Here is a 144,179-nt window from a genome sequence, read left to right on the forward strand (position 1 = left end):
GTGCTGGGGTATAACTATACGTAGCTTCCCGAGCAAGGACAAATGGATTGGCTGGTGGTCAGGGGCCTGAAGGAGCATGAACAGACACTAGAGACAGGGAAATTTGGGGAAGAAGCCTGTGAACAGAGCGTGGGTGTGGAAACAACATTCAGATCTTTGTCTCACATTATTGCACACAAACGATCTTTCAAGCCGAAGCCACTGACAACTTGACCGACAGGATGGCTCAGCCAGTGAATGACAGTCAGCCTCCTTCTACAGCCACCTGAGTGTGCCTAAGAGGCCCTTGAACAGAGCCACCGTAATGCAGGGATGGAGCTGTGCAGGGTCTTAGGGACACATGCTCATTCTCACTAAGGCTCATCTAGATACTGCCACCAGTGAAGGCCAAAACCAACAGCAAAAGGCAGAAAACGGGCCCTCAAAATGGCATCATGAGGACACCAGTCAACCAGTTGGTGGTAGATTAATTCACAGGCTTCTTTAATTGAAGACAAGGCAGCAGTTATCCATATGGAGATTGATACCCGCCCTAGCTATGGGTTTATTGTCTCTGTCTGTGCTACCTCTGATCCAAAGCGCTAATCCTGGACTTATTCAAATGTGTGTGACATGCTAAAATGGTAGCCAACATAATACCACCTGGGACTAAGAGACTCATGAGAGGGCTGTAATGAGGGGTATATGACTTCAGGATATTTGAACACTTAAATGGCCTATTGAATGTTCCATTGAGGAGGGAGGCAGCTCTGGGACAATAACCTGCGAGGCTGGAACACTGTCTTCCAGGATGAGGTATATGGTGCTGAGTCACCAAGAGCTAAAATACACTGGTTCAGGAACCAAGAGAACAAGAGGGTTAGTCTCTCCAACCCTCATTCCGTGATATATACACTCATGGTATTTGCACTTCCCACACCTGTGTCCTGGTTCCCACAGGATGGAAGAGGGACAAAAAGCGTATCAATATTGTCAGGGATAATGGACACAAATTTTCCTGCTATGTAGTTGTGATGGGAAAAAGCAATTCTGGATCACAGGGGACACGCTGGAATATCATCTCTTGGTCCTTGTGTGGCCCATGGTCGCTCTACACAGTAATTGCAGTGATCACATTTGACAAAAGTAGAGCAAATAAGAGCTTTGATATTCCAGGAATAAGGTTTGCATTTCCTCATCAGACAAGCCATCTAGCTCTGCTAGAGCACGGGCCAAGGGCAAAACCTAGAATGGCCACTGGAGGTAAGAGATGATGAAGATCAGAGATGGCCTTAGGACCTGTTGCAGCAGGAGGAATTATAATTTGATCCATTAACCCATCCAGACCGAATATTTTGCAGAGACTGCAGCCTGGTACTGCCCAGCAGACCCTGTGACAGATTAGGCTTAATGTTGAGCACAGTTAATGCAAATGGTGCAAGAGGTGGATGGTGCAGATAATAATTTATGACCTGTCTTACTTCCTCGTGGTGCACTTTTTTGCCCCAGCCGTTGCTGTGGCAACCAGCTGAAGCAGGAATAACCTGACAGAACTTCACCTCAGCTACACCATCTCTTGCCTTCTGCCCTGGGTTTCTCTGCCCTATAAGATGCCTTTGGAAACCCATTCTGCCATTATGGCGCATGTACGTATCAGGCAGTTTTCTCCAGAGAAGCAGAACAAATAGGCTTATGATAAGGAATTGCTTCATTTGGTTATGGAGGCTGAGAGATGCTACAACTACCATCTGCAAGCTGGAAACCCAGGAAACCAGTAGTGCCGTGTCAATCTGAGCTTAGACGCCTGGTAACCAGGTTAATGGTGTAGGATCCAATTTAAGGGCAGGAAAAGGCTAATATCCTGGTTCAAACAGTCAGGCAGAAGGAGAAAAGTTCCCCTTCTTCCATTTTTGGGTTCTATCAGGCCCTTCTTTGGCCCACCCACACGAGGCAAGGTCATCTGATTTACTCATCAGTTCAAATACAGTCTCTTTTGGAGATGTGCTCACAGACACACCCAGAAATAATAGTTAGCCAGATGCCTGAGACCCAAAAACCCATTTTGACATGCAAAATTAACTATCACAATACACAAATCTGGAAGTGTGAGAAAATTAACAACCTCCTTATTGACCAATAAGGGACAGAAACTAGAATATAAATATCCCCCCCTTTTATATTTTGAGCAGGTAATTTAGAGACATAGTCTATGTGACTTCACAGAGAATCCCCAGTAGAATTAAGCCCTAGTTGCCCAACATGCTAAACAGTCTGAGACCCTTGGATGAGTTTTTCCCACCTTCGTTCTTTGGTGATCCTCCACCCTCCACTTCCCTCCACTTCCCTGTCCCTGGGGACTGTGTTCTAAAACAAATTGTGTCTCTGTAAGGTGGTTTGAGAAAACAGCCTGACTTCCCTGAGCTTCTATTTCCTCTTCTGTAAAATGGGAATCATTACTGTCCCTCTCCCTCCTAAGGGTGAGCATTAACTGTGAAGTGCTGAGCCTCATGACAAAACCCAGCGAGACCTCAGAGAACTGAACAAAGGACAGAGGAATGTTTGACAGTTTCTTCAATAAACTATTAAAATGGTCCATTTTCTTCTTATTCTACCCTTCCTTTTGCTTCCATCCCTAAACTTTGCTTAGGTTCCCATAAGCAAAGATACCACCTGGTGCCTTTTTCTCTACTAAGACAAACCATGGGGGGGTGACAATCCTCTGCTGAGGGAGTGGGGGATGATGATTCAATTATTCATTAGCTCTTTTCCAAGGAAGACCCCCAAATGAAAACTCGCTTGCAAATGCAGTCCAGGAGAACTGTGGGGTGGAGTTCCCCAGAGAATGGCTGTAGCAGCAACTCTTTTTTTTTTTTTTTTTTTTTTTTTTTTTGAGTCACCTGGATGTGACTCTGAATTCTTTAGGGATAGGATTTTGGTTTTCCTTGGTTCTCATATCTTTCTATCCAGAATGCTACATTCAAAAGAGGCTCGTGAATAATGCATGGTGAGCTGAAAAACTCCACGCAAGTAAATTAAAGATGAGTATGAAAACCCAAGATGCTCATGCTGAATCCAGCTGTGGCCAGAGCAGGCAGTGCTGCCGTGTATGATCCATCCGGTGGTTAGCCATGTCCCGCCTCCTGTCTGGGCCCCGCCCCAGTGCGTGCCCCGCCTACATCCCATGCCCCGCCTCCATCCCATGCCCCGGCCCCAGCACGTGCCCCAGCTTCCCGAGGCTCAGCATTCCTCTGCCCCATTTCCTCTATACCTTGTTAGGACACTGAACTCAACAACAGCTTCATGCAATATAGGTCATGATGAATGACGCGGCATTGTCCTTCCAGACCACATTTCCATGACTTCTTCCTAAAGGCTGTGCTTACACGGGTGTGCCTGCAGACACCACCATCCAGGTGGGAGGGAGTGATGAACTATCAACTTGCAAGAGGAGATGAACTATCAGCTTGGGACAGAGCAGAGACCTGGTCCTAGTCTGGTCTCTCTGCTGCTGATTTCCCTCTGGATAATGCTTCCTTCTGGGAAAACCCTCTCTGGTTTTAGTTTCCCATTTAAAAGATGGAGGAACTGAGGCCCAGAGTAGAAAAGTAACTTTTCCCAGGGTCACACATCCAGCCAATAACAGAGCCAACCTCTTTTACCCCAGTACCACCCTCTTCCTCTACTCTAAAATGCCCACCACCCCCTTCCCAGGTGAGCTATCCAGGAAAAAGGAGGGGAAAATAGATTTGCAGCTGATTTAAAGCAGGATGCTTCCAGGGCGCCCTGCTCCCTCTGGGTAATTTATGGATGTGTGAACAGGATGATGGGCTCATTGCTTATACCGTGTAATTCAAAAAATGCGGCTGCCCCGGAAAGATGGGTGAGAGGTATAAAAATATGTACATTTGATGGAGCATATATATGTGTTTGTAAATACAGTCTGTTATTGCTCAGTGTTATTATATATCCATCATCTTTCTTTGGGTTATTGGAAACATAAAAATCTTAAAGCACTAAAAACACAAAGAACGATAAGTCACCCAGGAAAGTATATCTTCTCGGGATGATTTTATGTCGGGAACAGTTTGTGCCTTCGGAAAATAAAGTCCTTGCGTTGCCAGAGAGGGAAGAGAAGGCAGAGGGGCGGGGCTGGGAGGTAGGACCTGCAAGTCCCTGGGCAGAAGCAGGTCCTGGAAGCAGCAGTTGAACAAGCAGAATAAGGGCTGGAAAAGCAGTGGACGGAGTCTCCAGCCCAGACCAGCTTCCACAGGATGTAGCTCTCTGCCCTGAGCACACCATGATGTTGAATCCCAACTCCTTCCCTAGAAACCAGAAGTCAGAGTGCCCACTGGGCGTAGTAGGACTCCACAATTCAGTTCCCTCCCGCTCAAGCCACCCCACTCTGAGCCAGCGTTGAATGTGGCTGTAGGAAAAGGACATTGATGGATCAGACCCCTCTCCCCGGGTTCCCTCCTTACAGCCCAAAGCACCCAGACCACAAAGTGGAACCATAAACTAAATTCCAAGCAGCAGACATAGTCAATAGCACAGACGTGATTTTTAAGTGAAATTAACGATTTTTTGAATATAGATTTCCTCTCCGGGCCCTTTCCTCCACAATGTGGGAGATTCATGCTTCTACACGGGTATGGTAATGTCACCGAAGCCCAGGCTTCTGTATAAGTCAAATGTTAAGGAGGCCTCTAGGGGAGCATGGAGGTGGGAGGCTAGTGGCATGGGGTCACAAGTGCAGAGGGTCCTGTCACAGCCACCGTGGGAGGTGGAGGACTTCACGGGGCTAGAGGAACTGGTGGTGAAGACTCCTGGGGTCTGGTCCACACTCTGCCCCCTAACTCACATATTCACATCTTCTCTGGGCTTCAGGTTTGTATGTCCGAAGATAAGGGGATGGGAATAGACCCTCTTTAAGAGTCCCTTTAGGAACTTACATTGGAATGATCCACCTTCTCTTTTATTCATCTCTGAATCCTCAGTATATAAAATAGTAGAAAAGCATCAGGCATATAGTAGGAATTGGTAAATATTTGTTTCATTATTCATTTTGCTTGTGCTCTTCAGAAATTCAGTTAAGGAACTCCAGTCATACTGGAGCAATTGCATTAATGGTCCCAAATAATAGCCTCCCTGGGTCTACATCCTTTGCAGTTTGTTCCCACTAGTGTCTGGACTTGGCCACGTGGCATTTTTCCACCAATGGAAGAGTAGTGTCTGGCTGCAAGCTGAGGATAGAAAAGGCACTTGTATTTTTCCACCTCTCTCACTTGGACCCAGCCACTGTCATGGCCTAACTTCTAGAGGAAGAGAGACAGGATGAAGAAAGATGGTGCCTCCCAGCTACAGGCATGCCAGACCAGACAGCCCGAAATGACTTGCCAGCTGACCAGGGACATGTGAGCAAGCTCAGCACCATCAGCTGGGTGTGGTCTGGAACAGCAGGACCTCTGAGCCAATCTTAGACTCAGGAGTAATAATATGCAGCTATGTGTTACACAGCACATGCTAACTGATACACTAGTATGGGGAGATTTTTGTCTAAAAATTGTATACTACAAAAAGTGGAATAACCAAACCTCAGAAAAAGCAGCACACACGTGGAGATGGTGCTGGTCTGAGGCGAGCCGTGGCTGGCAGTTACAGGAACTCCTCCATCTTTATTCTTATGCTCTTGGCTTGCAGTGGTTCAGCTTTCTGCTTCTTCCTCACTTCTCACACCATCCCTAGTTTCCAAGGCTCCCCCTATGTGCAGATTTCTTCCTCCCTCATTCCCATAGCCTGTTCAATAAGCAAAGGATTCCCACCATCCCACCATCCCAGCCTTTGTCTGCTACAACTGCCTTTCAGCCCCTGTCCTGCTACAACTACCCCAGGCAGAGTCATAGCTATGTCCTTGCTACACTCCTGAACTCATAGCTCAAATAAATTTGCAGGAGGGACAACCAGGAGCAGTATATGTGTATGTGCATATGTGTACACATACAGGTGTATATACATGTATGCATATGTACATGTGTATTAGCTTTCTACCACTGTAATAAAATACCTAAGATAACCAATTTATAAAGACAAAAGGGTTATTCTGGCTCAGGTTTGGAGGTTCTAGTCCATGATCAGTTGGAGCCATCACTTTGGGCCTCTGCTGCAGCAGAACACCATGGCAAGAGTGTATGGTGGACAAAAACTGCTTACCATGTGACCAGAAAGTAAGACAGTGAGTAGGGTGCTGGGGGCCCATAATCCCTTTCAAGAACACACTCCCAATGACCCAAACACCTCCCCTAAGCCTACCTCTTAAGGTTTCCACCACCTCCCAATAGCACCATCCTGAGAACTAAGTCTTTAACACGTGGGATTTTGGGGGACATTTAACTAGAGTAGTGTGTGCATGCACCTGTGTGTGTGTGTGTGTGTGTGTGTACATAACACATTCACACATATACATATATTTATATAGAGAGAGAAGATACTCAGAGCTCAGAGCAGTGACTGGACTGGATGTTCCATACAAGGCTAAGATGCTTCAACTCTCTTCTCTAGAAGCCCTGAGAGTGACTTTGCCAGGCTTTCAATGGAAAACTAGAACTCAGTTGTCCTGATTCTTCCTCCATACCTTTTTCCAACTCATTGCATTGCATTTCCTCCTAGTTCCACCCCCGGAGAACTATGAGAACAGCTTCAGAGAAAGGCACAGCACCCATGCTGGACAACCCGCCCCAGCTCCTTGCACATTGGCTCTTGGACACGCCTGATCCCCAGAAGCTGGAGTTGTTCCAGCTGGTGGCATATTACTCCAGGTCTGCTAGTGATGATAAACTCCTTTGTGACACAGCAACAGCTCAGACATTTTCCGCCACAATTTTCAGAACAAAACAAGAGATCCTACAGGAGTGGGAGCTCAGAGGCTGTTCAAGGGCTGTTTTCGAGGAGTTTATCAGTAGGAGACGAAAATACAAATGGCACAGAGATTTTTACATTCTGCAAAAGACCAGCTGGGTTAGTGGACTCAGCAAATAGGAGTCAGAGTAACAAACTCACTGAGTCCTTACTCAGTAGTCAACCCCTAGCTGACCACCAGGGCTCCAAAAAAGTGGCTCAGATAGTCTCTGGAGGAGATATTCACATTTATTGAAAATGTGACCATAGGAAAAGCTAGGGTGCACTCCCCCCTCCATTTATTCACCCGTAAAACGGGACTGATACCCGTACCTGCTTCTAGGATTGTTCTGAAACTCAAATATGAGAATCCATGCTAAGTACCTGCCACTGGGCCTGGCACGTGTATCAGCTATGGCAATGGGTATTATGGTTATTATACAAGAGAAGACTCAAGGCTCAGAGGAAGGTGGTGCAGGAAGGGAAGGGAGTCAGGGAGGTTTTTTGGAAAGAAGAGAAGACACCTGAACTGGTTTGGATAGAAGGCAACCTGGTGGAGGTGGAGAAAGGGTGTTACAGGTAGGTGGAATTAGCAAAGTCAGAGAGGGAGGGAAGATTTTCAAGTGAAAAGAAAAAACAAGTTGCTGTATTTGAAGGATGGAGTTCAATGAGCAGGAGGAGAGAAAAGACAGGAGGCTGGAGAGGCGAGCCATGTACAAGGGCCAATTCCTTTGGTGATGACAATAATAGCTAACACAGAAATGCTCATAGTGTGAAACAGACATCTCACTTATGTTCTTTTAAACTTGTAACAACCCTGGGAGGTAGTTCAATATCTTACCATCCTCCTCCTCTTCCTCCCCATTTTGCAGATGGAAAAACCTGAGGTTCAGGAAGATTGACTAATCAGCCCATTGTTTCAGTCAGCTTTTTCATTTCTGTGATCAAAAGACCTGACAGTTTATTTGGGGCTCACAGTTTCAGAGGTCTCAGTCCATGGTTGGCCGACTCCATCGTTCTGGGTCTGAAATGAGGCAGAACACCATGGCGGAAGGGTATGGAAGAGGAAAGCAACTCAGAACATGGAAATCAGAATCAAAGAGAGAACTCAGCTCACCAAAGACAAAATATAAACCCCAAAGGCAATACCACAGTGACCCACCTCCTCTGGCCACACCCTACCTGCCTACAGTTACCACCCAGTTAATCCATATCAGTGGATTCATCCACTGATTATGTAAAGGCTCTCATACCCACTCTTTCACCTCTAAACTTTCTTACATTTTCTCATGAACAAACTTTTGGAGACTCTTCATATTTAAACCATAACACCAATCATTCTTTAATTAAGCAAGGGCTCAGAAACTTTAAACCCAAGAAGTCTGGCTCCTATGCACATTCTCTATCCATCATACTGCAATGCTACTTAGAGAAAGAATCAGTTTTCAATGATGTACCCAGGCACCAGCAAGACTCCCAGCTGGACTATATAATTGATAATATAATTTTTTAAATCCTCTGGGCTGGAGCAAATGAAACTCAAATTCAAGACCCAGCTTAGCTGCAAATCTCTATGTAGTGGTGAGGAAGATGCTTTTCCTCCCTGGGCCTTATCTCCCCATCTCAATCACAAAGTCCTTCTAGCTTTGATGTGCTTAGGTTCCAGGGCTTTCTAGGAGTGCCTGATGTTTAATTATGCAAATGAGAATCAATACTCAAAGCTTGGGCAGGAAGTTGGGGTCTGGGATAGGGAGAGGGTAGGGAAGTCAGGATGCCTCTGGAGACCTGATCGCAGGCCAATGTTGCAAGGATCACGTGAACCAGTGAGGCAGCAACCAAGTAAAATGTAAATATCTTCACCCCATTGGAGCCTAGCAATGCAAGGACCAGCTCAGTGTCTGATAATCTTGCAACAGAAAAATCTCTGACAGGTTATGTTATAAGTCAAGGGTTTTCACACCAATTTTTAGCTATTTTTTTTTTTTTATCTTGCTTGGGATGCAATAGATAAAAAGCACAGCTTTATTTGTGCAGATTTATTTTATAAATACAGATTATAACCTTTATTTATTATGAAGTCAATCAATAAGAACAAGGCTGTTTTGATTAAATAAATTGAATGCTCAGGCTGACACAAAACTGCAATTGTCATCCATAACCCCCTGACTTCACACTTTGGTGTTTATAAAACAAGCTGATAATTTTCATTAGTTTTGGTTGTATAATATCTTGAAAACATGATTTACACAGATGAGCAGCTGCAAATGCTGACGGGTTAAGGGGAAATAAAAAGAAGTGAAGGTGTTTTGCAATCTTTGAATATTCTTCAAAGTAATCCCAAGGCAAAAAAAAAGAAGCCAAAGAGACTTCCTTGAATTGTACAAAATATTTTCTTCCAGATGGTACCCATGACCTAGGGGTTTGCCACCCGTACATTTATTGAACAAATGCCTCATGAGTGCCAATAATGGCCACAAACTGCTCTGAGCACCAACATACAGTTGGAAGCAGAAAAAAAGCACCCGTCCTCCTGAAGTTTGAAACCTTGGTATACAAGATGGACGTTCCATCACTAAGGAAGGTCTAGAGCACCTACAGAGAGGACAAAGAAGACAGAAAAGGGGGAAGAGGGACTCTGGAGTGGAGGGTGGGTCAACTGGAAATGGGCCAAGCTTGGAAGTTCTGAGCAAAGTCTGAGGAAGTGAAGGGGCCAGGCCCGAGGCAGGGACAAGGCCCGTCCAGCCAGCGTCACAGCCCAGGTGAGTTGGAGGAAGAGCAAGAAGGCTCATGCTGAGGCAGTCAGAGGAGCTGAGCAAGATGGGGAAGTCGGAGGAAATGAGGTCAGAAAGGAGGACAGAATGGGGTGGTCCGGTGAGGCCGCTGGAAGGTCGAGTAGCCGGCTGGCCCACTGGAGCTCTCCGGCCGGAGCGGCGGGTGTCTGGCACGTGCTGCAACAGCATCACTTGGAGTGCCGGCCCGAGAGCAGCACAGAGGGAGCGAGAGGATCAAAACTGGAAGACCGGAGGGGATGGCACTGACCCAGGAGGGAGGCGGGGGAAATGGTGAGAGGCGGCTGGGTTCTGGATATGTCTGGAAAACAAAACTGGTAGCAGGTTCTGACCCACCAGATGCAGGGTATGAAAGAAAGAGAGGAGCCAAAGATGCAGCCAGATGTGTGGCCCAAAGCAAGGGCAGGGTGAGACTGCCACTACCTGAGAGGGGGAAGACAGGACAGGAATGGGTTTGGGTAGCTGTGGGTCCCGAGTTCAGTTTGGGCTGCACCGCGTTCACCACTCCTGTTAGAACTCTAAGGAAGTTGGGCAGGAGTCTGAGTTCCAGGAAGTGCGTCGATGTGGGCCTATTCTGGGAGTCATCGAGTAGCCAGATGCCGCTTCGAGTCTGGGGGAGACGGCAAGGGATTGGCAAAGCAGTGGGTCTGGGTGGAGAAGAGGAGCAAGGACTGAATGTGGGGCCCCCAACACTGAGAGGTCAGGGACGGAGCGGAGCAGGTGGGGGCGGGGAGCAGAGACCAGGAGGGAGAGGTGTTCAGAGGCCAAGGGAGGAACCAGCAGCAGGAGGGAGCATTCAGGGGGTCACATGCTGTCAGGACACGTGAGAGGCCACTGAGGTCAGACTGCTGGCTTCAACCACACGCGATCATAGGTGACCTTGGTAAAGTCAGTTTTGATGGAAATAATAGGCTCAGAAGCCTGACTGAGCTATCGCTCAGGAAATGAAGGAAGGGGTTGGAACAGTAGTAAAAATGGATCTTCCGAGAATTTTTGTCACAGAGAAATGAAACAGCAGTTGAAGGGAGACGTGAGATGGGAATGCCATTATCTGTTGTTTGTTTTAACATGGGTGAAATCATGGCACATTGGTGCACCGATGTCAAGGAAATGTGTTGTGTGGTCCACAAGGACAGTGGCTTGTCCTTGGACAAGTGTGGAGGGGAGGGTTGGCCTCTAGGGTGCAGTGACAGAGGGCAGGCAAGGCACCAGCACACCCGCAGGGTGACAAGGTGCTGGAAGCCTGTGGAAGCGCTCTTCTGCTTGTTTTGTGACTGCGAGTGAGGAAATGGGTCATCCCGGCTAAGGAGGGGATATGACTTTCCAGCAGGGAGAAGGGGTGAGAAAATCACCCCAATGAGAGCGAGGGCGAATGAGCCAGGGAGACCAATTCCGGTCGCCAGGCAGCATGGGAGCCAGCAGGAGGCTGGTGCTCATGGACCAGAAGGGAGGCAGTCAGCCTGGCTGCAAGTTCTCGCCCAGCATCACCGAACAGCAGGGGGAAGGACCGGAGCCGAGACACCCGGTTACAAATCCTCGACCCACCACTCACTAGCTCCGTGACCTTCTGCAAGTCACCTCACCTCTCTGTGCTTAGGTTCCCTCACCAGGTTCTGAAAACAAGACAATGTTGGAGGAAGTGAAGATGCTAATCAACCCTCATTTGATGGTCACACATTGTATAGGTTGCACCAAGTCATCACTGTTTGCCATAAATATGTATGAACGTTTTGTTTTAATTAAAAATCTTAAGTTAAAATAAGCAAATGTACATGTAATATTTAGCCTCGTACCTGGCACCACAGCTAGAAGGAAATGTTAACTTGTGTTATTATGAATACCATTTTTGGGAGCCGGCAACAGGGTTCCTTGGCTGGTGAAAATCCTCACCGTTTGTCAGAGAACCCCATGACACGTCACATCAGTAGGTGTTAAGGCAGTACCATGCTGTAATCTCATCTGGTTCATTTCAGCTGGAAACACCTTCATAATTCCCCAGTTTATCTGTTTGTTATGGTTGAGTCTGAACACTAAGTTCCATTTCCCCCTGCTGACATGTTATCTTCTGTGGGGGTCGTGACAACTGAAAGTGGGCAGAGAAGCCCCCACAACACACGACCACTTGTACCCATCACGAGGTGCTGTGGGCACCCACGCCCACCATCGCCCGGGCTGGAGCACTGCTGAGGCCTTACCCGGGCCCTCGCCAGAGCCCACCTGGCTTCAGTTGACCTTAGAACATTTTTTCTCTGTCCCGAAGCTGCAGTCGAGTTGGTCCTGCTTACACCCCACAGCAGCAGATGTACGCAGGAGCACATTTTTAACAGGCTTTTGCAGCTTCAATTTATACCAACTAAGGATCCCTGTACATAGGCCCGATCATATTGAGAACATAGATGAACCCCAATGTGGGAAGGTGGCCGGTGGGAAGACGTGGGGAGTCCTTTTGTGAGTGCTTCTGAGTAGGAAAGACAGACACGGAGCCACAGAAGGGGAGGCAGGAGGATCACTTGATCCGCAGGAGTTCAAGACTGGCCTGGGCAAAAAAAAAAAAAAAGGCAGTCACCATCTAAGAGCCAGGAGAAGGATCAGAAGCAGATAGAAAAAGTAGAACAGCAGAAAAGCTGACTAAAAACAGAAACCTTAGAGAAATTTCTGGGAAGCCAAGTCCCAGGACCTGGCCTCATGGTCCATGGATCTATGGGGGTGTTTGTCACCAGAGCTCTGGGAAGAAGACATGAGGCTGGAGAGGGACATTCGCTGGGGGCTCATTCACAAAGAAACACTGAGGAAGGCTCCAATGGACCAGGCAGGGAAAACGTCCTCGGGGCCATTTCTCCAGGGAGTAGACCATGAGCCAGCAGCATCACACTGTGCACATGGGAGGCTGTCAGGAATTCAGAATCCCAGGCCCCACGGAGGACCCTCTGGACCACAGTCCACTTTTGGACCCGATCTCTAACCTCCTGTGCATGTTGAAGTTGGAGAGCACCTGGCCTCTCTTTCCTCACCCGGCTCTGCCTCCGGGGGAGGGAGGGTCCTAGTTATTACCCTGTTTTATAGACACAGAAGTACAGAGCCTTGGGAAGCTTCACCTGCTGCTCCATGACACTCCGGCAGTACCTGAGAAGTGTGGGCCTGAACTCAGAAGCTGGTGTCCAAAGCCTATACTCCTTCCGAGACCCTGAGCCAACCAACTCCTTGTCAGGACAGGGAAGCTGCATGACCTTGACTTGGAGGAAATGGAATAAAGACATGCTGGCCGGGAAGCCCAGGGGGCCTCCTCATGCACCGAAGGAACCCAGTGACACATCCCTAATGCGTTTCGCTTATTCATTCAGCAAACATTCCCCACCAGCGCATGCCAGGAACTGGAGTGTGGAGGATGTCACAGTGCTCGAGACACCTTGATTCTGTTGGGGAGAACCAGAGCAAGCCAGCACTCCCGAGTCCCACAACCAGAGCGTCCATGTCCATATCTATTGTTATTGCCTCGCTTTCTTTTCCGTGTCTCTTCCTGCCTTCTCATCCCCTCCTTCTGTTCTCTCTCTCTTACAAAGACCCAACTGGACATCCCAAAAGACAAGCAACAGTCACAGCCTGCCCCCCTGATGGTTGGCTGTGGGAGGGAACAGCATGGGCCAGCATCCGTGTATCTCAGCCCTGTCTAGAGTCTGGCTCTCCTGGCGACCCTGTTCTTTCTGAGAGCCGAGCCTCTGATCCTCGGCACCAGAAGGGTCCTTGCCAGACAAGTTTCTTCCAGCGAACTTCAGTCTCCTGTCTCACTCTGAGGCCTTTTTGCTCCTGGGGAGCAAGCAGAGGACTGTTTCCTGGTGTAGAGGCCCTCCTACAGAAGCTTGGATGCAGATGAGCTCATTGGACCTAGTCAGACCCGCGCCAAGACTGAGCAAGGCTGGATTCTGAGCTTCAAATGTAACATTCAGAGGGAAACAGAGTAGGAAGATGAAGGACTTGGAATGAAGAGGGTCAAGTTTATGACAGCAGAGCCCTGAGACACACCAAGACAGCGAATCCAAAGACAGCAGGGTCATGTGTGACCACAGGCTTAAATGGAAAAAGCAGTTTGCAAAATAAGTTGAGCCCGTTTAAAGACAGAGCAAACACCTGTATACACACGTGTATTCAAAAACATCTGGAAAGAAATGTGTTCAACCAGGTTAGAGTTGAGTGGCTTGGTGCTGATTTGGGCCCCCAGGCAAGGGCAAGGTTGACTCTTCTTCCTAGTCACCACCGGTGAGTTGACATTGACAATGAACTTGGCCAGGCAAACCTCAGTCCATGGCCTTCCTCTACTTCCAGCCTGTTGCTTTAGAAGTCCCCAGTTTCTTTCCACATCTTCCTTCCCTGTGACTTTTATGTCCTTTCAAGGAACTGTAAATCCATCCCATCAGCCCAAACCCCTAATTTAACAGACCATTTGCATCTGTGAAAACAAGACTCTTGGATTCAGAAGGCAAAGATGTCCTGAAACGTGGAAAACAGCTTCATTGCTGTGTTTTGACCAACAGCCGGTAAAGAAGGTCATGAGGCAGAATGGACCTGAAAAGCCCGTCCTGCTGCGACCTTCTCTCCAAATCCCCAGGTTAGGAGGAGATGGAAACATCATGTGACTTTCTCCCTTGGAGTCCCTCAACTTCACGAGTTTAAAAACAAAATGTCTTTGTTACATAGAACAATCTTTTGCTTTCTGTGTTCTCTTGGCCTCACAAGGACAGGGAAATGTCCCAGCCCCAAGATAATAACTAGACACTCGGGAAGGAGTGCTTCCTGCATGTCCAGCTCCATGCTAATGGCCAGTTTTCTCAGATGTAGGTCCTCCTGCCCCATCTACGGGCACCCCTCTTTGGTTGATGACACGCCAAGGTTTGGAAAAAAGCCAACTTCCCACATAGCCAGTAAACAAGATAAGTAGAACCCAGCACAGATCATGCTGACCCTACTCCCCAGCTTCTGGGCCACAGCCTTCCCAGATTCATCCCTAAAACATTAACAGCATTCAATGCTGGGCTATGGGATTATAGGCAAATTTGGTTGGAAAATTAATATAGAATTTTTTTAAAGGAAAGAAAAGGTCATGTCTGGACTCAGATGCCCCCAGAGAGGAGGGTCTGGGGGGCTGGAAATTCTGCTGTGCTCTGGCCTGGAGCTCCCTTGCACTGGGTTGGGAGCCTGAGCCATTGCTGGGAGGTCACAGAAAGAAGCATCCACGGCCCCCAGAGACTCCCTCAGCCCCAGAGGGCTAGGACTATTCATGAAAGTGTCTCACAAATGCTTTTCACTGAAGCAATTTGTCTTCAGACTCAACCCTCCAGAAACAGGAGCATAGTGTGATTTTTTGATTGACTACAAGATGTGTTGATACGTCATCTCTCTTAAGTCACAAAGAGTGTCTTTTGTGTCTCTGGTGAGCCCTGAGGCTTCCCTAGGAAGCCCAGGTCTAGCAAGCGATGGCTGTGTCCATCCTGCAGACCCGTTCTGCTTCTTACACCCTAGGACTCAGTGCCAAGAGACAGAGGTCCCTCTGGTGCTGTGTGGCGGACACTGTAGTGGACAGGGGCACAGCAGTGTTAGAGTGTGCACTCAGGGCCATGTCGCACTGTCCTTGGCATGGCTCATCGTGACACCAGTTTAAGGCAAAGGTGGCCATAATCTTGGTGGCTGCAGAATGCCTGCAATTCAACGGTGGTCAAAACATGGATGATCCAGAAAAGAATGCACCTAGATAAGAATGGCACTAGAAAAAGTGCCTCCCCTTCTCTGTGTTCGAGTCAGGAAGCACAAAGCCGAACCCAGGCAGCTCAGTAATTCCCGTTTGCTACAGGCTGCGTTGCAGACAGAAAGGTACATTCTGGGCTACGTCCAGGCGAGCCTCAACCTCACAGGGTGCTTATGGCCCTTTAGTTGATGGTGCTCAGCAGTAAGCACTGCCCCCATCGCTCTTGCGGTCACCCATCACAGATGGGGTTTACACCAGCCAGTAAAGCAGCACCACCCGAGAAGCAACATATGGGGCTTCATGTGGACTTGTCCCTGCAAATCCGTGGGCCATCCAGCCAGCTTGCTATTTGCATACATCAGTGTAATATTCAGAAAAGGCAGATGGGACCTCTCCGTGATTGCTTTGCCTGATCAAACCCGAAAACAAAGAGAGTCACACTCTCAAGGAAGTTCAAAAAGAACTGGATGTCACCTACTGCCACCATCTACACCCACTGCAGACCTCGCTGACATCTGCATCGAGCTCCTCCCCACTGAGCCCAAACCCAGCTTCATAGCCTCATCAATATTGAATGTCAAAACTGGCAACCCCCAGCTGCTTAGAGGTGGCACTCAGGATAAAACTTATTTGACATCCCCCTAAAATAGAATGCTAACCTTTCACAGGTGGGGCAACCAGGTATGGGGAAGGGAACGCCCTGGATGAAATCATACAAGAAGTCTTGCAGTGCTAGTTAGAACCGTGAACCGCATGACTCCCTATTCCAGTGCTCTTTCCACTGGGCCACAGCAGCATCTAGAATCTTAGCATCAGTGGGAGGTAAGAAGACGGCCTAAGCGGTCAATCCTATAAAAGGACAATTGAACTTGGCGTGAGCATGGCCCTGCATTCGAAACCATAGGGGCTCTGTGTCCTCAGGTGAGAAGGGCCTCACTGAACCCTGGCTCTCTGCTTCCCCGCACTTACAAATTGGTAGTAATGACAACCTGCCTTATTAAGCCATCGTGATGCTCCAGTGAGATGGTACCGAGCACAGGGCCCATCACAGAATAAGAATAATATATTGGCATTTTTCCCTGCCAGTGCCAGGCTCCTGTCTGCCACTATCCCTCCAGGCCTCTCCCAGCGAAACCACCTCCTGTTCTCTTGATTGCTTTCAGTGATGGAATGAGGCCTTCCTGGGTTTCCATGGTTGCGCCGGACCTGTTTATTGGACAGCTGACTTTCATTGCTGCAGGTCTCCACTTGGAGGTGGCAGAGCTGGCTTTGGAAGCGGCACTGGCAAAACACCTGAGCTCTCCCCACTCCGGAGAGTGTCTCAGGGATGCTCTTAGAACTTCCAGACTCCCTTTGTCCTGGTTAAGAGTGGGGACATTTTCTCAAAACTCCACCGGAGCCATTGTCTGAGTAAATTATTACTGAACTCTGAAAGCGCTCTGGTTCTTCCACCAGCTCATGAGCTCCTGAAGGGCAAGGTCTTATTCAGCTCTACATCTCCTGGGTCCACATTTCTTGGTGTATGGCAGGTACTCCAGGTGATCTACGTTTTTACCCCAATTCTCCACCCCTCCCTGTCTCTGCATGCTCTGTCATGAGTTTGCCATGCTCTCACCCTATAGACAGTGCATAATAACCTTCCCCAGACCTGGCCACGTGTGTCAGTCAGCTTTCCATCACTATCATGAAGTACGTAAGGCAATTAACTTATAAAGACAAAAGGGTTATTTTGGATCATGGCCCTGGAGGCTCCAGTCCAAGGGATGAGTACCCCCATTACTTCAGGCCTTTAGCAAGGGAGACACAAGGTTCTACAATCCCCCTCGAGGTCATTCTAATGGCTGAAGAACCTCCCACTGGGCCCTACTTTTAAAAGGTCCCTTCGCATCCCAGTAGCAGCACCTGGGGATCCTGACTTTAATTCAAAGACCTTTGGGGGACACTCATCCAAACCCATAGCACCATGAGACTTCCTTTGACCCAAAGGATGTATATTACTTATCCATTGCTGCATAATAAATTATCCCAAAATTTAGGAGCTTAAGACAGCACATGTTTATTATCTCATAGTTTCTGTGGGTCAGTAATCTCAGCATAGCTCACTTGGTCCTCTGCTTCAGGAGGTGCAGGTTGCCGTAAGGGGGCATGCCATAAGGTGCAGGTTGCCATGGTGCAGGGCTGCCGTAAGGGGGTCAGCTAGCCACAGTCATCTCAAGGCTTGATGAGGTCCTGCTTTCTGGGTTTCTGTGGTTTGCTGCAGGATTCAGCTCCACATGGGCTGTCAGTCCAAGGCTGCCCTCTATTCCTTGACACATGGGTCACTTCGCCAAAGCACATAAACCAGGAGAGCAGAATGGATCTGCAAGCAAGACCAAAGTCACAATGTCCTGAAACTTAGTCATGAAGTCCATCACTCTTGTCCTCTCTGTCCTCTAGGAGCAAGCCATGGTCCAGCCCATTTCCCAGAATGATGAATGCCAGGATACAGGGAGCCATCTGAAAAGTCTGCCAACCACGTGCTGCTTGCAGATCTAGCCAACAGGATCCCGAGAAAAGTGTGGACACTTGAGCTCGCCTGCTCTTGTGGAAGGATGTGCCTTAGGTAAACCACTAGTGTCAGAAGGAGGATGAGAAACACCTAGTGCAGAGTTAAATCCGCCTCCCCAGCCAAAACCAACCCAGGGCAGAGGCCCCAATTAAAATGCAGACACAGGAGTGAGTCCAACCAAGACCAGCTGACTGCCCAGTGGAACCCAACCCAGAGCAGCTGAAGCCCGGCAGAAGCCATTTAAGTTTTGGAGTTGTTTGTGAGTCCAGCGTGAGCTAATTGATAATCGTGCACAATTAAGTATTGATAATTTATTTCATATCTCAGTTTCCCTCATCTGTAGAAAAGACATAATATTCATTAGTACTCTCACATAGGAAAACTGAATGAGTTAGCATTTCCAAGAGACAACAATTCCTAGTAGGTAGTGATCAATCATAAGTGCTTGTTAAATTAAAATAAATCAGTCGATAACAGCTAACCTGCCTGAGTGTTTGCCAGGCAGTCTACACTCTATATACATAGTCTCGTTTGCACTTCAAAATAATCCTATGAGGTTGGTGCAATTATTATCTTCATTTAAAAAATGGAGCTCAGCAAGTTTAAGAGACTTGCACAGATATGCTAGTATACAGGGAAGCTAGATTTGAATTAATGATCAGCCGAATGAAATCCAAGTTGAGAAAGTTAGGACAGCAGAGTCAGCGATAAAGAGCTTGGAAGAGTGATGAGAGGTCCAGGTAAGCTCCCAGGTCCGTTCAGGACTGAGCTGCAAACGCTGGGCAGGTCCCAGGACATTCACTCCTTTAGTCAGTACCCCGTGTGCCTCGCGGGGGCCCAAGACGACAGAACAGAGAGTTTAACCAGGAGAGAGAAGTCTGAGATGGCAACACAAGAGATGTTTTGAACAAGAAAAGCATTGAAACTGGGATTTAATGGCTCAGTGTGACCCAGGGACAGATCTAGGTCATCTGGGTGGAGGTTTAGAAAGGGATCAATGTAAGGAAGAACCAGATAAGAACTGCAGAAACTAACCATAAATAGAACATCAGAAGAGGACACAAGAACCACTCAAATGCACCAGCGGATTCTGGGGACCAATTGCCAAGGCTCTGTGGAGACAGTCCCGCCCTGGGTGAGAGAAGCCAAACCATTTACCTTGCACAATCTCATTCAGCTCCTCATCTGAGCTTCCAAAAACACAATTGCATATGCGGGTACGTAGCCAAAACCTTGCCCTGTGGGAACTGTCACCTGGTTGTTTTTCAATTTCATGCAGGAAACAAAGACTATTTACCATAAAACTCTCCTTCGTGCATAATTGATTAGGATTCCAAGGACTAAAGGTGTTAAATAACATTAATCATTATTCTGGTCCTCACTGGGTTGTAGGGATGCCATTAAACCTCACCTGAACTGATCCTGTCCAGACAGTATCTGGCCCTCACTTAGACTTGACCACACTCTACCCCCTGACTCAACCCCCTTCCCTTCTCCACTGGCTACTCCAAGGCTCATTCCTCTTGCAACTGAAGCTGCCTTGCTTTCCCTGGCAGCCCCCACCCCACTTCATCTTTCACTGGTATCTCCACTGGGTTCCTCAATGGCCACTGTCTCTGCCCTCCTCTCACATGCTGATGGATCCCAACTCTTGCCAGCCTCCCCTCTTTCCAGCCTCACAACCTCCACAAGTGACCACAAGTGACCACTCTCACTCTTGCCCAGATCCCCCTGGAGCTGAAACCTATTAGTCCAATGGCTGTTGGAGTCTTCATTCCAAGGTTCCCTGGACACTCTGACTCAATCTTTGCAAAATTTGCTCTTTACCAAAATTGGTTCTTCTTCTTTTAAATGGCACCAAACTATCTTATTAGGTAGGTTTCTTATCCTCTCTGGGCTTTGGCTTTCCATCTATAATATAAGGAGGTCAGAGTAAATTATTTACAAAATCCTTTTGATTCAATTCTGACAACCATTTACTGCAAGATTCTAGGATTTTAAATGTTGCTGTGTTGTTGGTTTGGAAGATAATCTGATGGCAAGATAATAATAATAGATGAATTTTATTGACAATTAGGTGCTAGAAATTTCTGTAATTACTACCTACAGGTCATCTCCATGGGGGTTTCTCTACCATCATTTTCATTTTGAAGATAATAAAAGAAGCTCTGCTGATCAGAAGACTTGTTTAAAGACACATACCTGGGAAGTAGCTGCCCCAAGATTCAAACCTTCATGGTCTAGCTCACATCCTTAGGTATTATATCAGGGTCAGTCTTGAGTCTGCGCCTTGGCTAACTCTGTGTCTTCGGGCAAATCTTTTGTCCTTTTATGGCTCAATTTCCCCATTTCAGTTGGAAGTGGTAACAATAACTGTTAATTTATCTTACTTGCAAACCTGCAGGACCAAGTAAGATCCTACCTAGGAATATAATGGAAGGATTCTCCACCCATATTCCTGTTCCCCACAAGGCTTAGACTTCACCCAGGCAGAGTGGTGACCGGTCTTCCAAACACTCATTGCTGCAGGGAAGGATATCATTGGAGAGCAGAGAAAAGATTTAAAAATCTAGTCCCTATGGATGCTAGAACATAAATATTTGATTTGGCGAAACATGTTGAATCAAGAATTAGGTTTCCTGTTCCCCAAGCAGAAGAAAACATTTCTGAGCAGCAATGAGTGAGCAGAAGTTGAAACTTTCCTGAAAGTGGTCCTTTCCTCCCCAAAGCCCATTTTCTGAATTGTGAGGGCAAGACAGGATGACAAAATTCCAGATAGTTTCAGGATCTGAGGGCAAAGAGCCTGGGCCCAACACCAGCTCAGAGAACCCCCTGCAGTGGTAATGGAGTCTCAGATCCAAGCTGCAGGTCCTGAAACCACACCCAGTGTTCTTCCTCCCAGGGTGGCTTAGAAACCACAGAAGGATCCTGGGGCCAGAGCAGCGAGGGACACCTGAGAAGAGCATCCAGGGAGGCCTTGTAATTAGAAAATGGGGGCCAGCAGCAACCCACAGGGACCATGGATGGAGAGGGTTATACTTTGGATGTGAGGTGTCCCTCAAAGCTCACATGTGAGACAATGCAGGAAGGATCAGAGGAGAAACGATTGGATTGTGTTGTGAGATTCTTAATCCAATCAGTGAGTTGATCCCGATGGGGATTAATTGAAGTGGTAGGGTGTGGCTGGAGGAGATTGGAATTGGGGCGTGGCTTTGGGGTTATATATTTTATATCTGGAAAGTGGAGAGAGTCTTTCTCTTCCTCCGCTTCCTGACCACCGTGACGTGAGCTGCTTCCTCTGCCACCCTTTTCCACCATGATGTCCTGCCTCACCTTGAGCCCCGAGGAATGAAGCCAGCCTCTCTGGACTAAGATCTCTGAGACCATGAGCCCTCAAATAAACCTCTCCTCCTCTACAATTGTGCTGGTCAGATCATTTAGTCACAGCAATGAAAAAGCTGACTAAAACAGGGAGCCAGGCTGTCCTGGAAGCTAGCAGCACGGACAGATGATGGCGCCCCTGGCACCAGATGCCCAGACTCTCTCCCAGTCCTCAACATAGCCCTAGGGTGAGGTAGGACCCAGATAGACTGAGGTTAGGTTTCTGCTATTCAGAGAATTAGAGCTTGAAAGATAAAAAAAAAAAAAAAAAGAAAAGAAAAAAAAGAAAGAGAAGAAAAAAAGAAAGAAGAAAGAAAAGAGAAGAAAGAAAGAAAGAAAGAAAGAAGAAAGAAAAAAGAAGAAAGAAAAAAGAAAGAAAAAAGAAAAGAAAGAAGAAAGAAGAAAAAGAAAGAAAAAGAAAAGAAAGAAAAGAAAAAGAAGAAAGGAAAGAAAGAAAGAAAAAGAAAAGGATGATAAGAAAGAAAAGAAATAGAGAGTCTTACAGGTCTTCCTCCTCCTGACATTATGGGCAAAACCACAGCCACTGCCCAGGAAAAGCACCCAGCCTGACGCCTGGCACGGGATGCGAACAGCTTGATAAGCAGAGCTAGCTCTGTTACCTCCTCCTGGGAGAAGCTCCTCTGCACACAGGCCCTGTCCTGTGCCAGTGTCTGAAGCCCAGGTGGCCCCCCCAGGAGAAAACAAGACAGGGAGATGAAGTACCTGTGCTCAGTGCTGTGCACCCCAGTGATCCAAATCTGGGTAAAGAAATCACTTTTCAAACTGCAAATGCCTATTAATGTGACTGTGAAATTAAATAGCTTGCTGAAGATTGTTTTTTTTATCCCTGGAATTAAACTTGGAGTAGGTCTGTTTATTCATTAGCTAATCAGTTTGTTTATTTAGTTACAGCCAGACTCCAGGAGACACAGTGATGAGAAGGAAAATCCGTAAGAGTCATGCTTCTCAAGCTTTAAGGTGCCCACACATCACCTGGGATCTCGTTAAAATGGAGATTCTGATCCGAAGGTCTGGAAAGGGGGCCTGGGTTCTGCAGTCCTAACAAGTTCCCAGGTGCTACTAATCCTGCTGATTCGTGGACCACACTGGGAGGCAGTGAAGTCAGACACACTCGGTTCAAACCCAGCTCTGACTTTTGGTAACTGTGTGATCTTTGGTAAGCTAATTAACCTCTCTGAGCCTCAATGTCATCTTTTATTAAATGGAACTATTTATAACTCCTTACTGAAAGATTGCATAGGTGAAGATTAAAGATAATTCAACAGGGCACTGGCATGCCATGGGCCTTCAGGGAAGAAGCAGCGTGAGTTATCAATCTAGCAAAGATCCTTGGGATCCCTCTTGTACTTGTTCATGTGGATGGGGTGGTATTTTTCTCTACCACTAGCATGTGTGGTCAGTTCTGGACCAACTTAGGGGCATCTTGCTCCAAAAGTAGATCCTGCCCACCTCCTGGGCTAGGGCTCCTGTCTCCCCTCCAGAGGAATTCATCCCCAGTCAACTGGAAGTGCGTCTTTGTCATTTATGTGCCATAATCAGCACAGATATGGGGGCAATCCCCAGGCGTAGATCAACTTGTCACCCCATGCCAGCCTGAGTCTCTCTCTCTGAGCTCCCCAGAGCTGGTGAGAGCTTTGCAAGACCAACCCTGGAAATAAAATTTCAGTTAAATACACTAGAAATCGGATCACATTTTATTCCTGGAAGGAGAAAGAGAAGGTGACAACAGCCGGAGGCAGGAGCTGGGGTATGTGCACATCGACAAGCAAATCCGAAAGGAAACACCATTGCAGCGTGGCTGCACCCTGAGGAGCCAGCCAGCAGCCGTCCAGCTTGGGGTGAGGGGAAGGGCGGTTCACCCTGACGGTGGCCCTGCTCACGTGGGGGTGGCTGTCACCTCTGAGAGGCAGGACCAGGTTCTGAAATCATGCTGGCCCCAAGTGCAGTCCATCAGGGCTCAGATCCAGGCTCACCCCACCTGAGCCACCCACGTGCATCAACAGGACCAAACAGGAAGCAGTGCAAGAGGTGGCAACCACCGGAATATCCACAGACTCCCTGTGCCGCAGACCCTGCCCTGGGCACTTCGTAAATGCTAGCTCCTTCCTGTCGAGGAGCTGCTACTAGTATCCCCACCCTTAGATGAGAAATGTGAAGCTCAAGTTTCCTTATCTATGGCAGCCAGAAAATGGCAGACAGCGCTCAAACCCAGCCAACCAGTTTTCTGCACTCTGCCACCAGGCCTGGAGATGCCTTTTCTAGTCTGCTCTGGTCAGAAGCCCCCTGTACTGCTTGCATGACCAGTAAAGGACCCCAAATAGAAATCTGAAAATGCACCTCTAATACATCCATGTAGATAAACTTTCTCATCCTTCCATTAAAACCATGGTAGTCTTCAACAAAGGCTTTTAAAAAGCAAAGTTCCCATTGAAATAACTGGAGACATCTTTTATTATGGTGAAATATAATGCATGAAATTTACCAATGTAACCATTTTCAAGTGTCTGGCGCAGTGGCATGAAGTATATTCCATTATTCTACAAGCATCAACACCATCCATCTCCAGAACCTTCCAGACCGAAACTCCACCCCCACTGAATAATAACTCCCTCTTCCCGAACATCCCAGCCCCTAGTAACCACAATCTACCTCCTCTCTACATAAATCTGACCACATAAGTGGATTCAGACAATATTTATCCTTTTGTTTCTGGCTTATTTCACTTCACATAATGTCTTCAAGTTTCATACACACTATAGCATATATCAGAATTTTGTTCCTTTTTATGATGGGATAATATTCTACCGTATGTATACGCCACATTTTCTTTATCCATTCATTCGTGGATGGAATGTGGGCTGTTTCCACTGTTCGGTTTTTATGAATAATGTTGTTATGTACCTGAGTGTACAACATCAGTTTAAGCCCCTGCTTTCAATTATTTTGTGTGTATAACCAGAGGTGGAATTGCCTGGTCATATCGTGGTTCCACATTTAATATTTTGAAGAATCATCAGACTATTTCTGTAGCAGCTATACCCTTTTACATTCTCACCAACAATGCACAAGAATTACAACTTCTCCATATCCTAGCCAATAATTATTTCCTGGGTTGTTGATACGACATCTACTGCAAGTTTGGATGTTGAATGTTCCCCAAAGGCCCGTGTGTTCAGCAACTGATCCCCGCAGTCGTGATATTGGGAAGTGGTGGAACCTTTAGAAGGTGAAGCCCAGTGGGAGGTCCTCAGTTCACTGGGGACTTGATTTTGAAGGGGATTATGGAACCCCAGCCCATTCCTCTTCCTCTTTGCTCCCTGCTCATGATGGGAGTGACTAGACTCTGCCACATGCTCCAGACGTGATGGGTTGTCCCAGCATGGGCCCAAAGCAGAGGGATCAACTAGTTATGGACTGGAAACTCCAAAACTGTGAGCCAAATTAAACCTTTTTTCTTTATAAATTGATTATCTCAGGTATTTTGTTCTAGTAATGGAAAGCTGACCAATAATAGCCATACTAATGTGTATGAAGTAGTATTTATTGTAATTTTGATTTGCATTTTCCTCATAAATAGTGATACTAAGCATTCTTGAATACACTTACTGACTATTTGTGTATCTTTGGGGAAATGTCTTTCAAGTATTTTGTACATTTTTTAACTGGATTGTTTTGTTTTGTTGTTATTGGTTGTAGGAGTTCTTTATCTGTTCTATATAATCACTCATCAGATAAATGATTTGTAAGTATTTCCTCCATTTTGTGAGTTTCCTTTTCCTCTGGTAATAGTGTTCTTTGATCCCCACATATTTCAACTTTGATGAAGTCCAATTTACCTACTTTTGTTCGTATTTCTATGTTTTTGATATTGTATTCAAGAAATTATGTCAAATCCAATAGCCAAGAAGCTTCATCTCCTACTTTCCTCTGTTTTATAGCTTGACTTCTTACATTTAGATCCCTGATTGTCAGTTTTTGTATATGATGCAAGTTAAGGATTCTACTACCTTCGTTTGCATGTATGTATACAAGTTTCCCAGTGCTGCTGTTGAAAACTCTGTCCTCTACCCTACTGAATGGTCTTGGTGCCCCTTTGGTCAAAATCATTTGATCATGTATGTAAGTGCTTACTTCTGGGCTTTTCCCATTCCGTTCATCTATATGTCTGTCTTTACACCATTACTAAGCTATTTTAATTACCGTAGCTGTGTAGTAAGAGTTAAAATAAGTAAGATTGAAGCCTCCAACCTCATTCTTTTTTCTCAAGATTGTTTGTCTATTTGTGGTCCATACAATTTTAGGATGGGTTTTATATTTCTGCAAAAAATATTCTTAGGATTTTTTAGTAGGAAGTGTATTGAACCCATAGGTCACTTTGGGCAATACTGACTGTGTAACAGTATTAAGTCTTCCAATTCAGGGATGTCTTCCATTTGTTTGTAGCTTCCTTAATAATTTTAACAACAGTTTGCAGTTTTCAATGTACAAGTCTTTTACCTCCCTGGTTCAATTTATTCCTAAATAATTTTTATTGTTCTGTTAAATTCCTTTAGGAATTGTTGCATTAATTTCCTTTTCAGATTTTTCATTGTTGATGTATGGAATGCACTTGATTTTCTATCTTGTAGCTTTAATGAATTTTTTAGTTCAAACAGGCTTTTTTCTGGAATCTTCAGGTGTTTATCATAAAAGATCAGGTCATCTGAGAACAGAGATAATCTTACTTCATCCATTCCAGTATGGACAGATCCTATTTCTCTTTCACATCTAATTGCTGTGGTTTGAACTTCCAATCCTACATTGAATAGCATGTTCCTGATTGTAGAGGAGAAGGTCTCAGTCCTCTTAATGCTGAGTATGATGTTCAACATAGTCAATGAAGAATTTATAGGTGGCTGAGGAGCAAGAGCATGAAAGAGCAAGCAGCCTCTAAGTGCCAGGTTCAAATTGGTGTTTCCATTCATCAAATCCCAGAATGTTCATGGTGACTTTACCACTGCAAAGCCAAACTCAAAGAGGTGCAGAGACTTTTCCAGGCTCACAGTGCCAACAAGTGGCCACCCGGGAATGTGAGCCCAGGACTGTCAAGGCCAACATGTCTGAACTCTCAAATTGCTTCAGCTTAGCAGGTTAGAATCATCCTTGCTACAGGAGGGTTGTCCTTCAAGTCTGTGGGCAAGGATTCCACTTGGGCATCAAAGACCTGGCCTTGAGTCTTGGCTTTACAGCTCCCTGAGAAGGTACCCGAATGAATCGTTCAACTGTGTGCTCTGGTGTCTTCCTCTGCAAGTCAGGAGCCATCACGAAACACCCTTCAGAGGTTTTCTCAGAATCAGAAACTTCCATGCTAAGTGGCCAAGTCCCAAGCAAACCAGGGTAAATTTGTCCCCCTAGATGATGGTTAATAAGACCACTCACTCAACTGTTCATTCATTCAGAAAACACAGGGAGTCTGTTGTATGCTGGGCACTGGTCTTGGTACTGAGATGGAGAGAAAAAGAAAAAAAAAATTTAAACTTTATGGAGCTTATGTGCTGGTGGAGGGATAATGGCATGAATAAAAAAGTAAAATATTTAGTATGTCAAGCAATGATAAATGCAACGAAGAAAAATAAAGCCACAAATTATTCAAATAGCCCCAAACTGGAAGCCACCCAAAGTATCCATCAGCAAAGCAATGAATAAATAAATTGTGGTATATTTATGCAATGAAATAGTGCACAGCAACAAAAACAAGGAATTACTGATACACATAATGTGGATACAGCTCTTAGAGATTAAACTGAGCAAAAGAAGGAGCCAGACCCAGGAAAGTACATGCTAGAAGATTCTGTTTTTACAAAGTTCAAAAACAGGCAAAATTAACAGAGGGCAATTGAAATCAGAAGGCTAATTACCTGAGGCAGTTATGAATTGGAAGGACCCAAGGAAAGTCTGGGTTGCTGGAACTATTCCTTGTCTTGATCAGGTGGCAGTCATATCAAGCACATGTATGTAAACATTCATCAAAATGTACATTTATCAGGGATCCAGCGTGTGCACTTTACCAGGTATATGCGCCTCAATGACAAAATTCTTAAAAGAGAAATAAATATATCAACCAAGGGGAAATGAAGTTATGGAAGAGGTGGAATTAGGTGAGCACAGTTCTCTGCATGGGAGTGAGAACTCAATACATGGTACTATGGTTGACCATCATCCAAGGGCCTTCAAGAGCCAGCAGCTTGTGCTTCACGAAGCAGAAATCCCTTTCTTGTCTATCTGGGTGACTCGGTTTCCCTCATCTAATCTCTAAAGCCCAATTCCTCTCCAGAAGCCCATGTGAGAAAGTTGTGCTCTGGTGCTGACACATTAGTCCTGACATGCAGCTCGCCCGTGAGCCCAGAAAGTTCCTGGCAGGCCCACTCTGGCGTGCCCTGCAGCATATGTCCTAATCTTTCGCCCCTGAGATGGCAATGACAAAGACGTATAACATTTTCTTATGCAATGGGCTTGAATTATCCCAGGGATAATGGAAAGGTATTTTTCATCTTAGGTGTTAATGAATATAAATGGGATTCACAGCCCGTTTCTCTGCCTTTTGTTCCCACTTGGAAGTGAGATCATAGAAAGAAAACTTCCAGTGGCAGGAGAGAGAAGCCCTCATCCACCCCTCCCCTCAGGACACCCCAGGATGGGAAAGACTGCAGAACTCCAGGGCCTTCCTTCTTTGCCAGACTGATCACAAACTCCTCTAAGTATAAGGTGATCATCACATCACATATTACAAGATCGTTTTTCAGCTGCAAGGAGTTGCTAACCAACACAATGTTCAAAGGAATCAGGACCCAGTGGAGTCAATGTCTAAACCTCTTCAGATGGAGTGCCCCTTTTTCCACTCATAGCTTTGTCCTGGGTTGGGGGAAAGAATTGTCTTAGTAATATCAGTCCACTTACCTCAGCAGACTAAATCTACCATCTCCCTACCTCTCACACTCTGTTCTTTGCTGAATTAATTACCCAGAAAGTTCTTATGCTCCTCTGGTCATTTACCTGTTATTCTTTGTGCCTAGAATACACCTCTCTTCCCTGAGTAACCAGGTGGAGTTGGGAGTGGCCATACAAAGATCATTAGGGATAAAGAAAATGTGGTGTCACACACACGATTCAACCTTTAAAAACAAGCCCGGTCACTTTACAACAATATGGAGGACATTGTGTTAAATGAAATAAGCCAGGCACAGGAAGACAAATACTGCCTGATCTCGATTTTTTGTGGAATCTAAAAATGTCAAACTCCTAGAAGCAGAGGATAGAATGATGGTCACCGAAGGCTGGAAGTCAGGGGAAGCGGGGACTGTCAGTCAGAGGGTGCAGTTTCATTTGGACAGGAGAAATCAGTTCAAGAGACCTATTGTGCAATATGATGACTACTGTTAATATCCATGTAGTGTATATTAAAAATTGTTGAAGGTAGATTTTAAGTGTTCTCACTACAAAAAGTGGTAAGAATGGGAGGTCATGCATAGCTTCATGAGCCTGCTGTAGCCATTCCACAATGTGTACAAATATCACAGCACTGTGCTATATAACAGAAATATGTATATATATATATATATATATATATAAAATTTCTATTTGTCAATTAAAAAATAAAAAGGAGGGCATCAGGAGACACTCTGGTGGCAATGGGCCTGTTCTTTCTCTGATGGTATCTGTGTCAATGTCTTAATTGTGACCTTTTCCAAAGGGGGGCTTTTAGGGGGAAGTTAGGTAAAGGACATAGAATTTCTGTACTACTTCTTATAATTTCATGTGAATTATAATTGACTCAGAACAAGACCTTTATTTGAAAAAAATGGTAAAACCTAATATGTAATCAGAGTTCAGAATGATTCCTCTAGCCCAACACTGGCCAAGAAATTTCTGTGATGATGGAACTGTTTTCTAGCTGCATTTTTAATGCAGTCACCACTAGTCTCATATACTATGGGGTTCGTGGAAGGTGATGAGTGTTTAATAAGAAGCAGTTTTTCATGCTGACTAATTTCAACATGATTAGTCACATGTGGCACGTTACTTTGCTGGGGCTGCCTTAAGACAGTACCACGCACTGGATGGATTAGGCTACGGAAATTCACTGGCTCGCAGTTCTGGAGGCGAAAGGTCCCAGATCAAGGAGGTAAGCTGATGGCTTCTGAGGGCTGTGAGACAGAATCTGTTCCTTGCCTCTTGTTGAGCTCCTGGTGATTTGTTGGTGATCCTTAACAGTCCTTGACTTGGAGGAATATTCACTGATCTCTGCCTTTGTTTTCACATGACGCTCTACAGAGGTATGTGTATATGTCTCCAAATTTGTCCTTTTTGTAGAATACTGGTCCTATAGAAGGGCCCACCCTCATGACCTCATTTAAATTTGATTTCCTCTATAAAGACCCTATCTCCAAATGAGGTCCCATTCTGAGGGAGTGGATGTTAGGACTCCAACATATGAATTTTGGGGGAAGAAGAATATTCAACCCATAACATGTGGCTTATGGCTGCCATATTGACCAGCACAGGCCTGACCTGTGCCCTTTCTGCCCTCTTAACTGCAGGAAGACTGTCCTGTTGGTAATTTCCAGCTGCCTTTGTTCACCATTCTTTCTTTCAGCAAATACTTTTTGAGCACTTATTAAGATCCAGGCACAGAGGATGGGGGAAAAAGTACACTCATACATTGCTGGTGGGAATGCGAATTGGTGCAACCATTATGGAAAGCGGTATGGAGAGTCCTCAGAAAACTTAGAATGGAACCACCATCTGACTTAGCTATCTCACTTCTCAGCTTATACCCAAAGGACTTAAAATCAGCATATTATAGCGATGCAGCCACATCCATGTTTATAGCAGCTCAACTCACAATAGCTAAACTATGGAACCAACATAAGTGCCCTTCAACAGCTGAATGGATAAAATATATCTATATGTACATATATATGTATATATGTATATATATATATATATATATAATGAAGTATTACTCAGCCTTAAAAAAGAATAAAATTGTGGCATTTGCTGGTAAATGGATGGAGCATGGAGAATATCATGCTAAGTGAAATAAGCCTATCCAAAAAAACAAAGAATGAATATTTTCTCTGATATGCAGATGCTAATTCATAATGGGGGGCACCTAGGGAAGAAGAGTTACTTTAGATTAGGTAGAGGGGATTGAAGGGAGGGGAGAAGTTATGGAGATAAGAAGAATAGTAGAATGAATCAGACATTATTACCCTGTGTACATTTATAACTATACAACCAGTGGTATTCTACATCATGTATGACCAGAAGAATGAGAAATTATACTCCATTATATAGGATGCATCAAAGTGCATTCTACTGTCATGTATAACTAATTAAAACAAATTTTAAAAATTTAAAAAAACTGTCTCAGCCTCCTGAGTAGCTGAGTTTACAGGTCTGCACCCTTGCACCCAGGTAAATCTCTTTTTACATCAATAAATATACAATCTACAAAAAAAAAAAAAAGACCCAGGCATGGTGCTAGAACATGGGAAGAGTAAGCACAACACAGCCCTGTCCTCACAAAGCCTGCGTTTTCTGGGGCACGCCAGATAAGAAGGCCCATCTTCAATATGTCAAGTCACACTTATAAAGTCATAGCATTTACACAACCCAGGGAGTCAAATAAAAGTGGCTACTCTTGGCTAAAGGAAGCAGGTAAGCCATGGCACTTCCATCGATGGGCAGGTTGACTGGGGTTGGTGGAATCTATCGTGGTCTTACTCATACATCTGGTGTTGGTGCTGGTTCTTGAGTGGAGTGATAGGGTGACTGACATTTCCAGCAGTCACCTGGTGAAACCCTGGGCTTATGCATCTGATGGAGATCAAAGGATTTCCAGGAGAAAAAACAGGCATTCCCTATTTTCAAGTCTCTGCTTACATCACTGTTATGGTTTTGATATGAGGTATCCCCCAAATGCACCTGTTAATGCAGGAATACTGAGAGGTGAAAGTAGTAGAATGTGAGAACTGTAACCTTATCAGACCACCCTAGTCTGAATGGACTGACTGGGTGGTAACTGTACGCAAGTGGGGTTGGGTGGAGGAGGTGAGTCACTGGGGACATGCCCTGGAAGGGTGCATCTTCTCCTCTCCTCCCCCTCTCTGCTTCCTGACCCTGCCATGAGATGAACAGCTTTCCTTTACTGGGCCCTTCCGCCATGATGTTCTGCCTCACCTTGGACCTACAGTAACGGAATCGGCCATCTATGAACTGAGATCTCTGAAATCGTGAGCCCCAAATAAACTTTACCTCCTCTAAGTCGTTCTTGGTAATTTAGTCACAGTCATGCTAGAGCTAACTAAAACAATCACGTTTGCTATTTATAGGATGGATGTGGAAACGTTTTTCAAGAGAATAAGCAAACTCCTCTGGCACAGAGGCTGAAAGACAAGTAGAAATGAAACGAGAAACCTGAAGTTGAGGCTGGATCATTGACACTTAAGAAACTACTTGAAAGATGCCTCTTTTTCATGTGCCATGGGCTACTGGACCTCAATCCAGTTTAGATTCACCATCACCATCATTGCCATTACCATCATTAGAACCATCATAATCGCCATCATCATTGTCAATCATAACTGGCAACATTACCACCGCTGTCATGGTCAACAACACCATTGGCACCGCCAACACCATTAGCATTGTGATTGCCATCAGCATCATCTTCATCATCATCACACAAGACTCTTCTGAAGCTCTCTGTGACTTGGGAGCTGCAGTTTGGAAGAGTTAGAGTCAAACCCAGGAATCTGAGTTCCAACTTTACTACTATCTGCATATTTGCATCATTTCAGAACTCACTTAGCCTCCATAAATCTCAGTTTCGTCACCTGGATAATGATGTATGAAGCTTAAATTACAAGAACAAACAAGAAAATGCTCCATCAACACAGAGCAGTGAGGAGATTCTGTTTTCATTATTTTGTGTCTTGCCTGATATACTTTATGCCTGATTTCTCAGGAATATTACCCTAAAGTCAGAACTCAACTCCTGTGGTATGGTTACTTTATTTTAATTTGATTATCTCTATAAAGACCTTATCCTCACATAAGGTAGTGGGGATTAGGACTACACCACATGAATTCTGGGAGACCCAATCCAGTCCTTAACAGGCAGCTAGTAGCTGTCATCTCAACGTTGCAACATCTTACCATCCTGATGTGGTGAGGAAAATAGGATTTCAAATCCTCCCCAGCTCTGTGACTTCAGTGTTACTTTTCTTCTCAAAGCCTATGTGGAACACTCAGTCATAGGTTGTTGTGAGGATTCAAGGAAATAATGAATGTAAAGTGCTCAGCACATAGAGGGAAGTTAATGGATGACCAGTCTGCCCTCCCCATTATTCTTGAGGTTGACCTTAACATAGGATGCCCAACATAATAGGAGATAGAAAGATGGTAGATAGCCAGAACTTTAACTCCCTTGTTTTCCAGTTGGAAAAACTAAAACCTGATATGGGCTGGTTTGCTCAGTGAGGTCCCGGGACCCAAACCAGACCACAGTGGATACAGGTCTCCTGACCTCCAAAGAGGGATTCTGGATAGATCACAACAGCCCAAGAGGAGAGTCATCCTCTCCTTCCTCATTTCCAGCATATGAATAAACAAGACATTCTAAAGGAAAGAGCTGGAGCAGACAGTTCTTAGGAGAGAGAACGGCTGCCTACAGCTGAGACACGGGAGGGAGAGATAATGTTATCAACCCGAACGCACATTTGAAAGCATCATTTCATCTGCAGTTGCCTCAGTTACAACTAGAACTTTCCTTTCCAAGCACAGTCACTTCAGTTGCTGGCCTAATGTCCTGCGGAAGGGATATGTGCTTTGCATGCATGAGTTGGTATCGATTTCCCCACAGAGGCCAATTTGGGGACGCCAGAGAGCGTGCACAGAAAAGTTAAGGCAAAAAGCTAACTAAACTGCCGTACACAAAGGGAGCATGTTTGCATCCACTGATGGGTCAATGGGAAGCTAGTTAATCCTCTCAGGCAGAGAGGCAGGGTTCCAAGCCTGCCATGTAAATTATGGCTCTGGAAGGGTTCAGTAAGGATGGTGCTGTGAGCAGGAAAGATCACCAGACTGGAACTAGAGAGACCTGAATTCCAGTCCCAGATCTGCCACTGGCTCACCCAAATCCTTAAATCAATCCAGTTCCCCAGCATGCCATGCAAAGATCAAAGGAAGGCGTGTAGGATAAAAATGGTTGTAATCACTGCTATTTACGAGCACTTGCTTGTATCCATTGGTTAAGTTCCTATATGCTCCCAGCACTGTACTAGATTCAAACATGGCTCCAGCCCTCTCACCACGTACAATCTGGTAGAGGAGACTGAGAATGAGCATTTAATTACACCCCCCAAAATATATACTTAGACCATTTCAAATTGTTCTGTTATGAGGGACAAATGGTGTCATTCCAGGTAGAAGAGTGAATCAGGGAAGACTTCCAAGAGGAAGTGATATCTCAGATGAAATAAAAAGAATAAATACAAGAATGCATAGAGTAAAAGGAACATAAGTCAGGCCCTGTGACTGAGTTCTGCTGGCATAAATTTCATTCTTATAGAAATCCCTTGGAGTTCATTTTGTGATTATTCCCAAATGATAAGAGAAGAATTGCTTCAAAGATGGCCTAACTGATCTGCCTCAAATCACACAATGCATGAGTCATGGACAATGGAAACTTGAATTTGAACTCAGAATTGTTAGCTTCAAAGTCTTATTGTCTCAACTGCTACAAGCCGCACCTCCCAGACTATTGGAGTAATCCTCCCACTATTCCTGCTCTCTACACTCAAACTCTCTGGCTCCCTGTATTAGTCAGCCATCGTGGCAATAATGCTGCATAACAACCAACTTCAAAATGGCAGTGACCCACAACTCTGGAAGGTCCTCAGGCATTTATAAGGGATCTGACCTCCCCTGAGCTTCAATTGTGGACTGAGTCCAAGCATGCTATACATCTTCATTCCAGAACCAGAGGCTACCAGGTCATCATCTTTCCCTGTTGGATTACAGGAGTACAAGGGACCAACCTAAATCATGCGGGTATATTTGAAGTCTCTACTCAGCTCATGTCTATGGCCAATGCAAATCACGAGGCCAAGTCCAAAAATATTGGGATGATGACAAAATTTCTACAAACTCTATTGGGATGTATTGCAAGATCACATGGATTAAGACATGCTTGATTAACTGTTTTAAACTGTCCCTACCCTTTGACACCTTGGCTCCTGACTTCTATTTCAGACCCTTTTTGGCACAGGCTATCAGGACACTTCCTCGATTCTTCCATTTCTCCCACAGGCACTCCAAAACTACAATTTCCAAGCTTCCTTGCTTCTAGGAAGATCCCAGTGATTTTCTCTGGCCAACTAGATGTGGACAAAAATAATATTTACCTCCTCCAAGCCTGGTCCTAAAATCTGCCAAGCAGTCCTCCTCTGTTTCTCTTCAACGGCAGCTGTGTAGAGGCAGATTATTTGCTAAAGTGCTCCAAGGGCCTGGAAGAGCCACTAAATGTAAGAAGCTTGAATCTTACATTTTTGCTTGAAGGAAAATGGTCAGCAAGGGCCCACCTGACCAATTTGAGCCAGATTGGGCTTTATGGAAGCAAGGAATACATTTTTTGCAGTAAGCCTCTGAAATATCAGCATTGTTTCTCATAGCAGCTATTCTAACTAATGCATCCTCCTCCTGCCTGGGAAGCCTGGACCAGACAGGTGCAAACCTTCCAACCTCTGCTTGATTTCCTGATTTTTCTCAGAGATGAGAACAATCCCCTATTCCATCTGCACCTCACTTTCTCCACCTGTAAAAGTACTAGCTGACTCCTCAGGGCCTCTTGACTGTGGTGTTTTCCTTTTCTCAGACCCACAGTGGAGGCTTCTAATTAATTGAGTCAAGTTTGAGAACAGACGAGGTTGACCAAAGACTAAGACTGGGGACTTCCAAGAATCCTGGGAGATGACTCAGCCAGAGAAAGAAGGACTTAGGATCATCAGCTAAACAGAGCCTTGGTCCTCAGTGTGGAGGAGTGACTCTTCATATAGCCTGATGGGAATAAGCTGTACAGACCAGTCCCCTAGGCACATTGTTGAAATCCAAAGGATATTGGTTAAAAGCAAAACCCCAAACAGCAGGCAACTAAACTCTGTGGTGCAATGTGTCCCAAGGACATTTCTTTGCCTTCCTCCCCACCTCAGCACGTGACCGCGTGAGGAGCAGCAGCCCTCCTCTCCCTCCTCACACAGTCCACCTCCAGGAGATGTGCTCCTCTTTTAATCTTGTCTGGTTCAAGTTCCTTTAAGGAAACCTCTAAACAAGAGTGAAGAACAATTCCCTAACCATAAGCACTCAGTGAAATTATATTTGTCATTTCCTAATAGATATTGTTTTGGTTCCTCTCCATGAATCAGCAGGAATAGGAGATCAGAGAGGAGAGATTTGGGAGGATAGCCAAGCTTTGGAGGAAAGAGAATAGAGAAGACAGAGAAGCCCCAAAAAGAAAAGGAAGTAGAGCCCCCAGGTCAGGCACTGAGGAATATAGGGTGGTGCTGGGAGACCTGAGAAGGGAGCCAGCATAACAGAGCTGTGCAAGCATCTGATGGTGTCTTCAGAAGATCTTTCCTCGTGAACCACCATCAAGCCTGTGTCAAATAAGGTCCCTACATCACTGAGTGTCCTGAGTACACCATAGGACTTCCTTGAATCCCAGAGTCCTCATTTATAAAATAATGCACAGTAACTTCCTTTTGCTGACTAATCTGCAGAATGGGATCCTTTGGATGTGAAGCACCTGACAGAGAGAAAGTACCCTGTAAGTTGAACCAAGGATGGTGGTGGTGGTGGTGGTGGTAGCGGTTGAGTCTTATACCTGAGAGTGGTTAACTCTAGTACCCGCCCCTCCCACCCCAAAGATACTTGTGTGTTAGGGCTCAACTATCTTTATGGAATGAAAGTTTGTTGACCCCTTTGATTGAAGTGAGCTAAGCTATTGGGAGCTAAGTAGAGGAAATTTGTATTTTGACATGGACCCTTGTCCACCTTGAAATAGTGGTATGCAGACCGCCATTTTAAAGTGGCTATACTAATACCTGTAATTAGCATATAACACATAGCCAATTAAGACTCATCTCACATCATGATAGACTAAAATAGAGCTCCAATTTCTCACCCCTGCCCTATCCACACACTTTGACATGGACTTTGAAGCTCTTCTGACTGAAGTGGTAGAGTCAATTTTCCACGCCTTGAATCTTACCCATACGTATGAATTTCTTAGAATGAAGTAGATTCATTAGAATGAAGTAGTAGTGGACCAGGTCCAAGGCTAGGGCTCAGGAAGCCTTATGTGATTCACTCCCTAGTGGGCCTGTCCTTCCCATGAGAATATACCCAGACAAGCCCACTGGTCCCACAGGCCAGATAAGGGACCCTGCAAGCAAAACTAAACTGAGTCAGCCCAGCCTTGCCAGAGCACAGCCCCAACCAACCACAAGCATGTGAAAGAATCCAGCCAGCATCCAAATCCAACCAAGACCAGCCAGATTCCACTGTGCCAGCAGGTAAGCAGCAAAGTCTTACATACCACTGAGGTTTTATATTTGTCCATTATACATTATTACTGTAGCAATAATAGCAAGATATACACAAATATAGAGCAATTGGCCATATTCAGGGTGGTCTGAAGTTTTAAGTTAAGATTCAGAATCCACGTCCAATTTAAGCTGAGAAGAGTACCATAATAGTTTGGTGATACCTACCATGAGCAGAGAAAAATGGAAAAATAACAGGAAACATATTTGCTATCTCTGAATGGCGTCTAGCAAAACAAATATATTGGCTACAGATGATTTTACCTTGCTGTGGACCCAAAACCCAATAAGAATTACAATAAAATAAAACTGAAGAAATCTGTTTATTTCTTTGTGGATACTTGCCTGGAATCAATCTTAAAATGGATCAATCACACACTGATTGTCACTCATAACTAATTCCAGAATCTATCTATTGATCTCTTAGTCCATATTTTTATTCATTACCTTCATTCTTAATATTTCCACCACCACTGCCTCCCTCTCCCTGCAACTGAAGAATTGAGTCTTATTCTAAGATCCACATTTTGTAGCAGACACTGAATAACCGGAAGTCACACAGGTCAGGGTGGCCAAGATGGTTCAAGACCCCATAATCGTATCACATTAAAATTGAATCAAAATGTATGCAAAGAACTTGGTCACTCATTTCAAATCCCTGAAAAGCTTTCTTAGAGAAGAAAGAGCAGACCAAGTTGATGTAGTGGCTCCAGAGAGTTTAACCAAGAGGGGGAGTGTGAAAGAGGACAAGTTCTCCTCGACGGGGGGATGACCTTTCCAACAACCAAGAGCATCTTGAAGTTTGAGTGGGGAACCTTGTAAAGTCAGGAGTCCTTTGTCACTCAAGGCATTCAAGGAACAACTAGATAATAACTTCTCTATCATCAAAGGAGTCCCTTTACTGGATGACAAGCAATATTAGATCCATTCATTCCTTCATTGAAAACATTCTTTCAAACAAAACAGCCTTGAGTGCCAGCTATGCCCCAGTCACAGAGCTTCATGCCATGGTATGGCTAATTTTCAGATCAGTAGATCATGAACAATTTGGGCAATTAAGGATGAATGGATATAAATCATTCCTGATCTATGTACATTTTGTTTCAACCATATGGAATACATAATGTCAGACATTGAAAAAGTAAAAGAAAAAACAAAAAGATCTATTTGTAGACAGGGGGAAAAAAGAGGAGAAGTAGAAAAGACAAAGCAGAAATGACCTTCATCTCCCATGTCCCCATCTTCAAGACACCCTGCTATGTAGTAGGCCACAGCCCCAACATGCTGGTGTTGAACATGAGGCTAATTTGCTCTCTCAGAATGTTACTTGACTCTACTGGCTCCATCTTGGGTAGTTTGGCCTATTCTGTGGGAAGATAAAGATCTAGGTTGAGTCTCCACTCTGCAAGATCGCTTGTATCATGGACGCCTTGAACTTGAGACTCAGACCCTTGAGGTGCTCACCACCACCACCATATCTCCCACAGCTCAGTCCATCAGAAGACAAGCTTCTTACAGATGAGGTCCAAGTCTCTACGCTGCAAGTTGAGGACCATCTCTCATTAGCTCATTCTTCTTACTCAGGAAAAGCAATTTTAATTGTTAGTAGAAATCTAAACATTATGCTGCCCATAATTTGCTGACTGGCCCCAAGTTGCCTCATTCAATGAAAATTCTGAACCAAAAACATGCTCGGGCCTGAACTCTAAGTGCAGTGAGTATAATCTTTCCTTCTCCTATCTCAAGGGAAGAAAAGGATGACTTCCGTGTTTAGATCTGCAGTCCAACATTTGCTGACAAATAGACCTTTGCCGCCAATGGCTACTCTCGTTTTCACTTGGATAGCCCAGTGACACAATATAATCAACATGTTCACAGTCCAGCACATGATCTTCACCAAAAGATATTGGTCCTTTGGAGTGTTCCTTATTCAATGAGAAACAGGCATCATAAAAAAATAATGACTGGAGTGTGGACTAAGTGCCAGACTTTGTGCCATCTCATTTAATCCTCATCCTGTGCCCACAAGGTGATATCAGTGGCTTCATGTTGTCATATGAAGAGAAGTTTTCATATGAAGATCACCTAGGTAGTATCTGGCAGATCTGTGTCCAGAGCTTGTGCACATCCCTGCTCTGCTCTACTGACAATATCATGAGCCCGAAATTTATAAGACATCTTGACATGTCTCGGTCAGCTCCCACCTGCAGTGTCCATCCCAAGATCTGCTGATTGTGCTGTCTTCAGTCCATCTTCACCTTCACCACCCAAGCATGTGTTTCTCTGACCTACCCAAAACCTCCAAAGAGACCACCCAGTATTCAGGCCTTCTCCCCCATCTGTTGTCCATGTGCAGTCAGAGTGACCTTTGCAGAAGGCCCATAAGCTTCTCTTTACCAGATAGCTAGACCAGAATCCCCCTGTAAGATTATTATACTAAGCACAGTGTAGGACATGTAGTAAGCACTCAGTAAGTTTTGGAACACTTAACCTCCTTCAGTGACTATCCACAAGGCCTAGAAGAAAGACCGATGCTCTGAGAAGCAACTTCTCTGTTCAGCTCTCCCCACTCTGAGCTCCAGGGAGACTGAAGTCACCTGAGGTCTTTGAACACACAAAGTTCGTCTTGCACTCAGACCCTCTGAACCTGCTGTTCTCACCTGCCCAATTGCTTTTCCCTGGGCAGCCTATTCTCCTCAACCACCCAACCTCTACTCAGGCTGCAGAGCTCAACTCCAAGGAGACTCCAAGCCTTTATTGAATCACCCAGGCCAGATCAGAATCTCCTCTGTAAGATTATTGTACCTCCATGTACTTTGCCTGTCCACAGTTTGCATTTGTATGTTTGTACATTTGTTTGATTATTATCTGTCTACCCATTAGACTTAAGCTCAGAGCCCATGTCTGTTTTATTAACCATTGGGTCTCCTGCACCAAGCTTACTACATTGGACATGTAGTAAGCACTCAATAAGTGTTTGGGAACAGAATAACAGGCAAACACATGCATGAAACAGGCATGAAAGAAGAGCGTTCCATGAGAAAATTCCCAGCACATACTCTAATAACCACTTCACCATTCCATGATGGGTAATCAGGAAGACAGCCAGGTGGGTCTGCATCCCAAGGCATCAATCAGCAGCCTCCCCGAAGGCTACACAATGTCGGTGTCCACCCTGGGGTTACACCCCAACATGCAAAAGGAAGGCAGCGGGTGAGTCCCAAATATTGCCTGAGCAGCCAGGGAGGACTTCACAGAAAAGGGGACAATGTCACAGCGCATTCTTAAAGATGGCATAGGTATTATCCATGTGCATGGCAGAAAAGATGGGTCAGAGAAGGGTATCCCTGGCACGGTCAGCACAGGAAGTGGCCCTGAGCACAAGCATCCAAATAACTGGGATGGGAAGTGCAAGTGGAAGTGGCAGACATGGACCAAAAAGGTCCTAATGTCTCTTTGGCTGCATATTCCACACTTTGGTGATTTTAACAGTATCTTTATGAAAACTCAATCACTAATAGAATTGCTGCTCTAAGAAAGCATGTCACCCGGGGTCTGAGGAGATAGTTAGCAGGGAAATCTATACAACCCTGGTGAAGTCACATGCAGAATATTGCATTTGGTTCAGGGCCGCTCATTACCAGGCCAAAGCAGACAAATTGGATGGAGTTCAAAAGCGAACAAGAAAAAATGATTAGGGGAATGGAGAAATTGATCGAGGCAGAAAGATTAAAGGAAATAAATGTAGGGGGCTGAGTTAAGTGGAATCCAGAGCAGTAGCCTAAAGCACGTGTGCAGGGAATGGTGGCCAGGGTGGAGGGGGGATCCTGGGACAGAGCACAGGGGTTGGACCTGAGGCCAAGCTGGGAGCCAGGGGACAGGGACGTAAAATGGGCTTGGAGCTTGAGGTTTGCATTTGTATGTTTGTACATTTGTTTGACCGAAGTCCAGGCACAAGCACTCCCAACAGAGGAGCCCTTGACCATGGCTGCCAGGAACTACCTGAGGCATTGACCCTAAACTCCAGGTTTCAGGTTCCAGGGGGACTTGTAAGAGACTCTTCAGTCGCGGAAAGTGTGCTAGGAGATCGTAGAGTTCAAGAGAACTGTTTTCGAGGTCAGACAGCTCTAGTTTGAATCCAGCTTTTTGCCATCTCTGGCTATGTGATGCCATTACACACCCTCCCGGGGCCTGTTTCCTGTAAGGACGCTGAGCACTTAATGGACCTGTGCCTCTGACTTTTACTTTTCTGCAGAGCCATACCTGGCCACGCTGCGGCCCACTCTGCTCTTGCCTGGCCCAGAGTCAGGCTTCTCTAGCTTCTGAACGAGGTCCTCATTCTTTTCATGGACCTCCTCTCTTTTAACTCCAACCCTCAAATCCCTTTGGAGACCTGGATCTGAAGAGCATCAAGTTCTACTGTAACTCTACTCTCTACTCGACCCTACTCTAACCTTCTGGCCCTGGGCAGCCCCAGGACTTCCCTGCTACCTAGGGAGGACTTTGAATTGGAGCCTGGAATTCCATCCAGGATTCACCTTCCACTAACGACATGAACACAGACCCATGGCTTAACCTTTCCAGGCCTCAGTTATCCATCTGCAAATTGGGCTCAGCATGATCTGCCACTCTGGGTGATAATTGTGAAGACTGAGGTAACACGTGGGACATTGAGCACAGTGCCTGACATACAGATGACATTCATCTAAGCAATTGTGAGGTCTCTATTCTTCTTCTCAACTAATTGCTCCCCCAGTCCACCAGGCTCAAGCAGGAAACCTCCAATGCACCTGAATCCTCCTGTGTTCATGTTGACATCAGGCTCTTAGGCCAGGACCACTGCTAAAACTCTAGGGCACAGTTCCACCCAGTTTGGCCTCTGATTCTATGGCACATCTGCGGGCCAGGCCTCCTGGAGCACAAAGTCCAACCACACCAAATTCTTTCAATGGTTTCTCATTGACAGCAAAAAAATGTGAATGCTTTGGCCTGGTATTCAACTCCCTGACTGGGCCCAGAGGTCCCTTCGTCCCTGCGACTCTGTCCATCTGTTCCTCCACCCCCTGTCCACCCCTCACACATACACAAGGCCAGCACTTTAGTCACAACCAATTTCCCACTGTTCCCGGAGTCACGTGCCTGCCCCCTTCTTGGCTTTAGGTCACTCTATCCCCATCGCACAGAACCTTCCAACTCTCCATACAGACATAGTGGCAGAGCCTACCTTCCAGCCTCCCTCTGCTCTTTATTTGTGTTATTATCATTTTATTCTCTCATTCAGCAAATATTACAGGGCATCTACCTTGGCCAGGTATTGAGCATGCCATTTGGGGGCTGAAGGAGGTGCATTTCTCCTTGGTTAAGCTGGGAGCTCCTTGAGATCAGAAATCAACTGTCCTTTCATTTTGGGCCCTAGATGGACATGCTTTGCAGATGCAAAAGATGACTCAATGCAGATATTTCACCTACTCCAAAGAGACCAGCAGGGTGGGGTATCAGAAATGATCAAAGGTGAGCCTGGAACCAGGACTTGGAGGCCTTGACCATCACACATAGGAGTCCAGTTTTTAGACTATAGGCAAGAGAGAGCCTCAGTGAGCTGCTCCCTTAAACCAACCGTGCCTGGTATTCTAGCTCCATCTTTGCAGACACTGTTACCTCCAGCTGGAGTACTCCTCCCCCGTCTCCTCATTTGGATGACTCTTCATCGTCCCATGGGACTCAAAGGAAGTATCAGTTCTCCAGGAAGCCCTTCTAGACCTGCCTCTGCCTCAGAGACCCTGCTTCTGTCTGATCAGACACTGCTGTCACACTGGTGTGGCTGAGACTATCGGCAAGCCTACCTTGTTTCCCACTGGACTCCCAACCTAGTCAGTGCCTGGCCCACAGTAAAAGGAGAAGAAAAGGAATAAAGGAAGGAAGAATGGAAAGAAGGGTTGTCAGATCTGGGCACTGAAAAGAATTTGAGAGCTGTAAAGAGGATGGATTTAAGTGTGGTGAGACAGGGCCTCTTAGGAGGTCTTTGCAGTAATCCAGGGAGACATATGTTCATGGTTGTTATGGGCTAAATCATGACCCCCAAAATTTACGTTGAAGTCTTAACCCTCAGTACTTCAATATGTGCCCTTCTTTAGAAATAGGGTCTTTGTAGCTATTACACAAGCTGAATACATTTTTACTCTTGCTAATTTCATTTTGTAAAACTTGTTACCTGTTAAGGTTTTGCAGAAGTAGCTGCTTCAAGAACACACAACCTAGGTAACTTGTGATAATAAGCCATCACCTATAGAACAGATAGTGGTAACTTCCAGTACTAATGCAGACTCCAGTTAGATAAAAGGGTAAATAACTGTAAAGTTATGGACATTAAAGTTAAAGCCCAGTACTCTTACTTTATGACTGGTGAGACTGGCTTGCTGAATGATTAAGATCAAACTTAGAGATTGGAATTAAATACAGAGGACAAGATAGACCAGTATTTGGATCTTTTGCCCTCAGTCAGCCTGAACCCACGAACAAGAGAACTTCTCTAAGGAGCGTTGCAACTCTGGGTCACACAACCTCCTGATCAAGGAGATTGTTGAGACTAGAGGATGAAAAATCACTCAGTGCATCTGCGGCAGAGGAGGGTCATGGAAAAAGGGAGACAACCCTTGATGCTTCCAAAGGAAGCCACCTTATCAAGGAGACCCTGCCTAACCAATGGCCCTGGTGGAGCTAAGAAGCTGCTCTTAAGTTCTCTACGAGTGGCCCCTGTGGGAACTCAGCTGACTCTTTAACAAGACAGGAACCAGGTCAATTTGACCAGCTTGATCTTAGACAAAACAGTTAGCAAAACAGTTGCTTGATCTTAGCAAAACTGTTAGATCCAAAATATAGCCATTCTTGGGCATTTAAAAGAAATAATAGTTAAATGTAACTTAAGTTGTACACTTGTATTAGCCCAGTAGAATAAAGACTAAAAGCTACAGAAGAAAGATTCTTCAGCAAATATGCCTGATAACCATCAAGAGAAACTGCCAGAGTCAGAAGTCTTTAGTCAGTTTAAGACCTGCAGACCTTCCTAAGCTACACAGGTAGACTTAATCGATGTTTGCTCGTATGATTATCTATCCCTAAGTAACAGAAGTATGGAGATCTCTACTAAACAAAGGTTATACCAGTAAAGGGATATTTTACAAAAATCAGATGACATTAAGTAGCTTAACTATATTTTCTGGGGACATCTATGACATTAAGAGTTAAATGTTGTGTTTACATTCCTGATAACCTGGATACTGTTAAAGTCCCCAAATAAAGGCCTTGTCCTCTCCAGCCTTTGTTAGGCCTCGTTATGGGAACAATTTCTCAGTTCTTCCACCTCCTGGTGAGAGATTGACTTCTGTCATTTTCATGACACTCAGTGGCATGTTCCAGATGCTGCAACATTTACTTTGTACTAATCTCATTTCAGTACTCATGTCTTTTTGTTCTTGTATCGTAGAAGCACCCACCCCCAGAAGACTTTACAACCTGCTCTTCCCCAACCAGATTTCTACCTTGGACCCCTCCATTGACCCAATTTTTAAAAAAGGAACTCCAAACTGCTTGCCCCTCGCTGCCCCCTTTCAGCTTCGAAGCCGCCAGAACGATTGGCACCTCCTTTCTTTTCCTTACAGCAGTTAAGAGTTCCTAAAGCTAACGGGGGGAATGAAGCCAGAATTAAGGACAGGTAGTTAGTGTAGAAATAGGGAATCGGGTCAATTTGAGGAAATGAAGCCATGAAGCCATCTGCCTCTGGAGTTGGAGACTGCCCCTGGGAGAATGGAATGTCAAGGATCTCCGGAGCCCATTAATTACCAAATTTACCTGCCTTATCAAGGACTGCAAGCAAGGAGCTGCTAATTAATGCCCCCTGGGCCCTTGCCTGCCTGAATCACCTTGGCCCTCCCCCTGCCCATGGCTTTTCATTTAATACAAAACCAGGCCTAGTCACGTAGGCAGGAAGGAGAGATAAGGGGGGAGAGAGAACTGGAGAACAAAAGAGACTTTAACCTATAAAAGATGTAGGGTGAGCTCACTTCTTGGGACTTTAGAACATCAGCCATGGCCCCCTTCTTCCTGCCGGGAGAAGTCTGTATTATTACCTTTAAATAAAACCTGCTTAATATGGTTTAAAAAAGAAGAAGAAATAGGGTCTTTGAAAATGCAATTAGTTAAGAGGATGCCATGCTAGAGTAGTAATTACCCCTGATCGATATGACCCATACCCTTAGAAAAGGAGAAGTTTGGAAGAACACCATGTGATGATAAAGGCTGGGTTGAGCGTAGTGCTCTACACTCAAAGGAATGGCAAAGACTCAGCAAATCCAACAGAAGCTCTGGCAGAGATGTAGAAAGGGTTCTTCCCAGTCCTTATGAGGAACCACCTCTGCCAACACCTTTTTCTCAGACTTCCAGCCTCCAGACATGTGAGACAATACATCTCTATTGTTTAAGTCACTCCATTTGTGGTTCTCTTTCTTTTTGTTTTTGTTTTTGTTTTTGTTTTTCTTTTGCATCCCTAGAAAACTAATACTAAGGTTCAGGCTGCTCTTCACAGTTTCACCTCCTGAAACCACAATCTGAGTCCCTCTAAGGAAAGTCCTACCTACCATGCCCAGTACTGCTTTTCTCTCTCTATGGAGATCAGGGTCACCTTTCAGAGCTGCTGTGCCAAGAAGGTGGAGCTTCCACTTGTCTAGGAGATAAACCCTGCTTGAGCCATCTGAACCTCCGGGTCACACCCCTGTGGAGGGTGACTTCGTGCCACGAGCACCAGTAGCTTCATGGGGAGGGCAGCAAAGCCATCAAGAGCAAACCAACTTTCCCCCACAGGAAATGGTGGTGTGGCATCTCCTACAGGATTCTCTCCATCACTTATGACATGGTCTAGAAATGCATCTTCTTTTTTCCCTTAATTCTAGTGTCTTCTCTTCCCATGGGGAAGGGATGATACCGTCCCAGGTTGGAAATTTACTTTGGAAATGAGGATGTCAATGAGACCGCCCAAGTCCCTGCTTGGAGTAGAGCCGACCCTAGGGACTATTTCTAACAATGTGATGTAGCAGGAAGAGGAGAGACAGAGAGCAGGGTTCCAGTGCCCGTCCTGCAGCTTCCAAGCTTCATGACTTTGGGCTTTCAAGTCAAGCCACCTTAGCCTCCATTCCTAGCTAGAAAATGTCAGAGAGTAAAATGAGGAAAACGGCATCAATGTGGCAGTCTCTTTCAAGATAGTACAATGTACATAACAAGGTGGGAGCACGTGGGCATGAGATGCATGACCCAGACTCGAATTCTGTCTCTTCTGTTCCAGAAGCTTGAACTTCATCCCGAGGACCATCAGAAGCCTCTGAAGCATTATAAAGGGAGAGGGACAGAACCCATGGAGCAGGCTGTCCCTGCAGGGATGATGATGGGTGGAGTCTAGGGAGGTTTGGAGCCGACCTCTATCTCCAAGCAGGAGCCTGGGCACCACCTCCCTGCATCCCAAATCTGGGACAGATTCAAGAGAAACCAGGAGACAAGCATTCTTGGACCAGTGGCTAGATGTGAATAGAGACAAGACATTAAGGATAGACCACAGGTCTCCAACTGGAGAACTAGCCTCTGAAATGGTGAATGTACGGTGGCTGCTGTGGTCCTTGTTTTATTGGCCAAAATAAGGTATTCTGGAGAAACAAAGCAGGTCCAGCCTTCAAAGGCTTCTTAGTGCATGCGTCTAGTGGGTGCACCTTTGGATTGAGATGATCAGACGCTGAGGGCCAGTTTCTCAGATGGAGAATCCCATACCTTGAGGGACTGTACAGACCAGCAAGGTCAACAGTCTCTTTTCAATAATTAGGTTACTGGGGCCCAAGGAGGGAAAGAACTTCAGAAGAAGAAGCACACAGCAAGGCAGTCTCCACCCCAGGTACTCCAGTCTACACAACAGTCCTAAGCCAGATCCTATCCACTCAACTCAGAGCCTAAGAAAGAGCAGGTTTTGAGTCTAGTTATGCTTTGGGTCCTAGTCAGTCCTCTCTGGCAATAAATCTTCCCTCTAACTGTCAGATTTGCTGCATCCCACTGGCTTCTATTGATTCCTAACACAGGGGTGGGTCAACTCAACCATGCCCTGCTTTTTTTCAATAAAGTTTTATTGAAACACAGTTATACCTATTTGTTGATGAATTGTGTATGGATGCTTTCATGATGAACAGGGAAGACAGAGTTGAATACTTAACAACAGAGACTGGCCCACAAAGCCAAAATATTTACTAGATATGGCCCACAAAGCCAAAATATTTACTTTCTGACCCTTTATGGGAAAAGTTCACTGACCTGGACTATGCAAAAGAACTGCTTGGACTTCCGGGTCAGACCAAGCTTGAAATTCCACCTCCATCACCTGCCAGCAATGGAGATACATCGTTCATGTCTGCAATATGGAGAAAATAGCAGTACCCATCACAGGGCAGTTGCAGAGATTAAATGAGACACAGTACTTACCTTAGTGCCCAGCAGAGAAGAGAGACAGAGAAACAGAAAGAGAGAGAGAGAGAGAGAGAGAGAGAGAGAGAGAGAGAGAGAGAGAGAGAGAGAGATCAATAAGTGCCAGGCACCAGGTCCACCTCAGCCAGCTCTGTCCTTCAAGACACTGGAGACCACCTCTTCCTTCAGGTTGTCTTTCCGTTCCCTGAGCTGGAATCAGCCTCCCGTCTATTCCCACTCTCCAATGTTGGGTCATAACTACGCAGCCATTACTAACAGGGCCGCCTTTCCCTGGCCCAGTCATAAAAGGGTAAAAACAGCAGCCACCACATACCAGGGTGACTGCCAGCACTAGGATTGAGATCTTCTGTCAGCACGTCCTGAAGTTCTTTTGGAAGTTTGACAGGATTAAGGGGATTAATACATTAAAGCATTATTACAGCATTCACAGGGGATTTTCAAAAGACTTTACACTGTGATCTATTTGTCCTGTTACATAAAACTCGCATTAATAGGCTGATGGCAAGGGGGAAAAAATATCTGTGGAATCAATAACCTTATTTTTTGGTAAACACATTTAGCAGACTGAGCTGGTCATTAAGGCCTGCAGACCCTCCCACGGTGCACATCAACGAAATTACCCCTCGAGAATCCATTTGCCAATTAAGCAGAGGGCCTGTCTGAGTCCTCGGGCCCACTGATGGCAGGGGGCAGGAGCGAGAGCAGCCGCCTCCCACCCTCCCTGGCTCGCCAAGTCCCACTGACCCAGCACACACATCCCCAAGTCCCTGTTGCTGGGCAGAGGGGAGGCCCTGGGCGACAGGGCTGTGCAGTGAGACAGGATTGGCCCTGCGCCGCAGTGCAGTCTGGGTTTCTGGGACAACAGGAGGGGCAGCCTTGGAGAGGAGCGGGCAGGGCCTAGGAGGGTCACCATGGGTGTAGGTGCGAGGGACTCTTTGTGCTGCTACCCTTCGAGGGATGATAAAGAGCCTTTCATTCTGCTGCCTCAAGAACATGACTGTGCCTCCCCACCCCCCAACGCACTCCAAACTGAAATAAGCATCACCCTACATAAGAGTTCAGGCTGACCCGGCACTTGCCACACCCCACTCTAAACATTTCTCCTGTGTTAGCTTATTTAGCAATCCCAGCCAACATCAGGGGTGGGTTCTTTATCATTGCCCTTGTGCAAATCAGGAAATGGAAAGGGAATGAGAGGTTAAATTCTTGCCCGACATCACAAAGGCATTAAGCAACAGATTTGGGACTTGAACCCAGTAACCAGTTTGCAGAATCCTGTCAAGTAACCAAATCCTCCTGGTAACAAGTATTCACAAAGATGGCTTCTAGTCACTGAGCGCTTACCCCATGTCCAAGAACTGTGTTAAGATAGTTAATTCTCACTGAAACCCACTGAAATAAATGATGTCGTTACATTCCCATTTTTTATATTTAAAAAAAAAAAAAAAAAAAAGCAGCTGGCTCTAATCACATGACCCGCAAATGCTGGAGGTGAGATTTCGTGCCCCGCAGTCTGACACCAGAGCCTGGACTTAGAAAGAGGAATCATAGGTGCTGAGCGGCACTCAGGCATATGAACAACACTCTGGGTAGTCCCTGGTGATGAGAAAAGGGATAAGACACAGCCCCGGGAGACTCAGGAGGACTCATGCCAGGCCTAGCACAGAATGAGGACAGTACACACGGAGGCTGCACTCGGCTCTGGGCCAATCATCAGCACCATATCCCCAGACCTTGCCTGGAGCCTGGGCTGGCTAAGATCTTGGCTGAACCAAGGACCACGCATTCCCATGTCAGGAACAGGAGGCGAGGGCTCACAGAGGGGACACGACCAATCCAAAATCACACACCCAGGGCAAGGTAGGCTAGGATTTGAACTTGTTTGTCTCCTCTCTTTTAGGCTTAAACTCTGGTCACCGTCCTCCCTGCCCATCTCTCTCCCCTCTGTGCCCACGTAGAAGACTGTGTCCCCACCTACCCCTGAGCTCTGACTAATCCAAACGCACTTGTACCTGCTGGAAGACCTCGCTCGCCGCAGCCTTGGGCAAGCACGCCCGCTGTCTAGCACATTCTTCCCAGGCCCCTTTCACCGTGCTTACTCCTGCTCAGCCTGGAGTCTCATGGTAGCTGCCACAGCTCTAAGAAACTGCCCCAGCCTCAAAGCTGGACTGGGTCCTGGACCCTCCACCGCCCACTGGGCTCTCTGGTCCATCAGTGCCCTACAGTGCAGTGTCCTGCTCCCTCTAGATGGGGTCTGGACCCTGGTCTGTGATTTGCCCACCTTCATGGCTCACATAGCAGGCTATGGAGCTTTAGTAAATAGGTGCTGGATGTGTGTTGTGGTTTAGACGTGAAGTGTCCCCCAAACACGAACATTCAGAGATGAAACGATTAAGTCATAAGAGCTATAACTTCACCAATGGGTTAATCCACGGATACGGATTAACTGAGTGCTAATTCTGAGCAGGTCGGGTGTGGTTGGAGGAGGTGTATCACTGGGGGCTGCCTTCGAGGTATACATTTTGTCCCTGATGAGCAGCACTCTGCTGTCCTCCCCCATACTCTTCCACCATGATGCTCTGGCTCCTCCCAAAGCAATGGAGTCGGTCATCTAGAGACTGAGACCTCTGAAATCGTGAGACCCAAATAAACTCTTCCGGCTCTAAAATTGTTCTTGTCAGGTCTTCTTGTCACAGGGACAAAAAAAAAAAAAAAAGAAAGAAAGAAAATAGCTGACTGAAACCACATGTGAGCACAGTCAACCATTTTGACACCTTCTCTCACACATATACAGAAGGTTAGTTAGGGGGACATCAATTTGTGTTTTGTTTTCACCGTTAATTATATTAGTTACCTGTTGTTGCATGACAAATTATACCTAAAACTTAGTGAGTTGCATGACAACAAATGTGATTATCTCACACGTTTTCTGTGGCTCAGGAATCAAAAGCAGCCAACCTGAGTGATCACAGCTCAGGGTCTCTCAGGAGTTCTCAGATGAGACGTGGATCTGGGCTGCGATGATCAGAAGACTAGATTCTGCCTCGTTCTCCTCACTAGAATCGTTAAGTCCAATCCACTCTCAAGGCGAGAGGGGTGGGCTCCACCTGTTGGAAGGAGAAAAGCAAATAGGTTTTGCTGATAGATTTTAAAACTCCCAGACAGGGGCTGGGGTCGTGGCTCAGTGGTGGAGCCCTTGCCTTGCATGTGTGAGGCACTGGGTTCCATCCTCAGCACCACATGTAAACAAATAAAATAAAGTTATGTTGTCCATCTACAACTAAAACAAAACAAAAAACCCCCAGACTGCTCTAGGAAGGATATCAGAAAGAATGAAAGGCCTTTTCCCTGTGCCCACCCCCGAGAGGTGGCCAAACCTGAGCATTCCTCATCTCTGGCTCTTGCTGGAGAATATTTTTAACAGTGTCTATGTCAGAGCATGAATCCAAGGTCACTTGGAAGCTGATAACCCCAGACCTTTCCTCTCACCAGCCTCTACTCTTGTTGCAGTTGGAGGAAACAGAAGTTCCTGACCCTGAGAGACAGGGGAGCTCTCCAGGACTGTCCCGGAATAGCGATGGGCAGTGGATTCTTCCTCCTAAATTCCAACTCCAAAGAGCGGCAGAGCCCTGCCCTCACACGCACACGTGTCCTCCGACAGGAGAGGCTGCAGATGCCCATGGAGGTGACCACTACCACAGCAGGAGTGGGGGTGTCTCCGTAGCATAGCACATCCCCCCGGAGCAGCCCCTTCAGTCAATTCTGACCCTGTGGCCTCAGAGATGGGCGGGCCTAGTAGCAGGTGTGGCAAAGCCAGCTGTCAGTCCTCTCCTGCAGGCTGAACTGCAGGGTTCAAATGAGAACAGTCAAAAATCCCCTGATTCTTAAGGAAGGGCCCTCTAGACAGCAAGATCAGGCCTGACCGCAGCATCCCAACGCCAAAGAGGAGCCAGTCCCTTGAATGCCTTCAAGGCAATCAGAGACCGAAGCCCTATCCGCGTTCCCAGGTCCAACACCTATGCCAGCCGCACAGCTCTGTCCATCCCATATTTCATGAGGAAGATCAGGGCACCCCGCAGGCTGGCCTCAGGGTGAAATTCCTTCCACCCCAGAGAGTGGCACTCAGAAAAGATGTAATTTACTTCAGAACAGCTGGGTCAGCAACATGGTCTTTGTTCCTAAGCTAAGCTTTTTTGAAATTCAGGCAGCATTTTAATCAAACCAAAAAAAAAAAAAAAAAGCAAGGATAAGGATGGAAAAGTACTAATGTTTCCTTAAGCCCTACCATGTGCCAGAAAATCGATACACGTGATCTCATTCAGTCTCCCTGGGGGCAGTTCTTATTCCCATTTTACAGATGGAAACGGGGCTGGAGACTTACCCTAGGCCGTCCACACGCCAGGCCTTGGCCGTCATCCGTGGTATCTTCCTAACAACTCTGCAGTGAGGTATTATATCTGTGGATTGCAGGTGAGGCCATGGAAACTTGGAGAAGTTGAACAGTCGTCCGTGCGCAGAGTCGGCAGCCCCGTGCGGGCTGACTATCCTGGGCTGCTGCTCCTCACTGATGAAGAATCAAGAAAAAAATCTTTGCTTAACTGTCATCACCTTTCCCTAAAAAAAAAAATGGACATTTCTCACCTGCCAGAGGTCGTCTAGCACCATGTGGCCTGGAGCCTCCCGGGTCGGGCTGAGGGAAGCAGGGACAGCAGAGATCCAGTGACAGCTCTGCAGAGCAAGCCCGTGGTAATTTGACAGGATTAAGAGGATTAATACATTAATGCATTATTAGCGCTTTTATAGGAGATTTTCTAAGAGTTGAGTGCTGTGATCCCTGTGTCCTGTTATATAAACCGGCAGTAATTGCCTTAATTGGCCCATTGTTGCTGATGAGAGCAGACAGGGAACAGACCTGATTATCTCATAGCCCGTGGGTCCAAGTCTGGCCACAGCTCTCAGCCAAGCCGGGAAGGCTCAGGGAAACTGAGTCTGGATGGGACCTTCCAAGCACCCTGCTCTGTGGGAAGAGCAGCCCAGAGTCTCTGATCTCCGTGAGTGGAGCAGAAAGTGCCCTGGGTGTGGAGCTGAGAGACCCCCATTCCAGCCCTGACGTTGCTGCCTATGACCAGCAGCCTCACCCCAACCTCCATTTCTGTATCTGGGATGGAGATGATAATCGTAGCTACCTTATGATGTTGCTCAGGAAATGCAATGAGAATCTGCTGATGAACATGCTTTGTCAACCGGACAGGCCTGTGCTCGTGGGAGGGAGGGTGATGATTTCTCTAGATGGACTGAATGGGAAATTTTTGCCTTTTGGTGTTTATTTGTTGGGAGAAAATAATAGCTCTCCCTGGAGAGAGAGTGGGTGGAATGTGCAGGAGGGCCTCGGAGGCATCCCTGGACCCAGGACAGCCTGGTGAGCTGAGGGAGATGGGTTGTACAAGGAGCTGGCTTGCTCCTCTCCAGCTCTGGAAACCCAGACACCTAGCTTCCACCCCTCCCACTTCCATCCTCTCCCAGGACTGAGTGGCAGGTCACCCAGGAAGTCTCCTTGCAACTGTGAAACCTGGTTCCTCAGAGTTTAATTTGCTTTGCTAATTAAGCGCCTGGGTTGGACCCCCTACTGGAGGTGTGAGTCTGCAGCTTCATGGATGAGAATAATAATAGAATCCTAGAATCACAGCTTCAGAAGGGCCCTGAAAGATCTTTTCCTAGAAGCAAACAAACCAAATATTTTTCATCTTCCTCTCTCTACACAACTAGGTAGGGTTGCCAGAAGGATGGTGCCAGAAGGGTCCAAGCTCTGAATCTGGAAGGAAGAGACTGGGGCTTGGAACTTCTGGATGATCACTCTGCCTGAGAACCAAGGAGGAATGACAAGGAGCAAGAATGTGAAAGAGAGGAGGTTGCAGGCAGGTGTAATTAACTAGGTGAGGCACTGGGCAGCCTGAGTCACCTGATCCTAGTCATGGAACAAAGAGAACGGGAATGTTTTGTTCATGGAGAGATTTGCATCACCTGGACCTGGTGACCTATCCAGGAAGCACAAGGAACAGAAATAAAAAGCTGGGGACAAATAGTTCTGGTTCCCCTTCTTGGGCACTTAGTGGGATTGCATGTTCTGTCCCCCTGTGGTGAACGGGACCACAGGACTAGCTGCTGCCAATGTGTGGAAAATAGAAATGCCATTATAACAGGGAGCTAGAGGCCACTTGCTAAAAGCACTGACTCTTCACTTGGGTCTGCAGATACCCAATAGGTAGTTAAAAGCAGGACAAAGCTCAGTATCTTCGTCTTCATTTTGTCTCTGTCTCTTTTATTGCCTGAAATTTTGGGTCAGATTCCTGCTCAGCCCTGCGTATAGGCACGTTGATCACTGAAGAAGAATCTGTCTAAACACTGCTCTCTAGATTTGCCTAACCCATCTCATCCCCCTTCAAGACTAAGGATACCAAGATAAGAGGAACCAAGGCATTTTCATGATTGGCAGGAACAGGAGCCCAGTGTGGTGGCATGCACCTCTAATCCCAGGGACTCGGGAGGCTGAGACAGGAAGATCACAAGTTCAAGGCCAGTCCCAGCAAATTACTGAGGCTCTCAGTAACTTAGTGAGACTCTGTCTCAAATTAAAAAAAAAAAAAAAAATACGTGAAAAGGTCTGGGGATGAAGCCCAGTGGTAAAGAACCCCTGGGATAAATCCCCAGTACCAAAAAAAATAAATAAATAAATTTCAACTGTTAGCTTTGACAACCTCCTGTTCCAGAACCCCTGAAGCAGTGCCTAGAAGTCTCCAGGCATGACCCTAAACCTTCAGCCACCTTAGATTCCAGGAAGTGAAGAGTCTTACAGACAGATTGAGCCCATGATGATTGAGCCCACTCTGCTAAGCAGGAGCAATCATCTCATGGGAACCTGATTGTCCCCTTCAGCCATCAGAACTTCTCTGGAGCCACATTGCAGAGCCAGAACTGAGATGATTAAACAGACCACAGTCTGACACCCTTAATTATGCGGACCTCTCACCTGCCTCCCCACTTCTTCCTCTGCATAAACCGAACGCCAAATGTCAGTCAGTATCAGCAAGACAGGACTGAGAATTGATTTCACTCGTCTTCTCCATATAACCATGTTGACTGAAGTTCCTGTCCTGCGTTCACCATTATATTCTCCATTTGGTTTTTGGGATGAGTGACTGGACCTGATTTGTTGGGATGCCCAGATTTGGGCGTCTGGCAGAGGACTCTGATAACACCATGGGCAGTTCTGGGCCACTTCCATGTCCCTTCAGTGGCAGATTCTTGTTTTCATTCTGGCCCAGCAAATGGCAAAGTTTGCAATGGACCTAGGACCCCAGGTGGTTACAATGAACACAGATCCCCTGACAACCAGCAAAGAACAGGTAACATGAGCAAGAAATAGATGCTCGTTTTTTAAGTCTGAGAATTTGGAGTTATTTGCTATCAGAGCACAATCCAGTCCATCCTAATACCAAAAAAGAAAAGTGAACTTCATCGATAGGAACCAAAACATCACAACAGTAGCATCCATGTTAAAAAAAACAATAATTCTACCCCAACCGAGGGCTCCCTTGCTTTAAACCAGATTCACTGCCTCCAAACATGAAAAACACTGCAGACTTGGGAGAGAGAATTTTGCCTGGAATTTTTCTCTGTAGTTAACTTTTGCTTCTGAGTCCAGATGCTGCAAGAGAGGAGCCCTGAGTGTGTTTTACATACATTAGTCACAGCGCACACAGTCCTGGATGTTGGCCATTGGAACTGGCCTCACATTTTAGCACTTGCATCTGGACCAAGCAGATAGAAACCTAGCTGTAATGAGTTTGCCCCTTGTCCATGACATTTGTGCTTTGTAGGGGGGGAAATGAGAAAAAAAATTTAAAACTCTGAAGTCTGTTTGCTTTCAGCACAGTAACTATGCTGAGGTCTGAAACTCTGACTTGGATTTAAACTTAGCTTCCCAACAAAACCCAGGAGAGAAGTTAGGGATGAATTGAGTCCTTTTCAGAATTTTTGTGTTCCTTTAATTTAAATTCGCATTTTTCTCTTTTCACTGATAAATTACCTGGTCTGAAATGAAGGTGGAACTCTCTGGATAAATGTTGATGTCTTTTCTGGTAAAGAAACTAATGGTGACATGACCCCCACCCCTATATGCAGGCCTTGGGGTACCCCACTTCATGCACTATCTGCCTTTGTCCTCACAGTAACTCCTCAAAGTATAAGCATATGCCTCCTGTTTAGGGGGAAAGGCATTCAGAGGTGTTAGAAACTGTCAAGGCCAAGATATGAACTTGGATTTGCTAACCTCTGAATCCATGCTTTTCCACCCTGCCTTGCCAATTATTACTTTGTCAGGAAAACAGCGTGCTAATATATATATATATATATTTTTTTTTTTTTTAATAAAATAAAGGGTTGAACCACCCCAGAGGAACTAGATTCACCCCACTCACGGCACCCCAGCACCCCAGGATCTCATGGAAACTCCCTTCATTGGCACAACACACAGCCGATGAGTTCAGTCAAAAACAAGAACAAATCACTTGCTTCTCTAATCCCTTCAGCCTCCTCTCACAGTTGAAGCCACAGTAGTGCAGGGGTAAGAACAATGTCTCTGTAACACTCTCTATGTTGTGGTTTTGTTCTTGATGTTGATAGTGTAAGATGCCAAGGGGGACAAAAAAAGGCTGAAGAGCCAACAGGACCTGTGTTCAAATCCCAGGACTACTCTTGAGTGGTCATGTGCCCTCTGGAGTAGTAGTGTAATTCTGAGTCTGTTTCCTCAAAGGTAGGAGGGGCTAAAGAGAGGTGTGCAGAGACAATCGCTGCACAAACTGGTGCATCGTCCAGATGATTTCAGATGGGGCAAGGGCTGTCATGGAGGTAGAATGGAGGGGAAGAGGGGGTTGGGGTGAACCACTTTTGTGTGTTGTGTGGTCGGAGGGGAGCTCACTGAGGAGGGGGTGTCTGAAGTGGAATTCAATAACAGGAAAAAGACAGAAGATCTAGGATTGGAACAATCCAGAAAGAGATGACAGCGGGTATAGAGGCCTTAATAATATGCCTCATATGTTTGAGGAACAGAAGAGAAGTTCAGTGGTTAATTAGATTTCACCACTTCACAAGTTATACACTATTAATACACATAAATTTTGACAATCTGAAAAAATAAATAAAAAGACCAATGGTGAAGGGTGGGAAATCATGCAAAAGGGAAGGGTGAGGGAGATAGGTTGGAGAGGTGAGCAAGAGAGCACCCAGAGCCGTGAGCCATGGTAATTGGAGATGGGTAAGACCCACCTTTGCCATTCACTTGTTCTCGAAATTTGGCAATTCAGAAAATTCTAGAAGAGGGCCTCTTCACCCATGAAATGGTGAAGCTGGTCTCGTGAGTCCTATAAGAAACCTATAGCCAATACTGTATGTTTAAAGTGATGCTAACTGGTATAACAAAGCACACCCTTTTGCCCATGTAACCATCCAATGCAGGTGTTTCTGGTTGGCTGGTGGCTCTTGTGGTTCACCGACCCAGGTCCCTTCCATCTTGTGGCTCTGCGTCCCCAAGGACCTCAGAGTCTTCTGCATCTGGCTCGTGGAAAAGAAAACCAAGTGTGTGGAGAAAGCACATCATTACTTAGGCACGTTCATTCAGCTGTGGCACGCTGCTTCACTCACAATCCCGTGGTAAGATCTAGTCACATGTGGGAAGACATGACCAGATGCAAAGGGTGCTGGGAAATCTAGGCCCTGATTGAGCAACTGTTTCCCAGAAACAACCTTACTCCAAGAAAGGAAAGCACAGATCCTGATGAACATATTAGTGTTGCTACAGAGGCACAAAGTTGACCCCATGAGGACCCTGAAGACCACCACTCACACTGTACCTGAGGTCTTGGGCAGAAATGACCCATGACACATGCTACTTTGGGCTTAAGAAAAAGAATTCCACTACAGGGCACCAGAACTGGACCTTGTCTGACGCTCCCTAAAAGACCTTCAGTCAGTCAGCAAAGCCCTGTTTTTTTTGAGCTCAGTCTCCTCATCTGAAAGAAACAAATGGCCACAGTTAAATTTCACCCATGAAAGTTCATGAGTCCACAGTGCAGAGGGTTCTCTTTGCCTTCTGGATGCTCAGTCTCACTTGGGACATGAGATTGACTTTGTGACTCTGCCTCCACAAAGCCCTGTGGTTTAGGATCCAAGGAGGAGGAGGAGGTGCCTGGCATGGTGGTACCACATGCTGGCACCTCTGGAGCCTCTTTGTCACCTCCACCAGTTGGTCCTCTTCCACCCTGAAGCCTCTTCATGACCTAGTTGAGCCTAATCAGAACACTTGGGTAATTTGAAACCACTTCTCCTTCTACTAAATAGACGTGAGAGTGGTCAGCTTCCAGAGGATGCCCAGGAAAGGCAAAGATGAAGAGAGGGAAAGAGACAATCAGAGAGAATAAAGTGAGAAGAGACAGACAGACATTCTTACAAGGAGCTCCTGGCAAGGAAAAAAAAGTGTAAGTCAGGCAGAAAGTCCAAGGTGGAAAGAACAGAAGAGGGACCAGTGAGCCCAGACTGGGAATGGGGGTGCAAAAACAGCAGACAGACAGGCAGACCGCTCCTCCGGAGTACAAACAGAGGCTTCCCATGCCCAGAGGTGAGACAGACGCAGCGGCACCAACCGAGACTATGGCGTAGGAGACAGATGGCAGTAAGTTCCAGGGAGACGTGACTCCAATTGAGCCCGTTGAAATGGACGTTGGTGAGTTCGGAAGGCAGCAAAGCGTGGGATTGGGAGGAGGTGGGCAGCGAGGGCACAGCAGACAGGTGGGGGAGCTTCTGCCAGGGACGGGGCTTAGGCGGCTGCTGAGGAGATCACAGCAGTGTGGCCCCAGCAGGACAGGCCTGCCACCCTCCCTCCGGCTGCCAGTGGACTCACCTGACAGTGGAATGAGTAATGAGTTCATTAAAGCTCCAGTACCTGTTCCTGAAAAGAAGATGAATGTGGAGAGGAATACGAGGCGCGTGCCTGCGCGCATGGGTGGCGCCCACCGCAGCCCTGCACCCTGCTTAAAGTGGCCACCCGCTTAGAGGCCTCCTGCGGCCCCCAGGTGCCTTCAGGGTCAAGTCTAAACCCTTGGCCTGGCATTCAAGGCCTTTGGCTGGCTGGTCCCTGCCGACCCTTTGGACCTGAGTTTGTACCACTCCTTCTCCTGCTGGGAACCAACCCTTCCGACCTGCCTGCAGCTCCTCCAAGGAGCACAGTGAGTTTGGAAGGGCACGTCATTCCCTAGGAGTCCACCCTGCCTGGAGTGTCCTTCCCTTCCTCACAAGTGTGTCCATGTGCTAAACTCCAAGTCGCCTTTCTGAACCTTGCTCACTTCCTCTGGGCGGCTTCCTCTGGGCAAGAGAGCTGGCCATGCCTCCTCTGTGACACTTGGTGCCCGGCAGTCCTGCGACAGGATTGGCCATTGTGCGTATCCATTTCCACGTCCGAGCGGCCCTCTAGATGTCAAGTCCTCTCTATCTCATCTATCTCCATATCCAGGAGGCTTGCAGAACACAGAGCAGAGCTAGAGTGCGGGGCCATGAACTAACACCCTGGGCTACGCCACATCCAGGGAGTGGGACCCTCGGAAAACCACCTCCCCGCACCCTAGTTTTCTGGAACGATAAAGTGGGAATGAAAATACCTACTTTTAGGGCTGATTTAAGGACAAAATAAGGTGATGCTTGTTTGGTGGCGTTAGAACAAGATTCAGAGGTTATAAAGGGGCCCCCGACCTTTCGGATTAAAGGGCATTGGTCAGCCTGGTCTGGTCCCATGCCTGGTTCTGGAGTGTGACCTTGGACAAGTGACTTCCCTTCTCCCAGCTTCAGTTCCCTCATGTGGAAAAAGAGGATAACAATTTTACCCAAGCCATAGGGTCATTGTAAGGACTAAAGGACTTGGTGCAGATTTGCAAATCCAACTACCCAACGGTGACTTGGATATACTGAGTTCTCAGGAAAGGCAGGTGTGAATTTGGGAAGACACCTTGATGAACTTCCAGTGGAGAGCAGAAGGTGGGTCTGGAGTTCAGGGTCAAGGAAACAGTCAACTGCTCTACATCCAGGAAGGAGACTCTGCTTTTCCTCTTTTTCTTCCCTCCTTCTTTCCTTTCCTCTTCCCTTCCTTCCTTCCTTTCTTTCTCCCCACACGATTATTTCAGAGATTGACTGACGTGTCATATGGTGATTCTTTCTCTTTTCTTAATAATGGCAGTTTTTGATTAGTTGGCTGGCTGGTTAGTTGGTTAATATTGGTTGGCTGGTTGGGTAACCAGTGAGTTTGTAGATAGGTGGTCCATTGGCTGGTCATTTGTCAGGGAAGGACAGAAAGAGAAGGAGGGAGGGAAAGAACTGGAGAGCGGTGGGAAGACCAGACACGACTTAAGGCATGGTGGTCAGTGGGGAAGGCCAGAGGGAGGCAGGAGAACGTTCTTCTCAGAATAGAAATGGCTCTGACATCCCTTGCTGCTACCCTGCCGTAGCACAAGCCATCCCAGCTGCAAACCCTGTGCTCCGTCCACTCCAGGCCCAAGAGTGAATTTGGGTGAAAGCAAGGAATGGATCTGAGTTCCACGTCTTGAAACGGTAACATTCACAGACAGCAGATCCAGACGGTGAGCTGACTCCACGGAAACAGAAATCCACAGCTACACATGCCCTAGAGCATGCAAACCCCCTTCCCACGACACATGCGTGTGCCTGTGTGTGAGCACACATGCACAGTCAGGCTGCCCCAGGAATGCAGATACCACACATCATGACATGAGGATCCAGGCTGACGGCCCTGAAGGAGCAGGGTGAGCCCCACCAGGACTGGAAGCAAATGAGAAAACTGCTCGGGACAACGCTGGGCACCCAGAGTAAGCCCAAGGGGTGACAGGGTGACCGTCACCTCTGAGCAATCAGATGGAGCCAGAGTCAGCCTCAGGAGTGATCTTCCCAAACCTTAGATGCGAATGACGCCCTCCCCACCCCTTTGGCACCTGGCACACGCTCAGGAACCAGGAGCTGCCTGTCTGGAAGCCTCGCTCGCTGTTGGAGGACTCCAGCCGCCAGGAGGTGTGTATCAGATTTTAAAGCGCAGACTCCTGAGACTTCCGCCCTCTGGTCTTCCACCAGAGGGGTTGTTACCTCTCACTCGATTTTTTGTTGGTCCAGGTTTGGTTTTTTTTAAGTCATAAGAAATGTTCAAACAGTTTTTTCCAGCTGTGTAATTTTCCCTGTCATTTTCGCGAGCTTTTAGTAGGCCCTGCAGGCATCTTTCGAGTTTATCTCTCATTCCAAAAACATTAAAGAAAAAAAAAAAAAAGAAGAAGTATTTGGAGTCAGAGCTACCTATGCTTTTTCCCTCTCCTATTATAACTTGTCAGGCGACCCACATGCTTTCACCTGGCACCCATGTCTTTCTTTTTATAAACCTCAAAGGCAGTCGTGCAATGAGAGCCTGTCAGGACCTCGTGGCAAGAGGCCTGAGTTCTGATCACAGCACTGCCATCCCTTGCTGGTGACCCTGAACAAGATTCCCACCCTCTCTGAGCCCAGAAATAGTGATACCCACCTTGAGGTTTGCAGCGAATCACAGTCCTTAGAGCACCAGTGCTTAGGCACTATCTGACCCACCGTGTGCTCAATAGATAGCAAAGTTTAAGAAAGCTCTAGCCCTGGTTAACTTCATGGCTCTTTTAGCTCAGGTGAATATAAGGAAAGAGATATTTGATTCCTGTAACCAAAAAGCCTGGAATCTCCTCGTTTCCAGGAAAAAACTCACCCTTTGGTTCGATTCACATGTGGGAGAAGGTGAAGCCACAACACTGAAACAAATCGGGGACGTGGGTGAGAATCACAGGGCAGCAATGTACACTGGGGTGTGCTCTTGGCAGCAGAGGGAGCTGAACCTGCCCCTTTCCCTGTGTTAGGTTCTGCAGGAAAACAGAACCGACAGGACACACAGACAGCCCGACTTACCACGGCCCAACTTACGATCCTTCATCTCTACCGTGGTATGAACACACACCAGTGTAACTACTCTGTCTTTCGCTCTCAGTACAGCCTTCTAGAGAGTGCATTAAACAGTCAAATCTTTCTGGTAAAACAGGCTTTGTGTTGGATGATTTAGCCTAACTGAGGACTGACATAATGTTCCCAGGCTGGGCTGAGCCATGATGTCCCATAGGTTAGTATTAAATGCATTTTCCACCTGACAGTATTTTCAACGTACGATGGGTTTATCAGGACCCCCATCGTAAGTTGCCTAAGTTGAGGAGGTTATATTACCTTACGTGTCCTATTCTGTTCACAGGTATATATGCATAGACGTATAGGAGGGAGTTTATTTTGCAAATTTTCTCATGCAAATATGGGAGCAGAGAAGTCCCACAATACACTCTCTGCCCGCTGGAGAACCAGGGAAGCTGGTGGTGTGAATCAGTCTGAGCCCAAAGACCTGAGCACCAGGGTTTGCTGGTGTGAGTCCTGGAGTCCGAAGGCCCCTGAAGTTGGGATATATGGATGTCCCAGCTGAAGAAGACGGAGTGAACTGGTCCTTCCTCCATGCTTCTGTTCTGTCCAAGCCCTCAGTGGGTTGAACGATGCCCAGGCAGTTGGCGAGGGTGTGTGTACTCAGTCCGGAGTCAAATGCTAATCTCTTCTGGAAACATCCTCACAGATGCACCCAGAAATGTCTCAGCAGTGATCTGGACATCCCTCCCTCCGTCAGCTTGACCCCGGCCAAGTCGCCCTGCTTCTCTGCCCTGGTTTTTCCATCTGGAATGGACATAGCAGGAGTTCCCACCTTCTAGAGCCCTTGTGCAGGTTAGCTGGGGTAACCTGAGTAGCTGCTCACTCAGCGATAGTCCCCGTCCCCCTACCCTAGCTAGACAACAGATAAAAATGTGTGTAAAATGATACAAGTGCTAGCAGCACCCCTAGCCAGGCAATTCAACCCAGGGGTCACAGAGAGGAAGCCAGGGTCACTGAGGCTGCACTCAAAGCCTGGCGGTGCCGGTCTGTCGAGTTTTTCAACTCAAGGGATGATTTGACTCAGTTTCCACACCAGTGAAATGGGCAAAACCACTTATTCCCATCATCTGGGATGGCTGTGAGAACGAAAAGAGGACTTGATATAAAGCCCTCAGCCTGAAACCGGGAGTAGAGCAAGTGTCAAATAAACACAAGCTGCCCGTCTTTGACCGCGGGAATTGCTGTCCCTGGCGTTTGCTGCTCACAGTGGCAAGAGCCAGCTCCGATTCCAGCTTTGTGCTTTTCTACTCACTGCTTGACCCTGTGCAAATCCCTTCCCCTGAGCCGCAGTCTCCTCATCAGTAAAGATGAAAACTTCTCTGTGGTAGCACATTCATGAGGGTCAGAGGCACGCGCGAGGCACTCCGTGAAAAAGCATACAAAGACGTCTGTCCCATTGCGAGCAAGACATCTCAGGGCTCTGGGCCTCTGCTCCTCGGTGACGCGGGGCAGGTAGCGTCCTTCCGGAACCGGCACCTGTGGGAAGCACTGTGACAAGGCTCCTCTCAGCTCAGTACACACCATGGGGCCCTCGGCCCCGGTTAATTTCACCCTTCCAGGGTCTCAGTTTAGGACACACGACTCCAGCACCCAGAGGGGAGTTGTGACCCCCGTATGTGAGGGTTATTAGCCCACGAGTCTGCGCAATCTGTAGTGTGTGTGTGTGTGTGTGTGTGTGTGTGTGTGTGTGTGTGTGTGTGTAAAAGGAGAGAGAGAGAGAGAAAGAGAGAGATTCGGTCAGATTGACGCTGGACCTCCAGGCAACTGGAAGCCCTGCCCCCTGGTATATAAATCTCCCTTAGGAACTGGACTGGCCCAGCCAGCTGTTCAGGAAAAGTGGAGAATCTTGGCACTTGAGGCAGAATCACCTGCCTAGATTCCAAATTTTTATCTTAAGAGCGACTTGGGGATCCATAAGAGGTGGGAAGCTCAACGCTGCAGCAGAGGCCCATGAATGGAGCTTCTCCTGCTGCCCCAGTGACAGGATGTTTGCCATCTACCCTCCACACCTCCACACAGTCGGCCCTCTGCTTCCGCAGCCAGGGATGCCCTCGCCCTCTTCCTCCTCTGCATATCCACCCTGAATTCTTCCCCGAAGCCTTATTGAGCACTAAGAATTACCACATTTATAGCTTTTCACATATATTCTCTCTCCTTTGCTTCACAGCAATGCTATGGGGTAGATATTACAGAATCATGCCCTGTTTCAACAATGAAGGGGACTCATTTTCCCAGCTGATCATCTGATTCAAAGTCGTGTGGAGATTATACAAATAATCCTTTTCTACCAGTCCGAGGCTGCTCCGTTTGCACTACCATTTCTTTCTTTTTGAATTCAGTTAAGCACATAATAAAATGTCTGTCTTCTAACACTTGATCATACCCCAGCAGAATTTTCCCCTAATAGTTCTGTCAGTGTGAGCGTGTTGATAAGACCATGTCTTCTGCATCACACATCCGTCCCCCTGGCCATCTGACTGAGTGCTGGGCATCGGGTTCTAGCATTCGACATTGGGTCGTAGCGTTCTGCATCGGCTTAGCTTCTTAGCACTGTGTTCCTCTTTCTCCTAGAGAACCGATCCTCTCATTGGAGTCATATGGTTGGGATTGGGAGGTGTCATTCTGAACCCTGGAAACCCTCATTCGGAAGGGTACACACATCACTCAAGACAAGTCAACGAGGGCGCTTCCCATATTGTTCAACCGTAGCTCCTCACAGAGCAGAGACTGGGAGAACTCACTCTCTTTCTCAGGTCTTACTGACAAACTACATTCCCCAGCTCCCTGTGAATCTTGGAGGGGCCATGTGACTATTTCCCGTTAATACAATAAGATCAAAAGTGATGTGTGTCACTCCATTGTCCACCCAGCAAAGAATGGCTGAATCTTCACCATCGTTGATTTTCTTGGATAAATGAAAATAAATCCATGAACCTAGCAAAGAGCAAAGCCACTAAATGGAAGGAGTCTGGGTGCCTCAGTGACTCTGTGGAGCAGAGCAGTCCCCATCCCAGATTGGACTATAACATGAACAAGAAATAAGCTTCGATTCAGCACCAAGTCACCGAAACATTGGGGGTTTTCAATAGGCTAATGCAGACCAATAAAAAATGCACACATGATTTCTGTCTCTCTGATATTTATATAAGAAGAGCACCAACTAGATATACAGGGGACAGATTATGGAAGACCCCGTTTGTCAGAATTTTTCAGTGGGCTTAAAGCCAGCAAAGAATTTCAAGGACGAGGAATGATTTTTAGAAGGAAGGAAAAGAAGAAAAGGGTTTTAAATTATAACTACCATTTACTGAAAACTACTCTGTACCAGATACTAAGCCAGCACTTATTAGCACTGTCTCATTCCATCTTCCCCAAAACTGCATTCCCTAGTTTACAGACAGGGAAATTAGTTCTTGAGTCACACAGCTAAGTAGCTGATCCCAGAGTAAAGTGTCAGACCCACACCTGCCCATCTCCAAAGCTTGAGCTGTTTTTATTAAACCACTGTGGCTACTAAGAACATTTTGACCACATGTATTTTTATCTAGTTTTTTCAATAATAGTTATATCTTATTTTTACAACAATAAAAATCACACTTAAACACAAATGGGGGGGGGGGGAAGAGGGTAATCTGGCCACAAAGACACAGAATCCAAGAGCCCAGTCTCCATGGGGTTTGCCCTCTTATGTTAATCCTTTGAAGAAAAGGCCCTCCCAAGCAGTAAAGGATGGTCCAGCTGAGGAAAGATGGCAGCAGCTTGTATATCAATTTCCAGTCATTCCAGGAAAATGAAGATTTTGCACAAGTCTTATAATTGCCAATCTGTAAACAGCATCTCTATCAACTCTAATTCCCGTCGCCTGTGAATCTGGTTGGGCCTGGATAACCAAGTTAGGTTTCTTGTGCTATCTGCAAGAGCCCCCTCTTCTGCTACCCACAGCCCCCCACCAACCCCCTCTGTTTCTTCTCTGCTTCTGTTTATGTCTTCCTGGTTTTCAATTTCTTAATGATGTTTTAACGAGATGCCAGTTACACATGCAAATTGGAAAGAGGCGACATTGAGAGATTGCTACCTGGTGGTAAATTTATTAAAATCAAGGCGTTTTTAATAACTTCCTTGCATATGCATCCGCCTCCATGTCTGTAATATTAGTTTGGGTTTTTTTTTTTTTTTTTTTTTTTCTTTTTTTTCCCCTAACCTTCTTATTAGAACAAGCACATTAGGGAAGTATAAGGTGAAGTTTCAGGAAAGAGATGTCATTGTTCCTTGAGTGTTGGTCTCGTTCCCTGGGATAGACTGTACCAGGGTGAGCTCTTCTCTTGCAGACTCCTGGACCTGTTCCAGCTCGACCTTCCCATTTCTGGCAATCCCTGCCACCACCTCTGATTCTTCATCAGCATTGCCATCACTGTCCTCATAGCAACCTTTCCTAAGCACCTGACTCAAAATCTCACCGCCAGAAAATGAGGGCAATTCCGAATGCAAATCAGCCAGGCCCTCGGCTCCCACTCCGCTCCTCCCTCTGTCTTCAAACCTTCTCCTCCTCTGTCTTGGTTGATCCCCATGGCCCCATGTTCCTTGTAGCCCTGCCCACACCCTCTCCTTCTCCTGCAAGGGCCTCCTCTCCTCTTCTCTTTCCCGGCCTTCCCAGTCTGCCCTCTGGTCTTCTTTCCTTCTCTTCCCACGCTGCCATTTCTTACGCTGGCCACGCTTTTCTACACCCATCTCTCTGAGCTGGGGACTCCGCACATCCAGCCACCCACCGACCATCTCCACTAGGTGACACTTAAGATCTCCGACCCCAAACCAAGTTCATCATCTTCTCCCAAATCTCCTCCTGTCCTGAATGTATCACCTGAAGAAATGGCAGGAAACCATACCATTCCCACTTCCGTTGTTTGCTCCCATGATCAGGAAGCCCAGTAGGGAAGGCTTCTGGTATCTTCACCCATCACCCACTCCTCCCCTGGAATATAAGAGATGTGCGAAGCCCCTTCTCTTCCCTCTCCTTTCTGTTAAAGCAAACGTCCCCCAGGGATAAGGTGCTCCATCCGTTGTCACGAGGTACACAGGTTTTCCTGATTCCAAGATCAGTATTTGGAAGCCCCTGTGCCTGAGATGCAAACCACAGGCTCCTGCCTCATCTTTGACAATGATAAAATCGATATTCTCAGTTCCATATTGCTCACCCTTTGCTTTGTCTAAAATGCTTATATATGATCTCACTGTAAGTTCTTATCACCTGGAGTCTGGGGCAACACCTAGCACATATTAGGCAATCAGTAAAACTTTGTTAAATAAATAATTGTTTTGTTTGAAACCACTTCAATTTAGAGTCAGAAGCCTTGGAGCCAACTGCAGAAGGCATTTTCCGCTGCGGGCCCTGTGTTCTCAATGGTAGAACGACTGAGACACAGCACATGAAAAGCATTTGATAGATGTTGGTACATGCCTGTAATCCCAGCAGCTCGGGAGGCTGAAGCAAGAGGATCACGAGTTTGAGGCCAGACTCAGCAAATTACACAGACCCTGTCTCAAAATAAAAAAATAAAAAGGGTTGGGAATGTAGCTCAAAGGTAGAGCACCCTGGGTTCAATCCCCAGAACTGCCAAAAAAAAAAAAAAAAAAAAAGGAAAGGAAGAAAGGAAAAGAAAATTGATAGGCTAATTTTATGCAATGTGAGTATAAGGCTTTGCCTCCACTTCTGGGATCTTCGAAGCCAATTCGCATTTGTCATCGCTGCACCAGATTCAGAAATTTCAATATGAGCTTAAACATCAAAACTCATATTCCTAAAGAACTTACTTTCCTTTGAAAAAAATCATCATCTTTCATTTGAATCATGGGAGAAGCATGGAGAGAATCAATTTTTATATGAAAATTGTCTTTGAAACTGCCGCAGCGCTGTCCCCATCAGGAGTTTATAATGATGCAACTCAACTTCTGTTTGTGTACTTGATTTGCTGTTGCTGTGTGTATGGCTTGCATATATTTGCTTTTTATGGTACTTCTTTATGTTTGCAAACAGCATTCTTTAACCTGCAATGTCTCTCAGTTTAAATGCCAGTCGTTAAATACACAAAACGGCTGATCAATATTTCTCCGTACATACGGTCAATTCTTGGTTTTGTGTGAACATGAAAGCAGCCTCAGAGAAATCAAAAGAAGCAGAGAGAATCAGATGCAGCAGTGGGGTGGCCTTAAAGAACCCCTGCCATGTAGACTCCTCGTTCAACAGACGAGAAACTGAGGCTCCAAGAGGAAGGGGCTTACCCCGGGGTACAGCTGATGAGCAAGGCAGAGCCCAGATGAAAAGCAGGACTCCTGCATCCTTCTCCTTCTGTGCCTGTCTGTCACGTCCTCTTGATTCCCCAGAGACCTGAGCCAGTCTGTACCAAAAGATGACTTGCTGCCAACTTAGAGGTGGAACTGGAAGGAAGGAGGTGGCCGCTGTCTGTGGGACCAGATGCCCACAGGGCAACAGCCTTGTTTCATTTTGAGAGAATTTATAGGCAATAGCTATTCCTATATTTGAGTCCAAGAACAGGATCCCACCCAAAAGAGAGATAGAAAGTCATTCTTACAAGGAAGCTCATTAAGCATAAGCTTTGTAGTCAGATAGACTTAGTTCAAGACCTTGGACAAGTGGCTTCATGTCTCTAAGCCTTGAGCTCTCCTCTTTCAAATAAGGACAATAACATCCCTTCAGAAGGTGACTGAGAATTTGAAAGTGCCTCCTTCAGTTATCAGTTCACCAGCCACCCTTTATGGCTGACCCTCCCCTATCTATAAAGTTTAGAAAGGAAAGCATCTTATGCGTTGCATTGAATGACACCCCATCCAAGTAAATGTCGGGTGAGGATGATAGCTCCCAGCAAGCACGGTGCTACCAAAGAACCGCCGCACCCATAATAGTCTGCAAGTGCCCCCCCACCCCATTCTTGCATTAAAATTTTTTTTTAATTCCATTTATTGGTCAACTTTTCCCATGAGAACACATCTTTAATTTAATCATGTAAATCAATGGGAAAAAATCTAATTCACTTTAGAGAAATTTGCTTCAAGGCTAGCCTTATGGGAATGAATCTGTTCCTTAAAGTGTATCCGTAGCAAGTGATGTGTGTCTTTATCACCGTTATAAAGGGATATAAATTAATCTCTAGCCCATTTTAGAAAATAGAGAGTTGATTAAATAAAGGGTGGCTGTTGCAATCCAAATGATCTGTCATTTTTTAACATCTCAGACACTAATTTCAATGCTAACTTTTAGCTTTTTACAATTGTAGATGCCATTTGCCTCCTTCATGTTTAATTTACCTGATTATCACTATATTAGTTCCAAACAGCTATTTTACTACTGTTCTTCTTGTGGTTTTTCATAATGCTTGTTCCAGAGTCCTCCTGGTTTGGGTTTGTGGTGTGCACCCTGAAGAAGGGAAGGGTCACTCACGTCCGCCCCAGAGTTCCTCACTCTTCAGATGGGCCACGGTCCCGATGCAGGACCATCATCTTCTCAGGGAAGCTGCCACCTGCCCCGCCTACAGAATTATTGTGTTTATTGTACAGATCGACTAAGAGGATGGATGTTCTTATATCCCATAGTGATGGACCAGCAAGTAAAGGATTCATTCCATCCATCAACCTCTACTGAGGCACCTTGAGTGCCCTGCACTCTAGATGTGGAGAAACCAGGGCCACTAGACCTCCTTAGTCTTAAAGAGCTCACTGTCCACTCTGGATGCAGATGGGCAAATAGGGCTGGGGAGATAGCTCAGTTGGTAGAGTGCTTGCCTTGCAAGCACAAAGCCCTGAGTTCGATCCCCAGCACCGCAAAAAAAAAAAAGAAAAAAAAAAAAAAAAAAAAGAAATCAGATGGGCAAATAAATAGAAGCTCACAACCCAGCATAGTATGTGCTCTGACCACAGGAACAAGACGGTGCCCTGGACCCCACTTGGAATGAAGGATGTCTGCTTGGAAAGGTGAGCTGGAAAGGCCAAGTAGGAATCAGAAGGCTAGGGAAGGGGAGTCTTGGTTCACTAATTAATGGCACCATGTTGATTATACACCCCACTTCTACCTTGACCCCAAGGAATGTGAGGAAAGCAAGATAGACTTTTCTGTCTTGGGTTCTGTCAGGAAATTGGACCTGCCTCAAATATGGTAGAAATAAAGGGTTTAATACAGAAATTAGAGCTTCTACACCTGTGGGAGGGGTTGGTGGAACGGAAAGAAAGGAGCTGGAGGATTGGAGTGGCAGTTGCTGAAGATTTCAGTCCCCAGTGCTGGAACAGGGGGAGAAGCCTGCATTCACAAGGAAACCTAAGAAGCCACTGAGCTCAGTTACCCAAGTGGGACCCCAACATGGACTCTCAAGTCACAAAGCCCCCGCCTCTGACTACCATGATAAAAATGGCTTCACCCTTCCTTCACCATCTACAGCTCAGGCAAGTTTCCTTCCTTGGCCCACCCCAGCCCAGAACACAGCAGAGAACGGAATTCTTAGAAATAAAGTGCCCAGGAATAGATTAGAAAGTTCCAAGAAATGGGAATAGTGCCAAGCGGACAAGGATAGTCCCACATGCTGCCCTTGGGGCGTCCCAGGCTAAGGGAGAGGCAGCATTAATCCCACAGTGACAGCAATATATATACATGCTGTGCGGAGTGTTTTGAGAGCACTCCGTAGGTGACCTGATCCACCTTGGGAGATGTGGGAAGGCTTCTCTGCGAGCTCACAATTGAGCTGGGATCCATTGGGTCAGGGCAATGTGGTAAGGCAGTCTAAACAGTATTTCTCTCATGCTCATCTTCCGACACAGGTGGCCTGTCTCCCTACTGCCAGGGTTCAAGGAAAATCTGTCCAAGTTTCACCACCAACCAAGGGAAGGTTTATTGCTCTGGGGACAAAGGGTGAACACTTTGACCTCAAAGAGTCATAAATAAAAGCCCTGAGCCAAGTCTAAGGTGGGTCTCAGCCTGTGAGAACTTCATCCCTACACGCACATCTGAGCTCAAGAAGAGTTTGGGGCTCTGAGCTGACCTGGCCCGGGTCCCCACCCCTCCCGGTGCCGCAGCAAATGGATGAAAAATTGTATCATTAAACTCTTTGATGTTCTCCTGTCTAATTGAACCTGTGAAATTTCCTAAGGTTCTCCAGCCTCCAAAAATTCAATTTTCCATGTAATGCATGGTGACGTGTCAATAAATCATGCTGTAAAATAAATGCGTGGATTCTTTTGTGCAGGAGCGAGTGAGGAATAAACCTTTCGTAATTGATAAATAATGTCATTGGAATCAATAGCTGGCAGAGGAGTTGGAGGAGTAAGCCTGAATCATGTATGAGTGCTCTGGGGTGATCAATGCCTTTGAAACAGCCAGGAGCTCAGGAGCCAAGTGTATAAATTACAGCCTTAATATTACAGCAGCGCCCAAAGTTGAAAAACTGGGTGTGCGGCTAAGTGCCGGTGAGAGGGGAAGATGGGTCTGAGTGTGGGTGGGATGAGCTCTTTGACGACACTTTTGGGACAGTTGGAGAATCCCCTGGGAAGGACTGCAATGGAAATAAGGAGCACTCAGCAGTTTGGGACTTGGATGGAGACAGCATGATTCCTGCCCTGGCAGGTCCTTGCCGGTGGCCTGTGCTGGCAACAAGATCAGCCGTCTGCTATAGGAGCCAGAGAAGCTACTTACAAAATGGACTAGTCACCCGAGAGGCCTCAACACCGGGGCTGGTCCTGCCTACAGGATGAAGGACAAGACTGGATTCACTGAATCAGGCTCTGAGGGACAGCTGCAGCCCATGCAGTGTTGCTGTGCAGGGGTCAGGAGCACTAGCCTCGGAGACAGACTGCTCAGCTGTGCCACCAGGTCTGAGACCCTAAGCAAGTTCCTTAGTCTCTCTGTGCTCTGGATCACTTTGCAAAATGGGGTATAATAATGCCAACCTCACAGACTCATGAGAGTGACGTGGAATCATGCTTGTAAATATCCCCGCTCAGCCTCTGACCCTACCAAATGCCATGTATGTTGGAGATCTAGTGCTTTACCTACTATGAATTTCATCACGATCCCAGGCACTTTTCTTGTATTATTTTATTTAATCCTCACAAAAACTCCACCATGTAATTACTATCCTTATCCCCATTTCACAGATGAGAATCAGAAAATATAAATGCCTTGCCCAAAGCACATTGCTCTCCTTGGAGGAGCCCAGATTTGAACACGATTCTCCAGTCCAAGGCTGTTTCTTAACTGTGTAATTATATTGCTGTCCGCCCCTTGCCCTGAAGCTGTGCTTGGTGGACACTCCTCACAGTGGTCTTTAGAGACATTCCCTCTGACTCACAGGCAGCCAGATAGAGAAGAGAGAGCAGACAACTCAGTTAGGCAGTGGCGGGTTCCAATCCCAGCTCCACCAGGTGTGACGTGGAGGCCATCTCTCCTGCTCACTGAGCCGCTGCAGTTGCCCCATCTCCAAAGCACAGTGCAGAGAGCTGGTGACAGAGGCCATCAGTCAGGGGAGCTCTGAAATGAGTCTGGGCAAAGTCCTGGCTCACGGCTGCCTAGCTGTGCGCTCCTGGGCAAGCGGCTGTAGCTGAGGTCTGTTTCCTCCACCCTAAAATGTGAACCCTGACGCCAGCCTCCAGGGACTGAACCGAGAATTAGATGAGAAGACCGACATCAAACTTCTTCCTGTCCAGTGCTGGCAGTAGATGGGGCTCTCAAAAATCGCTGGTTCTTTCTAGACCCCTTTCCCTCCAGAGTCATTAAGAAGGAATGGCAGCGGTGCAGCTGCAGGACCCTAGGGGGAGCTATTTGCATCTACCGTTGCACAACTGGGTGCGGCAGCGAGAAGAGATTTGAGGAAATATTTGAGGAATCTATGCATTCATTCATCTTAAAGTCATTTCCTGAAAAATAAAGAAAAAAAAACCTCCCCGGCCTCGTGCTTGGTGCTCTCGGGCTCCTGTGTGATGTCGCACCCCTTCTACCGTCTTTAACTAAGCATCACGGTTTCGTGTTAGAGGACCAGCTTCCAGAGGACAGATATCCTTCATCTTAGGCTGACTGGGTTCCCCCAGAAGCAAACTTTGAGACTAAAAGTCAAGTGCAAGAAGTCGATTTAAGGAAAATCCCAGGAAGCACCCACAGGAAGATGAGGACATGGTAGAAGGAAAGACGAGAGGGGTTCACTGACCAGCTGGTGTCCATGGTGCGCTCCTGAGGCTCAGTCCCTTTGGGAATCTATGACTGACCGTGTCAGACATGCCCCAGAGTGGTCCCCATGACAAGTACAGAAGCTAGGCTATGTCTGTGCCCACACTCACCTGTCATCGGCTGGTCTCCACCATGGTCAGGCCATGCCACACGTGGGTAAGTGCCCCAGCAGCCAGAGAGAGCCTGCAGCAGGACATCCCAGGCGCTGGTGATAGAACGCTCTAAGAGATGGTGGCAGGGAGGGCCACAGTGGATGGAGCACCTGCTCTACCTTGTCTCCTTTGTTTATCGCTCAAGCCGGAAGCCCTCCCGAGACTGGCATTGTGCTCACTTTATGAGATGGAGTGAATGAATGAAATGACAGTATTTCCCCTGGGTCAGAGCCACGGCACATGGGTGAAAGGCAGATTCTGAAACTTCTACTTCAAACGCTTAGAGCGGCAAGCCATTCTGGCAGCACCTGAGAGGCAGGTGCCTTTGTCCGCCTGGGCTGGGGCCCCCCTGGGCCAGCATCTGGTATCCAAGCAGCCTAGAGAGTCCAGGTTCACCCATGGAGCCAGTGGGAAGCCACTGAACGGGAGTTCTCCTTTCTTCCCTGATGGGCTGTTGTGAAAGGGGACAGCAAGTCTGGGGAGCTCCAGAGGGCAGGGGGGCTTCTCAGTTTTGATAGCCCATCTCCTGCATTTAACACCGAGTCTGAGCCTCACAAGTGCCCAATAAATGCCTGCGAGCGCAAGTTGGAGTGATGGAAGGTAAAGAGAAATGGATTTCAGTTCAATAGCAAAATGGCTTTTCCAGCCCTTCCTGACAAAATGGACTTGTGCGTTTGTTCACTCTTTCGGCAAACATTTATTTAGGACCCCACGTGCCAGGCTGAGCTGGATAAGGATACAGGAATGACAAAAACAAAGTTCTCCACCTTGAAGTCAAGTGGCGAGCCGGACACTTGAGTAGTAATTAGAACGTCACGGGCACCATCAGGGAAGTTGAGGGAAGTTGGTAGGAGCCCAGGAAGGACAGCTTGAGGAAGCTGCTCCGGGGTTGCTGGAGATTATTTTTACACAGCCATTTATTCATTTCTTTTCTGTGCAGGTGATGACTAAAATGGACACCCACTCCATCTCAAGACCTCCTGTCTCATCAAGAAAGCGTATGGTTTCTACTCTTTAGGTTCCCGCAAGGCATCACCTGTCTCCCGACTCTGGGTCCCACTCACACCATTGCCGCTGGCAACCTGTGGACACCGGCTCATCCCCCAAAGCTCAGTGCATGTACCACCTCCTCCAAGAAGCCCTCCTCCTGGTCCCCTGGGACTGGATTAACTGCCCCTCTCCTTTGTGATTATTCAATCTAAGAAGGCAGAGCCCCTAATGTTCACTTCTCCAAGTCTCCGCTAGTTAGGATTCGGGTGTGAACAAGAGGACAGAGTCTTAGAGGAGGCAGACATTTATGCCTCTGCTACCCTAACCAAGTCCAAGGGGAGTTGCCTAAGAGGGGATGCTGATACCCCAACTCCCTAGACCTGAGCTCCTTGCAGGCCGCCGCTCTGCTTTTCCCAGAACGTGGCCTTAGCCTTCAGGCTCTCACAGACTGACTAGGCAAACCTATCCATTTTCTTCCTGAACACAGAGTTGTTTCCCAGACTCCCTTGCAGTTAGGTGCAGCCCACCCAAAGGGTTCTGGCCAATGCAATACAGGCAGTGTATCCCTGCCAGGCTGGTCCACGAACCCTCTTACAACTCTGTGTCTCCTCTTTCTTCACCTGCCTGTTGAACCTGAGGACTCTGAGAACCTAGGAGAAGGCAGAGTCACAAGACAGAGGAGCCTGTGTCTCTGAGTGAGACGAGGAATACCTGTGACAGACTGTCACCGAGTGAAGAACGAGCTTGATTGTGTGGACTTGTTCCTAGCAGTGCTTACTAAGTCAGACACAGAGATCTTCCCTCAAAAAGGAAATGTTGCTCCATTCGTCGGGATGTTTTCTGCACACAATCCTTGAACAGCCTCTTCAGGGACAGCTTTGGCTACAGAGAGCCATGCCCCTCCCAGATCTGCCAACATCCAGTATTGGTGCAGAGGAGTACAGAGACCCACCCACATCACAACTGCTTCACAACAGACCCCTTGCTTTGTCCAATCCTACTTCCTCCTTCTCCCTTTCTCAAGTGTAGATCCCAGCAGTCCCTAAGAAACCTCCTGCATGCCAAGCTCCTTCTTATCTTCTGCCTCCCAGGGAATCCAACCTAACACATGGTCCGAGATTGCTGCTATGGCTCCAGCCATCACATGGGTGAATAAGGCATCAACTTCTTAAGCAGGCTTTCCAGAAGTGTCCAGAAGTGTCACTACCCATAACTAAGCTGTGTTAGCCACACAAAACCACAGAGGAGCCTGGGAAATTTATCTTTATTCTGGGAAGTCATGTGCCCCACTAATAACCGATCAAGAAGGACGGTGTGCAGACATAGGAGGCACCAGCGAGCTCTGTAGTGTAGACCAGCCAATACTAAGAAGGACTCACATTTGTCAAACTCCTGCTCCTGCTTAGTAATATGTAATTTATGTGAATTATTGCATTTTTAATTTCATGACGACAGCTGCAGAGGTATGGACTGTTATTTTTGTTCCCTTTTTACAAATAAAGAAACTGAAGTTTAAGAGACCAAGGTCAGGCAGCCAATCACGGCAGAGTTGGGACGTGGGTATTTCTGGTTTGGGTTGCTTACCCTCTTTACCACTAAGGGCTTCTGCCTCCTCTTGGAACTAGGAGCTCCCTGAGAGCAGGGAAATGTCCTTGCTCGTGGCTCCTGGTAATGACTGCATAAATATTTGCTGATTTGGTTAAAGGAGAGAGAGAAGGAGTGGGGAGCGACCCTTACCTGTGGCCTCAGAACGGCTGGGGAAGCTGTTAACTGTTAACTAAGATGACTGTTAGCAGAGAGAGAGAGGCAGCGAGCACAGGACTCCGAATGATTCCACTTGAGTCTGGTGCCTTACGACATCTCAGGAAAGACGTCCAGTTGGCAGGTAAACCTTCGCATCTGCGGGGCTGGCGCGGGGTGGAGCCACGGGCAGGGCCCTCTGCAGCTGGGCAGCCGTCCAGCTATGAGTGTGGCCAAACACACCAGAGAGGGCATGGACGATCCCAAGACATCGGAGCACCTGAGCGGAGTTTCCAATTAACGGTCTCGTCTTTATTTTGCCTTCCCCCTCCTGAGTTAATTTCCCTATTTGATCTCTCTGCCCATTTTGAAGGATGATTGCTTTTCTGGGCAAAGAGCCCATTCTGTGTGTGTGATTTCAGGGCCTTGTACCACCCCAAACACTTAGCCAGATACGGGTGATATATAAATATATGCAGCCAATATATTTCTATACACACACCCACCTGCCTGGCTGTACAGGCAACCAAGGGTGGCCGTAAAAAGGGCACAGCTGTGTGGGAGCAACTCTGTGGATGCGGGGACTACCTGGCAGTTGTCATAAAAACACCAATAAGAGGCGGCTGAGGTGTGTTTGACTGGGAGAATGATTCTTGCTTCCTTTTCATTATTCTTAATAAAAGGAGATGGTGCCGAAAAATTGTGTTTCCTGGGTTATTTTCCCCAAGAGATCTTTTATAAAACACGGAATACATAACAGACCGTGTTGCAGGCAAATGCCTCATTAAGGGAATATAGTTAGAAAGAAATAGTAACCAAACTGAACAGTTATTTTCTTTATTTTTCCCCCCTGTAAAATGGAGAAATTGGATATGATCTGGATTTAGTAACAGCCCTCAAACAACATTGTGAGAACGTGATGCTGTGCCCTGAGATGAGGCGTCTTCAGAGGCTGAGGGAAGGCGGCAATCTCAGCAAACACCTCAGGAGCCCAGGAAAAGGCTTCTTGCTTCCGGGGAGCCTTCTTACATTTGAATGGCTTTGTTCAACCAGGTGGCCTTGAGTTTCCTTGTGCCCTCTTTGCTCTCTGCATACTCTTCCAGATCTCCCCAGCTCTCTCCGTATGAAGAACTCGTGATTCCAAATCTCCACCTGGAACTTGCTCTTCAGAGATCCAAGAACACCTCACACGTCTGCACACAAGTGTCCCCCGGTCCTTCCACAGCACTGTGTCCCACACCTAGCTCATCACCTGCCCCTCCACAGATAGAGGCCTCCTGCTCAGGGTTATTAAATCTGTTTCATGTTGGCAGCAGGAGTGGACAGGCATCCACCTGATGGCGCAGACCTGGGGTCCCTGTGGGCCTCACTCATTTGATGATGGTTGATCGTCATATCCTAGAGACGATGCTTTTGTTTTACAAGTGGGGAAACTGAGTCTGGGAGAGTCCCTGAGGCCTGGAAGGCAACAGCTTCCAGATCGAGCTGGGATCTGTCCCAGACTGCCCCCGATTAGCTGTACCCAGACGGGTCTTCCCATCTGTCCACCCCTGCTGTCCGACATGAAGTAGATTTAATAACCACGCGCAGGAGGCATTTATCTCTGAAATGACTGTTGTGGTGCAGATAGGGAAATCGATGCGTTCATTAGCACGTGCCAGGAGCGCCAGGCAGGCCGTGGGAGACGCCGGTTGTGGATGTTGGCAGCACGGGACCTCGGGTCCCCAGGGGCCGGGTGGGAAGAGGGATACTGCGGGCGGCTGCTGGCCTCCCACTCAGCCGATGCCTGGGGGAGGCTCCCGCCCTCTTACCCGCCCAAGTTTGATCCAAATGTATCGGCTGTGACAGTGTTGAAATTATACCTGGAAAAACCAGTTAACTTTAATTCCAGTCCCCAGAGAAAATGAAAAGAGGTGATGATTAGGGAAATATTGATGGCCATGAAAATCAGACAGGCTGTCTGCAAGGAAGCCAGCGGGGAACTCCAGGGAGCACCCAGCCCTGTGCCTGCCCGGGGCCTGGGGAAGAATCCCAGAAAAGGGCGAGGCTGTCTGAGGCCAGGCAGACCATCCGGGACGGACCCGAGGCAGAATCCGGTCTCTGGGAGCTTTCGGGGGCAGAGACCATATCATCATGGGAATCTGTGTCCCTAGAGCCAGCATGACGTTCAGTTTCAGTCAAAAGGTGGGGCATGGGAGTCGGGGGAACCTGGCCCCAAGCAGTCACATGGGAAATGGCAGCTGAACCCGTGAAGGAGCAACCCTTTCACCAAAGCCCTGAGACCAAGCTCTTCCCAGAGTCGCTGGTGACTGAGTCACGCCCCAGTGGGGGTCAGCATTACCTCTCTCTTGCCTTCTCCTCTCTCATTTGAAGCACATACACACAGGAAAGGAGTATCGGGTCACCTAGCCGCCCTCATCTCCATGGTGAGAATCAGAGTTGAGACTCAGAAGACCTCGCTTCTCACGCTCTTAGTCCAGGCCCCTTGGAACATTCTGAGCTCTGGTCTGCAAGCAGCGGGCTTTGTGTTCCACAGGTGGGAACTCAGCTTTGTGCTAGGTCTCGGGACAGAGGTGTGGCCCAACCGACAGGGCCTGCCTCTCTTGGTACTCGCAGTGTCTGGGGGAGGGACAGACAATAAATAAGTCAGTTGATTCTTCCATAATGGCAGGACCAGCACCATGAAGTGCACGGTGGAGGAGCGCGGGGCTCCAGAGTGACGGCAGGTGGTTCTGATGGGCGCTGCCTTCCCGTCGTTCCCTGGAAGCGGAAGCCAGCCCTCGCGGCACTTGGGCAGGACATCCGCTGTCCAGAGGAAAGCTCTTTCCTAGGAATTGGCATTCTAGCAGGGGGGACATACACGAAGGGAAGGCACAGGACACACAGAACACACCTGGGGGAAAAGCCTCCCGGGCCAGGGAAGGCCCAGCCTTGGAGCTGGAAAGCCACGCCACATGTCTGGGGAGTAGCCAAAGTCGGCAGAGCAGCCAGCGCGAGCTGGGGGGATTCCTGGTGGTGGAAAGTGGACTCAGGCCATCGCGTGAACAAGCCCTGGTCCTGAGACTGAGCCACCCCACTCACCGACATGATGCCGTCCATTGGCAGAGGCCCCTCAAGGCCCTTAGCTGCTCGTGTCTCCATGCAGCTGTTGAAGGAGATACTACTGTCCCTACTTTTTCCAGGAGTGGCATCTTCAGGTCTCCCAACCTTCCTTCCTGACTGACCAGGCCACCACCATGCTCCCCACAGGCCCTTCCCCCAGGAGCTGTAAGTAGAGGGTCCAATTCCAGGTTTGGGGCTGGGCCAAGCTTGTTATCAGGGAAGGGCCACTGTGCAAAAAAGCCAAGTCCAGGGCTGCGACTGGCCCTCATGCTGGTGACCCACCTGAGGCCCCTCCTTGCATGGGAGAAAGCGGAGCAGGCTTGCTCTCTCTTACCCTGTCCTCCATTTCACTGATGCTATAGAACTTTTAGGTAGACCCTGCCCCAGGGTAAAAAGGTGGTAAAAAGTACTCGCCGCCCCTTCCTCTATCCCACCAGCTCAAATTCCTGAAGTAAACTCCTGAGACCTTAGGGTGAACAGTGATACCATTAACCTCACAGTATAAATGTGATACTTAACTGGAAGGGCACGCAGTAGGTCCTCAACCAGGAGTGGCTATCATGTTAGCTGTCTCTTTACTGTTCTTCCCACTGAGTAGGGTAAAGGAATTTCTAGGCTGAGGATGAGATGGCATTGAAACCGTTGATGACCACACCCCACCAAGGGCCTGGGCATCTGTGACCTGCCCAAGGTCACCCAGTAATCAGCATTAAACTAGGTCTCACTCAGTCCCTGGTGCAGAGAGCTCCTTCCTGGAGTGAAGCCCCTTCCTAATGCAGGAGGAACCTTCTGGAGAACTGTCCACAACACTCTAATTGACATGGCGAATGTGCTTCTGCACCACACTGTGCCACCTCTAAACTCCCATTCTGCCTTGCCTGCACCTTTCTATTTTTATAAAACCAACTACTTCACTCTATGAAACCCAGGGACGATTTTAGGTATGCTGGGAAGTGCTTAACTTTGCACCTTCGATTTATGTGCATCAATTCTTCCTTGCCTCCATTCAGTCTGAATAGATTCTAGGGCACTTTTTGGTGAGCTCTTTGAAGGCAGAGACCTTGTATTTCTCATCTCTAGCACAGATTCTCAGGAAATATGTAGTTGTTTATTTAATCCATCAGTACAAATAGCATTCGAGGTTACTGCCACTAACAAAAAACAGGAAACTTTGACTGGTCATAAACTGACTGTACCTTGTTTGCTAAGAGTTGATTTCCCAGACTCTGCCACTCTTAGGAAAAGGACATGTGTCATTAAGAAATAAGGTCACAACAATGATTTTCTAACCCATCTTTTAAACTCCATTAAGGCAAATCTCCTATGCCTTCTCCATCTCCATCACCAGACAATGCTGTCCTCCTGCTGACTGGTGAACTTGTAGGCTCTGTGAGGCCAAAGGGCAACTGCCAAACCAGCGGGGTCCAAAATCTCCTGCCAGATGGAGAGGAGGAAGGAGTGAGCGAGAACCGGGCTGGAAGGGTACTCATAGGCAGAATCAGTTCTGGGCAGGAAAATAAAATGTGAGGTCAAGTGAAAAAAGGGGATCTCTGCTTTGCCACTTTCTGGCCATTCACCTTGCAGGAACCACTTCATTGCTCTAAATCTGTCTTTCTAGGTCCTCGAAATGATGCTAGGGACAGAACCAACCCCAAAATGTGGTTGTCACCAAAGAATATAACGCTGAGGACTCAAGATTGATTATGGATGAGAAGCACTTCTGAGCTGGGAGACTCCCAGGCAGGAAGTCCCTCCCTCCTCCCTCCACACTCCCGGGCTCCAGGCACACCGGGGTCACAAGGGTCACAGAGCTCCATTCCCACCACACTCTGCTTCTGACCTTCGCTGGGTTACTTTACTTCCAGAGATCCCACTCATCTTTCCACCTGCTTGCTTTAACACAACACCTGGAAAAGCTTCATTTAGGGAAATGCAAGTCGCAGCAAGAAGACGAAGTACCAGTAATAATTAAATAAAGGTTTGGCAAAATTAGATAATAATAACTCCCTGAATCTTTTTTCCTCCCTCCTTAAGAATTATTTTTCTTTGCACGAGGTCAGCATCTATCCCAAGCTCGGACCCCAGCTCTACTGTTACAGACTTGGTGTTCTGAATTTCACACTTTCGTAAATGAATTCCGGGTTGCGACAGTCTTCGTAATTATCATTTTAATGGTGCCCTAATACCCCCACGTGTTGACACACCCTAATTGACAAGCCTGTTCACCAATTGTTGGACACTTAGCTTCTGTACAGTGTTTGTCATTGTGGATAATGTCATACGAGCATTCGTTACAGATGCATCTTTACCGCACCCAGCTCTTGCCATCTAAAGAACTACATCCCTAAATAAAAGAGAAATTCCCAGAGGTCAGTGTTTGGAATCAGAGGGCATAAACCTCTTTACAACGTTACCTATTTCAGTGGGTATGTGGTCCCTAAAAGGATGATACCGACTTATGCCACACCAGTGGGACATACTGGTGCCATTCTGTCCACAAAGCTGTGCCAGCTCTTCTAACTTTATTTTCCTTGACTATTTTTTCTGTTTAAAACAGAAATACATGTTCAGTATAGAAAATTCAGACCAAAAAACAATACGCAAATTAAAAATCATAACCCATTTAACCAAAAGTAATTAGGCAATTAAACATATCTTTCTAGGTTTTTGTTCTTCGTACATGAGAAACTTCCCCAAAACTTAGATCACGTTCTATCTTCAGTTCGATTTTGTTTTGGTTTAGTTTTACTTATTAATTTTCTTGAGTCTTTGGAAACGTTTTTGAAACCATCAGCCTTAATGAATAACAATACTCCATCATACAGACACCTCTCTTAAAGATCCCCTGGTATTGGATGCTTAGGTTGTGTCCAACATCCCCACGTAATAGCCAAATTTGTGATGAACATTCCTATCTATAAATTTGTGTTGTAATTCCATAGCATGAGGAACTTGAATAGAAAGACTGAATTGAAAGTATAATTTTCAATTTTTTTTTTAAATCCTTGGATATTAAAACTCAAACATGAGGAACATCAGGGGGAATTGTGTCCTACCCACCCACATCCTCTAGAAGGCAGCCTCAGGTCCTGTGAAGAGCACCGGTGATCAGCCAGGCACTGCTGATCTCCTTTGGCAGCTTGGGGACAGGGGGCAAAGCATTTAACCTCCATGTCTTTTAAATGGGATGATGCTTTCTGTCACCTGTCATTGGAGGCTGCAGAATATCCAAACCAGCTTCCCTCTGGGAGAAATCCAAGGTAAGAAAGAAACAGAGCCTCTCTTCCCACTCTGGAAGCCAAAGGGAGCCATAGGCCTTTCCACTCAGCCCAGATGCCCACGGGGATGGGAGCATGCCCTGAAACCAGAGCGGAACCTCAGCGCCAGGGTCGTTTAGAGAGCGTGAGCAGCGGAGAGGCCTGGGGAGACGCTCAGGGGCCCCAGAGAGCAAGGTTCAGAGGCTGCTGGCTCTCCACTGTCTGCTCCCAGTGGCCCTGCTCTGGTTTTCCAACTTTCTTACCAATTTTGTGAGCTACCTAACAGTCGGCTCCTTTTCCTCTTGAAGGGCGTCAGAGTGGATTTTCAGTATTGCCACCCAGAACCAACTAGGTTAAGTGAATAAGCCAGACACAAAAAGACAAATGCCACAGGCTCTCGCTCACGTGTGGACTGGTAATGGGAAATCAGAAGGCAGGATGGAGGGACGGCTGCCAGAGACCCAGTGGGGAGGAGACCGGGAGATGTTTGTTAAAGGACACGTTGAGACGGCTGTCATACAAGGTGGTGACTCTGATTAATAACGGTGCAGTGGATTCTTGAGTCACTAGGAGAGTGACTTTTGAGTGTTCTCGACACAAGGAAAGTAAGTTCATGAGGTAATGCACGTGTCAGTTTGACTTACTCATTCCACACTCTGCACATATTTTAAAATATTGTATTCTACACAACAAACACAGAAAATGTTTATTTTCAGGTAAAACAGCTTTAAAAAAGAAGAAGAACTAACTAGAAGTCAAGGTACACAGAGCTGTGGGCACTCGAGATAATGTGGGCAGATATTTTGCCACACTGTCCAGCCCAGAGCCAGCACTGGGTAATGAGCGGCTGTTAGCGTGATTGCTACCGTCAGGCAGCATGGAGCAGTGGTCACCAGCCAGCAGACAGCCAGACCCTCTTACCACTGGATGGCCATAGGCAAGTTACTTAACCTCCCTGTTCCCCAGTTTTCTCATGTGGATATGAGCATAATACTAAGAAGAACACCTCCTTTTAGGGTGTTACAAGGAGCAAATGAGCTCACCATATGTTAAGTGCTTAGAGGAGAGCCTTTTATGGGTGTGCTATCATTATTGTAATAAACTGGGGTCACACTTTGTCATCCCTAAAGCACTCTTGCCCTCTCTGGTCTATCTGATACCAATAACAATCCCAATGAGATGTGAAATTCTTATTTTCCAAACTTGGAAGCTGAGGATCAGAAGTTTCCCATCTGTAGATCCCATAACCGACAGGTGGCAGAACCAAGGCTCAGGCCCGGGACTCTCTCTATGAAGGTCAAGCTCTGGCAGGTTCACTCCACTGGAGCCGGGAGGTGGGAGGACTTGGTGTTCTCCATAATTTTTTCATGGACTAACTGTGCTGAATGAAAAAGGGAACAAGTGAGTTTCGTTGAAACCAGGTTCCGCTGAGGACAGACTCTAACAGCCGCTGCTGAGCCCCCACATGATGTCGTTTAATCCCTGAAATGCGGAGACACAGATGGACTCATCCCACTCTGACAGTGAGGAACCGGAGGCCCAGAGGGGTTCAGGACCCCGCTCCCAGCCCCAGGCTGAGCACAGCTGGCCCTGCCCACCCTGCCCCACCGCCCCTGCGCCCGGGGAGATCCGAAAGGGGACATCTGCATTGTGTCTGCCAGTTCGCCTCCCTCTTCCCATTATCTCCCGACTAAAGTGTGCAAAAGGTTATTTTTGCTACCAAATTGGCGTTTAGAAGCTAGAGATTAAATAAACAAACGTGTGACCGGCTTAGGGCGCGGGCTTGCGGGCTGCCAGCCGGGGCCTCCGCGCCCGGATCGCGGCGGTTTGACTGAGGGGCTGCCTGACAACGACCGTGCGCAGGCGCCTGTTTATACACTGAATCTATAATGTAATTTCACGAGGTTCTGAGATGCACCGGGAAGCACGCGAGCGCTCGGAGCCCGGCCTAATCCATATGGAACAGGCTGGAAACGCGCCTGGTGGACACGCAGGGACGCGGAGGATTACGGGGAGCCGGGGACCTGGGGGGCCTCTCGGGCGGAGCCAGGCGCATCCTGGGAAGCGACAGGCACAGGGTCTGCGGATGATTTGGGGAAATCTCCAAACCCACCCCTTCTGCGGGACCCAGGATGTTCTTGGCTGTGAGGACTGGTGGCAATTGGGCAATGAGTGACCACGGAGGTTTAAGAGCAGAAGATGCATTTCTACCCCTAGAGCAAGTTGGGCCACGCCACGCAGCCAGACTGAAAGAAGGAGCGCTCTCCCTCTGCCGGAACCAGGCTCCCTTTGCTTCTCCCTGGTGGCTCCGGGCTTTCCACGTGTGCCCACCGTGCATTCATTCAGTCAGCAAGCTTGTAGCGCCACCTCCTCCGGGTCAGCCTCCGGCTTGTTGCTGGAGATGTGGTGATAGATGCTCCCTTTCGATAATTAAGTGATTAAAATAAACCCCTTTGATAAGTAAATACATTTATCAAGCAGGTTTCATGGGCCAAGTACGGTTTTGGTGGCAAGGATACAGCCCCTAATACAATGAGCACAAGGCCCTGCTTCCGTTCTGGGGCACGACAGTAGCATATGTGATCAAGGCTAAGGAGAAAGTAAAGCGGGAGGTGAAAATTGTCTAAAGCAGCCAGGAGATGTCTCCTGACAACCCTCTGAAGTCGCTTCCTAGAGGTGGAAACCAAGGCCAGGAAAGGCCAGGCTGGAGGTGCTGAGACTTCATACCCATCTGCAGAGTCATCAAAGCAAGGCCTGGAACCCATTCAAAACCCTGAAAGGGTCCGGGTGCCAGCCCCCTCTACCTGGAAGGCAGAGGAAGCCCTTGGCAGCACAGAGCTGCGTTGTAACCAGGGAGGCCACGTGTCCGAGGGGCTCCCATCTCTCAGTCTGAGCCTCCACCTGGGTCTCCTTTTCCCCTCACCCAGGTCCAGCTGAATTGGGGAGGTCAGTGGTCCCACTCAGATCCCAGGCTCCCAAAGGTCCTGGGATGGAAGGTAGCAGGAAAGGTGACCCTGGCACAGATGAACAGGGCCGAGAAGAGAGATGTCACATAGTATATTTTGAAGACACCACATGGCTGGTTTGTCTGAGGGGAGACATCATGTTGGCAAGTCAAAGGAATTAAGGATCAGAAGACTGAAATTTATGGAGCACAGAGTGTGCACCATGCGAGCTGACCAAGCCCCTGCCTCCTTCCGTCCATATCCCAGCCCCACCCATCACCCGGTCTCTGCTGCTCAGAGCAACTAAACAGACCCACCTCACTCCAACTCAACCTTGCCCACCCTGCTCAAAATCCTCCAGAGGTTTCAAGTACGCATATAATCAGTTCAACCCAAACTCCTTTCCGTGGTCTACAGAGGCCTGCACCATATCCCGGGTCTCTCCTCTCTCCAGTCCATGTCCTCTGCCCCCATTCCCTCCAGTCTCTTGCACTTGAACTTGACTGCATGCTCCAGGCTCAGGACTACCGTGCATTCGGTCCCCACTTCCTGGAGTTCTCGTCCCAAGTATCTAGCCAGCACTTGGGCCTCAGCTGGTGTCCTCCCTGAATTCTTTGGGCATCTCTTCCCTGCCTTCTTCTAGCCTGCTTCATTTTGCTTCTAATATTTATATTTTATATTCTCAGTGATAATATAAATGTTGAGGTACAATTTACATAAAGTAAAATTTACCTTTTATAGTTTAAGTTCTCTAAGTTTCATCAGATGTATAGTGTGTTGTAACCAACAACACCATCAGGAAGAATTCTATCAGCTCGAAACATGTCCTTTGTCATCAACCCCCTCCCGTGACCCCCAGCCCCTGGCCACCAGTCATCTGCTTCCTGTTCCTGTAGTTTTGATTTGGGGGGGTTGTCCTAGAGATGTACTCCTACAGCATGTAGCCCCCTGAATCTGTGTCTTCCACTTAGCATAGGCGCTGTCAATGTTGCTAGCAATCTTCCTTTTCATTGCTGCATCGTATTCTGTTTCATGAAAGTATCTTGGTTTATCTGTCCCCTCACCCAGCAAAGGACATATGGGTTGTTTCCAGTTTGGCGGGGGGGGGGGGGGGGGGGGGGGGATAATTAAACATTTGCATTCTGCTTTTTGTTGAAGAGTTGCTCTCAATTCTCTTGGGCAAACACCTAGAAACAAGATTGCCAAGTTGCATGGTAAAGATGTGTTTAATTTTATAAGAAACAGCCAACATGTTTTCCAAAATGACTATCATTTTTACATTCCCACTGATCACCTAACACACTTTGCAGGCATGTATGGGGGTTTGCTCTGTCTCCCCAAGGTACAGCATCATCTCCACAAGGGTAGGGATTTGTGTTGCTTGCGGCTCCATTCCCATGCCTGGCTCTAAATACCCACTGGGTTAAGGAGTAACCTCGTGAATGCTCGCGACTCACGGCAATCCCATAAGGGAAGCATGGGCGTTGTGCCCTTGTTCTGGAGGAGGAGGCTAAATTAGTGCCACTAGAAGATACGCCTACAATTGCCCTTTTACTAAGTGGCAGAGGAAGGAATCGAAGCCACCCACCCACCTTGAGAACAAGCACATCTCAGCAGCCTGGAACGGGACTAATGCTTTGTTCCCTGAGCCACAAGACGGCACTGGTGAACTTCTTTAATTTGATGGCAGGATCCCCGAATTTGAGGAGGATGCATGAAGCAACAGGTTGTGAAGCGATGGGGATAACGGGGGTAGCAGGCTGCCTCGGGGCTCACGTGGGGGTCCAGGTCTGCAGGGAGGCTGTCCCAGGCTGGAAAGCGCTTCACGGGGGCAGGGGTGTGGAAAGGGACTGAGGCCACGCGAAGGAAAACCGGCTCCTTATTCCAAGCTCGCCATGGCTCGGGCCGGACACCCTCGATTGCTCTTGGCAGGGACTCAAGGGCAAGCAGGAGAGCAGGAAGCTTCACGGCGAGGAAGAGACGGCTTCCAGGGAGCCAGATGACAGCACGTGGCTTGGGGAAGCTGGCGGCAGGTCGCACTTGGTGTGAGGAGTGCGTTTGGCTTCGTCTGGTTGGTCCTGAGAGAGAAGCAGGGATGAAGGGAGGCTGGCTGTCACCGATCAAGCCCTGCCCCTGTGGGGCCATCTGCTACAAAGGCTGTGGGTTAGAGCTCTACTGTCATCCATGGGCTGGTCGTTTCCATTTGCATATCTGGGCCTCTGGAGAGAGAGAGTGGACCTGGCGTGCGTGGGAGAAAGGAAATCCCTGTGAGGATAAAAACCATGGTCTGTGATCCACGCTGGGCCAGGCGACCAGAGCCTCATGTGACTGCCCGGGTGTGTGTGTGTGTGTGTGTGTGTGTGTGTGTGTGTGTGGCCTGTCTTCCTAAGTCACTCGGGCGGTGGGACAGGACCTGTGACTTGTGCTTCTTTCCTTCCTGCGTGCAAACAGTTGCAGCTCTGGAGCTGGAGAGGGTGGCTGGGACGGAGTGGTCGAAGAAGCAAGGCCAAGGCCTGGGTGGCCACGGGGTCGGGGCTGCAGCTGCAAGGGGAGAGACAGACCCACGGCTGGGCCATGAGCCCCCGCCCAGGACCCCACAGGCCATCCCCCAGTGACTGCTCCTGTTAGCTGCCTAGATGGGCTCTGAGAAGCCACATGAGCGGGGCCAGAACACCTGAGAATCCGAGACCCAGAGGCGGTGCAAAGGGCTTTAATCCAGCACTACCGACTTCCCAACCTACTGAATGCCCCCCTGTTTGCAGTGAAAATAGGAGTTAGGCATGACGGAGCGTGAATTACACCCAGACGGGCACTGTGCTTCATCTCATTGCGCCCTCACGCTCTGAAGTTGATCGTATGGATTGCCTATTATGCCTCATTTTACAATTGAGAAGAGATGCTCAGAGAGGCCAAGCAATTTGACGAAGGTCACACAGCTAATAAGGGGCAAAGCACAGACTCAAATGAAGAAAGCAGCCTGAACTGCTTGATGAAACTGAATTTGCACAGCCCATTGAGATGGGCAAAGGTGATGGTGGGAATTCTTTAACCTGGAGCCAGGGCATGGACTTTAAAAGATTCATTTTAAGGTTTAGCAGGAGGGACACAGGCTGTGGCATCAGGAAGGCCAGGCTAGGATCCCAGCTCAGGAGCTGATTTCCTGCACAGCCTCCTGTGGGACCCTCAGCTTCTCTGGGCCTCAGTTCTGCATCCTCTAAACAGAGACAACACAAAGCAGTGTTCGGGGCCTGCCGCGCACAGGAGTCCCCTCCTCTCCCACAGCCTGCTCCTCTCCTGAGTCCTGATCAGTCTTCTCCCTCCAGGAGGCTCAGTGGGGAAGGCCTAGACTCGGGGATCAGACAGACATGAGCTCAAATCCTGCCTTTGCCACAGCCTGTTGCATGATCGTTGCCAAGTGACTACGCTTCTTTGAGCCTTGGTTTCCTGGACTGTAAGATGGGGACAGTGCTCTCAGAGCACCAGTGTGGTTACTGAAATCGGTCAGGCTTGTGAGCACCTGGAAGAGACCCTGGAAGATCAGAAATTCCCAGTAAACATAAATATTGCTGTTGTTTGTCATTGTCATAGAATTTTCTGGGCACAGACCACTGGGATTGCTCCGGTTCATGAAAGCTCTTCAGAACCCAAAGAAGTCTACCGCTTCAGCCAGTCATTCCCTGTCCTCCCGGCTGCCCCAGCCCAGCCCCAGTACTGATGCCAATCACTGCCTGCCACAGACTTAAGAACTCAGCCACCAGACTTGGGGCCTGGTGATCATGGGAGTTTGGTGTTTGTTGAATGAATAATTGAGCAACCCTGCAAACCAGTGGCTTTCCTTCTATGGAGGGCTGAGGGGCAGACCAATCTCAGATATCCCTGTTCACTGCCTCTTCCAAAATGGGTTGCCAGAGGCTCTCCTTCCATTCAGCCATTCTTTCCGTCTCTGAGGAAGTAACTTGGAGTAATAAGAATACCACGAAGCATTGCAGTGAAGAGCCGGGCTTCCCGGGTCTCACCCCCAGTTCCACCACTCAACGACTCTGTGGTCTTAGATAAGTCATTCAACCTTCCTGAGCCTCCGTTTTACCAGATTTCCAAATGAAAATAATAACATTTAGGTCACATGGTTAAATGAGTCTGAAACATGATAAGCTAGAAGAGACCATATTTGGCCTTTAATGACGATACATGGTCTTCATTAATGTCACTCATAATTATGATGAGGCTGAAATTGTTTTAAGAATCCAGGACACGTGTAAATGCATATTGCTCTACATTTAATTTCAAGGAATTCCTGGTTTCCCTATCCAAGAATCCTAGCAATGGATCCCATCAAAATCCATGATCCCCTTAAACTAGCTCTCTCTCCCTCATCTTATAGGCAAAGAACCAGAGCCACCAAAAGGGGATGGGACTTGATCAGTATGGCAGGGCTGGACCCCATGCTCAGGTTGAGATTGCAGCCACACTGACTCCTGGTATGTTCTATCTTCACTACTTGTGAAATCTCCCTTTCCACACACATTTCGGAGCTCCTTAGCCCTATCAGGGGCCTGAATGGTCGAAAGACACGGGTCAAGCAAGTGCACACAGTTCCTGCCCGCCCCGCCCCTTAGCGCAGACCCGCCCTCTGGGTGGTAAAAACTGCAATTCCCTCCAGCTGCCCCAGAGAAGGAGCCCTGGGTCCCATCGTTCACCCTCTGGGAGTCTTGGACAAGCCACTAAGTACTTGGGAGCCTCGTTTCCTTCATATATCAAATGGAATGATAGTTCCTACCTCACCAGGTTGTTGGGAAATGAAACAATAAAAGGTACCGTAAGTGTCTCTCTGTAAGTGGGGCCCGATGCTACCACCAGATTGCAGACATTAAAGGAGTAAATGCCGTCCCCACGGAGGAACAGGAATTCACAGAACCCAGTGAACAAAGGTTTGCCAAGTCCTGCAGGTACCTGTTTTAATGAATAAATGAGCATGCTCGGGTAATGAGTCTAGTGATTGTTTTATGTAAATAACGCTCCCGTGGAGCTTGTAAACAATTTCATGTCTCAAGAAAACATTGCCCTTGAGAGCTTGTTTACAACACCGATTTGCTGCTCCAACTTTCTCTTCCGCGGCCTGCACAGAGAAGCCCTTGGCCCAGGCCTGAGAGCATCATGACAAATCCAAAGCTGCGGCCTCCAGGCTCAGCAGAGGCAGATGGGTCCCGGGAGCCTCGGGAGGGGGCTCCACCTTAAGAGAGCGTTCCTTTTTTTCTTCTTCCCAGTCCTTGATCCAACGGGGCGGTGATCAGATGATACTTGATGGAGTTGATGTTTAGAGATGAGGACAAGTGATGAGTTTGGGTGGGTACATTAAAAAGCATAATATGACAAAGGACGTCCTCATCCACCTGGAGAATTGGCTGTGCCCCGGAGTCAGTCTGGAACCGTGGGACAGCCAGGATGAACAATGGTCAGCCGGGCAGCTGCTCCAAATTCCTGTCCCCAAGAGGGTGTCCATCAGAGAGAGCTGACCTGGGATCCCCCCGCAGCTCCGTGCGTGGTGGAAAGCGCGTCTCATCACGGAAAGTGCCCACAGTGTCCATCTACCCCTGCACGATGCTGCCCTGCACACCACAGTGCCACGTCCGCCCTACCATCAGATTGTTGGGCATCCTTCCCGAAGAGCTAGATGGCCTAGAAAGTCTTGTAATACAGCCCTTACTTTTAAACTAAATAAAGAGGTATGTATTTTCATGAGTGAAAAAGTAGCAGTTCCCCGGCCCACCCAAATGCATACTGAATTAAGCTGTACAGGCCGAGAGCTTGCTGGGATGTTAAGCTGTCAGCCCTCCTGTGAGCCCACCTGCCTCCCACCCTGACCACAGTCAGCTGACTTTCCAGCTTCCTGACTGCCAGGGCTGATGCCAGCCGTGGTCCTGCGGAAACCCTGCGGTGCTCTGGCACCTTCGGCTTGCTGGCCCTCTTCTAGCCTACCCCTCCCTCCTATTGGCCTTGCTGACTCCAAGTCACCTGGTGAGGTCCCTTCTCCCGTGGGCTCTCCCTTCTCCCCAGGCAGCATCGATCCTGCGGCTGGGACTCCACATGGCGTCTTTAACACTATGATTGGCACGTCAGTCCACATGTGTGCCTCCCTTATGAGACAATGAGGTCTTTGAGGCTCAGACAAGGGAGGTTTACATGTGTTGTTCCAACACCTGCCGAGAATTAATAAATGCACCTGTGTAGATAGGAATGTCTCCACGACCATGTATCTTCTGCAATGACCCAATGGAGGGCCTTCCTTGCTCATCCAGAGCTCCTCCCCCAAGGGGCAAAGACCTGGGATCCAGAGGCAAAAGGATTTGGAAAGCATGCATGTGGCTGGTCAGAAAGGCAGCAGCACTGTACAAACAGGAGTCTGATCTCCTGCAGGGGCGTTAGCAAATAAGTCAGTATATTAAGAGTAATAAGAAACAGGTTGCTCATTATCAGCAAAGGGATCTAAAATATAAGAAGGGAGAAGGCTGGAATGAATACTTTGTTGTCAGATAGGAACTGGAAGCATCAATATAAAGTTATGATCTATGTAGACAGAGGAGGATGATAGGTAATAGAGATATATGTATGTGCATATATACAGGCGTGTGTTCTGTAGCTCTGTCCATGGAGAGGTCCTGAGAACATGATCCTCCCATAGAAATGAGCACACCTCAACACCCAAATCTTGGCTTCTAAATACCATCCTCCACTAATAGGAACCGGGGAGCTTTAGAGAAATGGATGCTTCTGGGGCTGGAGGAGGGTAGCCAAGTACAAGATGAACGTGGAGTAGCTTGTGTCAGAAGGTAAAGACATGCTCAAAAGCACACAAGAGCCAGACTGAAAGGGATCCCATGAGGAAAATCTAGGGCGATTTCAGCATCAAAGTAAACAATGGCATTAGTGAATTCTAACCCATTAAATAAGAGGGGTTGCATGAATAACTCTGTGCTGATATCCAATCAGTTGGCAAACAAGAGAGAAGGGAAAGTTCTTCCTTATACAATGCCAACAAGTAAATGAAAAAGGAATGAAGGAAACAGAAAATCTACTTTCGGCATCCACCAGCCTAGAGGTCAGTTTAGGCAGGAACTGCCTGGGGACACTAAGGCTGACCAGTGGAGGCTTTTACACTAACAGGGTACTGACATGATCTGGGAATATCTCACCATGTAATGCCCATTGCAAAGGAAAAATGGTGACTTTTGGTGAAGGAAGCCAAAAGACACCTTGTAACAACCCAATGAGGGAGGCAGAACCCTGCCTGGCTTGCCCAATTCCAACTATGGCCACCATTAATTGGGTGATCGCAGTCACATCACCTCTCTGCCTCCATTTTTCTCTCCTTTATCTAGAGGTGTTGGAGAATGAGGATCTCTAAGGATTACATTGCAAACTGATACATTAGCCCACATAAAACGTTAGGACTGTGCGTGACCCATGGGGTGCTCTCAACCAGTGCCAGCTATTATAAATATTACAGATGAGGAAATTCCGCCCAGAGAGCACCGCCACGCGCGTCCACCCGACCCCCGTCACCGCCCTCCGCCGTCTCGCAGAAAGCCGTACATCCCTGCTGCTGAGCACCTGGAAGTTTTCAAAATGCTGTTTCATTCACAGTTCCTTTGAAAGCGGCAAAGTCCGTAGAGGTGAACAAAAGGTAGATCCTCAAGGGCCCCATTTTACAGGCGAGAGAGGACCTCCCTCGACTCACCCAAAGTGACAGCCCTAATAGGCATCAAAGCGGACATCAGAGCCCACGCGTGTTGACGCCAAAGTCCTGACTGCCCTCCGAGCCAGAGCTGGACTCTCGGAATTCCAGCCCCATGGCCACGGATCTGTGAAGTGACCTCGGAGTAGTATCTGGTTCAGAAGAGGCAACCGAAGCCGAGAAGGCTCTTCTGAACTTGAAATTGACAGCGGAAGCCCTGAGGTGTTTCTCCTGCTTCCAAGTGCTTTACACTGTTGGATTAGGCTAGGCAGGAAGGGGTGCTGACAGGCGATCAGAGAGACTTCAGAGCCAGGATTAAGGGCAAGAACTGACATCAGCTAGTAAGTCTTCAAGGTCGAGTCAAGGAGGATGTCAGGCCCCTTCAGGCAAGTAGGAGGAAGTATATCCTGCCTCTTGTCTTTAAATTTTCCATTTCTCATTATCTCACTGTGTCATGGGAGAGGGGGACTTGGCACGGGAAATCTGTTGCAGAAAGGGCGCCCTCTGGGCTTAAGTGGGAAGGTGCCCTTTCTGCAATTCCGAGGGCACTCAGCGCTCCTGATCTCCACAGCAGTGTCCAGAGTCCACTCAACTCAAGGCTTCCTGCCAAAGAACGCACAGAAAACGGATTGGAAGTTGACAGCCACCACGAGAATATGGAACTATCTGAAGCCACAGGGGTCGAGAGACCCATCGGCACCATCCCCACCAGGACCCTCGGTACAGCTCTAACCTCTCGCTCTTCCCCCTGCTCCCTGGGAAAACCAAATCTCATCTGTCTGCAGTTAGCAGAAGCCTGGAGTAACTGGATCCGCAGCTGGAACAAAAGATATATGTGACGTTAACAGTTCATTGAGCTGTGAGATGAACAAGACGGGTGTTGAAAAGGAGCCTGGAGCCGAGAGCACATTCCCAGTGTTAATAAAGCTTCCCTTTTGTTGTGCGTTTCCAAACACTGACTCCAGGATGGGTGCCATCCGTTTCCTCCTAGAACCAGACAGGCCTGCAGATTTAAGGCATCGGGGAGCATCACTCGGCTCTATTAACGGACAGGACAAGGTGCTGTGTCAGGAACTCGCCCCTGTCCTTAGCTCCGGCTGCAGTTCTTTTGCTGGCTCGGCAGAGCATGTGCCTCCAGCTCGCCCAGAGAACAGGCACACGGAGAGCAGCCCCCTCCAGGGACCACCACCTTCCAAAACTCAGACTTGTGGAAGCACATGCTTATCATGTCAGCACAATCAGCAGGGAAGGGAGAAGCAGATGAAGCGCCCAACAATTGGTGACAGCATAACTAAAGGACAGCAGAGGCGGAAATGATGACGTTCTGCATGTGCCTTCAAAAGCACATTGTAGAAGTATACTTGTTGACCTGGAAAGACGCTCTTGAGTTGTTGCAACATATTTTTAAAGCAAAGTATGTAACAGTAAAGAAAACATGATCCCATTTGTGTATTAAGTAATAAGAAAAAAAAAGAAACTGTGGGCTAGCTCCTAGGAAGAATGGATTCTGCTAAATTAAAAACCAAGGTGATCTTGTTGGTTTTAAATAAATGAGAAAAGACCTTAGCTGCAGGTGCTTGGGAAGGAGGATAGAGGGCTCTGCATGATAGAAAGGGAAGAGGAGCTTTTGGGGAACATTCCAAGAGGGGGGCGGTGTGGAGAGGGAAGGAATAAGACAAGGAAGTAAGGAAAGAAGACGGTCGGGGTTGGATTGCATCCTTCCAGAAAGATCTATTGAAGTCCCAGCCCCTGATGGCTATGAATGTGAACTTACAGGTCACAGTCAAGAAGCAGGTCCTTCGCACCTGTCGTCAGGCGAAGATGACATTAGAATTGGTTAGGAGCGGGTCCTTAGAAAAGAGAAAAGCAGAGGCACAGGGAAGACAGCGGAGTGGACGGAAGACAGACTGTGGGGACAGAGGCACAGGCTGGAGTCCTGCCGCCACTTGCCAAAGGATACCTGGAGCTCCCAGGAGCCATGGGCGGCAAGGAAGGATCCCCTCTGGCAGCCTCGGAGGAAATGTGGCCCTGCCCCCTACTTCATTCTGGACTTCCAGCCTCCAGAACAGCCGGAGAACATTGCCGCTGTTTTAAGCTACCAGTTTTGGCACTTGGTCACCGCAGACCTACAAAATACGCACAAGGACATGTGTGTCAAGGTGGGGTTTGGCCGAGAGGGTCCCAGGACACGAAGACACCACAGGTGAAGAGCATTTTAAGGATGGGGTGCTCAAGTCCACTTCAAAGCCATTAGGCTCTCTGTGAGATGAAGGCTCCTCAGCTCGCTCCCAAATCCGCGCATGCTGGGATCCAGGCTTTCACGTGATGAGCGTCTGGGAAAGGTGAGGGCGTTCCGCCTGGGTCATCGTGGTACAGAATCAGTGCAGAGGACAGCCAGGGGCCCGGGGACACGGAATCACATTCCTCCACTTCTCCCTATCCCATGGACTCCCAGGGAATTCTCAGAAGCCCTAGGACCTTAGACTTCCCCAGTGCCTGAATTAGAGTCTGTTTCCAAGAACGGAGTCCTGAAGAGTCTGAGCACCGAGCCCTGGTCATTCAGATGCCACTCAGTGGGATTCCAGACCACGCGCGCCAACTCGAGGGCCAATCCAGCTGCCAGTCCAGCTGCTCCACTGGCCCTGCTCAACCAGGAGCAGATGTTACACAATAGCCTTTCTCTCCCCGGGATTACCTCCTGGGTCAGCCAGAGAAAACAAAGGACTTTTGCTTTGTCTACTCACACAGCCACACGGGTGTCCTTTCCCAAGCTCCCAGTGCCTTATCCAAGCAGCCAATGGCCGGGGACCATGATTCTTCTTTCCCCTCTCCTGATACAGGTCTGGTTCACTTGGGAGCGGTGACTTCAGACACTCGTCAGAGGCATTGGCCCCCCAAAGGCGGGTCAGAAGGGTCGGCCCCTGGAGTCCCTTCCACGCCTGACATCAGTGGGGTCATGCATCCACTGGCCAAGGCATAGGGACAAGAGTGGAAACGTTCCGGAAAGATGAAATAGAGCCAGAAGAGGTTTGGGGGAAGAGAGGCACAGTTAACGCCCGGGAACCAGCCACAGCCTGACTCCAGGACACGAGGTCCGAAGGAGAAGCCAGGAGGGAGCATGACGCAGTTCGCAGGACTCGGTGTCTTCCAAAGGCAGGCGGCCGCCTCTGCAGGCCTCCCATCAGGGAGGGACGCGCCCAGACAGAGCTGCACTTTGGGGATTGCGGTGTGACGGTTCAGGTCAGAGGGGTCCCAGGGGCAGTCCACGCACAGGCCTGTCCTTTGGAAAACATGGCCAAGGCCAGGACAGAGAAGACGAGGCCGGAGCCGGCCCAGGGAAGATGGCCGGAGGGCAGGGGCGGAGCCAGGGGACTCTTAGATGAGGAGGCTGGCCTGGCAGCCACAGTGGGAGAGAAGGAGGAGTCGCGGGTGATGCCACGTGGCCGCTCTGGGGCTGGGAAATGGCGCGGAGCCCTGAGTGGGGCACCCGGGAGGGCGGGTTCAGGAGGAAGCGCTGAGCTCCCCCTGGACACAGTGGACGTCCAGGGAGAAGAGCCCAGTGCGGGTGCGGCGGGGCCAGGCCGCCTCCTTTGGGTGGATGAACTCACTCCAGCGCCAGGTGCCCGGCCGCCACCTCGCACGAGGCCATGGGATCCCCAGCTCCTTCCATCTCTCCTTCTGCTCATCATCCGGCCATGGCAGCTACATTCCCCCAATAGAGCTGGATGTGTGTGCGGGGAGATAAAAAGGAGCTGGCAGAGCCCCTCGCTGCTCTTCTCCTTCACCAGATGTCTCCTGAAAACTCCCTCCCGGTTCCGTCTCAGAAGGTCCGCTCCTCTTTCCTCCTCTCTGTTCTCTCTCCTCCCTCACTGCCCCTCCCTGGCCCCACCTCTCTGCTCTTTGTCTCTGCACTGGTCTCCCTCTCCTCCTCTCTCTGTCCCTCTCCCCGCCTCCCTCTCTCTTTCTCCCCCTCTGTCTCTACCTAGCTACCTCTGTTTCTACCTCTCTCTCTCCTATAAATACACTACCTATAGATTATATAAATAATACCCGTACAGTCTGACATGTATATTTCTTAAATCTGCCCCTCTGGGCCAGGCATGGTGGTGCACGCCTATAATCCCAGCAGCTTGGGAGGCTGAGGCCTAGGAGCGCAAGTTCAAAGCCAGCCTGAGCAAGGGTGAGGACCTAAGCTACTTAGCAAGACCCTGCCTCAAAAATAAAAAAAAAAAATAAATTAGAAAATGGCTAGGGATGTGGCTCAGTAGTTAAGCAAGCCTGGATTCTTCTATCCCTGGCACCACCCAAAAAATATCTGCCCCTCTCTCTTGGTCTCTGTCGACCTGTCTCTATCCTTCTTAGCATCTCACAGTCTCATTGCCCGAGTCTGACTCGTCCTGTGTCCCTGTTTCTTCATATGTGTCTGTCTGTGGTTTTCTGTGTGTGCGTGTGTGTCTATCTGTGGGTTTCTTTGTGTCTGTCTCCACATTCTGTGTGTATTTTTGTGGCTGACTGTGCATGTCCGGTATCTCTGTGCGTTTGTGTGAGTTCCTGTATCTCTCCGTGTCTCTCTGGGGCTGCACACCCACACTCACACCCTTGGCCTTTGTCCAAACCTCTCTGATCCAGCGAGTCCTCAGAGCACAGAGTTGGATCAACGCGAGGGGACTCTCTCCAGCCATTTCCATTACATGGAGTTGAACATGTCACACGTCCTTCCCCAGAGAATGTCACCTGTGTAACTAGGAAAAACTCAGAGTTTGAAACCTGAGGGTCTCTGAGACTATTAGAGAAGAAGGGGGTGGAGTCACATCAAGTCCCCCTGCGGCTCTCCAAGCTCCCAGAACAAGACCAGAGCCCACAGCGGCCCCACCCCCAGCCGTCTCCCCGCACTGCAGCCAGGCTGGTCTCCTGAACCTGCTGCCCAAAGCCGCGGCCTGCCCCACGCGTCCCACACGCCACTCAGGTGCCCACCTCTGAGCACTTCCTAGCCACTGCGCCCCCCCCGGGGCACCCCAACCCCCTTCCCTACTTCACTTAGGCCACAGCGCTTGTCACCACCTGGAGGGTCACAAGCTGTGGTGCTTTTCACCACCTGGAGGGTCACAGGTTATGATGTGGCCTTGATTACTGAGCACATGGGCGGGGCTTTGCCCGCCCGTGCCTCTTGGTCACGATCAGATCCCCTGTGACCCGAACACACCTGGCACTTAGCAGGTGTTCAGGAAGTACTGCTGAATAACTTACGGGAGGTGCCAGCTTCTCCTGCCTCACCTACCTGTCAGCTGGGCCATAGCGGTATCTTCATGATGGCCAGCCCAGATCTCACGCTACCAGGCTGGCGAAGACGTACAAGGACCACTTATCCTCCCAACAGCCTGCCAGGAGGTGGCATTACCTCCTCTGTTTCACAGAAGAGGAAACTGAGGCACAGCCAGCAAAACCCAGAGTGAGTACTGCAGAGCTGGGGTTCAAACCCAGAGAACCCTCTCCTTACACCTGCACGGAAGCACTTCTGCCTCAACACCAAACAACAAATAACCCGAGCAACACACGGGCTAAGGGATGAACAGACACTCCACAGAAGAAGAAATAGTCAATCAACAAACAGATGAAAAAATGTTCATCATCTCAATTAGCAATTAGAGAAATGCAAATCAAAACCACTTAAGATTTCATCTCATTCCAGTCAGAATGGCAATGATCAAGAACACAAGCAACAATAAGTGTTGACCAGGATGTGGGGAAAAAGGCACACTCATACATTGTTGCTGGGACTGCAAATTGGTGCAACCACTCTGGAAAGCAGTGTGGAGATTCCTCAAAAAGCTTGGAATGGACCCACCATTTGACCCAGCTATCCCACTCCTCCTCACTTTATACCCAAAGGACTTAAAATCAGCATTCTACAGTGATGCAGCCACATCAATGTTCATAGCAGCTCGATTCACAATAACTAGATTGTGGAATCAACCGAGATGCTCTTCAGCAGATGAATGGATAAAGAAAATGTGGGATATACATACTATGGATTATTACTCAGCTTTAAAGAAGAATAAAATTATGGCATTTGCCAGTAGATGGATGGAGTTGGAGAATATCATGCTAAGCAAAATAAGCCAAGCCCCTGAAACAAAGGTCGAATGTTTTCTGATACATGAAAGTTAATTCACAATAAGGGGTGGGAGGGGCACTAGGGAAGAATAGAGTTACTTTATATTAGGTAGAGAGGTGTGAAGGGAGGGGAAGGGGTATGGGTAGGAAGGATAGTAGAGTGAAGCAGACACGATTACCTCATGTACATACATGATTGCATGACCTATGTGATCCTACAATGTGGAAAATAAGAAAAATTAGAAATTATACTCCATTTACGTAAGATTCATCAAAATGCACAAATGCATTCTACTGTCATGTATAACTAAGAACGAATAAAAAAAATTTTTTAAAAAAAAATGACAATTGAGTTTAAGATTAAACACACACACACACACACACACGTCTGCCTCTGTCCTCCCCTTTGACACTCAGAGCAATCCTGGAAGGGACTCTCCCATCCCCTCATTTAGGGATAATATGTCCAAAGGACAAGAACCAAGGTCTGGGACCTGCTCCAGTCTGGGTTCTCACCCTGCTCCACACGCTCTGGCTGGAGCCTCGGACAAGACCCTCCCGCAGAATCCTCACTTGAGAAAAGAGATGGGTCGGGAGAGCACGGTGGGTCACATGCGCAGAGAAACAGGGACACGGGCAAGTCAGACTCAGGCAACCAGACCGCGAGGCTAGAAGGACCGAGAGAGAGGCCGAGGGAGACAGAGGAAGAGGGGCGGAGCCAAGAGACGCGCGTCGGGAACGCACAGACTGGTTCTCTATCGGTTTCCTAGGGTCCGAGGGCGCATTCCCGGGTCCCCGCTGCCAGTGCATCACCTCTCTGAAGCAGAGACGGCTGTCTCCTCATCCCCTCATCCCAAAGAACCTGGCCCCCATCGATGCCCAAGAGGTTTCGGTTAAACGGGGCGCTGCCGAGGGAGGTTGGGAAGCTCCCGGGGCTTCAGGTCAGACCACACGCGCCCCTCCCAGGCCTCCCACCCGCTCCCAGGATGCCCCCCTCTTCTAACATCCTGGGGCCACAAAACCAGCCCGGGAAGGCGTCAGAGGGGCCGCGAAGCCTCTGAAAGGGCGAAGTTCTTTCTTCACTGTCCCACAAGGTAGGAGGTGGGGTGGCAGAAGCCGAAGTCGCTGGCTCTGCAAATCCTGGCCCCGCCGCTTCTCAGGGAGCAATCCGAGGGTGGCCCGGGGAGGGCAAACCAGACCAGAGAGACCAGCCTGTGCGAGAGTGGGCGCAGCAAGCCATGGCACCCAGCCCTCCTCCCAAGGGCTGCTCTGCAGGAGGCGGCCCCAGGACCCTGCTCCTGCGGCCACCCCACCGTGACCCTCCCTGTGGTAACTCATGGCACCTGGGACCTTCGTCTCCCTGGAGGGTGCTTCCAGTCTGCAGAGCACCCCGCACTTGTCCTGAGCACCCCTCCTCATCGCAGCATGCGAGAGACCCTCTGGTCCCGTCCCCTCCCTGAACAAGAGAAGGGGAGAGGCAGGAGAGGATGTTCAGGACCCCAGGATGGGTGGACAGCATGGGGACCCACGTCTGACTGCCTCGGTGCCCACCCTCGCAGCAGATGCCCTGTGAAGCGCGGAGGATTGGAACTCAGGTCCACCTGTCCCCAGAGCACACTCCCCATCCGGGGCCCAGCCCAGAGCAGGTGCCCAGGCTCAGCTCCTCTCTGTGGGTTCTCCTCCAGAGCTCTGTTCTCCCGAGTGTGCCACCCTTGGGCTCTGTGACCTCCTGAGTCTGCCCTGCCTCAGCTTACCTGTCTAGATCATGCCACATTTTTCTAGGAAGGACCACGTTAGCAACACTCCCTTGTCCAAACAAACATAAAGAAAAAAGAGAGAGAGGGAAGGAAGAGGGGAGGAAAGGAGAGAAAAAGGGCGAGAAGGAATAAGAAAGGGAGAGCGTGGAAAGAAAGAAGACGCAGGAAAGTTCCACAGGACAATCCCCCAGGGCCGCGGGCAGCGAGGCTCCTGCGGGCAGCGAGGTGCGCCGGGCTTTTCTGGAGCAGGTGATGAACAATGCGCGCCGTGGCCGGTGGCGGGTGATCTACGGCTCAGGCCCGGGTTATACTCCCGCGGGCTGGCCACGTGATTTAGGGCGGCTCCTGAGACTCCAGCGGGCGCCCGGCGGTCCAACCCCGCGTCAATTTCCAAATGGGCCCCAGGAGGGAGTGCGGCAGACACCCTGCCTCCCAGGCAGCCCTCTGTGTCTGGCGGAGGGCTTCTTCGCCCACCGAGGAAGATTTACTCCCTGTGTTTCACGGTTCTGAAGTGGGTCACCAGGGCTGCCGAGATCGTTGGCTCACAGGCTCTTAGAGATGGTGTTCTGACCCCTGGCCCATCCCGGAATCTGGTGCTTGTTCCAGGCACTGTTTGGGGGTACCACAGCCAACAAGGCATTGTTCATTTTTGCCCTCATGGTGCCCACCTTCTAGAAAGAGAACATGATACAAGCATGCAAGTAGAATGGTCAGATTGTGCCAAATTTATGAAGAGAACCACAATGAGACAGCAAATGACAAGGGACAATACCTGCTTCTGGGGAGACGGATAGGGAAGATCACCAGAAGAATAGACTATGAAATGAGACTCAAAGAAAACAGAGCTTGCCAGTGCGGAGTGTGGAGAAGGGTGTTCTGGGAAGAAGGAGAATCATGTGCAAAGGCCCTGGGGTTGGAAAGAGTGTGGCACACATGAAAGATTGAAGTAAGAGCAGTGTGACTGGAGCACAGCAAGAGCAGGGGTATTGCAGTTAGGCAAGGAGTTGGGGACCAGAGCTGGCAAAGACATGAGGGTCAGTTAAGGATCTGAGCCTTTATTCTAATTGCAGTGGGATCCACTGTAAGGGAGTCACTTGGCATAGACAATGAGAAAAGTGTGTCCTATGAATGTTGAGTTGTAGATCAATCAGATTCTGTTCCCACCTGAGGACAGTGAAGTTCTGTGGCCAGGCAGAAAGACAGCAGGGGGAGCAGGAGTAGGTATTTCCTCCTCACTGTCCACCCTCAGATGTGATGGGGGGTGGGGGGCAGACAGTGGGGCAGGAAGAGCCCTTGGTTACCCCCACCACCCAGAGAACATTTTAGAAGGGTCCGACAGAAGCAAAAACCAGAAGCAAACAAAACCCTCTTTGTCCTTCTAAACGGCAATGCGGACTGTGAGCCTGTCCCCTTAAAGCAGAGGGCTGGGCCTAGAAGACCTTCTTTCTTGCTGATCCCTGCTGCTCAGGCCAGCCTGGTTTGCATCACTGAAGCACCGAGATAACCAGGAGTCAGGTTTTTCAGGATTATCCCTTTTTAATCCCCTTGCCCAGTGTCCTGAAATTTTCCTCTGTGTGACTGATGTTGTCTGCATCATGTTCCATTGTGCAAGACTCGGCCAATGCCCTGACCTGGGCTCTCAGAGTTAGACCCTGGCCGCAGGAAATGTCTGAGGCAGGAGTTCACCAGAGACCTTAAAAACTGGAGACTCGGAAGGTGGGGGAGGCAGGGACTGCCCCGGCGCCACTCCTACCGGACCTCATCCATTGGACTCGGAGTGGCCAGTGTGGTCTTCGGTGGGTTTTGTTTGTTTGTTGTTTTGGTTTTGTTTTTGGGTTTTTTTTTTTGGTACCAGGGATTGTACTCAGGGGCATTCAACCACTGAGCCACATCCCCAGCCCTATTTTGTATCTTACTTAGCGACAGGGTCTCACTGAGTTGCTTAAGGCCTCACTAAGTTTCTGAGGCTGGCTTTGAACTCAAGATCCTCCTGCCTCGGCCTCCTGAGCTGCTGGGACCCCCGCACCCGGCTGGTCTTCAGCTTTTAATACAAACGGATCTGTGGCACATCCTCCCGCTGCTTCCTCTTCATCAGAAATGAGATCCACACTCCACTCCATGGCCCACAAAGCCCTCCGTGCTCCGCCATCTCCTGGGCCTCCTTCCGGCCCCTCTTCCTCTCCCTGATGCAACTCTGGGCACACAGGCCTTGACCATGTCTCCCAAGGCCATTCCAGATATTCCAGGAACTCTTCCTCAACGAGGGTGCTCTGCTAGCTAGCCCTTCCAAAGTTCATTCTGGGTCACTCAGTCATCTGTCCCTTCCCCACTCTGGTCCCAGGCCTGGATGAGGGCCTGGAAGAGAAGAGGTACTGAACGATCATCGGATGGAGTCAATGACCGAGTGAGCTGTGTGGAGAGCTTGGTCATCCCACGAATCCTCAGACACACCCTTAGAACCTACCTCTGGTCCAGCCACCTTGTATCCAAAGGGCTGCGGAGAGGAGGTGTCTTCTGCAGCTCACACTGAACCAACGGCCGGATCTCCAGTCCTCCTCAGCCAGCCCAAAAGTCTTCCCCTTCCCAAGGGCAGCACCTGGCATGTGAAGACCCTGGAATCGGTAACTCCTTCCCAGCTGCTCTTGGGCCCCAGGCTTTCTGGCTCCTCCCATCCGATGGTCCACAAGCACCTCCAAGCCTGGGTGTCCCAGCCTGGACCCCACGACCTCTGAGTGCACTGGTCCCTTCTGCGGACGCCATGTTGGAAAAGAGGCCCCGTCCATCCTCCTCTCTCCCGGCATCCCCTCCGCAGATGATTGATCCATCCCACGGCTTCGGCTCTGCTCTGCAAGCGCCAGGCTCTGCTCTGTCCTCCCGCCAGGCCCCGCCTGACCTCCAGGTCCCTAGCCAAGCCTGGACACCCCTCCGCTGACCGGCAGACTGCCCCTCCCGGGTCCCACGTGCAGCTCCTCCCCTGGCTCCCCTGCCCATCACCTCCCTCCCCTGCTAGGTTTCCCACCAACCCCCTTCCCACCCAGGGGAGGCTCCATCCTGAACCTGACACCCTCCTCCACCCTCCCCCATCCCCTCCGACCCTTCCTGACCCCAACAGCCGGTCCTGGCCGGGGTCTCCCTCACCTCGGTTCAGTGAGGGATGGTGTCCTCCAGGGCTCCCAGCTCAGGAGGCAAGTGGGGACTCCTGGCGAGGCTGCATCCTCCCACAGATGGGCTGCCTCTTCCGCATCTGCACAGAGGCACGCTTTGATTCCCATGCAGTGGGTCCAGGGGGTACCCAGGAACTCCAAGGCAGCCCTTCCCCAGCCCGCCCCCGTCACCATGGCCTGGTCAGGTGCCTGTGCCTCTCACCTGGACCGCCGCCTGGTGAGTCTAGCCTAGCCCAGTACCTTGGCCACTCTTCCAGCCCCTAGCCCTCCCTGACACCATCCCCTCCAGGGGCAGTCGGCCCGGGGTGCTGACCTGACTGGACCCCTCCCCTCCTTGGAAACCCACACCCCAGCCGTCTCACGCAGCCCCTCCTGTCCTGGACCCATCCCTTGGGCTCCAGGCACCCCTTACCCAGTCCTCGCCCTGGATGGGACCCTCCATCTCCGTGTGTCTGCCTGTGGTTATTTCTGCTCACTGGCTGCCCCCAGCCAGCTCTGAGCCCCTTCGGAGCAGAGGGAGGGAGTGTCCTCCATGTGCCCAGGAGCAGGACTCGGTGGCAGAAGCTGCAGTTGACTTCCTCAAAGGTGTCCTGCCATGACCCGTGGGGATGCCTGAGAAGGGGAGGAAGCGGGACAGCCCTGGGGGCCGGCAGGGAGGGAGAGCAGCCCGTCGCCTCCAGCAGCCCCCGGGCTGCCTACCTGGGATGAGGACAGTCGCTCCGTGGAGCGGGCGCCGGCCGGAGGAGCAGCCTGCTGCATCCTTCAGTCCGAACACGCTCACGAGAGCGATCAGATTCCCGAGGTACAAGAACATGAATTTTATCAGTTCTAAAGCATTTCTGGTGGGCCTTTCTGAAGTCAGCATGCACGTTGCAAGGGATGTAGGTCATTTTTTTTTTCTATTTGATTCCAAAGGACTTCTATTAAATCAATGATGGGCCCCATGATTCACGGAGTCCTGGATCAAGGAAGTACAGCGTGATGCAGGCGTCACTCTGGGTCTGGTTTGCGCCTGTCCTCCCCATATTAATAGCTTCCCTGCACTCGCCAACGGCCCCAAACAACACAGCACTAACAAAGGCTCAGACTCCCAGCCGACACAGGCCCAGGATGCGTTATGGGTGCCCGGCAGTCTTCCCACAGTCTTGTACCCACTGTCAGGACAGGACTTCGGACTCCAAAAGTCCGCTCCAGCGTCTCGGCGTAACCTCCCAACTCTCCCCGAGAAGGTCTGGGACAACGGCAGGACAGACAGAGGCCTCCCGGCCAGCTCCAGCTCCTAAATGGTGCTTCCAAATCCCTCCCCTGAGCAGCCGTCCCTCAAAGTCACAGGAGCAAGTCCAGCCCTCACAAGCCCCGTAGGCACTGCCCACACTCCCCGCAATAGGTTCTCCTGAATTCTGAGGTTTAAGATGAAACGTATGGAATTTTCCATCTATGTCAAGGTACACGCCTGTTTAACCTGAAAACCGTGTTTTAAATTAGTTGCAAAGGTATGAAACTGAACCACCCCAAGGAGGCTCTGTGTTCACCTGGGACTCTGGCATGTCTCTGCGCAATACAATCCCAGAGGTCTTTGCTCTTATGGGAGCTGCTTGCTGAGAGTGAAAAGGTAAATTTTCACCCAAGAACCTTGCATAGCTAACAACCTGAACAGGAAGGAAACTCACACCTACCCCCTGCCGATCGTATCCAACCGCAGGTCTGGGATGAACAGTATTATCCCGGTGTACATATAAGGAAAGAAAGAACCAGAGAGGTTAAGTAACTTATTTAAGTTCGCACAGAAACAGAGGGCTAGGAGGAAATTTGAAATCCAGGTCCCTGGGATTCAGAGACAAGGTTCTCCCCACCCGGCTCCCAGCGACGGAGCTTTTTCTTCTGTCCCCTCCGCAGCTTACTGACAGGAATCAGTGCAGCATGCTCCTCCCGTTCCTGGGTTCTCCTCGTCTTCTCTGTCACTTGGAGTTCCTCTCTTTGGATTGACTACCAAGGACTCTCATGAGAGACCGGGGAAAATTTCTTTCTTTTTAAGCATCCACGTCTATTTGTAGTTCTAAAAGCTGATTTGTAATTTAAGGGGAGTTATTTTGTGAGATAAAAATTTGCTGAAAATGTGAAAACTACTATAGATGAAATGCAGTTATTCTGAGATCTGATCTGTTGGAGTCTCTACTACCAAAGGAGGGGGAGCAGGTGGTCCTCTCGAAAAATACTCGCAGATGGAAGATGTATAAATGGTAATTCACCGAAAACAACTGCAACCCTGACTTTTAAGATACGAGGCTGGTTTCTTTTCTGGGCCAAGGCACCACGTTGAAAGCATTGGAACTCCCCGGATAACGAATGTTTGACTAATTAGATGCTAAATCCTAGAGAAAAGCATGGATGGAGGGTAGGTCTCTGGAATCACATGAAATTTTAATCTATGTCCACAGAGATTCGAGTTTAGATCCTATTGAAAAAGACTGAAACCGAGCAGCAGGGGACATCTGAACCAAACCAAGCCAGTTCTTCTCCCTAGGTCCCCCTTATCACTGCCATGAAAGCCTTCAAGGTTGCTACAGACTGAGTCAGCCCATTCCCAAAGTTGTTCAGTGTTTTCTGTATTTTCCCTTGGCCTTTTGGTTGCAGTGAATGTGTAAAGCAGCCTGTCTTGACCTAGACTAAACCAGTGCAATATTAAGACAAAAACTCCTACCCATTCTTCAAAGCCCTATTCAAATATCCCTTCAACAAGATACCACTTCCCAGGCTGAAATCATTCTCCCTATACTCATGTTCTCCCTGCCATTTGTGTGTCTGACCACAACAAAGCATCTTTATGGGTGACTCAGTTTTATGGACTCAACCATGAAATCCTTCATGCCTAGGACCCAGCGTGTCTAGCATAAGGCTTGCACTACAATAGCTGCCCAACATATACTGGGCAAACAAACGAGGACGTGAATAAATAAACAAGAATTCATGGGGACTAGAAACAGAGTCGTGACACCTGGATTTCTTCTTTCGCAAAACAACTGTCCCCTTCAGAATGAGTCTTCTCCGCGACTTAATTCCATCTTTATCTGCATTCATTCACTCAAACCAAAAAAATAAAGAAAGAAGGAAAGAAAGAGAAATCGAAGTTCCTGAGCATTCCCATTCTAGAATGCTGGAGCTAAATTAAGCTGCGAGACACACCAAACTTGGTTCCTAACCCCACGAACCCCACACTCCTGTCCGTGTCCTCTCAGACCTACGGCAGCTTGGCCAAGATCATCGCCCCAGGGTGAGACCTCTCCTCTGCTATGGTGGAGGCTGGACCCTCTGAGGGTGACAGCTGGCAGAGGTTCCCAGAGTGTCCTCCTCCCTTAGCCACAGGGCTGCCCCGCCGCTCATGTCTGCCCCACCAGCTCAGCTCTATGCGGAGGCACAGAGGCCTGGCCCCTGCCCGGATCGGAGCTTCCTGGGACAGCAGAGGCCCCTGCTGCAGACCTCCTCCGCCAGTCCTGCACCTCCCCTCAGGGCTGCTGTTCCCCGAGTGACCAAGACCTCCAGCTGCAGATCTCCTCCCTGGAGCCTGTCTCGGAAGCCCGACCCAGGAAGGCTGAGCCTCGCCAGGGTCCGTTTCCAAAGGACCTGAGTTTGCAGGCGGGTCAGCGTCGCTGTGGCCTCTACAGGACCCGCCAGGAGAAGGGTAGTGGCTTCTTCCAAACTTCTCAACTACAGGAAGGGATTTTTCCCCCCTAAAATCCCCTTAGTCTTTTTTCTGTTTCTTTAAAACATGGTTAAAACATGATAGGAAATTTAAACTTTGATTTGTTTGGGGCCTCACACGGGGATCGCCAAAAACAGTAACAAACAAGGAGAGCCCACCCGGCTCCTTTGGAAAAGCATGGAGTTTTCAGTGCAGAATCGCTGAGGATGGCTGTCATCAAAGGGACAGAAGACGGCGGGGAAGCCGGAAGCCCTGCACACCTCCTGGTGTGCACACGATGTGAAGGAACCGCTGCGGAGAACAGCAGGGAGGGTCCTGAAAACACAAAACAGAGCCAGCACGTGACCCAAGGGATCCCACTGCTGGGTATCCACTGAAGAGAACCAAAATCCAGAGTTCAAAGAGACATTTGCACGCCCATGTTGCAGCACGAGCCACAAGAGCCAAGATGCAGAAACAGCCCCAAGTGTCCATCACTGGAAAAGAAGAAGAAAACATGGTCTATGTGTTCAGTGAATAGTATACAGCCCTAAAAAGGAGAGCGATCCGGCACTAGGCGACATCCTGGATGAGCCTCGAGGACACCAGGCTAAGTGAAATAAGCTGCTCACAGAATTGCAAAGGCTGCATGATTCCACTTACAGGAGGAATCTGAAACAGCCAAACTCACGGAAGCAGACAGTAAAGTGTGGCGGCCAAGGACAGCGGAAGGAGGGAAGGGGGAATCACTAGGCATAACCTTTCAGTTATGCAGATGAGTAAGTTTTATCCATCTGCTGTACAACCCTGTGCTGTGGAGAACAATCCTGGATTGTGCACTTAAGACTCAGATGGGAGAGCTTGTGTTAGGTGTTCTTACCACTATAAAATACAAATCAAAATAAACGTATGGAATCTGAGTCGTTTTCCACTTTGAAAATATCCTGCAAAAATTGGAGCTACATCCATAAGAGGCTACATTGTTTCTTCCTTACTGAAGAATTCCTCACTTTCACAAAATCCTGGAATGACAGGCCAATGCCTCCGCCTTACGGATGGAGACAGCACTTTCTCAAGGCCACATAGTAAGTGAGTTACTAGAACAGCCAGAACTCAATGATCACTTTCCAAACTCGTTGTCCAAAGTACTCACGCCCGAAACTTGCTCTCTCTTGGTATCCTTAGGTTCCCAAACCTCACAGTTTCTAAGAGTCACTTGAGAAACTTGTTAAAATGCAGATTCCTGGGCTGCTCCAATAGATATTCTCATTCAGAAAGCTGAGATGGACCTGGGCATCTGAATTTCAAATATGCAAATTACACCACAAGGTCATTTAGGGAAGCTCCATTTTTTTTCTTTTGAGATGCATTGATTTGGAGTGACAAAACCTCCCTGCTGGGAAAGCCTAAGAACCTGCTTCAAGGCAGAAGTCTCTTCAGTAATGCTTGCATACTTCCAAAGCTGGGGATCTCACCACCTCCGGAGGCAGTCCTTAACTCAGGGGTGCTCCTCCTGATCACTGAGCCAACTGCCTCCAAGAAGCCTCACCATGAAGTTCTCGTCCTTCCCCTATAAGAAACCAACCTCTCTGGCATTTTCTGGTTCAACCTCCAAAAGCACAGTAGACAATCAATACGTACTGAATTAAAGAAGGGGAGGTGATACACCCATATGAGCAGACGTGAATGAATCAGATATTTTGAGGCAGGCAGTCCTGCATCCGATACACAGGAGGATGGCAATACGTGTTGTAACTCTCATGTATAACTAAAAAGCACCAAAACAAAAATAAAGCTGATAAAATTTAAAACATGTGTTAGCTGTTTATTGTAGAATAGAGCTGGTGTATCATGGCTGCTCTCTCCTATGTACTGAAGAGACATAGGAGATGTCTTGCAAAATCTGTTTGCAAGATGGGTTCAGGCGGGTCAACCAGTTGTACTAGAGTCAAGGATGAGTGACAGCAGCAGGAAAATGTAATATGACAAGCCTGGAAAATTGAAGTGGGGGTTTTGATTGACCCTGTGAGCACTGACGTTTCAGGAGTGGACTTCAGATCATCCTGCCTGGCTGCCTGGAAGAAGGGGAAGACTGGTTAGAGGCCAGTCACACATTTGCCCCTCTCTCCCTCGTTCCCTGGACCCCCTTACACTAGGAGCCCTAAGTTCCTCGATCTTGCTGGGCACTTTCCTGCCTCTGGGCCTTTGCACGTCCGTTCCCTGCCTCCAACACCCCTACATATGCACATTCTTCTCCCCTCCCCAGCTACCTCTCATTCCCTGCATCTTGGCACCTCCTTGGCAAGGTCTTCCCTAGGCACCCTATCTAATCAGATATAACCCCACACCTTCATCATTATTCTATGTCTTCGATTCTGTTACAGAATCACAGCCAGACCCTTTGCCCTGTGGCTTGCTGGGGTCCCCGGAAGGGGCTGGACCCGCTTGCCTGGCTGGCTTGACCTCTTCACCTGCCATGACGGGCGCGTGACCAGCAGCTCCGGCTGCGTCAGCCTGGGTCTTGGCGTTAACAGACAGGAAGTAGCCCTGAGTGCGACGGAAGTCTGGGGTCAGCCGTTGAGCCCAGCCTGGGCCAGTCAGACCCCAGCCAGCCCACAGACAAGGCCCCGAGTGAGCATCGGGTGTGAGCCGCTGGAACCTGGGAGCCGGTAATCATTCAGCCTTTTTGCACCTGAATCTTAAGCAAACGTGGCCATTTGAAAACACACCGGCACATCCTTTGACCTCCTTCCACCTCCCCCTTGTGGCCAGGTTTAAAACCAATAGGATGCAACAGAGCCTGACTTTGGAGCCTGGATCAGCAGAGGCCAAGCAGCTCTGGGGTGCTCCTCTTGGGGTGCTCCTCTTGGGGTGCTCTCCCTCCCTCCTGACACCTTCTCCCAGGGCACTTCCACTCAGGACCCAGCCGCCATGCTGTGTGGGAAGGAGAGGCCAAAGCAGCTGCTGTCCTCAACCACCCTGCTGAGCCCAACCCAGCACCAACTGTGTGCAAAGGGGCCTCCAGAGAACTTTGGTCCCGGGCCACCACGTCACCTCCAGCCTTCCAGACACAGTGAAACAGAGACAAGCCCTCCTGCTGTGACGCCCCATCCAAACTCCAGGCCCGTGAATCTGTGAGTGTAACGAAACGTCTGTTTTACTGCACTAACTTCCGCGGCATTTTTTTAGTTGCTGTAACTAGTACAGCAAACAAGGACCTCATAGGTGCCCAGGTGCTTTCCCTTGTCACAGCAGCCGCCACTAACAGGTCACGTGCCACCACCCAGCCTGGGCGGAGCACACCCAGGCAACCATGGGGAACACCCCAAACTTCAGCCACTCGGGGCCTGACCTTCGGCTTTCCTGAAGTATTTGAGGAGAGCCGGCACCTCATGCTTCTCGTCCCTGCCTGAGTCATTGGAACTGAAGTGAGAGTCGCAGTGAGCTGGGCCCCTCGTTCAGCTCCAGGTCCTTGACTTCACTTCACCTTTGCTGGCCTTTGCTGCGTGGCCCGATTCCGAGTCTTTGCAGCCACTAATCCTTCTGCCCTGTCACACTCTTAACCCCCACCTTGCCTCTCCTGTGTGTTCTCCAGTCTCACCTCCAAAGTCACTTCCGCAAGGAAGCGCACCCCAGAATCAGCCATTCCCTCTGGCCCCGCCCTCCCTGCCCCTGTTTACAATGTCCATAAAGTAATCATCGGCATGGCGAGTGGGCTAATATCTGCACCCCGCCAATGAACGACAAGCTCCAGGAGGACAGGGCTGCGGGTGTCTTGGGCTCCGTGACAGGCGGCAGGTGCCGTAGGGACATCTGCTGAGCAGTGTGTGATGCTGAGGAGGGCAAGGGGGGTCGGGAGCCTCCAGCCAGGAAGGCTCACATGGTGTGTGCGCGGTCCAGCCTCTCTGGCTCCTCCCGTCTCCCAGGGATCACACGTCCAGTCATCTCCCTCCCCTGGGGACCCTCCTCACCTCGCTGACCACTGACCAGGAGGAACTCCCTAGAGTAGGACTCTGCTTCTCGGGGCAGCCAGAAGGCACCACCTGCGACGAAGACGAACAAGCACTTGTGTAATGACAGTTTAATATCTTCATCTTCTGCATGGAGCCCCAGTCAATTAATATTCCGTTGATTGGAAAATGTGTCAGAATAATAATAAATTATCCATAATTAAGTCCAGCCAGGAGCCAAATGACTTCCTTGCCGCTTTAGGGGGAAACAGTAATTGGTAGCACTGTAAATAGGTAAGCGGTTTGGGTACTCGTGTCTGGAGCCACGGAGGGCCAGGGAGTGGGTGTGGCCTGGGGACCTAATTAATGTCACAATTCTGTCTCATACCAGGTTAATGGGAATTAACATGTGGCCACATGTCTTATTTATTGAGCTGATGGCCAGCTTCACATAGTGACTACAATATGAAAGATAGTCAATAAATATTTGAAGTAATTAATGAATTATTATTGTGCTAAAAGACTTGGACCTAGTCTCTCCAGATTTGAGACACCGGCCATCCTATAAGCCACAGCACCGACCGCGTCATTCCATGGCTCCCTACTGCCTTTGGAGCAGAGAGACACCTTCAGTGCTGTGCGTAGGAATCCCTTGCACCACCACAACTGCCTGAGCCTCCTCTCTCATCCCCATCCACACCCTGGGCTCCAGCCACCATGAACAGTGCTCAGGTCCCGTGTGCCCACTCCTGCCACTGAATCCTCGCCCCTCCATTCTCTGTGACAAGAATACTTCTCTCTGTTTGATCCCTACCCGCCTGTCAGGACGGAGCACAGATTTGATGCATCAGGAACCTGTTCTGAAAAGTCACTACTCCTCCTCGGGGTCCTGCAGCCCACCCACACTGGACTGTAAACACCCATTTACTGGTCTGTGTCCTCTACTGGCCTGAGAGCTCAATGGGACCTGGACACATATCTGCAAGAGGGCAACAACTCCTCTCCTCGGGGTTACCAGCAACACACCTGGCACATGGAGGGTCCTGATATAAGTTGAACGAATAGATGAACAAACGAAGATCTCATGGCTGGAGGTTACCCAGAGCTCTGGGAAGATCTGTCATCCAGAGGTGGATTTAAATGATATTGACAAGCCAGATGTGTGTCCCCAGAGGGAGGCAATAGGCTTCGTTATCCTCCAAATCCCCCTTTCCATAGCAATTATTTTGTAATAGCCTCTTTAGTAGGATGAAATAAAATCCATAGATAGTATAACCTACCTACATAATTTTTAAAAATCAATATAATGTATCATAAAGATAAAGGAGAGAACTTACAACAAAATAATACCTATCTCAATAAGTAAATGCTCAGAGGTGACTCAGAGAAGGCATTTGAAGTAATTCGATGCCTTCACCACTTTCTAAGGAGACATAGGGCGAAACTTAACTAAAATTTTTCAACACTATTTCCTCTGTATTTGACATATTTGGCATTTTGAAGTCAGGGTTAAATAAGTGTGCCTTCCTATATTTTAACTACAAAGGCAGACTGAAGCAGGAGGAACTGCAGGTGGACTTCAACTCCACGGGGGCCTTGTGTCCCCAACAAGGTTTTCTGAAATGACGGGCAACTCTTGGTAAAACTGTGCACCGAAGTTTGGTGCAGCCAGTCCCTCCTTAATGTTCATGGTCATCGCATTACTGGAAAGTTCTGTGTATTTGAAAACCACCTGCAGAATACTCGATACACATGCATTCATTAATAGATGGCGATGATCTACTCTAGATGCTTCCCACTGCACGCAGGTTTACCCTGACGTGCGTGTCCAGTGAGTCGTGTGAAAATCCCACAAGTGGACTCTTTGTGACGTGGGATTTTCCAGCACAAGGCTGGAAAAGCCGGGCATCTCTGGCCCCCACCTGCTACTTGCTAAGAGCGACTGAGACCCTGGGACAGCCCGAACACCCCCACAAATACCCAACACGTCCTGCAGGGGGCAGCACTGTTCCCTTTGAGAACCAGGCTCTGGGAAGACTAGCGGGAACCTAGGACCCCATCAGCCTGGCTGGACGGGTCAGGCACTCAGCTGTGTCCCTCCTGTCCTGGAGGAAAGCTCAGCTCAACTCTCCCAAGTACGGAGGTTCAGAGGAAGCCGGGGGCAGGCGTGTGAGCTGGCACATGAGGCGGCCACCTGGGCGGCCCATCCCAGCTGAGACTGCCTCCAAGGATAATGTTTGCAGATGGGGGTATAAGCAAAAGGGGCTCTCACGCCCCTAATGGCCTCCAGCTGCTGCCACTCACACTGTGCCTGAGGGCATGGCCAAACCAGACTGGGCCATGGGCTTCCTGCCCATGCTGAATCGAAGCTGATCTCAGCTGCCAACTCCCAGCAGCCAAAATTCACAGTGCAGAAGCAAGAGACTTCCATTCCAACAGCTCTGCCGTTGACCTGTTGGGAAGGGGGCTCTACGTCTCCGGGTCCTATGCACACTTCTGCCATGAGAGTCAGACGAGAGTCTCTTTCCTGCCATCGAAGTTACTATGAAAGGAAAAGTTGCATCCAAAAGAAGGGAGATGTTAAACCCAAGCAACACCTGGAAGCACATCTCTAGTAAAACTGCTACTGACACCCTGTAAGGAACACAAATGGGCCACTTTGTACTTGGCGCATTAATCGCTCGTGCACTGATGACCCGGAGTTCAGTGCATTAAAAGACAAGGTTTAAGGCAGACTGTGAGGGGTGAGGTGGACACCAGCCTGGGCAGAGCTAAGGGGCAGCTGAAAGCCAGAGACACAAAACTGGGCCGTCAAAATGAAGCCTAGCATTGAAGAACCTTGAACACCAGGCTTCTAGAAGCCCGAGGACAGTGCTCTCCCCAGATCCATGGGAACACACTCCAAGACCCCAGTGGTTTCTTGAAACCATGCATACTTCCAACCCTGTGTGCATACACTGTGTTTTTTTTTTTTTTTTTCTTATTTATACACACCTATGATAAAGTTTAATTTGTAACTTCGGCACAGTACTAGGTTAACACCATAATAGTAAAGTGAAACAGCTATAATAATATAGTGCAATAAATATCATTTAAAACCTATGAGTTGTTTATTTGTGGAATTTTCCATTTAATATTTTTGGGCTGCAGTTGACTATGAGTAACTGGAACTGAAGAAAGTGAAACGGGATAAAAGGGACCACGGTATTATAACGCAGGCAGCAGAAGGAGCAAGGGCGCCAGGCAGGGGATTAGAATCAAGAATGTGGTTAGAGTCTGGGCTTCAGCAAGACAGGTAGAAAACAAGGACAAGATCAGGACTGGGGACCAACCAGGCACGTGCAAGACAGTGGTCCTTCTGACAGAGAGTGGTCCACTCTCAGGGTAAATATCATGGTCCCTGTTCTCACACAAGGCCCCAGGTGGGAGTCAACCTGTACAAGGTTATTTGGTTTATAGGTCATAGATCCAGATATTAGATCCAGGTGTGTCCAATGCATCCATTCACCCCTTCATGCACTCATCCAATACTGAGCTTCCCACGTGCCCAGTACTGGGTAGGGGACAGGACAGATGGGCTCTTGGTTTTCCCAACGCTCACATATTCATGGTGGAAGACAGAAAATACACAACCATATGAACACATTGGTGAGATTATGGCATTAGGAAGTATAACAAAGAAAAAAAAAAAAAACAGAAAAGGCACAGAGCAGCCAAGGTGCAGGGCTAGGGAGTGCCCTGCAAGGTCTTGGTGAGGAGGTGAGATTAACTGGGACCTGAAAAACAAGAGGTAATCATGCAAAGAGCTACAGGATGAGGGTCCCAGGCTGAGGGACCAGCAGGACCCACGCTGTGAATTCAGAACAAGCTGTTTGAGAAAGAGAGAGAAGGTGTGGCTTGCTCACTGGCAGGGTGTGGTGCCAAGTGAGGTCAGAGGTGAGCAGAAGCACATGGTGCATGGTCTCATGGGCCAAGAGCTGGACTTTATTCCAAAAGCAATGAGCAGCCATCCTAGAACATTTTTTCAATAAAGAGTATCATGATCTAGTTTACATTCTAGAAACACGCTGCTATGGAGAGAACAGACCAGAAGGCACTAAGAGTTGAGCCAAGAGGCCAGTCATGAGGCTACTGCAGCTATCCGGGAGCAACTGATGACCTGGCCTGGGGTGCTGGCTGCCAAGATGGGAGCAGTAGACAGGTTGGATGCTGGAGGGAAAACAAGAGCTGGAAGAGCTCGCTGCTCCCCCACAGGGCCTCTGAGGGCCTTGCAGGACCCCTGATCCTGTGTGGGGTTGGTCGATATCACAGTGGGTTTGTCCCTCTGCAGGACTGGAGGTCCAAGCTCCACAGCAGCACTGGAGGATTTCCACCTGTTACAAAATCCCCTTCCCTTCTGAGTGTGCTGTGTCGCCCTCCCGGGACACCCACCTGTCGCTTCCAATGCTCTCCTCTGGAGGCGCCACAGGGAGAATCCATTCCTTTTCCTCAGCGCATCCTCCAGAGATGTGGAGACCATCTTCCTCCTGCCTTCTCTTGCTCCAAGAAGTGCGTGTTTCCTCTTGGAGCTAAAGGAAGGGCTTCCAGATGCTGCCCCTGGCTGGGGCGCCCGTTTCTCACACCCCGTTAATCTCTCTTCCCCAGACCGCACACACTGCACGTGTGCTGAATTGCTGGCTTGGTGCCCGCCCCGGCTCTGAAGTGTGCCAGAGGAAAAGTCCAGTGGGTCTTAGAGCAGTAACTTCACCAGCACCTCCAAGGGGGCTGCTCCACGCCCCAGCTGACAGCCCCTTTCTGGGTCTTTGATCAAGACGATCGCTGGACCCTGGGATTCTGTCCTCACTCCTCACGTTTTTTGGATGGGTTGAGAAGCACACTCCTTCCCCTCAGTGGGTTTATCTCAGTCTGTCAGCTTCAGGTGCAAGCCACGCCACTTAAGCCACATTTCCGGCTGATGACACTCCTTCACCATAAAGCAGCAGGCAAATAAACAAGGCTAATAATGGACTTAACCAGCCCTCCATGTCAAGACCAATGCAGACGACAAGGAAGCACCAGCTCTGCCTGTCTTTCCTCCTATTTTCTGCCCTGCTAGTAATTCATTCTAGTAGCTGAAAATCCTTCTTTAACCAACCCACAATTCCCATTTTAGTAGGACCAGCCAGGGGCACCCCAGGGGAGATCACCAGTGGGAGAAAAGGGCCTTTTGAAGATTATACATGAGCAAAAAGAGAGAAGCTTTGAAACTTGATGGAGGTTCGGGTATTCAAACCCCCACCAGCGCTGCAGATCTCACTGAAAAATAAATGGACAGAGGGAAAAGAGATGGTAACAGGAATTTAGATTATTGCAGGAGCTGTGGAAATTGGGAATCAGAAACCCAACGGACTTGCCCAGGCATTCTCTTTGCTGTGTGACCTCCAATATGTCAATATGTCGATATATGCTGGTCGATAAATTTTCTAGGCTAAGCCTGGTGGAGGGCACCCAAGATGAATTCCAAGGCAAGGAGATGAAGACCCTGCTCTCCAGGTCACATGCTGTGGGGAAGCCAGGAAAATGGATAATTACACCACACTGTGACCAGTGCAGTAATGCCCGCCATCTGCAGCAGTTTGACCCGGGAGGTAATGAGAACAACAGTGACTCTAACACCTGGGGAGCTCCGAGAACTCCGGACCCGGGCAGCTCTCCTGGTCTCCCACGGCCACGGCAGGAGCAGAGCAGGAGCCCCAAAGCTCTGGAGTTCTTGACAAAGTGCTGCCCTTCCTGACTCCTCCCCCTGGCCCTCCAAGCCCAGGCACACGACTGCTACTTGCCTTGAGACCCCCCCCAATCTGATCCCGTCATGCTCTTCAGGGTGATTCGCATCAGTCACACCAAGAAGCCCAAGGTTCCTCGGGCCACACGTTCCCAGTGGACTCTACAGCCTCACCCTCCCCAGCTCCCCAGGGCCTCCCCCTCCTCCCTCCCCCTCCTTCCTCCCCAGCCTCCCTCCCCACATTTCAAAGAACGTTTACCTTCAGGCTCCTCCTAAAATCTGACTCTCCCTGGAGACCCTCCCCCTCTGCAGCTGTCCCAGGAGGAACTGTTCTCTCGCCCACACGCCTGACATCACCCACGCGGCTCCTGACTACTCCTCACTGTGCCCCAGAACACCGTCCCTCTTCCCAGTGCAGACGCTGGTGTCCTCCCAACAGCTCGATCTGTCATTCTTTGACCTCCCCTCAACCAAAAGCCAGACCTGTCCCTCACCATGGTCATGGTGTACACCTTATGATGACCAGAACCATTCGCACACCATGACCTTGGTTTCGAGGGTCCCACTGTCTGACCCCGGCCCACTCCGGGGTCAGTAATTCTTCCTTAGGAGGAGGGGGAATCCTCAGGTCCACTGGTCCTGCTGGGCTCTCTCCCATACGTCCTCACTTCCCTCTTTGCTCGCGGCCAGTTAACATCGCCATGGTCATTTCCTTGTGCTCACCTGGTGACAGGCCATATGTTCTAGACGCTGGCTGCAACGCCACCTCCCATCTCCCATGCATTTCATTCACGTGTGCGTCTCACATGCGACGCCCCTTCCGTTGAGAGGTGGGCGGCTGCCTCTCTCCTCGACTCTGTGACCATGACAGCAGCAATGCCGGCTTAAGTCATGAAGGGCAGGAGGACCTCTGCCTGCTTCTCCAGGGACACTTGATCTTGGAACCCAGCCACCATGCCAGGAAGAGGCTCGTGTGGAGAGGATCGGCGGCGCTGGCTCCCAGGCTACGGATGACAGCAGAACCAGTTCGCCAGCCCGTCCTTTCACCATCTGCATGAGTTCCCCAGGGCTGCCTAACAGATTACCACCAACGGGGTGGCTTCAAACAACGGAAGCGTGTCCTCTCACGGTTCTGGAGGTGGAAGTCCAAAGTCAAGGTCCCAGCTGCACTGCTGTCCTTCAGGGGCTCCAGAGGAGAATCCCTGCCTGGCCCCTGCCAGCCTCTGGTGCTCTTGTCACACATGTCTCCAGTCTCCTCCCAGTGTCCTCTCCCTCCTCTGAATGCAAGTGTCCTCTACGTTTCTCTTATAACGACTCGTGATGGCAGGTAGGGACCACCCAGATAATCCAAGATTAAACTCCCCATCCCAAAGTCCTTAATTTAATTGCATCGGCAAAGACTCTGTTTCCAAATAAGCTGGCAATGACAGGTTCAGGGATGTAGATCTGAGACCTTTGGTGGCCTTTACCAGCCTACCACACCATCTTGAAAGTGAATCCTCCATTCCCCAGTTCAAGTCACCCCAGCTGGGCAGGGACAAGCTGTCCCCACCAAACACCTACCAGAAATTAAAGATTCACAAGAAAATGAAAAATGGTTTTTGTTCTCAGCCTCTAAGTACTGGGGCGATTTGCTATGCAGCAAGGAAACACTGGCACGACCCGCAGTGTCCTGGGCCCTTGCTGGCTTCGATCCCTTTACTGGTTTCATGCGGCTCTCCGCCTGCCCTCAGCCCAGCCCGCCAGCTGGATGGGGTAAGAGGGGAACCGCCAACCCTGCCCACTCTGAATGCACACCAGGCAGCCACGTGCCCTTCTCCCAAGTAGTCCCTTACTCGGCTCAGCTCCGGACCCTGACCGCCTCCTTCCAGCCCCGATCTCACCTCTGGCCTCCAAGAGAGGCAGCCGAGGAGAAGCCCCAGCTCCCGCCCCCCGTCTGCCAGCCACGCCCGTCCAGCCGCCCAGCTCCCACTCCTGCCGCTGCGCGTGACCTCCCGGCACTCCAGCCTCTACCCTTGTCCCCTCATCCTGTCCCCGAGGACACTGATGGTTCTCCCTCGCTCCTGCCTCTGTGCCAGATGGTCGCCATTGACTTCGGACATGTTTATTTCTCCCATTCCTTTCTGGCTCTCCTCCACTGTCCCCTCTTTTAAAATGAAACAATGGCTCCTACTCCTCTCCAGGCATTTCCTCGCAGACTCTCCAACACCCCCAACGGCCTGTCCACCTCTGACCCTATGCCTAACATTGCCACGGCCAAGGCCCCTCCTCAGTCCTGGTCTTCCTTATGTTGGTAACATACATTGTTTCTTTTGGGGGGATGCGGGGAGTACCAGGGGTTGAACTCAGGGGCACTTGGTCCCTGACAACAGTATCAGGCCCCTGAGACAGTATCTCACTGAGTTGCTTAGCACCTTGCCTTTGCTGAGGCTGGCTTTGAACTCGAGATCCTCACACCTCAGCCTCCCAAGCTGCTGGGACTGCAGGTGCATGCCACCAGGGCCACCATATCCCGTTCCTTAGGAAGTCACAATGAATTATTGCCAACTAGGTGGCTTCAGACAAAAGAAACTTATTTATGACCCTTAGGCTAAGAATCCAAAATCAAGTTGTCAGCAGAGCCACGCTTCCTCCAAGGGCTCTGGGGACGAATCTTTCCTCACACCTCCAGCTGCTGGTGGCTGCTGGCTTCCTTGGTGCCCCTGTCTGTAGCTGCGTCACCCTAGTCTCACAACCTGCCTCCACCCTCACGTGGCCTGCATCTCTTTGCATGTGACCTCGTGTCATTGGGTTAAGGCACATCCTACTTTGGTATGGCTCTTCTTAATTAATTGCATCTGCAAAGACCCTATTTCTAAATAAGGTTGCACTGCTGAGGTGCCTGGTGGATAGGAATTTCGGGAAAACACTCTTCAACCCGCCAAACAGCAGGTAGCATGGCGGATTACTGACCTTAAAGCTACTGCCTTGCCTTTGCCCCCAAGCACTGTGTTTCCTGGGTCTTCCTCCCACCTCAGGGAGCCCCTCGGTCTCCTCTATTGTCCCTCATTTCCCCAAGTGTCCCAGGACTCAAGCCTCTCTCTCCTCTCTTCTCTCCTTCCCCCGTGATCCCTTCCGATCCCATGTCTTCAGATGCCTCTGGATGCTGACAGCCCCAGTCTCTCCTGACATCCGGCTCATCTACTTCCCTTGGATGTCTCAGGGGCACCCCAAGCCTTATGCATCTCAAAATTTAAGCAAATTAAATAAACCTCCTGATTCTCCCCACACCAAGGAGACAGTCGATGCGCCATCCGTAGACTCTCCCATCTCAACAACTGACAGGGCTCAACTTCTGTCTGCTCAGGTCATAAGACTCAAAGTCATCCTTGACTCCTCTCTCTCTATCTCACTTGACAGCAGATCCTGTGGATATAGTTTTTCGTTTGAGGTTTTGGTTTTGGTACCAGGGGTTGACCCAGGGGCGCTTAACCACAGAGCCACATTCCCAGCACTTTTTATTTTTTATTTTAAGACCGGGTCTCAATAAGTTGCTTAGGGTCTCCATAAGTTGCTGAGGCTGACCTTGAACTCACCATCCTCCTGCCTCAGCCTCCCAAGCCGCTGGGACTACACACCCAGGTCCGGTTGTTATTTACCTTCAAAGCATTCAGACACTTCTCCACACCCCACTGCCACCCTCTGGTCCAACCCATCAGCATGTTGCTTAGAGCAGGAGTCAGCAAACTCCGGCTGGAGGGCCAAATCCAACCTACCACCTGCTTTTGTAAATAAAGTTTTATTGAAAAGCTGCCATGTTCATTGGTTTACATGTTGTCTGTGGCTACTTCTGCATTCCAACAGAGACCACACGAACCTCAAAACTGAAAACAGTTACCATCCGATCCTTTAACAGGGAAAGTTTGCAGACCCCTGGCCTGGATTATTACAATCACGATCTTCCCGGTTGCAGCCTTGTCCTCCTTATAGTTGATTTCAATCCAGCGAGCAGACATTGCTTTTAAAACACGAGTCAGACCCGACCACTTCCTCACTCAGAACTCAGTGCCCCCTGTCTGGCTCGCCCCGGCTACTGCTCTGCCCTATCTCCAGCTACTCTCTAATTCCAATTTCTCCAGCCACACCACACATGTTCCTGTTCTTGGAGCACCCCAGCCAGGCTCCTACTTTGGGACTTTGCATTTTCTATTCTGTCCTTCTCTAATAATCCTCACCTTCCTCAGGAGACCTCACCTGGTATCAAAGAGCAACAGCCCTCCTGAGACCCACCATCCTCCTTAATCTGCTCTCCACAGAATCTTCCACCATCTGACATCATGGACTTTCTCTTAGCATGCAAACTCCATATTTCTAGCAAATGAAGTACCTAGATTACCCAGCTCATGGGGACAGAGAGTTGGATGCTGGTTGCCAGGAGCTGGGGGCAGGAAATGGGAAGTTACTATTAACAGGTCCAGAGCTTCAGTTTGGGAAGATGGGGAGAGTTCTGTGAGTGGAGGGCGGGGCTGGTCACACAGCAATGTGCATGGACTTAGCATCACTGAACTGAACCCTAACAAATAGCTGAGATGGTACATCTTATGTCATGTGCATCTTGTCACAATTTTTGTAATCCCCCCCAAAAAATCATAGTTCTTCCTCTTTATAAACTGCCAAGTGGGTATAAGCTCTTCAGCTGACAGAAGAGGAAAGCGTGGCGCAGAGAGCCAGGGGACCAGGCCACCTTGACCAGAAGGAGCAACTTGAGCTGAATCTCTTGCCTGTCATTTCAACAGCACCCCTGCTCCCCCACCCTGCCTCTCTCCTCCGTATATTCACTGCGTTTGAAATACTGAAATGGATTTCTTCATCCCTTGGGCAGATGAGGAGCTTCTGGGAACTTCTTTCCTCCTTGCCTAGACCCCATCCCAGTTGGAGCAGGTCAAGTGAGTGCCAACTACAGAAACGGTCTTGGAAGAGCCCGCGGGAGGGGGCTGGAGGGAGATGTTTGTGCATTAGCATATGCAAATTGGCAAGGGTAAAGAAAGCTGGGAAAGCTGCTATTTTATCATTTGTGGTAATTACAGTAATTTAGAGTGGTGAATCAATGGGCTCCTGGAGGTAAAAGCATCTCAGAAGGATAATGCAGTATGATTAAGAAGTTCTGATTAAGAGCTGAGCTGACATCATTTTCACTTGAAAAAGGTGAGGAAAGAGACCGGGGTCAGAAGTGCAATGGTACGAGTCACGAGGGCGATGACCTTGGCCGGCTAGGCCCTGGCCCCAGCACCGGGGCACAGAGAGGAATCGGCATGGCCCTGCCTCGTGGCCCTCAGAGAGGAAAGGCAGCCGCTGGAAATGACGATGCAGACACTGGGATGTGAGCAGCAATCACCCCCGTGCAGGAAAACAGGGCTGGTGAACTCGTCTCGGGGGAAAGCATGGTCCAAAAGAGCATCAGAGAAAAAGAGGATACCTGAATAGGGTTTTGCAGCATCAATAGGAGTTTGTCACGACAGCAGCCAGCGCAGAGGAGCTTGCAGGTAGAAGCAATGGCATGTGTGGTGTGAGCGCAGCTGGGAAACTCCAGAGGGGAAGCAGAGTGGGGCGAGCGGAGCTTGCGAGGCTGGAGATGACGAGGCCTGGTGCCGGCGCCTTGAGGGCCACTCGGGCCAGCAGCAGGTGGGAGCCATAAAGGCAGGAGCAGGGCAGCCACCTGGTCAGAACTGAATTTAGGAAAACCTGGGGGAACAAAGAAAGAATCAGAGCAATAAACCAGGATCTGCGTTAGAGGAATGGGAACAGGGGACAAAGTCAGGAGGTGAGAGAAGCAGGTCCCTGAGATGTAAGCGGGAGACTCAGAGACAGCCAACCCGGAACTTCAAGAGTCACAACTACAAGAGACCAACTAGTATAACCCCTCCTACAGATGAGCAGCCCGGGGCTCAGAGAGGTTAAGGCACTCGTTTGATACCACACAGCTAGCAAACAGCAGAAAAGGGGGTTGACGCCCGTGTCTCTGGTCTTTGACTCCAAAATGTGAGATCTGCCTACCACTCCACAAAGCACTAGAATGTAAGACAAAACTGTCACTCGTCCCAAGATGCTGTCATCTAACAGAAATACCAGAGAGCAGACAGGGCTCTGCCTTCCCTGTGGTCAAACCCCAAAGCTACTTCCCTGTGGTTGAGGTGGCAGATTTTATTCCTACGCACATTACAAGGAGTCAGCTCACCGCTCAGCCCAGGAGAGAATGGAACAGTTAACCATGTCCACCAATAGGGTATCTTAGGAGGTAGTGAGTTCCCTGTCCCTGGGGGTATGCAAGCCAAGGCTTTGTACCCACCTCCCCAGCATGCCCCAGGGAGGATTCCTGGGCTCTAATCTTAAGACCCCTTTCAATGCTAACATTGTATGATCTTCTCAGGTTGAGACACATCCCCAAACAAACCAAAAACCTCCTCTAAGGAATAACTTATGAATCATTCACAGCAAAGAGCATCTTGGGCGGGGGGAGTGTATTTTGAGAGAAGCACAAGAAGCAGCAGGGAGCTTCAAGAGGTGCCTCACAAGCTGGTCTCGAGGGTGAAGGGAAGGGCTGAGCCCAGTAGGCCCAGTGGCTGAAGGTGAGTGGGCAGAAAAGGCCTCACCTGCCTTGAGCGCCCTGGAGCCCGGAGGAGTCTCCAGCCGCCAACTGGGGCGATGTGCGTTTTAGAAAGTCCCCTTGATGATAGAATCCATCCCTTAAGACTTTTAGACAAGAAGCAAAATATGATCCCTGCCTGGCTCCGGCTGGGGGGCGTGGGGCCCGGCCTCATCATGGGGAGCCGAGGTCTCCACCTGCGTAGGGACCCCAGACGCCTGGTGCCCTTGCTGCGCTATGGCCGCGTCGGTCCGCAGGTACCTGCGCGGCCAGGGCCTGGGGCCTTGGCCCGAGCGGCCCTCCACTGGCCTCGCCGCCGACAGATGGAGCGTTTGCTGACGCTCCGGTGACAGCTTGAAAACCCATCTCCTCCCTCCGCGTCGGCCCGTTCCACCTCGTCCTCCCATCTGCCATCTCATTTTAAAACTAGCAGAACAACTCGGCTAGAGCAATTCCGACTTTTTCCATCTGTGCCGAGTTAATTAAGAGGGTAATGAGAGCTGGGGATGAACGAGGCCTGCATTAATTCAAGATATGATTAAGAGAAACATTTCTAAAATATGTATGTGCGCGCAGAGAGCAAGGCCAACGACGTGGGTGTGCACCCGGCCGTCGCCCCCTGGGGTCTGCAGAGGCCTGGGCCTTGGTGGCAGCGCTGGAGGGAGGAGGAGCCCGGCCTCCCAGGAAGAGGCCCGTGTGGTCACAGAGGGGAGAGGAAATCTCCCGAGCCTGCCCCCCACGTGGTCACTCCACCAACGCTGATCCTCACCTAGTGCCACCCCAGCCAAGAACTGCCAAGGGTATCAGGGCTTCTCTTTATGGAAAGTTCCATCCCAGATGGCGCCAAATGTTCACTGTCAACAGAATGAAAAGACCCAAACCCATATAGTTACCATCTTTAATTCCCACCATCTTTAAGTCCCTAAGGTCGTTGGGACCATAGATGCTTTTCCCATTTTGCAGATGAGGAAACAGCCTCAGCCTTCTGGAGAGACATACCCAAGATGCCACATTTATAAAGAAGCAGGGAGAGAATTTGAACTCAGGTCTCCGTGAGGCCCAAACTGAACTAACCTTCTAGGCAAGACCAGTCTCTGGGCTTAAAGAGACAAATAAATAGGAGGCCCAAGGCAGTTTAGGGAACAAAGAGAGGGGATCTTTTTAATGGGCTGTTTTTCAATTTTCCTTTTATTTTATAAATCGTTTCATTGGTGCATAGTACTTATATGGAACAATGGGCTTCATTGTGGCACATTCGTGCATGCACATAACCACTTTTACCTGTTTCCTCACTCCCCGCCCTCCTCCCTCCCCCGACCCCCTTCCTCCCCTTACCTTTTCCCTTTTTCCTCTCCAGCTCACATGACGACCCCTGACTTTCTCAATCTGGTTTATTTCACTTCACATGACACTCTCCAGTTCCATCCATTTCCTGTAAATGACAGAATTTTGTTTCTCTTTATGGCTGAATAAAACCCCATTGTGTCTGCACAGCACATTTTCTTTGTCCTCTCATCCGCTGGCAGACGCAGGCTGGTTCCATAACCGGGCTGTTGTGCCTTAACGCGGTGCGCGCCGCCCGCCGCAGCATGCTGACTTGAGTGCTTTGGGGTAAATACCAAGAAGCGGGATAGCTCGGTCGTGTGGTGGTTCCATTTCTAGTCTTCTGAGGAACCTTCCTACTGATTTCCATAGTGCTCTTATCTGACCCTGTGCTTAGGGGAGAGAGAACTAAACTAATCTACCCTGCTGGGTAAGACCAGTGGGAGGCCATTATCATTAAAGCTCCAACTCAGACCAGCCAGGAGACTGGCCTGCAGGGAAGGACTCACCCCAGGGGCCGCCCAGCCTGTGAACGGAGGCAGGACTCACCCCCAGGACACTCTGACTCCGAAGGGAACCCCGAGTCCTTGGCCCAGGTTGGGTGCTCTAGAAGGACAGCCGGATAAGAGGGAGGGAACACCCTGAGGACCCCAGCCTCAGGAGGGCAGAGGGACACAGGTCACCAGCCCCAGCCCTCCCAGAAGTCAGGACCCCTGGACTCCAGGCCCTGTTCTCCGGCCAGCCTTCTCAGGACTTCGGACAGTGACTCAGCTCCCACTTCTGCAGCGTGGACCCGGCCCTTCAGAACTGCATTCCATGCTCAAGGCCAGCCCCGAGGGCCAGGCCCAGTGCCAAGCCATGTTCCCTCACAGGGAATCTGGCCCCTCACCGCCCGTCTCCCCGGCCCAGAGTCAGGTGCACACACCTCCAAGACCCATCGCCATCCTTCCCCCACTTTCCCTCCCCTTGGCACCCCTCCCTCCCCACGCTCCTGCCTTCCTCAACCCCTCCAGCAGCTTGTGTGACCTGCAGGTCCCTGGAGGTCCAAACAGAGGTCTTCCCACGCCCTCTGTCCGTCCCCTGCCTCTCACCACTTCCTATTCATGAAGCCGGAAATGTGGGAGTTGTTCCTGCCTCCTCCTCCCTCAGGCCTGACTGGTGACTGGTCACCAGGTCCTACGTGTTGGCTCTGAAGTGCTTCGGGCCCTCCCTCTTGTGCTCTTCCCGCCACCACCCGACCAGGACACTTTCTCAGCTCATTCATGACAACACCTCTCTCAAGGGTTCACCGTAGAGCCTCCTCCACACCCACTAGAATAACAGAATTCTTTTTTGAGCACAAATGATATTTTTTTATAGAAGACAATCTAATTTACAAATCAATACACATGTCAAAAAGAGCATTTAGGCATCATAAAAGAATGTTTGACTATAAAAAAAACCAATGTGCAAAATTCAACAAGGAAATGCACATGAAAACTTATTTTTGAACTATGTCGTTGTTCGTGAGACACTGTGAAGACAAAATAAATTCCTCTCCCAGAGGACAGAAATGGAAGGAGACCTTAAGAGTGTAGCAGAAGCATTTCAGTGCACTGATTTCAATAGTCTGGTCTGTGCAGAAATATTTTCTCTAGATCCATGGTGTCTGTGCTTTGAAGGAGAAGAATGAAAGTATTTCATTGGTGCTCTTTTGAATCTTGGGCTGCTTGGTGAAGGGCTGCCATTATTGGTTGATGCTCATGAGTTTCTGAGGTCATTGGGATCCTAAGTTTCCCAAGGCACTGAATTGCTTAAAAATATCATTGATTACATTCCATTTTCAAAAGAAATCAACAGCACCCACTTCATAATCATTAGGATGGCTACTATCAAAAAAAGAAAAAAAAAACAGAAAATAATAAGTGTTGGCAACAGCATGGAAAAGTTGGAACCATAAGGAAGGTAAATGTCACAGCTGTTGTGGAAAATAGTGTGGTGGTTCCTTTAAAAACTAAAAAACTAACAGAATGAGATAAACATCATTACCCTATGTACATTTATGATTACACAAATGGTGAGAGTCTACTTCATGTACAACCAGAAAAAGTTATACCCCTTTTGTGTACAATGAGTCAAAATAAATTCTTAAAATTTTTTTTAAAAATAAATAAATAAAAATGCAAAAAAAATTAAAAATAGAATTACTATAGAATGCAGAAATTCCACTTCTGGACAAATACCTAAGAGAACTAAAGGTAGCTCATGTTCATAACAGCACTATGTGCAACAGGCAAAAGATAGCAGCAACCCAAACATGTTAGTCAGCTTTTCATCACTGTGACAAAATACCTGAGAAAAACAACTTAAAGAAGAAAATATTTCTTTTGGCCTTGGTTTTGCGGATTTCGCCAAGGTCAGCAGACTCCATTGCTTTGAGGCCTGTGGGCAAGGCAGAACATCATGGTGGAAGGGCATGGTGGAGGAAAAAAGTTGATCACCTCATGGCAGCCAGGAAGCAGAGACAGAGCCAGGGACAAGATATGATCCCCCGATTCACCCCAATAAGGACCCACTTCCTCTGACCAGGCCCCATCTCCTACAGTTGCCGCCACATCCCAATACCCCAATAGTGATTCAGTTATGAATTGCTCAGGGGATTCATCCATTGACGAGGTCAGAGCCCCTATGATCCAATCACTTCCCGAGGCCCCACCTCTGAACATGGCTGCACTGAGGACCACGCCTTCAGCAATGAGCTTTGGGTGGAAATTCCAGATCCAAAGCATAACACCAAGCATCCATCAGAGGATGAGTGGATAAGAAAAATGCAATATTTACACACAATGGAATATCATTTAGCCTTAAAAAAGCAGAAGTTTCTCCTGTATATCCAACATGGGGGAAACCTGAGGGTTCTGACTTCCCCTTATATTAAGGGAAATAAGCCAGTCACATGTTGGGTCCCCTTACATGAGGTACCTGGAGCGGACCAACGCACAGAGACAGAAAGCCGCACAGTTGTTAGGAAGGTGGGGCTAGGGAGTGACTGTGGGAAGATGGACAGGGTTCTGCCAGCGGACGGTGGTGATGGCCGGGGAACCTTAATGCTGCCCAACGGCACGTTTGAAAATGACTTAGGTGATCATTTTACCTTGTGATCGTTCTGCCACGGACAGTACGAACGTAGAGTATTTTTTCAGAAAGTCGTGGAGGATGAGGCTCCCACCACTGCAGAATTTACCAGAAGCACCAGCAAAATAAGGCCTTTCTTTGGGGTCGGGATTCAGCGTTGGGAGATGCCCCGGGTGGGCCTCAGTGCCAGCCTGTGGGCGAGGCTGAGCGGGAGCAGGGAGGGCACCCCTGCGCCCCCTGCCTCTTTCCACCCACTCGTTATTCACAAACACAAACGCCCCCTTCTGGAATCTTCCCTGTGCTCTGCACACAGGTGGACCCTTGCCACCCTCCTGCCTGAAGATTCCTTGCCCCCTACTTGCAGAGACCCAGGTGCTCAGTCACCCGTCTCCAGCAGGTCCATTTGGTCTCTGCAACCTCAAGCATCGTCCACGCACTCGGATGCTCAGGCTCTCTGCTGCCCTCCGCACTCTCTGACTTCGCTCCGCTCTTATCCCGCTGTGGTTCCTTGTTGCTTTTCTTCTGGAGGACGGAGACCTTTCTGAGCACAGATTTTCCATGACAGCTTCATCCTGTGTCCTCCAGGGTGTCCTCCAGTTTCTCCACATGATGGATGGACCCAATAACTTAGGCTGACTACCTGTCACCCAAAACCAAGAGAGTCCAACATTTCAGCAGGAAGGACATTCGTTCCTCTCTCAAGTAAAAGAGCAGCAGTCAGGGACTAAGGTTGATTCTACCATTTTCCCCACGCTTGCTGCAGGTTCTGTTTGCAAATCCACCTCACTGTCCGCGGTGGCTGCTAGATTCTGTCGGAAACGCCCAGCGAGCGGAAAGGAGGAAGAGCAGCCATATTGGATGCGCTCCCTTGGAGAAGTCTTCCTGGAGGCTTCACACTGTCTGCTATTTAGATCTCACTGAGCAGAACTTAGTCACTTGGACACATCTGAAAAGGGGGCTTGGAAATATAATCTCTCAGTTGGGCATATTGTCATTGAAGTTAAGCCTGGAATTCTGTCATAAAGAAAGAACAAGGGGGTGGACCTTAGATGGAAACTAGCTGTGTTTGTCAGCTTTCCTCTGCTGTGACCAAAATAGCTGAGAAGAACGACTTAGAGGAGGGAAGATTCATTTCAGCTCATGGTCTCCGAGGTCTCCGTCCATGGCCAGCCACTCCTTGCCCTGGGCCTGAGGTGGGGCAGAACGTCATGGCAGGAGAGCCCAGTGAAGGCAGGCAGCTCAGCTCACAGCAGCCAGCAAGCAGGGAGAGAGTGGGAAGTGAGAGTCAGAATACAGCCCCCAGGGGCACCCCAGGACCTACTTCCTCCAGCCACACGGCACCTGACTACAATGACCACCCCATAGTCCAAATGATTAACCCCTCAAGTGGGTTAATCCACTGATGAGGTTTCAGCTCTCATAATCCAATATTTTCACCTCTGGACATTGCTACATTTCCTAACACTTGAACTTTGTGGGGAGATCCAGATCCAAACCACAACACTTAACCAACGCCCCAGCAGCAGGTGGTAATGCACAGGGAAGAGCCGAGCGGGCCAATGAGTGAGCGAATCCTGGGATCTCAGGGACCAAGCCTCTTGGCAAAGCTTTGATGCACAGAAGCTGGGCACCAACTCTAAACCTGGGGCCATTACCCCTCTTCCAGCCCTCGTCTCCTTGACTTGATGAAGTTGCAAACGTATTTGGGGTCGCCTGAGTCACCCCGGGCAGCGTCCACTCTCTTTCCTATGATTCACAAGGAAGCATGAAGAAAGAACGTTCTCAGGTCTTATCCTGAAGCTGGCATTTCCCAACCTTGGGAACCAGGAAAGCCACTTCTCTAAATTTCTGTTTCCTCATTGGCAAAAATAGAATAAGTTTCCACCTCTCAGAACTATTGGGAGGGGTCATGAGATAACAGGGAAGGGGCCTGGGCCCGGCAGGTCTCCCTCCTGCTGCCCCCCTGTCTGCCTCAGTGCCGCCATCTCTCATCCTCTTGAGACCTGGGGCTCAGCTAGATGCCAGCTGGTCCTCACCAAGGGCCCTGCAATGAAAACTAGGGGTGGCAGGTAAAGCTCCTGGCACGGCCCTGCCCGGAGCAGAGCCGGAGTGGATGCGCAGAGCCAGAGCAGAGCACTCTGGATGCTTCCTGAAGGGTTTCTATTTTAACCTGTGGAGTTGAAACTCACTTGAGCCCAAAGAAGTAACTGTCAATGGGTGAAGTGCATCGGCATCTCGGAGAGATGCGGGAAAGCCTCCTTTGGTGGCTCCCAAAGGATCCCAGAAAGACAGCCACCCCTTGTAGCTACAGAAAGCCAGCCAGTCCTGCTGGAGCTAACCTCCTCTCTGCTGCTTTGTTTTATTCCATCTGGTTTTATTTTATTGCTTGGTGGGCAACGGAATAATGCCTGATTAGCCCTTAGAACCTTTCTTTGGAAAAAAACTTCAGAAAAAAATTGCCATGGTAACGAGTGTCCAGCGTTCAGGATGCTGTGGGCACCGTGCCCTGCTCTTTACCTCTCTTACCTCGCGGCTTCCTCACCCAAACCTCCTGAGGAGGGCACAGTTATTACATCCATTTCACAGAGCAGAAAACCAAGGCTCAGAGACCAGGTTATGGATCCGTGGTCCTCAGCCAGCAGGTTCAAGAGCCCCAACGAGGGCAGACGGTCTCCCCTGTGCAGAGCGTGCAGTGTGACACTCGGTGGCCATATTAGACCTGGTCACCTGGCTATAGGACTACTTCACCTTGCCCCAGCCATATGGGGGCATCAAGAGGAATCATGACAGCTAGAAAGAAATGGCAGACATGGGGGGCTAAGTCTCAACTCTACCCTGTGACCTTTGTCCCTTTGACCCTCAGTCTCCCCAGCAGAAGAAAGGCGGGAGGCCAGGGGGCCACTGTGCCGTAGATGGTTTTTCTGATGGTCACTAAGCTCAGCAAGGAAGCTCTTGTCCCTGCTAACAATCCTTACCAGACTTCCAGCCTGATCCTTGCCTTCCTAGACTGGAAACAGGGTCAAAAACCCCCAGAAGACAACAGCTGCCATTCACCCACGTCACCCGGCAGAACCTGTGTGCTCAGGTCAGTGCCCCGGGCGAGCCGAGTGTCGCCAGCGGGCAGCTGAGTGGAAACGCAGAGGCTGTGGTCACATGGCCCTTGGAATCCATCCCCGTCCATGAAGCCTCCTGTCCTGCAGGACCAGAAGCTGAAAACCAAAGCCAAAAAGGGAGGCAGAGGGAAAGAAGGCGCCAACGGCTGGCACCCAGCTGAAGAGTGGATGCTACAAAGACCTGATGGGGGAACGCAGGGAGCGTCCCATCTAAGGATGAGCCGGGACCAAGCCAACTCTAAGACAAAAGCCAGCGACAAGTTACAGCTTCTTTTTTTTTTTTTTTTTTTTTACTACATACCCGCCAAGATGCCAGAGACTGGAAACATCAAATGGAAGAAGATGCCACTCCCCACAAATGCTGGCTCAGACCCCAAGAATCTCCCTCTAGGAAAATGTCCCAGAGGGGTGGCAGAGGGATGGCCTCCAGGGCCAGGAAGGGTTTTGCTGGGCAGAAGCAGGGACCTGTACAAGCAGGTCACAGTGAGCGCAGCGGGAAGAGCAGGGAGGCCAGAGCAGGCGCAGGTGGGAAGCAGAGCTGGAGCCGGCAGCGAGGAAGGAGCAGCCCGAGAGACTGCAGCGCCACACGCCCAGCCAGGCCTGACTGTGCGCGGTTCCTTTCTCCAGTCATTCAACAAACATCTGCCAAGTGCATCTTAGGGACCAGCCATTATGCTGTGCACTGGGGATTTGGCAGTGAATAAGACCAGGTCTCGGCTCCTTCCAGAAGTGTTGTTGAAGAAAGAAGTGACTCTATCTGACCTGGTTTGGAGGGGAAGGACCAGCATCTGGAGGCTGGGGTGGGAGGCGCCTGTCGTCTTTCCCTCTAATAACCTCCTCTCCGGGAATTCTCTCCACTCTGTCCCTGCTCTGTCAGATTCCCACGTGGCCCTGCATCATGACCACAGCTGCCCAGATTGAGCAGGTCACCTGAGCTGAGCACATTTGAGCACATGGCACCCAAAGAGAGGCAGGAAGCACTTTGGTGCCTGTGAGGTATGAGATGCAGGAGAATGCTGTGTGCAGGTGGGACGCAAAGACAGGTGACGAGGCGGGAAGGGGGCCCAAGGGAAGAGCGAGACAAGGAGGCAGAAACAAAGAAAGGAGCGTGGTGGAAGGACTGGAAGCTTTCGGGACCCTGGCACCCGCTGTTCCTAAGGCCCCCCACATTTCCGCCCTTGGATGCTAGGAGTCATTCAGAATCTTCAGAGTGATTCCGGAAGTTTCTCTGTGTCAGTCGAACTGGGCACTTGTCCCTGGGAACCCTGTGCCCTGTGTGATTCATACAGTTGGACCACTTTATAGAAGTCTGGCTGAGTAAATCCCTGCCACACACAAAAATGGACACAGTTATGTCCAGGGTCAAGGAGGAGCAGACATCTTGAGAAAGAAGCAAGGTCACAATGACTGTCCAGAAAGACTCGAAATTGAAGAGGGGGAAGTACAGCATTAAGAAGTCCTGTGTTTGTACAGTGTTTTGCTGCTTCCAAAGGAGCATGACAGAGAGAGCCTCTTCCATCTGTTTATTCAACAAATATTTAACGTCCTCTGTTTTGGTCGGGTGCTGTCCAAGGTGCTGGACATCCGATAGAGACAACACAGACTGGACCCCTGGGCTTGTACTGGAGAGGGGAAACCAAACAACAAGCGATTTGGTAAACACATGATTACAAACTGTGGGAAGAGCCATGAGGAACCACAACAGGGTACTCAGAGAATAACAGGAGGCCTACCGTAGATGGAAAAGCCTTCTGTGGGACATGATGTATGAACTAAGTGGAGATGAAAAAGAGAGAATTAAGCAATGTCTGGGAGACAATATTCCCGAGAAGATTGTGCAAAGGTCCTGAGGCAGGAACAAACTTGGCCTTGAAACAGAAAAACCAGTGTGACTAGAGAAAGGTAAGCAAGTAAGAAAAGTTTTGGTGAGATGGGGTCAACACAATGGCTGAGCTAGCCCAGAGAGGCATCTCCTGGACACAACAAGGAATCTGGATTTCGTTGTCAGTACCTCAGAGGAAATACTTGATATCAGATTATATCTCCTGCTTTAGGATGTTGAAATTTGGACTCAGAATTGTTCAAGGTTAACAAATTAACTATATAACTTCTAATTAATACAGTGAGTTGGAGGGAAAGGAAAATGAGATTTCTCTGGAGAAACCTCTTCCCAAAGCAGCTAAGGGAAGATTCCTAAGAGGTGGCGTGGCAGTGGGGTCTGGGTGGACGGACTTCAGTGGACTGTGGCATGCTGGATGGGTGGTCTCCATTTGCTTCTGGGGACCACAAGACAGCACTACGCAAAGGGTGGTCCGGATTAACAGCACTGGCATCACCTTTTAAGTAAAGCAAGATCCTCTGGGGTGTGCAGTTTGATCTTCCCATTTGTACACACCTGTGCAGCCCCACCCAAATCAACAAATAGAACCTTCCAGTCCCTGAAACACATTAGCACCTCCTTCCAAACAGCTCTCCCAAGGGACACTATGTTCTCAGCACCATCTCCACAGACTGCTTTACCCATTTGTTAGCTTCCTGTAGAAGGAATTTGCCATGCGCACTCTTTGGAGTTGGCTATCTTGCCCTCCATTGGGACCTGTGACACTCTATGACTGTGGATAGCCCCTACTTGCCCTTTTCTTTGCTGTGTAGTATTTCATTATATGAATGTACCACAAGCTATTGGTCCATTCTACCACTTGGTGACATTTGGATGATTTCTAGTCTGGAACTATCATGAACAAAACAACTGGACATATTTTCACACTTTTTCTTTAAGAACATAAGCACTCATTGCAAATGTGCAGCTTTTGTAGATATTACAGGTTTTTACAAAAGTGTGTACCAACTTTCACTGAGCTGTATGTTTGTGAGTTTGTAATATTTTGGCAGGACTTAGCTGCCCCTATATTTACAAATCCAGCTCAGTGACGTAAAGTCACTTTTCCACGACTGTGGATCAACCCCAAATCTGCCCTGTCAATGTGAATAACTTGTGTTCTCTCCCTGGGCCTCAGTTTTCTCATCTGTAAAACCAGTGGTAAGACTTTCAGCCACGTAACTCTTTCTTCAAAATCTTGCATAGAAGTGCAATGCAGTGGGGGCCAGGGTGCTCTGACTTCAGATGGAGATGGGTAGAGTGTGCCCACCTCTCTCCAGACCCAAGTTTGACCTGCCACAGACCCGATTAACTCACAGAGAATTTCAAATCCATTCTAAGTATCTTCTCAGCTCTCCTGAGAGATCCAGTTTGCTTTCCACTCTGGCCAGACTCCAGCTACAAGGGAGACCATGACAGGCCCAGGGCAGAGGGCAGAGAGGCAGAAGCAACCCAAACAAGCCTTCCACCGAGAAACGCCCTTTCTGGAGGAAGTATCCGGGTGACTGGTCCTTTCCATTCTCCTGCCAAGCCTGAAATTCTGGAAAATAAAGACCCACAGTGTCAGATACTGAGACATCTTAACTAGAGACAGTTGAAAGAAACCACAGCAGAGTCCGGCCCCAGGTACCGCGGCAGTGATTTTCAATTTACATAATGTCGAGATGCAACGCTGGACTTTGGAGAATAGGTAGTGTTTGGGGGAAGGAAAAAAAGTACCCATTTATTCCTGTCACCACTTCCAGGCCGTGATAACAGAGAAGGCAACGGGGAGGGAAGAACAAAGACTAGGGGGCCCCAGGCAGGCCCGAGGGAAGGAGACGTGACCTGCCACGTGCTCCTGCTCCTCCGGCCCCCTCCGGTGTCATCCACCCAGCTGCCCCTCCCCAGCGAGTGCCTCTCTCCTTCCCCTGGCATCTTAATGGAGCTATCAGCAAACATTGCTGAGTGCCAACCACCTGTCAGGCCCACGGTGCCGATGAGTGCGCCTTCTCCTGGGGTGACCCGCCTGTCCTAAGGTAACGGAAGGGGGCCTTCCTTCCTTCTTGTTGCCTCCATGGTCTGATGCAGCAGTGCTGCAGCAGCCTCCCAACCTCTCCCCTCCCCTGCTCTCCCTTTCCAGCTCCTGACCTTCCTCCTCCCCGGCTGGGATCGCGAGGCTTTCTACCGTAGCCTTCCCTGAGTCCATGCCTATTGCTCTGAAGGAGGAGCCAAACCTCTGGGCAGCTCTGCTCCACAGAGCCATTCAGGGATCCATTTCCTTCCGTCTTTGGGGCCCTTCACCCCTCAGACAGGTTCATCTCCTTCTTGGTCAGCACTGTCCAGACAGCATCATGTCCAGACACCAACCTGTGGGAAATGAGGAGAACACGGAGGAGCCACAGGGAAGGCACAGAACCCTACCCAGATGTGGCACACCTGTTGGTGAGGACAGAGCCACCCAGGCTCACCTGACAGCACTGAGATTCAGACACACGACGAGTGCCCAGCTATGCTACAAATGCGGGCAAGGGGACAGGGACTTTGGTTAACACCCAGCAGTCTCTTTAACCCCCTTGGAGCAGGAAAGGGGCTTAGCAAGGTCAGGAAGCTAATGTTCCCCTTCCCCCACCACCTCCCCAATTCTCCGTATGCTCTTTCCCATTCATCCGGTCATAGATCAGCTTCTGGGAAACAGACCCTATGTCAGAGATCTGCACGCGAGTGTTTACCAAGGGTGCCGTCAGGACCCACAGCTGCAAGAGTTCAGGAAGCAGGGCTGGGCAGGAGAACTCACTGTGAGGCCTCGCTGATCCCAAAAGGAGCTCTGAATTGCACAGATGTGGTAGCAGCACTGCGAGTTGTCCCAGCTGATGGCAGGAGGGCCAGGGCTTCATACCCGGAGCCATGTGCATTGCCCCAGAGCAGGGAAGTGGCCCCTTGGAGCCAAGGGCAAAGGCCAAGAGGGACTCGGTTGAAAGCCAACAGCAGCCAATACTTCCAGCAGCTGGGGGAGCCCAGGTCTTAAAGACGGACCCATGGCGTCCATCACACCCACTACGATCTCCACATTCTCTGAAGAACCCAGCTGAGAGCCCAGCACCTATAAGATATTCAATAGTTTGTGGATTATTCTCAAATCGGCACAATGGAATCTTCTTGTGATCGTGCTCTTTCCTCGTGATTCTCGTTGCTTGAGGCAGCGACTTGGGGAGGCCACCATGTGTGGAGCACAGCAGACAGTTCCAGGATCAGACAGAATCTTTGTCATCTAAGGTTTCACAATGCAGTGGGGACAAATCTAGAAGGAGATGTCAGATGCCATCAAATACCATGAGGGGACAGAGTCCACCGTAGGCAGAAGTCTGCAACAGGGATATCAATTCATTTGAGGAGATTCAAGAAGGCTCCATGGATGCTTGGAACTTAGAAGGCAATGGGATTTGAGAGAGATTAGAAAAAGAGAGTGGTGAAGAAATCTGATGATACATGCAGCATGTGGTTTTCTGTGCCATCTCCAAGGTCCACGTGGCTGCCTGCAGTTTCAAGGTCTGAGATTGACTTCTCCTCTGAATTCTGGTTCTGCCTGGCCTCCACCTGTCTGCCCAGGCCATCTTTGGGCTCCACAGGTGGCCACCCCCGATACGGAGCTATACCTGCCTCCAGCCTAGAGCAATCCTTCCTAAGAAAGGGACCTAGAATTCCAGAGGGAGGAGAACCTTAGGACCAGTTCAAACCCTTGATTTTCCCAGGGGAAACTGAGGCTCAGAGGGACAAAGGGAGCTTCCCAAGACAATCCAAGTGGGAGAACTGAGGCTACCACTCCAGCCTTTCAACTTCCTGTGCCATGAAATCTTCACACCTGCCCCCTATATACTTCTCTCATGATCTGAAATTAAGGAGAAGGAATTAGCCGTACTTGGGAGCCTGCCACCATCCCTGAACATGGTATATCAGCTCACTGTGTCCTTAAACCCAATTGGGTGGGGTGAGCAGGCACAGCCCAGTTCGAATGACCAAGTTTTAGTTCAGAGATGTGGAGTGATCTGGGGTGGGGGGGGGGCCCAAACCAGCTGAAGCCTGTCAGTGTGATCTCAGGACCCTGCTGTCCCGCTGAGTGAGGATGCTTGCGGGGGTCAGAGTGGCTCCTTCCTGCTCAAGATGTCTTTCTCGACACTACTGCAGGAGCCAGCGGCTTGGAAATGGTTGCTTCTGGCCTAGGAGCAGAACTGAGTCCTCTGGCAGGGACACTGTCATAAGCAGGATTTGTCTTAGAGGTTCATCCAGCCCCAGCAGGAGAGGAGATTATTCTAAATAACATACAGTCGACTGTGACATTATTATTCTTAGACTATAAATCAATAACCAAAATAAAATAAATTATTAGGTCTGGGCGGCATAAAATATGGGCACAGACAAAGAGACTTAGGGGTCCAATTTGCTCTAAATCAGTTTAACCACCTTACAGCTTTCTCACATTAGAGTCTTAATCTAGCACATTAGCGAGATTAGTACGTGGTTTTTACAATTAAGCTGCATATTTTATCACGTCTCCTTCTTTCACGCTATATAAACTTTCAAGAAATTACAGACTCATAAACTTTGGCATTAAGCATGAGGCAATAGGAAGCAGAGAAACCAGAAGGATATTCGGGGCAGCCCTGAGTTTCTCACTCCTTATTTTTTATGTGATGCAAAAAAAAAAAAAAAAAAAAAAAAAAACCCTTCATTACTTTGACCGTTAGGATAAAAAAACAATTCAAACAAATTGATTTATAAATGAGAAATGAGTGACTCGATGCATATAACTGGGTCCCCTGGGGCCTTTTTTAATTGCTAAGAGAGAAGGTTTAAGGTTTTAATATAGATGAGTCAGGGCTAGTGAGTTACTCTGCTCTCTGAGCCAGAAAAACACATTTTTTCCTGATTTTGGGGTGGTTTCTGGTCTCCCCACCACCCCAACATAAGTGATTTGGGATCAGCACCCATTGCTTAGTAAATCAGAGAGTAAAAAGGCATTTGGCAGGTGTGTCATGTGCACTGTTTCCTGACTGGTGGTGTTTGGAGGCCAGGCCTCCCACACTGGGATCCATGATGCACACATACATAGCACAAATGCAGCCCTTCCTACCCAGACCGGATTCCTGGAGCGAAACTCTGCTCCCTAGCAGTTAGAAAACCCAAGTCCAAACTTCAGTAAGACACAGTTCCTGGGCTCATAAAGAAGCTGATCATGGAAGCAAGTTCCAGTGCATCTTCTAGAACCCTCCCCCAAGAAACCAAAAGAGAAAGCTGAGGACTTACCCAAGGCCTCAAACCAAGGTCCTGGAAGAGGTGCCACTCAGTCAACAGAAAGGAAAGTGCCGTGCAGATCCAGGGCTTCGCTGGCTGCGCTGGAGAGAGAGCGCAGGGTCCTGGGCATCATGGGCATCAAACAGACCTGAAGGCCTGAAGACCAGACGTCATTCTTGGACGTCATCTGTAAAATAAGGAAAGCTGGAGAATCTCCTTTGTAGAGCTGTTCCAAGGAGACACTAAAATTTGATACACGCAGAGTGCTGAGATGGGTGCCTGTCACATAGCAAGCCCTTAGTGAATGTCAACTGGCACTGTTTTGATATGAACATTATTATTGTCACCTGCATAAGAGGCATTGTGGTGCTGGGAATCTGGGGCACAATCCAACTTCTCAAATATTTACCGGGCGCCCACTGCGGGCCCGATCTTGATTGCCTGTGGGGGATACTGACGTGAGTCAGACTACATTACTTCTTGCAAAGCATCAGAGTCTGATGGGAAGGTGACCACACAAGCCAGTAAGTGGCAGTCTGAGGCAGGTGTGCTAACAGATAGCTCTCATAAACTGATAGGGCTGAGTTTCCAGGACACATCAGCAATTAGGGGTCCTAGTTAGTATCTTCCAGAATGTGGAGGCTCCATCGTTTTCAAGTCAATGGGTCCACACGCTCACACATCCCCTGCAGATGGGAAGCGGATGGGCTCAGAGTCGTCTCGTGAACAATGCCAGAATCACTCTCTCTTCCTTAGATTTATTTCAGCTGCTCTGGACAGTGAGGATCTGCAGTTTCCTGCCTTTTGTCTCCTCCCTCGTCTCTTCGTAGGCCCCAGGATGACGGCCTCCCCTGTCACAGAAGCAGAGCCCCATGGCTTCAGGACGGCTGTGGCTGACTTGGCTCCACTGAGGTGTGGCGACATTGGCCAGAAGGGTGAGTGGGTTGATGGGTGAAGAGGATCAATCTCCAATTAATATGCAATTAGGTCCTAATAGCTAAATGGGCACAGGAATGAGTGAGGAGGAAGCTAAACCGTGGCCCGCCTCCTGTCCCCACCAGCTCTTCATCCTTCACTCGGTCTCTGTCATGTCGATGCCCATATGCAGCGTATTTTATGATTGCTGCAAGACCCCCTATTTTCCTTCTAGATGAAGGCAAAGTATAAATTCATCAATCATTTATCCTTCCGGTCTCCAATCCCAGAGCATGATAGAGAGGAGGGATATTGGACTGAATTCATAGAGTGTTCTTACAAGAGCCCCTCAGCCTGAGAGGAGGCTTGGCCTAGCTTGGCCCAGGTAGTGAGTTCTGAAGGACCCATGACCTCTTCTGTCCTCCACCTTCTGACCCTGAGATCTAAGCCTGGAAGAAGCAGAAAAAGACCTTGGCCCAAGAACAAGGAGAAGAGGGGCAGGGATGGGAATGAGAGAGAGAGAGCAGAGTGATTGGGGAAGGGGTGGATAGGAGGAGCCCTGGTTTGGGAATCTGGGACATGGGTCTCAGATTTGCTCTGTGACCTTGAGCCAAGTCCATCCCCTCTCTGGTCCTTAGTTTTCTGATCTGGAGATCTGTGCCCTTAGGCTCCTCTCTCTGCCACTGACTCCTAGGGGGAAAATGGAGAGGGAGAAGGCAGAGGGCTGGGGGACTGATAATAAAAAGGTGACAGAGGAAGAAGGCAGCGTGTCTGTCACCTGGGCAACTCTGTCCCCTGCCTCTCTCCCGGGTGAGTATTTAAAGAGCATTGTGCTCAGTACTCGGGGCCGGGGCGGGGAGCTGGGTGGTGACAGAAGCTCGGAGAGTGGGGAGGGGTGCTCTCCTAGCTGCTGCGGGAGCCTGGCGGGGTCCTGCCACACACAGTCCTCATCGTAAAGCGGAGGCCACCGATGGGCCCAAAGGGTCTTTCTACCAGGATTCAAAATGGCGACCCTGCCGTTAAGTTTTCTCCAGAGGAAAAAAAAAAAAAAAAAAAAAAATATGCAGTAGAGCCATTCTAAAAGGGCCTGTGCTCCAAAAGACATTTAGGGAATGTTTCAGCAAAATGAATGTTCTCAACCCTGGATGCACACTGCAATCACCGAGGAGGCTTTAAATAAAATATTGGTGGATCCATGACTTGGTCCAACATGGCAACTCGCTTCCATTGATCTGGAGTGTTGTCTAAGTGTGAGTGTTGGAAACTCCCAGGCGGCTTGGATGAACATCCAGGGTTGTGAACCCCTGCCCTAAATCTGCGACAGTTTGATAACCTTAATTCCCGTTCTTGCCTGTGACATTATCCTTACTGGCAAATGGCCAATATCAGACTATACCTACAGCCAGCTTGACCATCACATCTCTTCCCCAATGTCAGAGGCCATGTCGAGTAAAAGCCCGGATGCCACAGGACACTACACACCAAATCCAAAGAAAACAGTGGGAGGAAGTCTTAGCCCCTGTGGCCACACTGATGGGAGAAGAGATTCATCTGTGCCCAGCACTGTTTGGATCAGTTTTCATGTAAATCATTTCTTCCTTATAACAACTTCTATTGGAGGATAGCTGCTATTATCTTCTCATTTATTGGTAATGAAACCAAAGCACAGAGAGGTTAAATAGCTTGCCCCAAATCACACAGCTACCGAGCGGCAGAAGCAGGGTGGTGCTCGGCCGTTTAGGGCCACCACCGTGCTGCTCTGCTTCCCAGAAGCTGTGTGTGTTTGTCTGAACTCCAGCCCGGGTTCCTGCCGGTGTCCTCCTAGAGAAGGATGGCCTTCTTCAACAATGGTCCAGTGCCGCAGGCCAGACGAACAGAGACGACACAGTGGGCCTGAAGCCCCTCATCCAGCAAGCGTCCCTGCTGGCCACTTGATATTCCTGCCACGGCAGACATCCTTCTGTCTAAGGGAATAAGCAGCCCTTTATCTCAGAGGTAGCTGGGTAGAATCCCTGCCCCGCCCTTCTGGAAATAATAAAAGGAAAGCACCACCACACATCTGGGTGGAAGGGAAGTGGCCGGCTAATGAGCTTTGCCTCGTTATACATTAGCACCACCTGGGGAGCTGTTCAAGTTCTTCCTGCTGAGAACCCTGGACCAAGGACATCAGTCTTTGGGACAGGAGCCAGGCCGCCCTTTTCTAAAGCTCTCTGGGTGACTCCAACAGGCAGCCAAGTTTGAGAACTTCTATTGGAGGATAGCTGATTTCTTAGCAGCAAACCTAATTTCTTAGCAGGCAGACCACAAATACAGACATCCATGGGACGCTAATCACCTTGGCTACTGGTTCCCTGCACCAGCTGGAGGAGGGCTCCAGGAGAGCTTCCTGGAAGAAGCAGCATTCAACCTGCGCTGTGAAGACTGAGGAAATCTGGAGAGGCAGAGACTGCCATGAGGACCTCTCTCAGGCCCTGACGTCGGGGGCCCCCTTCCCCAGTAATTTCCTCCTTCCTGTCCCAACTTCCTCATGTCTTCCAGGGATGAGCTAAGCACTCAGACAAATGTGAGGTTGAGTGAAGAACATATGTCCTCTTGCATTTAAAGAGCATTTCTCTTCCTCCTTACAGTCTCGTCAGGAATTCAGTTCTCTCCGCGTTCACATTTTAGAAATGAGCAGATGGCAAAAGTTTTGTTTCAGGAATAATGTCCATTTGAATGGCCCATGCTCAAGGGCCCCTGACTCTCATCAAAGGACCATCACAGACATGCAGTCTGGACTCTTCAGAAGTCCCTATTTCACCCCACACTGAAACCTTTACCTGCCCCCACCCCCAGTCCATCTCAGTGAATGGAGCCCTAGCACCTGGCCAGCATGATGGTGGAGCCCGGCCTTCCCCACCCACCTGCTGCTTTAGCTCCCAGCCCCACACCAGACAGCTAGGGCTCCGGCCTCCCGCGTGCCATGGCTACTCCAGGCCTCCTCACTGCCTTCCTGTCCTCCTAGTCTCTTTCCCTCCAGCACTTGTTCCACGCTGTGGCCGCAGAACTTTCTAGAAGGTGCGACTCAAAAGAATACATCCTTGCTTCACAACCTCCAGGGAATTCATGTTGCTGCAGCTGTGCTTCCCGGCTGCTGTCGCTACAGGGCTCACCTGAAGAATGGCGATATTTTTCCAACACACTGGAGAAAACAGATGGACAGCCCAGATGGGTGTCCTGTTGCCAGAGTGTCCTGCCCTGAGGCGCTGCCGAGAGGCAAGGGGTCTCGGCCTCGTGAGGAGCCAATTGCATCGACTGATCTGGAAGCTGGTTCTTACTGCCATGGATCTCAAACGACGGAAGGGATGCCCAGGATTTCCTGGGACTTCTTACAAAGTATGGTCCCCAGGCTTCCCACCCCGCTCTGCCCACCGCTCTCCATCCATGGCAGGGTCTTTTCTTCAGAGCTCTGATCTGTTAGTCGCCATGCACTCAAATGTATCAGCATTCACATCGGTCTGCCTTGCTTACCAGGCCGTAAGCCCTAAAGCCTCACTGTGTCCCCAGGCCTCCCAGCCCTGACCAGGTGCTGCTGCTTCCAGGAAGTTTTCAGGGGCCTCCTCTTCATGGTACCCTGAAACCAGACTGATGGACTTTGTCAGGCCATCGGGCATACGTGACAGACATTGAGCTATGTGACAGCCCGGCACACAGTGGAAGCTCAGAAAGTATCGGTGTGTAGGTGGGTGGATGGGTGGGTGGATGGGTGGGTGGATGGGTGGGTGGGTGGATGGATGGATGGACAGATTGGATGGATGGTTGACTGAGGGAAAGAGGGGGTTGGGTGGGTGGGAGGATGGATGGACAAACAGAAAATTGACTGTCTGGATGGATGGAAGATCAGATGGAGGATAGATGGATCTTGGCCCTGCTGGCCTTTCCAGCTTATCTCCCACAGACGTGCTAAAAACTCACAAAATTGAAAGAGGCAGTGAATGTGTTCCTACGTGGCTTTATCCTTTTAAGAGACAATCTGCTTTCTCGTTTAAGAGAATTTTCTGCTCCCAGGAAACTCACCTTTCTGGAAGGAAGAGGAAAAGGTGTGTCAGAAAAGTCATCTCCCTAAAAGGCAGCACAGGAGGCCGAGAACGAAAGCCTGATAGGCTGGCCCCTCCCCCGGCGGCCCGGGGAAGCCCCATTCCATCCAGTGAGAAGGTCGAGCAGAGCTTTGTTATCATCATCAAGCACGGGACGCCAAGCAGAGAGGTGTCCTGAGCATAGTCCAGTAGCTGTGGCTGGATGTGGTGAGGGTCCAGGGAGGGCTGTGTGGAGTCCGTAGAGACAGAGGTAACCATAGCTATGCTTCTCGCTGGACCGACCCTCACTATGTCCAGAATCTCGGCTAAGAACTTAGTGCTCAGTGAACCCAGGGGGCACTTAACCACCCAGTCGCATCCCCAGCCCTTTTTAATATTTTATTAGACACAGAGTCTCTCTGAGTTGCTCAGGGCCTCACTAAGTTACTGAGGCTGCCTTCGAACTTGCAATTCTCCTGCCTCAACCTCCCGAGTCACTAGGATTCTAGGGGCGCACAACTGTGCCCCGGCGACAGTGTCTCCTCTAATCCTCTCCAAACCTATGTTGGAAGAACTGCCATTGGTGGCCTCTGGAGCCATCCTGCCTGGGTTCAAATCCTTCTGGCACCACTTGGTGGTTACAAGGGAGTGGGCAAGATACATAATTTCTCCCTTCCTCTGTTTCTCATCCACAAGTTGGGAATGACACCATTGCCTGCTTCAAGGGATTTTGAGGATG

This window comes from Sciurus vulgaris (assembly GCF_902686455.1).
Source record: "Sciurus vulgaris genome assembly, chromosome: 15".
Taxonomy (NCBI): Eukaryota; Metazoa; Chordata; class Mammalia; order Rodentia; family Sciuridae; genus Sciurus; species Sciurus vulgaris.